Source organism: Phaseolus vulgaris, chromosome 7 (genome assembly GCF_051622355.1).
Source record: "Phaseolus vulgaris cultivar YP4 chromosome 7, ASM5162235v1, whole genome shotgun sequence".
NCBI classification, from domain to species: Eukaryota; Viridiplantae; Streptophyta; class Magnoliopsida; order Fabales; family Fabaceae; genus Phaseolus; species Phaseolus vulgaris.
In genome coordinates, this window is record NC_143504.1 from 59,425,264 (window position 1) to 59,544,003 (window position 118,740).

General features: G+C 31.9%; 16 protein-coding genes and 1 long non-coding RNA gene across 24 annotated transcripts; 9 read left to right on the top strand and 8 right to left on the bottom strand.

Moving 5' to 3' along the window:
* The first annotated feature begins 2,536 nt into the window (after nt 1-2,536).
* On the top strand, nt 2,537-7,178 carry LOC137827569 (VAN3-binding protein). 3 transcript variants are annotated; one of them, XM_068633763.2, is made up of 7 exons: nt 2,537-2,936; nt 3,477-3,587; nt 4,478-4,928; nt 5,395-5,637; nt 5,873-5,922; nt 6,180-6,237; nt 6,421-7,178. In XM_068633763.2, the coding sequence occupies exons 1-7, from the start codon at nt 2,616-2,618 to the stop codon at nt 6,642-6,644; spliced, it is 1,458 nt and encodes a 485-aa protein (XP_068489864.2). In that variant the 5' UTR covers nt 2,537-2,615; the 3' UTR covers nt 6,645-7,178. The 3 variants fall into 3 exon arrangements, with proteins under 3 accessions (XP_068489864.2, XP_068489863.2, XP_068489865.2); XM_068633762.2 differs by having other exon boundaries at nt 2,539-2,936; nt 3,468-3,587; XM_068633764.2 differs by having other exon boundaries at nt 2,541-2,936; nt 3,480-3,587.
* Nucleotides 7,179-8,081: 903 nt separating this feature from the next.
* On the top strand, nt 8,082-10,105 carry LOC137828433 (uncharacterized). Its single transcript, XM_068635012.2, has one exon. It carries the CDS (start codon nt 9,436-9,438, stop codon nt 9,964-9,966), a length of 531 nt encoding a protein of 176 aa, XP_068491113.2. The 5' UTR covers nt 8,082-9,435; the 3' UTR covers nt 9,967-10,105.
* Nucleotides 10,106-11,314: 1,209 nt separating this feature from the next.
* Nucleotides 11,315-13,380, top strand: CLH2 (chlorophyllase 2). The gene is made up of 3 exons (XM_068633774.2): nt 11,315-11,497; nt 11,596-11,750; nt 12,585-13,380. The coding sequence occupies exons 1-3, from the start codon at nt 11,389-11,391 to the stop codon at nt 13,260-13,262; spliced, it is 942 nt and encodes a 313-aa protein (XP_068489875.1). The 5' UTR covers nt 11,315-11,388; the 3' UTR covers nt 13,263-13,380.
* A 2,449-nt stretch (nt 13,381-15,829) lies between these two features.
* On the top strand, nt 15,830-17,875 carry LOC137827575 (heat stress transcription factor A-6b). Its single transcript, XM_068633771.2, has 2 exons — nt 15,830-16,342; nt 17,037-17,875. Exons 1-2 carry the CDS (start codon nt 16,028-16,030, stop codon nt 17,754-17,756), a joined length of 1,035 nt encoding a protein of 344 aa, XP_068489872.2. The 5' UTR covers nt 15,830-16,027; the 3' UTR covers nt 17,757-17,875.
* Nucleotides 17,876-21,622: 3,747 nt separating this feature from the next.
* On the top strand, nt 21,623-27,649 carry LOC137827574 (uncharacterized). Of its 2 annotated transcripts, XM_090305440.1 has the most exons (18): nt 21,758-22,054; nt 22,203-22,439; nt 22,809-22,872; nt 22,969-23,098; nt 23,194-23,338; nt 23,659-23,907; nt 23,990-24,074; nt 24,533-24,635; nt 24,877-25,002; nt 25,089-25,202; nt 25,388-25,506; nt 25,620-25,704; nt 25,794-25,886; nt 26,023-26,112; nt 26,285-26,404; nt 26,485-26,576; nt 26,776-26,806; nt 27,356-27,462. In XM_090305440.1, coding segments are annotated over exons 1-17 (2,019 nt in total). In that variant the 5' UTR covers nt 21,758-21,888; the 3' UTR covers nt 26,777-26,806; nt 27,356-27,462. The 2 variants fall into 2 exon arrangements, with proteins under 2 accessions (XP_068489871.2, XP_090161566.1); XM_068633770.2 differs by lacking the exon at nt 26,776-26,806 and having other exon boundaries at nt 21,623-22,054; nt 27,356-27,649.
* A 485-nt stretch (nt 27,650-28,134) lies between these two features.
* LOC137827576 (pentatricopeptide repeat-containing protein At3g02490, mitochondrial) lies at nt 28,135-30,347 on the bottom strand. The gene has a single exon (XM_068633773.2). The coding sequence runs from the start codon at nt 30,210-30,212 to the stop codon at nt 28,227-28,229; it is 1,986 nt and encodes a 661-aa protein (XP_068489874.2). The 5' UTR covers nt 30,213-30,347; the 3' UTR covers nt 28,135-28,226.
* A 965-nt stretch (nt 30,348-31,312) lies between these two features.
* Nucleotides 31,313-35,669, bottom strand: LOC137827578 (uncharacterized). Of its 2 annotated transcripts, none has more exons than XM_068633775.2 (5): nt 35,473-35,669; nt 33,040-35,106; nt 32,625-32,734; nt 31,711-31,998; nt 31,313-31,622 (listed from the first exon to the last, which is right to left on the bottom strand). In XM_068633775.2, exon 2 carries the CDS (start codon nt 34,942-34,944, stop codon nt 33,199-33,201), a length of 1,746 nt encoding a protein of 581 aa, XP_068489876.2. In that variant the 5' UTR covers nt 34,945-35,106; nt 35,473-35,669; the 3' UTR covers nt 31,313-31,622; nt 31,711-31,998; nt 32,625-32,734; nt 33,040-33,198. The 2 variants fall into 2 exon arrangements, with proteins under 2 accessions (XP_068489876.2, XP_090161609.1); XM_090305483.1 differs by having other exon boundaries at nt 32,625-32,812.
* Nucleotides 35,670-38,154: 2,485 nt separating this feature from the next.
* Nucleotides 38,155-46,763, bottom strand: LOC137827579 (protein argonaute 10). Of its 3 annotated transcripts, none has more exons than XM_068633777.2 (22): nt 46,339-46,763; nt 44,823-45,367; nt 44,330-44,538; nt 44,021-44,170; nt 43,811-43,944; nt 43,551-43,660; nt 43,355-43,461; nt 43,092-43,230; nt 42,895-43,011; nt 42,322-42,429; nt 42,161-42,232; nt 41,944-42,066; nt 41,703-41,862; nt 41,479-41,600; nt 41,035-41,172; nt 40,808-40,950; nt 40,620-40,682; nt 40,077-40,140; nt 39,842-39,977; nt 39,661-39,734; nt 38,994-39,120; nt 38,155-38,628 (listed from the first exon to the last, which is right to left on the bottom strand). In XM_068633777.2, exons 2-22 carry the CDS (start codon nt 45,246-45,248, stop codon nt 38,426-38,428), a joined length of 2,925 nt encoding a protein of 974 aa, XP_068489878.2. In that variant the 5' UTR covers nt 45,249-45,367; nt 46,339-46,763; the 3' UTR covers nt 38,155-38,425. The 3 variants fall into 3 exon arrangements, with proteins under 3 accessions (XP_068489878.2, XP_068489880.2, XP_068489879.2); XM_068633779.2 differs by having other exon boundaries at nt 44,823-45,262; nt 46,339-46,759; XM_068633778.2 differs by lacking the exon at nt 46,339-46,763 and adding an exon at nt 45,577-45,853.
* A 6,435-nt stretch (nt 46,764-53,198) lies between these two features.
* PRPL28 (Ribosomal L28 family) lies at nt 53,199-55,609 on the bottom strand. Its single transcript, XM_068633780.2, has 3 exons — nt 55,398-55,609; nt 55,183-55,299; nt 53,199-53,587 (listed from the first exon to the last, which is right to left on the bottom strand). The coding sequence occupies exons 1-3, from the start codon at nt 55,528-55,530 to the stop codon at nt 53,355-53,357; spliced, it is 483 nt and encodes a 160-aa protein (XP_068489881.2). The 5' UTR covers nt 55,531-55,609; the 3' UTR covers nt 53,199-53,354.
* A 1,961-nt stretch (nt 55,610-57,570) lies between these two features.
* On the top strand, nt 57,571-62,090 carry LOC137827584 (uncharacterized). Its single transcript, XM_068633783.2, has 7 exons — nt 57,571-57,722; nt 57,855-57,914; nt 58,009-58,965; nt 59,169-59,369; nt 59,502-59,693; nt 59,849-60,052; nt 60,166-62,090. The coding sequence occupies exons 2-7, from the start codon at nt 57,872-57,874 to the stop codon at nt 61,497-61,499; spliced, it is 2,931 nt and encodes a 976-aa protein (XP_068489884.2). The 5' UTR covers nt 57,571-57,722; nt 57,855-57,871; the 3' UTR covers nt 61,500-62,090.
* Nucleotides 62,091-62,592: 502 nt separating this feature from the next.
* LOC137827585 (calmodulin-1) lies at nt 62,593-64,989 on the bottom strand. The gene is made up of 4 exons (XM_068633785.2): nt 64,855-64,989; nt 64,281-64,438; nt 63,937-64,017; nt 62,593-62,939 (listed from the first exon to the last, which is right to left on the bottom strand). Exons 1-4 carry the CDS (start codon nt 64,928-64,930, stop codon nt 62,802-62,804), a joined length of 453 nt encoding a protein of 150 aa, XP_068489886.1. The 5' UTR covers nt 64,931-64,989; the 3' UTR covers nt 62,593-62,801.
* A 2,216-nt stretch (nt 64,990-67,205) lies between these two features.
* LOC137827583 (2-methyl-6-phytyl-1,4-hydroquinone methyltransferase, chloroplastic) lies at nt 67,206-69,593 on the bottom strand. The gene is made up of 3 exons (XM_068633782.2): nt 68,674-69,593; nt 67,863-68,169; nt 67,206-67,669 (listed from the first exon to the last, which is right to left on the bottom strand). The coding sequence occupies exons 1-3, from the start codon at nt 69,216-69,218 to the stop codon at nt 67,514-67,516; spliced, it is 1,008 nt and encodes a 335-aa protein (XP_068489883.2). The 5' UTR covers nt 69,219-69,593; the 3' UTR covers nt 67,206-67,513.
* A 141-nt stretch (nt 69,594-69,734) lies between these two features.
* On the bottom strand, nt 69,735-73,066 carry LOC137827582 (protein LIKE EARLY STARVATION, chloroplastic). The gene is made up of 4 exons (XM_068633781.2): nt 72,513-73,066; nt 71,243-71,928; nt 70,798-70,988; nt 69,735-70,306 (listed from the first exon to the last, which is right to left on the bottom strand). The coding sequence occupies exons 1-4, from the start codon at nt 72,982-72,984 to the stop codon at nt 69,856-69,858; spliced, it is 1,800 nt and encodes a 599-aa protein (XP_068489882.1). The 5' UTR covers nt 72,985-73,066; the 3' UTR covers nt 69,735-69,855.
* Nucleotides 73,067-79,917: 6,851 nt separating this feature from the next.
* Nucleotides 79,918-81,903, top strand: LOC137827589 (uncharacterized). The gene is made up of 3 exons (XM_068633790.2): nt 79,918-80,697; nt 80,788-80,983; nt 81,077-81,903. The coding sequence occupies exons 1-3, from the start codon at nt 80,344-80,346 to the stop codon at nt 81,631-81,633; spliced, it is 1,107 nt and encodes a 368-aa protein (XP_068489891.2). The 5' UTR covers nt 79,918-80,343; the 3' UTR covers nt 81,634-81,903.
* Nucleotides 81,904-82,090: 187 nt separating this feature from the next.
* Nucleotides 82,091-83,952, top strand: LOC137827590 (uncharacterized). Its single transcript, XR_011083761.2, has 3 exons — nt 82,091-82,223; nt 82,425-82,518; nt 83,819-83,952. It is a non-coding gene; the product is annotated as an uncharacterized LOC137827590 (long non-coding RNA).
* A 9,726-nt stretch (nt 83,953-93,678) lies between these two features.
* LFR (ARM repeat superfamily protein) lies at nt 93,679-97,850 on the top strand. 2 transcript variants are annotated; one of them, XM_068633791.2, is made up of 8 exons: nt 93,679-93,965; nt 94,365-94,534; nt 94,631-94,773; nt 94,906-95,162; nt 96,599-96,704; nt 96,789-96,927; nt 97,018-97,145; nt 97,256-97,850. In XM_068633791.2, the coding sequence occupies exons 1-8, from the start codon at nt 93,689-93,691 to the stop codon at nt 97,509-97,511; spliced, it is 1,476 nt and encodes a 491-aa protein (XP_068489892.2). In that variant the 5' UTR covers nt 93,679-93,688; the 3' UTR covers nt 97,512-97,850. The 2 variants fall into 2 exon arrangements, with proteins under 2 accessions (XP_068489892.2, XP_090160656.1); XM_090304530.1 differs by having other exon boundaries at nt 93,741-93,965; nt 94,887-95,162.
* Nucleotides 97,851-101,009: 3,159 nt separating this feature from the next.
* Nucleotides 101,010-104,107, bottom strand: LOC137827593 (3-ketoacyl-CoA synthase 11). Its single transcript, XM_068633792.2, has 2 exons — nt 103,060-104,107; nt 101,010-102,273 (listed from the first exon to the last, which is right to left on the bottom strand). The coding sequence occupies exons 1-2, from the start codon at nt 103,834-103,836 to the stop codon at nt 101,491-101,493; spliced, it is 1,560 nt and encodes a 519-aa protein (XP_068489893.2). The 5' UTR covers nt 103,837-104,107; the 3' UTR covers nt 101,010-101,490.
* Between the last annotated feature and the right edge of the window lie 14,633 nt (nt 104,108-118,740).

Sequence of the window (118,740 nt, forward strand, 5' to 3'; positions counted from 1 at the left end):
CACCACTGCTCAAGACTCTGTCAGATCATTAAACTTGCTTCTATTTTGTTGCTAAAACATCTCAAATTTTCAAAATATTCAAAAAATATCACTAAAAACAAAAATTATTTTTTATATTTATTAAATTATATATTATTTTAAAAATTAAAAAATTATTAATATTTAAATTAATTTCTATTAATAATAAATAATTATTTAATTAATTACCAATTTTTTTAATACAAATCTAAATAATTGAAAGTTAAAATTTTATAATTAATTAAATATTAATTAATTTAATTTTTAATATTCATTTAGTTAATATAATAATTAATTATTTTTATTTTTTTAAATTAATTTTTATTTAATAACTTTTTAGTAGTATAGATTATATTATTTTTTTAAATTTCATATTTTTGTAATTTTGTGAATAACAATCACAGTATTAACACAATTTTTGTAATTAGAATTTTTTTTATTTGATTTAATTAAATGTATATAAAATTCTCTTTATTGCTATAACGAGTTTAAATTTAGAGAAAAAAATAAAAAATATTTTTAATATTTTAGAAATTTTAGAAGAAGGTCAAACATGTTTTATCCTATTTTTATAGCTTTTGAAAATAGAATATATCACTTTTAAGATAAATTTTCTAAGTACAAATTATTAATTGAGGTTTTATAATTAAGCAATTTTAACATCTTATTTTGTGACAATGTATTTATTTATTTACTATTTTTAGGAGAAGTCTTATGGTTGAAGTCTTTTACCAACATTAAGATAAACTAGTTAACAACTAGAAAGTCAAGTTTATTATTGTTATTTTTCACAAAATTTTATGATTTTGTGTGATTTACTTTTAAAATTTAAATTACCTTTTTAATGAAGAATACACATATACGGCCCAATTCCTAAATATTAGTGAACATTTTTCATACAATTTATTACAACAAAATCATTACACAGAAATTAATTTTGAAAACAAAAATTAATTAATTATTATATTAACTAATTAAATATTAAAAAAATTATTAATATTTAAATTATTTTTTAATAAAATTTATAAATTAGTTTCTAATAGGAAAATTTTAGCTACCAACTATAGAATTTAAAGTAATTAATAACTAAAATCTTAGTAGCTAATTAAATACTAATTTAAAAATTAATTTATAAATTTTATGAATAATAAAAACTACTTTAGATATCAATAATTTTTTTTAGTTTATAAAATAATTTAATAGTTTTTTAAAATTTGTTAGTGATTGTATAAGTTTCTTAAAATCTTATATCAAATTTCATATATTATTTAGTTAATCTGTTAAACAGCACATTGTTATGAATTTCAGATGGATGAGTTTGTCTAAAGCAGTAAAAAAATTGTTCTTGAAATCGAGTGTTGTTTTTATGATACTTTTTCTTTGTAACTATATCGTTGTTATTTTTTATGATTAGTTCTTTTTATGAGAAAAAGTATAATAGTATATGTTTTAAGATAATTAGTATGAAAAGTAACAAATGATTTATAATTGAACGAAAAGAAAAAATAAAATAATTTTACAGTTGTTACAAAAGGTGTGTGAAATTGATTTGGGCAATTATGAAAAAATCACTGTTATTGTTTTGTCTCTATGTGAAGGAATAATATGGTACCATTTTCCCCCTCACCTGTAAAAGACAAATGTACCATTTTCACCCTCACTTGTAAAAGAAAAATATCTCATGCATTTTTTTTTTTATTTTCAAAAAAAAAAATTTAAAATTAATTTCAAGCAACTGCGGTGGCACGTCAAACACAAACACTCGCAAGGATAAGCTTGAAATGATTCTGATGTCATATTAAAAAGTGAACATTAAGCTTAACTCAACCTCATAAAACCGGCTTATAGGGTTGAGGTTTGCACCCACTTATATACAATGAAAGACTTTAATCTCTAGTCGATGTGGAATCTCCAACAACAACAAATATATATTTATTTATATATAAAATAAAATAAATTTATTAATTTTTTTATCCTATTCAAATAAATATTACTGACAAGTTAGTTCTTCTGCATAAAATGAATTTAGTCTTGATATAAAAAAGTTATGAACATGGAATTTGAGAAAATGAAATACAAATACTTTCTCACTTTAACTGAAAAGAAGGGTTTATATACCAAAGTCCCTTTAATCTTACCCTCAATTCTTTGATTTTATTCACTTGGGTATAAAGTGGAACTTATCTATGATGTTTTTTCCTTTTCACCACTTTGGAAAAAGATACATTTTTTTTATTTACCACAATTGTGAGTGAAACACCAAAGGATATTTTTTTTATTGGATATTTAATTATATAAATAGATTACTAAATCAATTAAAATTTCTAATTAATCTACCTATTTAACATGTTTTTTCCTTTGTAAATTTTTTTTCCCCTTCTTTATTATGAAGTGTGGTAGGGTATATTTTGCATGATGGCATCGAACAACGAGAGCCGTAGATGAAATCCTGACCAAGATCAACGGTTGTCAGATGTCTGGGTACTCTTTTAATAGAACTTCTTACTTCCACTTCCCTCTTCCTCTTAAAACCTCTCTGATTCTCTGAACAAAACAAAACCTCTTCGTCTTCGTTTCTCCGAAACCCGAACCCGAAAATGGAAAAGGAGCGACCCGCATGGAGACCCGACCCGTTTCACGGTACTGCGCCACGCGACCCCATGGAGTTCCTCTCCCGGTCGTGGAGCGCCTCCGCGCTGGAAGTCTCGAAGACCCTCTCTTCGTCTCAACAGCTTCCACCTTGTTCCAACAAAACCAACAACAACCTTAACCTTTGTTCTAGCAATTCTAATGCCTCTGTGATACTCGAAGACATAGCGGGTGAAGTTGAAGACTCCGCCACTGTTTCTGGCAACCCTTTCTCCTTCGCTTCCTCTGAAACCTCGCAGATGATCATGGATCGCATCATGTCTCACTCCGTATGCTCACTATCTCTTCCACTCTTTCTTCATCCTTAATTTCTCACTTTCTTCTCTCTGCAACTACTTCTATGTCGAAAGGAGAATAAGAAAATCATTTTTTCAATGTGGTACTTGCTCAGTAGGAGTATACTAGTAGTTGAATTCAGTGAAGGAAATCGTTTTTTTCTGTATCAGTTTTGGTACTGTAAAAATTTCAAGATTACTGTGTATTTTTTTTCTTAGTTTTTACATTTCAACTTTATCTATTTTAGACATTTTAAACTTTTCAGTTCATGTACATATAATTTTTAACCTGTTTAGCTTTTACTGTCAAAATTAATGAAAACTAAAAAGATAGCAAGCATGAAAATAAAATTTAGTAGTTTATAAATATAGGCAGATAAAATTTGTTTGGTTATAGGATATAGGAATAGGAATGATTAAAGCTAGAATGAATAAGGCATTAGAATGAATATGTTTGTATGAGTTGTGTTCGATTTTTGTGTGTTTATGGTGAGAAAAGACTGAAGCAGAATGGGTGGTTTTGAGTTTGGTCAGCAGGAGGTATCGCCAAGGACCTCAGGAAGGCTCTCTCACAGCAGTGGCCCTCTTAATGGCTCCCTAACAGACAGCCCCCCGGTTTCGCCTTCTGAGATTGACGATTTCAAGGTAACTATGTCTCTCTCTCTCTCTTTCTCTCTCTGAACCGACAAACATGTTTTATTTTTAATGGAGTTACACTTTTTGTTTTGGTGCAAAGCACGAACACTGATATCACTGCACACTTGGACCGAACCAACCAACCAGACCAACCATGTAGTTTCAGCTTTCTCACTTACCAACAAAACAAAACAAACTTGGAGAGACTCCTGTGCTTTTCTCTCTTCATTGCAAACAAACACAAACAAACTAGTTAGTACTTGTTTTGTTTTTGTTCTTCTTAAAATTACAAAACTAGTTAGTTAACATAAAATAGTGTTTTTAGCCCAGCCAAAAATGGACCATTTTTGCTTCGCATGTTTCTGAGTGTTTCAATTGTTTTGTTAGGTTTACAATACCAAAAGCTGCAGGTTTTTTGTTTCCATTGCAATTTCAGTGACAAGGTTAAGCACTGGTCCCCCTCTTTGTGAAATTGGTGAATTCCACCAACAATAACCATCCTTCTGAACATGCCTGAAAAAAAAATTCCATATAGGGCTGCATTAATAGCTGATGGACCACCCTATTGGATAATTGGAATTATGGAATGAACATGACCATAGGCACAGAACAAAATATAAATAAAGATCAGAACAGTTTTTGACTCTGCCGCACCAGGGTTATTATCTTGTTCTTTTGTTCAGAACAGAGATTAATGTTAACAAATTTTGTTAACTTGGTACTAAAATATTTACAAATTTTGATAAGGTTTAGTGATTCAGAAATAGACACAGAATATTTTTCTCTGACACGACAAGATCCATTGTGTAACACAAAGTTTATGTTGCAATACAAGTTGTTGGTTACTTGTCTATGTTGTTGCTAAGAAGGGCCCACCACATGGAATTTTTTCTCTGCAGTATAACCGTTCCAACAACAACCACAACGCCACCAGCATCATCACTGGTCTGAATGGTCAATACTGGGGTGCCGGCGCGGCCGCCGCGGCAGCCGCCGCAGGCGGTGGTAAGACAGTGGGGAGGTGGCTGAAGGACAGGAAGGAGAAGAAGAAGGAGGAGACCAGGGCGCACAATGCTCAGCTCCACGCGGCTGTTTCCGTTGCTGGCGTCGCCGCCGCTGTTGCCGCCATCGCCGCCGCTACTGCAGCCTCTTCCGGCTCCAGAAAGGACGAGCAGATGGCAAAGACTGACATGGCGGTGGCGTCGGCGGCCACGCTTGTGGCAGCCCAGTGTGTGGAGGCTGCCGAGGCCATGGGTGCAGAGCGCGACCACCTGGCCTCGGTGGTCAGCTCTGCCGTGAACGTGAGGTCCGCCGGCGACATCACGACGTTGACGGCAGCTGCGGCCACAGGTATGCGCATGACAGTAGAAACAAATGCATTCAGTTGAATTGCTTTAACATTAAAATTTTAACAATATAATTGGATAACTATTTTGAATTTATTTAACTATAATGTACATAACTTTAAAGGGCAGGGGATTATTGATTTTGTGATAATTATTTTTCATTTTTACTTCACACTGGCTCAAATTTAGAACCAAATTAAAAAACTTTATATTGTTAGTCTCTCGAAATTAAAGTGAATTAATTTTCCCTCAATTATTGTTTTTATTCCTTGTTTTATGCTAGCATTTTTTGTAATATACCCTGACATACGACAACTTTATATTATCTTATTCTGATGCTCATGCAATATTTTCAGGTAACAATAGTTATTGTTTGCAAAATGGATCTGTTTCTGTCCCTACATAGAATTTTTTTTGTGGGGTTTTGGTGCTTTTGTGTTAAGCATGGTGTTTGTGGCTTGATTTTGCAGCTTTACGTGGGGCTGCCACGTTGAAAGCGAGGGTCCTTAAGGAGGTTTGGAACATAGCAGCTGTGATTCCTGTGGAGAAGAATTTGGGTGGTGGTGGTGGCGGCGGTGGCGGTGGTAACGGTAGCAATGGTAGCTCTAATAGTAGCTTCAGTGGTGAAATGGTGGCAGAAGAAAATTTCTTGGGTATCTGTAGCAGAGAATTGCTAGCCAGAGGTTGTGAACTTCTGAAACGCACACGCACTGGTATATTTCCTGAAATTTACTTTTCTGTTCTATTATTTTACTTTGTTTGATTCAGAAGGGTTGTTACAGTAAGTTTTGTTGTCTGCTATAATTTGGCATGGTTTGTGTTTTGTGTCTGTGGAGTAAAAAGACATCAGTGAAGCAGATTTTGTTGTGTTATTTTTAAATGTCATGTGTTTGTTCCTTGTATGATGATTAGGAAATGATTTGATTTGAGAAATGGTTGGTCTTGCAGGTGAACTGCATTGGAAAATTGTATCCGTTTACATAAACAGGATGAACCAGGTGCGACTTTTTCTTTACTTTGTTCCAAATGATGTATTATGCAGAATGTTAATGTACTTTTGGTTCTAGGGTATATAGATAAGCAATTATTTGGTGATCAATTAAGAGTTGTGATAATGAGTATGAACCTGGTTGTGGAAAAAGTTATAAAGTGAGGGTGCTTAGTATGATGTGATGTGAAGGGATCAGATCAAGTTTTAGTTTTCCAAGAAATGTGCAAGTTGTGATAACCCTTTGGAGCCTCTTTTTGTGCTCAGGTTATGGTGAAGATGAAGAGCAGGCACGTTGCTGGGACCATCACAAAAAAGAAGAAGAGTGAGTCTTTGATTTTGGTTTACTTTTTTGTCCCACTCTTCAAATAATTTAACTGAATTGGAGGTGGGTCTTGCTCCGGTTTGGGGATTTGTGAAAGCTGTGGTCTTTAAAGTAGGAAAAAGAATCAAAAGGGTTGTTCTTTAAGTTTTAATTCCAAACCCCTTTTTTGAAAATATTGCACAGATGTGGTGCTTGGAGTGATCAAAGACATGGCTGCTTGGCCTGGCCGCCACTTGCTTGAAGGTGGAGAGAACCGTCGCTACTTTGGTTTGAAAACTGTGATGCGTGGTGTTGTTGAATTTGAGTGCAGAAATCAGAGAGAGTATGATGTGTGGACTCAGGGTGTGTCAAGGCTTCTATCTCTTGCTGCTGATAGGAACAACAGAAACAGAATATGTAACGTTTGATTGTGAAGAAATTTTGGGATTTGGGAAAAGGGTAAAGGGAAAAGGGATTCTTGCTAGTATGATTGATGATGATAATGATCTAATGAACATGGTAGTAGAGCTTTTGATACATGATGGGGTGGGGGATTTGATCCAAATGTAAAAAAATTGAAATGAAGTTCCAATTATGTCATATGGGGTTTTCTTTCTTACTTTCTTTAATCTTGGGGGGCACACTTGGATACTTTTATGTATTTTTTGAATGGGAAAGTAGAGTCATTTGAACCAAAGTGAGAGAAAATCATGTGAAACTTGGTGTTGTTCTTTTGCTGATTTGGAAAGAAGTTAAAGGAGTAAGTATCTTAGACCAAAGGTAGTCAAAAGAAAAGAACAAAAGAAAGGGGTGAGATTTGAGTGAAGTGTAGCATTGAAGATAAAGACAAAGGTTGATGATGATCTATGTCTTTTGTTTATACATGTTGATTTGTTCTTTCCCTCATTGGATCCCGAGAAATAGTTTAAGGTTTGTGAGATAGTCATCATTGTTTTGGATTATATTCTTCTTCTTCTTCACTTTGTGTATTGTTTGTTTAAAGTAAAAGTGCTGAACAGATATATAATATGCCTTGGCAAATATTGCTGAGAGTGACTTAACATGTAAATAATTCCTAACTTTACTGCAACATGTGGTAAGTTTAAATTTAAAGTGTCTTTTATGCACTTCTTTTTTATTTTCTGTTTTCTAAATGGTTTTCATAAAGTTTTATTCTCTTGCTTCATTGCCAATCATGATCTCAACCGAGACTACTTTTTCTTTGTTTCAATTTCAAAATATATTGATAGTTGGATAAAGAATCATGGAGCACAGTTTTGCCTGTTATTTTTTGCTAACTTTCAAAGTTTTCAGAATCAAATTAGCTTATTATTAGGTTTCATTTTAAGAAAATTAAATATTTTAAAATTTCAGTTAAGTGTGAGAAAGCAAAATGTATTTATATTAACACTTTAGAAGTGGTCACACTTTTTTTTATTACTGAATACAGATGTGCAACAATGTATGTGTTTTTATTAGTTAAGAATAATAGTTGTATAACTACTTATTTAAATTAAAAAGAATTCATAATATTCTATTTAATTAATAAGTAATATAGGAATGAAGAAACACAGTTGTTATCGAAGCATAAACTTTATAATAATGATCGATCAGATCTAGTTTATTTTAATAAACATAATGGTTAAATATTTATATTAATACTGTTTAATATAATTTTAATACTTTATATATTAAGTAGTAAAAATAAGTATTATACTAATTCTTATGCTCAAATTTTTTATTCTAACTTAAAAGAAGTTACTTTCAAAATTCACCTTGATATAAGCATAATTATTTTGATTCATTCCGGAATAAAGGTTATTTTTGAAATTTTTTAAATTGTGTTGGGTGCAGGTTGGAAAATGTCGGGTGTAGGAAGAATTTGCCCAAGACCATTGATGGGCTAGAACAATTAATTGGTTGTTGGGCTGGGCTTTTCTACAATTTGATTTGGCTGTTTCTCCCAGCATCCCAACAAATGACTTCTTACACCCATCATTCCTCAAAAAGACCATTTTAACCCTTTTAAAAATAACTTTTGGATTACTCCATTTTAAGATATTTTCCAAACATACTTTCTCTGGAACATATTTTATGAATTCTGGATTTACCATTTCGAAAATATATTTTGCTTATGGAACACTATTCTGAAAATACTTTTACTTACGGAATTTTTAATGTAACAAATGTTAGCATTGTTTGAATCATATTATATATATATATATATATATTAGATATTGTGAAAAATGGAAACCATATTTTCGTATACAAAAACAATGATGAAATGATGAGCCAAAAAATAGGTACTAATTAAACTCTAAAACAATGAATTTTATCATGTGTCTTGACCGAGTAAACCAAGTCACGTATATTAAGGTTAAACTGATGTAGAGTATAATAATTTTTTTTATAATAAGTGAAGACATATAAAATAAGTTTTGATCTCTTCCAAAAATATATTAAACGAGTTTAGATTTATAGGTTGAATTTATGATAAGTTTAGACATATAAAATATTCAATATAGCTACATTAAAATTTAAAAACATGAATAATATTTTTAATTTAACATGGGTCTTGAAAGATGTGAACTACATTAGATTATTTATTTATTTATTCTTCAAGTAAAATAATAATGTAATATTTAAATGAAATGTATAAACTAAAAAAATAAAATATAGTAACTATAACTTCATTAACAATATGTTGGTAAATATTTATAATATCACAACTCTTTGATCACTTCATAATCTAATTATAATATGTCATGCATTGACCAAAATGTTCAAATCTTTTGGAAAGATATAAATAATCAAAATAATTTTTTTTATAGACACAGTTGTCAGTTTTGATGAACACACCTATTTGTAGGTTCCATCAAATTCTAATCCAAACCCTAAAAGAACAACCTCAATTAACACCTTAATTATCTGCTCCTACATTTTAGCTTAATCATCATCTTCCAAAAATTGAATGCCCTAAAAAAACAATTTTTGTCCCTATTTAAGTGAGTTTGTGATCTGAGTCTTCTTCCCCTGTTCGCCATGGCCAAGCACAAGAAAAAAGAAAAAACCTTTCTCTAACAGATCTTTTTCTCCCTTCTTTCTTCACATTGTTTAACAAAATCCAAACCAAACCACCGTGCGGATTATCATTGGAAGCAGAAGAAAGAAGGATAAGAGAAAAAGAAAAACAAAACTAACTAACGTTAGAAAACAGTTATGACAGTTATGTCGAAAAAGGTTATTCTCCGACCGGCCGTGTCTCGCCGGCGGCAGCCGCTGTTGCAGCAGAGCCATAGTTACCCGCAGGCGGGGACGCGGCTGGGGGAGGCGGTGGGCGGCACCGCCGCCGTGTGCTGCTGCTTCTCTTTCGGGCTGGCGAACATGGTGTATCTGGCGGTGTACAAGGTGCCGGCGAGCCTTTACCAGAAGGCTCTGAGGCGGAAACGGCGGCGGCTGCAGAGCATGGGGGAGGGGTTGGAGATGGCGGCGCACGTGCGGCGGTGCACGTGCGGATGCTGCGACGACATCATGGGCTTGGGGCGGCTGTATCCGCTGTGCAGCGACGACGAGGGCGACGTGGCGGCGGTGATGCGGCGGCGGAGCGTGGCGGAGAAGGACGCGGACGTGGTGGAGCTGGAGAATGAGATGTGGGAGCGGTTTTACGGTTCTGGGTTTTGGAGAAGCCCGTCTCAGAGAAACGAAAAAGCTGTTCCTTCTCCAAATCTTAAGCTTATTGCTTTTAAGTGATTATTCCTTCCCTCAACAACAACCTCTGTATATGAATCAACATTAATGGGAACTTGTTGCTTTTTGGATTTTTCCATTAATGTCCTTCCTTTTTAGGTTCTTTCATTTCAATCTAATTATCATTTTTCTCTTTACTTTATTTTATTTTTTACTATAAAATTCGCACACTTTTTTTAGATAATGATCCGTTTTGGATATAAGTATCTGATATCGATATTCGTAAGACACCTATCATATCAATAAAGTGTTTAATTAAAAAAATATATTAAATTTTTAATAATTTTAACACCATTATACCACAATTTTAAAAATGATAAATACATTAATTTTTTAAAACTTAAATTTATTGTATAAATTTTTATTATAATTATATAAATAAAGAACAAATCTTTTTGAACCAACCATAAAAAACATCTTTATGTTTCAAAATTTTTTTTGACAAATATTATCAATTTATATAATTCATAAATTATATAATATATAGATATGTGTCCCGTATCTTACATTTCAGATATTATATATATATATATATATATATATATATATCCGTGTTTATATCATATTAGTATCCGTATCAGTATCTCTGCTATATAGTTGGTAAGAAAATAATTTTAAGAGGGGATTTTATTCATTTATAAAAAATAATTTATATAAATAAAATAGAAATATTTTATGAAAAAAATTAAAAGGAAACATACTAAATCCTTAATCAACAATTTATTGATTTAAATGGTATATTTTAATATTTTTTTTTGTCGAGTTTGCTTCCTTAATTAAAGTCTCAAAATTTCATAAAGATAAATGATGAAACGAGAAAACCCTAATAAAATAACGTACCTCTCATAACAAGATTCCTTACAGCATAAAATTTGTACAACAAATCTTATAATATGAGATAGGTATGGAAAAAAAGTTGTTCACAATGATAGAAAGGTGAAAAACAAGATGCAATAAATAAAGTTTTGTTAGAATAAATAATCAAATAAAAGAAAAAACTTCAATCCATGAATAAATGTTAAATTTTATGGGATAAGATTTTATGAAAATAGGAATAAACAATAAATACAGTCTCATCATGTTTAAATATTATAAAAATTATTATAAGTTTAACAACTCTTTTAAGAAACAAAAATATTTTTTCTGTTTTGTATTTCTCTGAAATGAAAACATGTTATATAGAAGAATTAAGGTGTGAACTTAACAAAACCGGGGTTGGAAATAACAAAGCTCCCAAGTTTTTGTGCATAAAGAATCTTTAGCAGCCTTAAACATGTTATTGGGCCTTTGGTCCACTAAAACTAAATATCATCTTCAACCAAACCAAAATATCCAAAAAAACTAAAGGTGACAAGGCTACATAAAAGCCACAAGTTTGTCATCTAATTCTGCAGCAAAAACTTAGCAGAAGCTCAATTATCAGTTATGTGTTCTTATATCTGTTCTTATTTATCATCTACAAGTGTATTTGACACTGGAAAGTACACAACTGAGATTTTAAGGGTGGAATCTGAATCATATACACAGAACAATGGTACACTATGGTTCCCTTAACTTTTACAATTATGTTTTTCCATTTTTTGGTTACTCAAAGTTCAGTTCACTGTGTAACTTTTTGTTTTCTATGCTCAGTTCCCCCACCAAAACCTCTCTTGATTGCCACTCCTCATGAAGCTGGAGAATTCTCAGTGCTGATCTTCCTACATGGCTATCTACTTTACAACTCATTCTATTCTCAGCTAATTCAACATGTTGCTTCTCATGGATTCATTGTCATTGCTCCTCAGGTCAGTTACCATTACCATGTAAAGCCTAAACCTTAAACCCTAAACTCTTATACACGAATATTAGTGTTCTATGAATAAGTTGAGGAAAATAGATTTGGGATTATTATTTCTTAGAAAAACATGATGATAATGAGTAGGTTAGTTTATCATGTTGCCATTACTTGATTATTAAAAGTACATAAACACAAGCATAACAGAAGTTATTCTCTTTTATCATCATCAATTCTGTGTTTACCACTGCATGAGTATAATGTCAGTTTTTTTCCCTTTAGACATAGGGATACATATCCTAAGCATCATAATTATGGGAAATCATTAGAAAGTAGGCCTGATTGTGATGTTGAGGAAGAAGCCATGATGAGACCTTGGCCTTTGCAAATAAATTGGTTTCTTTCTTTCCCTTGATCCTCTGCCACAACTTTCCTAATAGAGGTTATGTGACTAACCCATATGATTTGATTTGTATAGTCTTAATTATCTATTATTTTTTGTTTTTATTACTTATTATTTCTTTAAAACTCTAATCATATTTTATAAATATATCTCTGAAATATATTTTATCTATTTCTTTCAACTTCATAAATATAAGTTTAAAATTCTAATATGGAATTTAGAGTCTTTTTTGGATACAAAGCTATCTATATAAGAGTTTCTCTACTGAAAAAAATCTGCATTTTCAATTGAGAGCTCTCAAAAACACTTATAACTTTATTGTATCAATAAACATTGCTCTCTGTGATGGAATGCCATTCATTTGATTGTTGCTGCATAATTACTAGTGGTATGAATCCCTTCAACTGCAAGGTTAATTTAAATCTTGTTTGCACTTGACAGTTGTACACAGTGGCAGGACCTGATACAAGTGATGAGATTCATTCTGCAGCTGCAATCACAAATTGGTTATCTGAAGGACTGTGTAAGTTTCTTCCACCAAATGTAATACCAAACTTGAACAAAGTAGCACTTTCTGGCCATAGTCGTGGAGGCAAAACAGCATTTGCTCTTTCTCTGAGGAGACTAAACATCAGCACTGATATCAAGTTTTCAGCCTTGATAGGAGTGGACCCAGTTGATGGAATGGACAAAGGAAAGCAAATTCCTCCACCAGTTCTGACCTATGTTCCTCACTCATTTGATCTTGATATGCCAGTGATGGTGATAGGGTCAGGTCTAGGTGAAGTGAAAAGGAATCCCTTGTTTCCCCCTTGTGCACCTAAGGGTGTGAACCATGAAAATTTCTTCAAGGAGTGTAAGAAACCTGCATGGTATTTTGTGGCCAAGGATTATGGCCACTCTGACATGCTAGATGATGATACCAAGGGAATTAGGGGGAAAGCTACATATTGTCTATGCAAAAATGGAGACTCAAGGAAACCAATGAGGAGGTTTGTTGGAGGAGTCATTGTTGCATTCTTGAAAGCATACTTGCAGGATGATTATGGGGACTTATTGGCCATTAGAGACATGCATGTGAGTCTTCCATTGGAGTTCAAATTTGATTCCTATGTGTAAAAATCACAGAAGATGTGAAGCATATATTCTGCTATAATGACACATATTATGACATAGGACTGAACTTCTGAGTTACACATGTTAAATTCAATAATGATACTTTGAGAACTTACTTCAATATACCAATTAACTTGTTCCAATATACAACTTGTGATTGTGATTGATGATATGAACATAAACCGTGATTGTGATTGATGATATGAACATAAACCGTGATTGTGATTGATGATATGAACATAAACCGGTAGAAGTTTTAAGCAGCAAAATAGGATTATAGATTAGTGCAAGTTCTCAATATATTACTTCTATTAGATTTCTATAATCTTAATAAATTGGTCCATTTTATACTGCATCTACTCTTTTTCTGACTCAAAGAACTATATTTGACAGACATAAAATCCATTAACCATAGAAGATTGTAGTTGAAGTGATTGTTAGTTGAGTTTGGTTAGAATAAACATAAGTTTTTTAACTTTAAGTAAGAATTTTGTAATCATCAATTACTGTCTCTATTATGTGTTAAAAGAAGGGGAAGAAGAAAAAACAAAAGGAAAGAAAAAGAGGGAGTGATTTGATGAAATTGCAATATATTTAATTATGTTTTAAGTTTTGATAATACCCCATAATTGATCATATTAGAGATTATAATTTTTTTCAGATCTTATCTTTTATAAAAAAAACAAAACAATATTATTGTAAAATATTTTCTTCATTTTTTCAATAAAATAATTTTTATTTTCATTTTATTTTTTTATTTCTCTTTTTCTTTCTTTTTCATTCATTTTTCTTTCTTTCTATCAAACAACAAAAATCAAAACATTAAAGTTAATATGATATTTCCCAATTAAGAAAAATAATTTGTTTTTTATTCTTATAATCCTAAATTCCTAGTATCTCCGCAAATTATCTAGAGGGGGTGTTAAAAATCAAATTGATTAAAAGAACAAAAATAATAAATCAACAAAAATAGAATGATTTAGTTCAGATTTGAAATACAAAGTTAAGAATTAAACTTTAAATATAATGTTATGTTTTTAGAATTAACTAACAACTAACAAAAAATACTTAAATATGTCTTTTTAAGGTTATTTGTATTGTAATCTTAACTGTATAAAAATACCATGCGTTGCGTAAATTTTATATTAAACTAAAACTAAAATAAAGCAGACTACATTTAGTTTTTATATTTAATTTGAGTCATTATTCAATAAAAAATATAATTAAATTAATATGTGAAACATGAATATAAAGTTCTAATTTTATACACACAAAAAATAATACATTTTTTTTCTAAAATATCTTAAGTTGATTGGAATTGAGTCTTGGCTTATCAATCATTAAAGACTCTTCACCTAAATCTATCTTTACATTTTTTTATTCATTTCTTTTGATTAGGAGATATTAAATTTCTTTCAATAAAAGATAATGGAAAATTATTTGTGATTCTAAAATTGCCACGTCAACAAGTGTGACGTGTAAATTTCTTAGCCTTTTAGTTTAAAAATAAAATAAAATGTGGGCCAATTCATCTAGAAATATGACCAATCATATAAAATGTTCCTCCAAACCAAACCTAATTTTTCTCTATGTTCTCAGATTCTAATGTTTTTTAAAATTATATCTATATATATAATATTAAATTCATTTAATTTAAATTAAAAATAATATCTCTAATTTTATATGAGAAAATACCAATATTTGATACTATCTATATCTATTAAAAAATCAACAATATTGTTAACATATTTATAAATAAATTTACTATCTATTATTATTAATTATGTAATGGAATATATATTATAATTTTTTAAATACCTTTTTTATAAAAATAAAAGTTAAGTAATTTTTCTCGCATTTGTGAAACATTAGTATAAATTGGATAATAATATGTTTCACATTATATCTAAGAATAAGAATAGTACAAATCTCTTTGCTTGTGCTAAAAAATTATAATTATAAATAATTTTATTTTGAAGTGATTTTTTATATATACAATAATTGATATGTTCTACCCTATTTATAAAAAAAAGTAAAATTATTTATTTTTTTGAAAAATTTTATGTAAATAGGTTGAAATCACAATAAATAACTATTTCATAAAAAAAAACTTATTTTTTTAGTTTAAACATAACCAGCATTTTAGGAATATTTAAAATATAAACATTTTTATATACTAAATATTGTTTTGCTAGCTTTTACAATAATCATATTTTTTATATTACATCCTTTTCTATATATTCTAAATTTGTTGTATGTATTAAAGAACATTAGGCTTTCCATTCACAAAAGTTGGAGAAACTTCTGACAACTCATTTCCATCAGCATTGTGAACATTGAAAAGGACAAACCAAATCAGATGAACACAATAATTGAAGAAAAAACCAAAGAGAAAATATCCTAAAATTTTCTAGAAACCTCTCTCAGTGAGAAATCACACAGTGAAACATTGAGATGAGAAATATCTAGTTCCATTCCTTTCAACACTCATGTGATCTTTATAAAGAAAGGACTCCAAAAAAGGAAAAGAACAAAAGCAACAGATACTATTTATAATTTGATGCTTGTTTGAAAGTATTTCTTTAAAATAACTTTTTGAAAAGAAATATAAAAATTGAATTAGTTTACATATAATTTTCATTTGAGTTTCACTCAAAAGCAGCTCCAATTTTTAGATAACTAAATAGTTGACACTGATGATGAGCTTGTTGAGAGAGAGGTTCACATTCAAAAATCAAAGCCAAAGACATCGTTTTTGACCACCCCAGATGAAAGTTTGTGTTGATTCATTTGTTAATATGAGTTGTGTTGATGATGGTCCTGTGATTGTGAAGGAGGAGGTTCATGGAGAAGGCTTTGTTGCTCCACAACCACTTGAGGGGCTTCATGAAAGTGGTCATCCACCATTCCTCACAAAGACTTATGACATAGTTGATGATGTTTCCACTGATGAGATAGTTTCATGGAGCAGAGAAAACAACAGCTTCGTTGTGTGGGATCCTCAAGCTTTTTCCATCACTCTTCTCCCCAAATACTTCAAACACAACAACTTCTCCAGCTTTGTCAGACAGCTCAATACCTATGTATGTATATTACTCTCTCTATATATATATGCATGCTTATACTATATACACAGCATGATCCACTTGGACACATCAACTAGATATATAAGTGTGTCTCATAAATCTCATATGCTAATTTTATATAAGTTAATATGAGGTTTAGTTAAACTTAAACTCTATTTTATTAATTTTATTTTTAAAGAATGGGCAAGAATGATGTCTGTACAAACATAACAGTTTTGTGTTGATCAAATGGTGTTTTATTTTGATCCATATGAAAAATGAGACTATCATGTCATATGCATTCATGTTGAAATGATGAATCTGTGCCATTTTCAATTAAATGAAATTGTATGATATTATGAATAACTGCAATGTATATATTCTTTTGTGTATAAATATGAATGTGTTATTAATAATTTGTTTCTGTCTTCGTTTGCTGATTGTGTATTATAGTTGGTAAATTTGATTGGTGTTTGGTATAATTTTATTTGCTGACCTTCCTTTCCTGTTCTCTTTCTGTTTGTTTAATGTCTTGAAAGGGAGAAGTACAAAGATTGCGTAACACATTATAATTGTTGACATGTTCCATTTGAGCTGTAACTTTGATCTTCTTTGATTGAAGGGTTTCTTAAGATATGGCTGTCACAATTCATTGTTACCAACATAGTGAGATTTTATGGATTTGAATAGAAGGAACTTGGTGTTGTTGTAGGGGTTTAAAAAGGTGGATCCTGATAAATGGGAGTTTGCTAATGAAGGGTTTCTCAGAGGACAAAGACATCTATTGAAGATCATAAGGAGGAGGAAGACCACTCATCAACCTCAACCACCACAACAATCTCTGGACCATTGTGTTGAAGTATTGGATGGAGAAATGGATGGGTTGAGACGTGAGAAGCAAGTTCTGATGGTGGAGCTGGTGAAGCTTAGACAACAACAGCAGAACACAAAAGACCACCTTCAATCAATGGAAAATAGGCTAAAAAAGACTGAGCAGAAACAGCATCAGACGATGAAGTTCTTGGCAAGGATAATGCAGAACCCCAACTTCTTGCAACAATTGGTTCAACAAAGGGAGTGGAGGAAAGAGCTGGAGGAAGCTTTTTCCAACAAGAGAAGAAGAGCTATTGATGAAGGGCATAATGATGCTGAAGAATGCTCAGGTTTGGTTAAACTTGAACAGGAGGAGTACACTGAGATATCAGAGCTTGAGGTTTCTGACATAGAGCTTGCTATGAACATACAAAGTGAAAGCCAAAAGAAGACTTGTGGTGAAGAACTTGAAAGTAGAAATGAAGGCATTGAGGAAGTACTCTTGGAAGAACTTTTGAATGAGGGTGTTGAAGAAGATCTACTAGGATTGGAAAATGATGACAATGAAGATATAATTTTGTTGTCTCAGGAACTTGGTTATTTAGCCTCTAAATCCTAAATAAGATTGATGCAGTGCAAGTTTGTTTTGGTGAGCTTAAAACTTTTGGTAAAAATAACTTCAAACATCATCTCATCACAGATTTTACTGTTATTCTAATACATTTGGAATTTTTTTTACTGGTATTGTGTTCATGGAAAGGGTACCTGAATTGCTTGAGTTGAAATTATTATGGATCACTATAAGTTTAATATATGGAAAACGAAGGAACACATTTGAAGATCTCAACATCTCTTAGACACTTCATAGCAGCTAAAATAAATAAAAGTTCATTTATATATTGAGATTTGTAGTTAATTAGTTAATTGGTAATTCTCAATAACTTCATGGTTAATGAGACTAAGTAAGTGATTAGTGAATTAAGATAAAATATGAGATAAATAAAATGTGGCTTAATAATTTAAAATGAAAATAAATATATAAAAAGGTGATGATGAATTGATAAAGTGGATGTTGTGGTGTTGAGATGTGATTGCAAGATTAAAGTTTTGGTTACATTCCAAACACATCCAGAAGTACCAACACACACTTTAATACATTAAAAAAATATTATTCAAAACTATTTTATTGTTTTCTATCACATCCCAGCCCAAAATAATTCTAGTGCCATCTACTATCTTCAAAAACTGTGATCAGCATCACATCTACTTTAACAACAACCAATCAAATTTTGTTAGAATTTTCAAAGTGATACTTATTATTTTAATACTTTTTTTAGGTAAATGTTATATATATATATATATATATATATATATATATACTCTTTAGTTAGTGAAAACTATTCACAATTGATTGTTATGTTTAGGGTATAATACCAAATTCATTTATATGATTGATTTGTCATTTATTAATGTAATTGACTTAGACAGATACAATAGAATTCTAAGAATGTAGTTCACTCTTATTTTATTATTATATGTGTTTATTTCATTTGGATGTGAAACAAAATTATTGATGAATTTCTATTTTTGTTTGGGGATGGTAGAATGAATTTTTAAATAACTAATAAATCCATAAATATGATTGAGGTTATATAAAAAAATAAGTTCCTATGATTTTCAAAAGGTAAATCCTTGTTTTTTTTCAACAACATAGAATCTACCCAATATATAATTTTTTTTGAGGTTTGTAATTTAGGTTTCAGTTGGATTGGAATCTCAAATATGTTACATAATACCAGTGTAGGGAATTTTTATCAATTTATTGGTCTAGGTTTAACTAAAAGACAAAACTTATTTTGAAAATCTATGTGGATAACAATGATCTCGAAAATCTGGTCTCACAAAAATAGAGTTATGTTTAGGGAAAGTATTTTTGATGGGGAGTAAATTTTTAGCATAACACAATTGAAAGGATGAATATCCATCACTAATCTAAATAAAAAAATGATTTTCTTTATCTTTTGTGGTGATTGAGTCCTTTAACATGTTTACACTCATCTTCATTCTTCTAGTTTTGTGTTTTACAAATAGGATATGATGTATGAAATGTTTTGAGGTTTGTTCTCACCTTGAACAATAAGATATAATCTGCTAGTTATTTATCTTTTAGGTTAACAACTTCCTAGTTTAACACAATAAGAATCATGTAAGCTTTTGTGTTCTGTGCAATCATAAAGAGAAAATATTTCTTTGTTGAAAATTATATTATACCTATCTGTTGAGATTATTGTTAATTGTTGATTTCGTCCTCAACGACAAATACTCTATAATTTTTTAAATTGTAATTTTTGTTTATTCTTTTTTATATAGTACCGTGCATATGGATTAAGATATTTCCTATACTCTTTTATTTATATATTTTTTTATTAATTAAAAAAAAGAGAGGGAGAAAGTGTATAACATACCTAATTTCTTTATGATATAAAATGGAGGGAAAATAATTTTGTAGAATTTACTTTTATTGTTTGATTTATTCACTATTATCTTCTTAATGATGTTAGTTGAAAATCTTAAACAAAAGGGTTTTTTTAAGTAATAATTGTTATAACGCCATAAGCATAATAAGTTTTGATCCATTATATTAGAAATATCCATGGTAGGAAAAAATTATAATAATTAAAAAATTATTTGATTTGAATAATATCATTCAATTAAATTATAATGGCATAAATATAATTTATTTTTTGCATACAAGTGCCTGTAATATAGCATTAAAAAACAGAAAATTTAGGTGGTTTTTGACCATGACTGACATGTATTGGGCTTCTGGGCTGCTATTGGGCCTTATGGCAAGCGGCACTTGGCCCAGATTGTCTTATTTCTAAACTTTTTAATTTTATTTTATTAACGGAAAAAAATAGAGTAATGCATTTCGAGGTGGAGAATGAATAGCACACGTTGATTTCTGCAAACCTTTTAAAACAACATTTTAAGAAGAAAATAATCGAAGTGATTTTTTTTTTAAAATTATTCACATAGAATAAGATTATTATAAACAGTAATTTTGAAAAAAATATGATTCTGAATTTATAATTAAAATTCCAAATCATTATTTAAATTAAAATCAATTTATATTAAGTTCATTTTTCAATAAATATTTTGATCAAATAAAAAATAAAAAACAACTCCTTTAATAAATTAAAATTAACTTTATATATAAGTTAAGAATTAATTATAAGAATTTCTCTTACCATTTATGCATATATTACTTTGAGTTTATGAAAGAAGTTGATAAAAATCTACTGGTAAATTAATTAGAAATGATTCTTTTAAACCATTAAATACTTAAACTCAAATGTTTTCCTTTAAGTAACAGGTCATTAGTTAAAAAAATTGCATTATTTTCAAGAGAGAAATAAAATAAAATAAGACAATATATTCTTTAAATCTTTTTTCCTTTTTTTATATATAGCTATTAGTTTTATTTTGTAATTTTCTCTTATTAGGTAAAGGTTTTCTACATTTGATGAACAAGTAGTTCATCTGTACTCGAATATAAGTAAATAAAAAATGTTTGATGAATTTAAATATATATATAAAAAATTTAACTACTTAATTTAATTTATTATTTAAAAATATCCTTATTTGTAAACATCATTGTAATAAATATAATTGAAAAGCAAAGAACATTGGCATTGGTGGTTAAAGTTTCACTATTTTCTTTAATTAAACTTAATTATTTTCAAACAATTTAAAATGGACCTCACATATTATAAAATAGTGTTTCAAGTACTCTAAAATGACTTTCCACCTCACTAATTTCTAACTTCAGAACTAAAAATATTTTTTTAATAGAAGAAAATTTAAAATATAATTATATTTTAATTTTGAAAGTTTTTTAGAAAAAAATATTTTTTACTATAAAGATCTCACCCTTTTCCTCGATACAAAATTTTGTAAATAATAGATCTTATGTATTTTCTTATATAATTAATAAACTCAAATTAAAGTATACTTGTCAAAACAGGATGCATTATCCTAAAAATATATTTCAACACAAGAAGAACCTATTTACTTTATATTTTTAAAACAATCTTTCACCATATTCTTCATTATATGTCAAAGTTGGAACTTATAAAATTACAAGCAAAACTATTTAAATAAAAAAAATATTAAAATTTAGGCACTAATGAAAATTGCATTAAAAATATACAGTTTAATAGGTGTATATAATTAATACATGACCAACAAATAAAAAAATCATTGACACAGTATAGTTTTAAGATAAGTATTACAAAAATTTAATATATTCACTATATACCATGAATCATAATTAAATAATATTTAATATTTTTTGTGATGTAAAATATAAATATATTATTTATGAATTAGCTATTTCTTTAAGAAAAAATGTTACTAATGAAGGAGTTGGATCTTAGTCCTTTTTGTTTCATTATTTATTCTGATTTCTGAAAAAAATGTAACAATCTTTTGTCTTGTCTGAATGAGAGCTGATTCTCCTGAACATAACAAATGCAAAAAAGTGTGTTAGAAAAGCCATTGCTCCTTCTTCTTCTTCGCCTTGTTGTTGTTGTAGAGCACCAACTCATCTCATTTTCAAAACCCACCTTCATTTTCATCTTCCCATCTAACCCTTTTCATCTCTCACCGTCATTCCTCACAATGCCGTTTCCCTGAACACGCCACAAAAAAAGGAGAGAAAAAACTAGTTTTTTATTTGAAACAACTCAATGGGTGCGGCACCGTCGACACCGTACACGGTGGAGCGTCTCGTCGGAACCTTCGTCGGCGACGAGTCCTTACCTCTCTCCTCTGACTTCTGGCAAAAGCTTCTCGAGCTTCCTTACGATGCCGAATTGCCCTTTGAACGTGTTCACGAAGCTTGCCAGTTATTAGGTTTCTCATACACTCTTGCTTTCTCTCGTCATTCTTTTGTTTTGAGGAGGCTAAAGTCGGTTCCCTCTTTCAAAGTCTTGCTATTTTAATGTGTTTGTTGTTGATTAGGTGTTGTTTTGCTTTCTAATGTTTGGTTTTCGTTTTGCAGCAAAAAACAACTGTAAAACGAGGCATCTTGCCAAGATTTTGTTTCATTTAGCATGCTACTTGCAGAAATCCATGTCTACTTCTGGTGTGCCACTGTTGGTTCATGAAAAGGCTGTTAATGCAGTTAGCTTCACTTCAGTGTTCCTAAAACACTTGATTGAAAGTGCCCAAGATGGTGTTCTTGTGTTGTACCTGTATCTCCATGATAACGAGTCAATACCAAAAAGTATTTTGGGAGGTAAGTACTATGTAGTGTAACGTTCATAGGACTTTAGAAATTCATCTTTGCTCAGTACCCTTACCAAGGTTATTCTTTCTTTATTATTTATTTATGAATTTCATTTCTATGCACTATTACTGTAATTTTTATATTGTCAACCATTAGAAAGTATGGCTTTTAAATTAGTTGTTATAAAAGTCAAGAAGCATATTATTCATGGCAACCTGTGATTGAAGATAGTGCAAAACTATTTTACACTGTCAGTGCATTAAATTAACTTTTTCATTTATTTGGTTTTATGGTAAGTTAGTAAATTTTCAGATATCTGGCCCTGGAATCTCCTCTTCTAGTTATTGAAATTTATCCAGATGCTCTATTCTAATGCAGATCAGACCATTGAAATTCTTGTTATGAGGAATGTGCTTAACTTTATTGCATCTGTAGATGTGAGGTATATCATGGATAATAAATTGGTAAATTTTCGTTGCGTTATTGTATGAAACTGCAAACTTTTTTTGCCCTGATTATATATATATTTTTCTTATAGTCCCAACACATATTTCCTACATCTGGAGCTGCTTAATTTTATGATTATTGCAATGTCAACTCAGCTTCTGTGTGAGCCATCTCCTAGATCGAATGATGTGAACCCATTTCTTGATGCAGCGATGGCTCAGGTAAGAAGCTAAAGCTTAAATATCTAATTTGGCTATTTAGTTTCTATGTATGACCCACTAGCGAATTTGAAGTTACTGCACTTTATCTTTTGCAGGATGGTCATCTGGTTAGTTCAGTTGTGTGCAAACTGCTTTTAAATTACATTACCCGTCCTCATGTTCCTTTTAATAGAGCTTCTTATGCCATGTTTTACGATGGAACCGAGAATAGCGTCCTAGACAGAGTTGGTTCTGCAGCTGGTATGGGGACTGAATTTAGTTTTCTATATGTGGACTTTTGAGGTTGAACATACATGGTTATTTATGAAAGGAAAATGCTAACCAGTGCCCTAAAGACACTTGTTTAAGGAATTAAAAGTGATGTGCAAAAGTGCTCTTCCCTATGATTCTTAATGTGCTTGTCTATAATTTTTGTTTTTTAGTAAAAACTTTCTCTTTGTAATTCCTTAACCAGTGTCCTTCAGGAAGACCCTTTATATATATTGTGATAATTTTCTTATTGTTCAATGTTGGAGAGTTACTGACGGTCACTTCTTTGACATTTCCTTTTCTCCATTCAGCAAATATTGTTTTATTGCCATTCAGTTATTTGATCAGCTCAAGCAGTGAAGGTTCAAGAAATCCAATAGCGGATAGCAGTCTTGATGTGCTTCTTGTTCTCATTCATTATCGTAAATGTCTTGTGAGTGAGGGCTATTCTGTCACAGAGAATCAAGTATCTGCCTCTTCTGTTTCTTTACCTAAAGAGGATACATATTTTTCTGACAACCCTTACTGCATGGCCTTAGAGCATGCAACTGATTGTGAATGTAATATATCTTTTATATCTCCATGTTCTTTTAGTTGACCTGGAAAGACCAATAATTTTATTTTCCAATGCTATAAATGCAGTGGATCTTGTAGATTTTGGGGATAATGCACATAGTGACCAGCATGTAAAGTTGCCTTTTTCACCGTTGTTTGATACCCTTGGCATGTGAGTATCAGGCTATCTGAATGTGCAGTTGATAACTGACTTACTAGATATGTAGCAAACTTACATTTATTAATAGTTGAGTTATGCTATTCAAAATAGATTATACATGATCTGCATACTATTGTGAAAAGATGGTAACTTCTGTTTCTCAAAATGGAGATTATCAGAACATGTATCAATAATCAGTTGTAGGGGAATCTTATGATGACAGAGTATTTGTTTCTTATGTTTTTCTGTCACCCACACCGCATGTAGATCAAGCAACAATTCTTGGACTTCTTTTCTTGTTGGACTTTTTTATGCATATGAAGTTATGGGTATGCATGTGGTATCTTATTTTTTTGTTTTACATTTTTAATAGCAAGTGTGTCTGTGATATATACATATGTACATTTAGTGTATACTTCATTATATTGAATGACAGTATTTTAAACGTTGCAAAAATTTTCCTTCTCTAGGTGCTTAGCTGATGAAACAGCTGTCTTACTTCTTTACTCATTGTTGCAAGGGAATTCCACCTTTCTGGAGTATGTCTTGGTCCGGACTGATATGGATACATTGGTATGAAGAAATAAACTTAAACCCTCTTGAGAAAAAGTGGAATGAATTAATTATTATACTGTATAAATAAATTTTAGGGGATTCCTTGACTATGATTTGATATATGTAACTGATTGATTTGAAAATATCATAACTCATTCTTATGTCTTAATCATACCAGTCTTATCAGTGCATCTAGAATGGATGAGGATTTAGTCATGCTCTGATAATCTGATCTTTGTTTATCTTGTGAAATTAACAGTTAATGCCCATTCTAGAAGCATTATACGACACTCGAAGGAGGACAGCCAATCAAATTTACATGTTGTTGATTATACTTCTCATACTTAGTCAAGATTCTTCTTTCAATGCGGGAATTCATAAGCTGGTAAGACTTGGTTTTTGGCATTAGACAAAGTCTTATTCTGTAATGATTGTGCTAAATAGTATGTAATCTAGTATGTTTATGGACAGATACTGCCAACCATTCCATGGTACAAAGAACGACTCCTCCTCCAGTCTTCTCTTGGTTCCCTCATGATAATCATTCTTATCAGAACTGTACAGTATAATTTGTCTAAACTCCGGGTATGAATCTTAATGCAAGTGGAACTATTAATTTAATTATACAATGTGTTTAAGCTTCCATTTTCTTCTGATTGATTACTTAAGTTTCATATCATTAGTACATTGGCTAATTAAGATGACTATGAGGAGAGACATGAAGACTGTTCTTATGAGTGTATTAATGGAATAGTGTTGAATTGTGATAGGATGTATATCTTTATACAACGTGTTTGGCAACATTGGCAAACATGGCACCTCATGTCCACCATTTGAGTGCGTATGCATCTCAGAGGCTAGTCAACCTCTTTCATATCCTTTCAAGGAAGTATGTTGCCTCTCTTTCTGGCCTTTCATAATAAACTATATCCATTTCATATTTATATCTTGAATGACTGATTTATTGTATAAACGTTTGATTTTAATTTTGGTTATCATTAGGTATAACAAATTATCTGATCCCAGAGATAATAAGCTCAGTGTTGCAGAAAACAACTCAATTGAAATAAGTAGCCTTGTAGATATGGTATGTGATAAGGGTTTTTCACTTGTATGATTCATTGACTGCAAACTTTTGACTGTTCCGTTTTCTAAATGTATCTTCTTTTAATACAGTCGGCGGAGTTGCACATATATACTGATTTCATGAGGCTTGTACTAGAAATTATAAACGCAATTCTGACTTATGCATTGCCTCGAAATCCTGAGGTACAGCGTAATGTTGCACTTGATTAATTTCAGGGTAAACATATACAAAAGAAATTGTACATGTTTCCCAATAATAAAAAACTATATTCGCATTGTGACCTTTACATCAAATGTATTTCTTTTGTGACTGAGACAGGTGGTGTATGCAATAATGCAGAAGCAGGATATCTTTCGGCCTTTCAAAAACCACCCCCGCTTCAATGAGCTCATTGAAAACATATATACTGTACCTTTCATGTGTTTCCTTCTAAATCTATAACTTTAAACATTTTCCCTTTATAATCTTGGAACTTTAAAGGAGAATTTCATAGTCTTTAGTTACATTTGTGAACATTGTCTTTGTATAATATATCATGTTTCAAGAGTGTTCAAGTAATGTGCTGTATTTATATTTGCAGGTGTTAGATTTTTTTAACAGTCGCATGGATGCCCAAAGAATGGATGGTGGATGGTCAGTCAATGAAGTGCTCCAAATGGTAATTGTAAACTGTCGGTCTTGGCGCGTTGATGGGATGAAGGTGAAATGAAATTATTGTATGATTTGTGTTTACTGATGATCACTTGCCTTGCTTCTGTAATACTGTATCTTGTTTTGCAGATGTTTACTCAACTGCACTTCACATATGAACAAGAGAGTCACCCAGAGGAGTTTTTCATCCCATATGTCTGGCAGCTAGTACTCTCCAGATGGTATGGAGATTCTTACCCACATACCTCATGATAACTATTTGCAACTTTTTTCTTTTTATGTTCGACCTTTGTCGATCGTGGGGTTTATTAAATTCATCATCTTTTTTTTTTTACTGTAACTTTTGTTATTACCTTTTAATATGGTTTTCTTGCTGTGCATGCTTCTGATTTGAAAATTCGAATTCAATGCAACCGCTAGAAATTTGTTTCCAGCTGATATACCTGCCAAAGTACGTATCTGAATCTACATTATATGTGTATGCCATATGTCACTGTAATCAAACAACACAGCTGCCTTTTTCCTCAAGTATTTTTGTTCTTCAATCCTTCCTTGCATCTAAAAATGTTTGTTGTTACCGCTGCTTATATTACTGTTTCTATGATGGAATGAATACTACATTAGGATATTTCCTGATAAAAGAACTAGCTAAGGAGTTGATATAAGTTCAACTCATCATCCCTTTCTTTTCATTTTTGAAAGGAAAATGAGCTGTTGTTGTCTTGTGATAGTTTTTTTTGGTCGAAATATAAAAATAAAGGATAATGTTTCTCTTTGTTGGGTTCACTAAATCCTAAGCAACTTAATTGTTACTTGCCAGTGAAGCTAAATTGCAGCAGCCATTCTCTTTGACTGATAAAGAAAATTATTAAGTAAAGGATGGAAGAATTGGTTGTCTGTGGTGTATGATCTGTTGCTTTAGTTTCTTTTCCATTAGTGTGACATACTAATACATTAACTTGGATTATTGTCTTCAATGACAAAATTCACTGTGTTGCAGAAACTTGACAATGGGGTGGGAAATGCATTCCAAAACAGTGACTTTGACTAGTCTGAGTATCAGCTTGATTCCTTGCCAAGCACTCCAATTCTGTTTGTGAATATTTGTATAGATAAATTAGGTACAAAAATTTAATGTTCTCATTCTTTTCTGTTCATAAATTTTGACTAAAGATGAAAATAATTTGAGATATCCATGTAATGAATAAAGGATGATGCTAGCATGTCATAGTTTATACAAGTTTATATGGTTTTGTGGTATCTTTATAATAAAGGTAAATCTTCTTGGTGATGATATGCTGATGATAAACGTTGAATTGATGAGTTTTATTATACATTAGTTAGTGAGCTGAGAAGAATAATAACATTGTAATGAATTTATTTATGGCACTACCAAATAATAAAAATTCCTTATAGAGGTTGTACAAATAATCAATTTTATAACTTGTGATGTAATTATTTAAAATATTAGAACTAAACTATTTTATTTAATTTGGCACAAAACTTAAATTTTCAATTCGAATAATGTCTAGTTATTATACATTCTTCAGGTGTGTTTGAATTTCAATTGGAACACCTAAATTATACATTCTTTTGTCACATTATCTGTAAGAATATAGCTTGTTTTTTGTTTCTTATCCGTAGGTTCTGTAAGTCTTCCCAAAGGACTAAGGACTCAGATGCATTTGCAAAACATTTCCACTAGGAAAATACCTTCAAAGATTGAAGCACTAATTTTGTGGAATAGAATGAATATAAAAATAAATAAGTATTTATAAAAAAAGAAAATAAAATGATTAAATGATATAACAAAATTATTGTATAAACATTATTAGAAAATGAACAAACTATGAAGTAAAACACAAGAGTTTCTATTGCCTTGGTTCAAATAGTGTTATCTTCATAGCTTCTTTGGACTTCATGGAATAAAAGACAAAGACATCTGCGTCATATCGAATGTGGCGTGGACTATAAGAAACCAAATCATGTGCTTCTTCATGCCATCCTTGCTTCAATAAGGCTTTAAGCACACGAAGAAACGCCCGTGTAGACGGAATCTGCTCTGTACTGATTAACCTGGGTTTCCGTATCACATTATCATACCTTGGAGTCCTGAACAACCTGAGATTACATTCCAAATACCTGTTACTCTTCAACAGGTATTCAATAGGTGCCACACTATCATACCTTCCACTCTTCAACAGGTATTCAATAAATGGATCAGTTAAATATGGAAATCCATGGGTTCTCATTAGTCCCAAAATAGGCAAAGCATCTGCAAATCCTCCCTGAACCAAAACCTTGGTTACCAACAGCTTGTAAATACTTTGCCAGGGTCTTACTTTTTCATTCAATAGTCGGCTAATAATCTTACATGCATCTATTGTGCTCTTCGTTTGGCAAAGTGATTTCATTGCCACATAAGAAATTTTGACTTTGACTAATGAAGTTTTGGCATTGACTGCTCTAATTCCCCCCTTTTTCTCATGCATGTCTTTATAAGAATCAAAAGCTTTATCAATGTTTCCGGCGACAAAATGCCCCTCAATCAAAGATTCCCATGTCTGGCAATCTTCATAATCCCCAGTTCCTTCAACTCTATCCACGAACTCATGAGCTTGCTCTAAGTAACCGGCAGCACTAAGTGTAAAGGCAATTTCACTCCGTAATTTACTACCAGCAACAAACCCACAATCTTCCATTTCTTTCAAAACCTTGTTCCACTCTCCAGTCCTACCAACTCTGGTCATAGACTTAAGCACAGCACCAACCATAGAATCAGTCAACTCATTCCCACTTCCGATAAAAGCCTTCAGAACCCTCGAAAACAGATCCATATCCAGCTCCTTCCCAGCAGCAACCTTCCTCAACAGAAAGAGACAGCACGGAACCCAAGGCTTATTCGCGCCAGCCATAGCAAGCTCATAAAGCCCAACAGCATCCTTTACCGTTCTCTTCTTCCAGAACCTCCAAAAAACCTTAGCAAAGGTCTCAACCTCCATCTCAAACCCAGCACTCCTCATCTCACCAACAAGCTTCCAAAACCTATCAATGGAGTCCTCCCTCCCCAACACCCTCGCCATTGCATTGTAAGTTCCCTCATTATGCTTAAACATCCCACACTCCTCCAACCACCGGAAAAATATCACCGCCTTAGCCGGCTCTGATGCTAATCCCTCCAAAACAATCTTGATCATATCTCCGGAGAACCCAACACTCAGGTCCTTAATCTGCCTCTCAACATCACCACTCCACACATTGTTCCTCACAATCCTACACACTATAGCACACTTCTTCTCATTCGAGTTATCAAACAAACCCTTCGACTTCGCCACGTCACCATTCATTCCACCCTTCTCAAAACACTCCACCACTCTCTCCTTCACACCTTTGGAATCCCCATACCCTTTTTTCTTCATTAAATAGACCAACTTCCAAAACTCGTGAACCAAACCCTTGTTCCCCAAAACGCACAGCATCTTGTTGTAGCACTTGGAGCTCACCTGCTCGGGGTAGTTCTCCGAAACCCATTGGGAGAACCTCCACGTCGCGTCGACGTCGGAATCGAGCTTCAACAGAACCGCGAGGACAGCATCGTGAGTAATCGAAATGCGATTCGAATCGACGAGGTTTTTCACGTCGTCGGAATTCACAGGTTTGGAGAAAATGTCGGCGAGGAGGACGTGGTCATTATCGGAGTGATCGATAACAGGTTCGGAAGAAAAACGACGAAAACTAGGGTTTAACGGGAAGGAGGAATTTACCGTGAAACGACGGAAAATTGAGGAGGAGGAGTGATTGGGAATGCAGGGGCGAGAACGGAGAAGGTGGTGAAGAAGACGCCATTGGTATCTCATTTTCACTGTGTGGAAAAAGAGACAGTAACAGTAACTAGGGTTTTAGGTTTTTGTTTTGTTCAGTGTAATTTGGGAGATGATGTAACTAGGGTTTTAGGAGATGTAAAATAGTATTTTAAAATGAATATTTCTAAATTTTTTCATGATTTTTTGCTTTTTAGTATTAGAAGAATTTTTTACTTTAATTTATGAGTTGATTTTTTCTTTGCTTGAAAGAAAAATGATTCTCTAGTAGAAGATTATAAGATTAAACTCCTATAATAGAAATATTTTTAACTGATTTTTACTTCTTTTAGTATTCTCTATAAGCAACAAAAGTAAATATTTTTAATATTTGTTTGTTTGCTAATTTTATGCTATAACCTCCGATATCCAATTTTAATTTAAATTATGGTCATCATTTTAATGATAAGCGCACTGATAGAAAAATTATTTTCACTTTACAATTTAACATATTATTCTTTTCATTATATCTTTTTAAATCTTAAATAAATTATTAATCTATATATTATTATATTGATAGAATAAATTTAAAATGGAAGTATTTTGTCTTATATAAATTTTATAAATTTTCTGTAATGATTTGTTGTATTTTTGTTTAGAGACTTTTTTTTTTCTCTTTATTTTCCCATCCACACCCATTTTGTTTTTATTTTCCTCTCTAGTATAAAAAAAAAATTAATGTTGTCATCCTTTTCTGTTCATAAATTTTGAGTGTAATGGTTCTCTCTTGAAGATGAAAATGATTTGAGATATCAGGAAATGAATAAAGGATGATGCTAGCATGTCATCCATGTTATGTCATAGTTTATACAAGTTTATATGGTTTTGTGGTATCTTTATAAAAAAAGGTAAATCTTCTTGGTGATGATATGTGGATGATAATGGTTTAGTTATCTGTATATTTTAACCCCAAATTATATATCACTATTTTTAATAGCAAGCTAAAAACCAGATTTAGAGAAATATCTTCTACAAATTAGTTTCTGTAGAAAGTAACGTATGAAAAACTCTAATTTCAATTTTGATATCACATTTTTTTAATGGATTAAAATAATTTAAATTCATACTTTAGAGCAAAAGATATCTCAATCTATATGTGGTATCGATTTGGAATAAGTTCATCATTTCTAAACATTGTGATAAGCTTTACAAACTAATAAATAAATAAATTTTGGATCACCTATCTTTTTCTCATCTTGTGTTACACTTTGTTCTAGTGATCTTTTCTCTTTCTAATTTCTTTGGTGTATGGGTGGTCAAAGTGTCGTATAAATGCAAACTCTTTTCTTTTTCAAGTCAATGAAAACCATAGATATATCCCCCTTTCTTCACCCCATTCCATTTTTTATGAATGTGATTTGGGTGGAAGCTACAATCCTCACCAAGCTGCCCAAGAATTCTCTTCATCTGCAAAAACGATGCATAAATATCAAATTTCATCCAATAAATGACTTCAAACAATGTATCATTTAAGGGTTTAGCAGGAATTGCTCACCATGCATAACAACAATGGCCTCATACCATTAAGTATGGTCAGCTACATAGATTAGATGATGCCACCAGACTCAGTAAAAAACCAAATTCATATGAATATTATTTCATGTCCCTTTTAATAATTTTCTCCCGTGTCTGTTTTGGTCTCCCTTTACCCCTTATTCGCAGGGTTAAAAAACACGATTCACCAAGCACATTAAAAAAAATGTCGTGGTTTTTCTTCTACAGTTGCATGAAAAGCTTGCAGGAGCAACTTCTCTAGCTGTTGCCCCAATGAAACTATTATTACCTGCAATCAAATATAAATGAATGTTGAAATATAACCTATTTTTATATCACATTTGGAATATACATAAGATACGAACGTAAGACAAGTACAACAAACAGATTCTTGAACCTATTATAATATGGGTCTATCTATTTGAAGCAAACTTCTCCATAAATATATTTAGAAGATAAAAAATAAGAATAAAAAAAATCAAATTTTCCATAATGTAAACTTAGTTTGATGAATAAACTAATTTGTAGAAACTATTTCTCATTAACTTCTCTAAAATTTAATTTTTAACTTATCTATAAACTAATTTTAATTTGTATAAAGATGTTAGTTTCATTTTTCTTCTTATTTCTCTCTTCTATAAATGTTTATGCAGAAATTTCAACAAACATATACTACCTAACAAACAAAGGACTTTCCGTTCCAATTCTGAAAGGGTCAGTGAAGAATTTAATCTTCAAACCTTAACAAAACAATCTTCTGTCAAGAAAAATCTGTACACCTAACTAGAGCCAATTAATTAGTAATAATAAAAGGCAAATATGATGCCAGTCACTTCAGATTTGCCTTAGAAAACTTGCGAAATTGATAAATAACATTCGTATACACTTAAGCTCCAAATCAGCAATAAATATTACCTGGAGTTGAAATTGAAGATAGTGGGAAAAGGGGAGAAGCAGTTAAAAAGGAGATCCCGTGGACCAGGGTGCCCTAGTGACTGGCTGATGTCGATCCTGATTTTGCAAAACTGCAAGCAGGATTTCCCTTAAGTAAACTTTCATAAATCAGAATCAGTGAATGCAAGGAGATTGCAATCAAGGAAGACCTAGCAATTTTCAAAGAACCTTTTTCCTTAGCCATGTTTCCCAATAAGATGTTCTTTTAATGAATTTAGGAAAAGTGCACAGATATTACGTATTTGAAAAGGAAAAAGAGAATTGGGATTTGAGATAATAGAATACACCATATTATCTAGTCAAAAATATGATACCCAAAATTAACGACCATTTGATGACCATAAAAGTTAATTAAATTGAAACTAAAAATTCTAACCTTGTTTTCCACATATCTAATGACAATTTGTCAAAAAAACTTCTCAGCTTCATCATTCCCACATTTTTCTCCAAAGGAGATGAATAACTGACTCGGATATGATGTAAGGGAGCCGATGATTGCCTTCCATTTAATTTAGAAGAGAGGCCTGCCTTTATTCTAACAATATCCACCTTTACAAAGCTCATTGATTATATATGTTTGGACATCTGGATGATAGCCTCTAATGAAAAGATACTGGGAAATCTTCTGTGCAGTCTTTGGCCTACCACTTTTGTGCAACCCATTTATAAGTATATTGTAAGTGTGCAAATTTGGACTAATACCTTGATCAACAATTTGGTATATTAATAATGCAATTGCCTTGTCAAGTTGCTGCCCATTGCATAAAGCATCTAACAAGATATTGTAGGTTACAATATTTGGAACCAAATTCTTGAAACAAATTTGATTAAAAAGATTCATGGCTTCATCCATTCTTCTATTCTTGCAACAGCCACTGATCAAGATGTTGTAACTCCAAACATCAGGGGCAAAACTTCTTTCAAAAATGAGATGTTTAAAAATCGCAATTGCCTTGTCAACATGCCCAATTCTACATAAAGATTCTAACAAGATATTGTAAGTGGTTACATTTGGAGGTGGTTGACCACAATAATGCATTTCATCAACAAGCTTCCATGCATCCAAGATTTCCCCAGATTTGCATAAGCCATCAACTAGAGAATTGTAAGTTATAATATTTGGAACTAAATTCTTAAGAAACATATGTTTAAGTAAATTCACAGCCTCATCCACTCTTTCAATCTTGCAATAACCTTTAATCAAGATGTTATAGCTCCAAACATCAGGCACTAAACCCCTAACAATCATCCCTTGAAATAATTTTCTTGCCTCATCCACTTTATCAATCAAACAATATCCATGCATCAAAATAGTGTAAGTAATAATGTCAGGTTGTTCACCTCTTTCAATCATCCTATGAAATAATCTTTTTGCCTCACTGACTTTATTGTTTAAACAATATCCATTCATCAAAATATTGTAATTAATAACGTCATGTTGTTCACCTCTTTCAATCATCAAATTAAATAACTCTCTGGCCTCATCCACTTTATTGTTTAAACAATACCCATTCAGCAAAGATCTAACCTCTTTTCTTCGGCCTGCACGACACAAACCATAAATTAATGAGCTATATGTGAAAATGTTGGGGAAAATTCCCTGAACAATCATTTTGGAACACAAAACACGTGCCTCGTTTATATGTCCATCCTTGCACAAACCATGAACAACTGTATTGTACATTACAAGATTGGGCTTAACCAACTGTCCCTCCATGTTCTGAAGCAGTTGAATGGCAGCTCTTGTTTTTCCCATCTTACTCTTACATAGCCCATTGATTAAAGTTCCATAGAGGACATCATCAAACCAAATCCTTCGTGCAACCATTTCATTGTAAATGTATAGTGCATCCAGCATCTTATCATTAACACACAACCCCTTCATCAGCGTAGTAAAAGTCACAACATTTGGTTGACATCCCCACTTAAGAATCTTACCCATTACAGAGAAAGCAAAATCCATCCGACCCATGTGGCAGAAACAATTGATCAAAATGTTAAAAGTGACTGTGAACGGCACAACACCCCTGTATTCCATTAGGGTATATAGATTAATAGCTGTAGCATAGTATTTCATCTTCACAATCATCCCTAAGATTTTGGTGAATTCCACAATCGATGGCAGGGGATGCATATCAACCATGCGGTGAAACAAAGCCACAGCATCATCAATACCATCAAATGTATAAGTGCTTTCTGACGGCAACGGCAACGGCTGTGAATGTAGATGTATCCTCCTCACATGTGACATAAGAAGGCGAGGAAGTTTCAGGAATTGCATACCTTGCCGTATACCACATGTGCTCTACTCCAAACACAACACAATATGCTCACTCTAAATTTCTCATTCATGCCCCATGTCCTTCCACTAGCTTTAACAACAAAACAATAGAACTACATGGAAGAATGAAAACTGTACCCTTATCCATAAAGTCTTTATTTTCTGCATTAAAACATGTAAATTAACATACAATGAATATTTTTCAACAAAATAAAAAAATGTAAGTTACCACAAGATATGGGTATTTGCCAAAAAAAAAATCTCAAAAAGTATTACCTATAAGAAAAGGAAATAAAACAGACAGGTATCAAAGAGAGACATTTTGACAAACAGATAGAGTGCATACAGACACACGCATATTGAAAACCCATTTTCTTTTTAATAAAGAGAAAGTGATTTTCATATATATGTAATGTAAAATGAGTGAGTCATAGCTGCAAATTGAACCAAGTTGAAGGAACATAATATAACATGATAAGAATGCAGAGAGTGAAAAGGGAGATGGTGGAAACATGATTAAAGGGTTACCGGAGAAGCAAAGACGTGAAGTTGAGTATGGGAGAACGAGCGGCAAAAGTTGTTTGTGTTTCTTCCGTCTGCTGAGAGGGTGCGGCGGTGGTGGTGGTGGTGGTGCCGTCAACATGAAACAATACAGCATGAGTTTACGTTAGGTATTCTTCTGTTTAAATTTTCTTCACACCATATTTTCCAAACCAAAAATGAATAAAAAAAAGGTGGAAATGGAATGTTTTAAATATATAATAAACACAAAAAAAGTTAAAATAACATGAACAAAGTTATTATTTAACATCTTCTCTTGAAGGGTAATTAAATTTTTAATTTTTCAAAAAAAAATCAATATTCTTTTATCAGTAACTTTCAATAAATATGAAGTATTGGTTATTTTTATGCGTGCTTCTAGCATACGACACCTTCAAAAATTAACACATTATTTATTAAATACTAGCACAAAGTTCAAAAAATTTAAATATCTTAATATAATATTATATTTGAAGTTTATAATAATTATCATTTTATTAAATTAATATATAAGATCAATTTACCAATGTTATAACAATTTAAAAATAAAATAATAAAAAAAAAATAATATATATATATATATATATATATATATTTACATATACCTACTTTAAAAAAAAATCTAACACTAACACAAATATGGACACTGACATGACATGAACAAGAAGATATGTATAATCTCTAAAATTATAGGACACGAAGACACATATCTTTATATTATATAATTATGAATTATATAAATTGATAATAAATATTTATGTGCACAAGTATGTTTTAGATTTTTTTGGAGCAAAAATATATTTTTTATGACTGGTTCAAAAGAATTTGTTCTTTATTTTTATAATCATAATAAAAATTTATACAATTTGAGTTTTTATAAAATTATTGTATTTATTCTTTTTAAAATTGTGTTAGAACCGTGCTAGAATTTTCAGAAATCTAACAAATATTTTTTGAATTAAACACTTTACTGATAAGTGTTTACGAGTGTCGTAACCGATACGTGTGTCCGACACGGATACACCATTTAAAAGAAGTGTTCGAACCTCATAACTAATATATAATCTCGTGAATTTTTTTATTAGATTTATTTCTTAAATTATAACAACAATTAAATAAATATATATTAGAAAAGTACATTTGTTTGAAAAGTTTTCTTAATTATTTCTAAACCATGTTATTTGTTTTTTTTATTGAATTTTAAAAAACAATTAATATTATATGTTTATGACTCGTTAATAATATATTGTACAATAAAAGATTGAACAAATATTATAAACTTCACGCAGATAGTTTGTTTGACGATGATTTGATATTATAAGGGTGTTGAATTTATAGGAACTTTCAATAATACTAAAACTATGGCAACTTTATATTACTAAATTTAAAATAAATGATAAAAGATAAAATAATATTAAATAACATGAACTTAAAAAAAATTAAAATTAAACACTATAACATAACATTATTTATAAAATTATTTGAAAGAAGATTATTTATAAAATCAAATTATAGATTAAAAATTCGATTGTACTAGCATCCTACTATTCCGTCTAAAATGGTGGTTTCTAATTAAATTTAAAAATTTAACTAACTTAAAAGAAATTCATTTTAGTCCTAGAACAAACGCAATAATACTTTATCATTTTTATTATTATTATTATTATAAAAGCTAAAGATTATTGTTATAAAAGGGTAATATTGTTTTTATTGTTTTAGTCTACATATTTCGAGGTGTAACAAGAGAAAGGATTTTTTGAGTAATTAATAAGTGAGTGATAGGATTTTAAAATACATTATTTTTAATTTTAAATTAAAGATTCACCTTTCTTGTATAATGAATAAACTAATAATCATACTCTTTATTTTATTTGTATTTATATATATATATATATATATATATATTCAAATAATATACAATATAATAATAATTTAATAATTTAATCATATATTTTATAATTATTTATATACTTTTATATTAAAATAACACAGAATCAATACAAAATATTTCACCATTTCCTATATAAATTCTTAAAAGAAACAAATAAAAAAAAACACTTTCCCAACCAAAGCAAACATATATGAGACTCAAACACTCATCTTCTGAAATGATGTGTCTATATCAGACATACGTATCAAACACCGATACTCAAATGATGTCTCTGTGTCAGACATGCGTATCAAACACCGATACTCGTACCACACTCATAACACCGATACTCGTACCACACTCATAAGTACATATAAATAAAGTGTTTAATTCAAAAAATATTTATTAAATTTATGATAATTCTAGTACGATACTATCAAAGTTTTTAAAAAAATACATACATTTTCTAAAAACTTAAATTTATTATATAAATTTTTATTATGATTATAAAAATAAAAAACAAATCATTTTAAATCAAATGAAAAATATCTTTATGTTAAAAAAAACCAAAAACATACTTATTACACATAAATACTTATTACACATAAATTTGTATTGTTATACATCCTTATTTCCGTATCCTACATCGTGTCCGTATTATATAAGTGTATATGCTACATAACAAATTAAGAAATTGCAATTATTAAATTACTTATGATAACTTTGCCTACCGCCTGAAATCGATGATAAATATTTTGCATGTTATGTGCATAATCAGAATATCATCCATATTGCAGATGGGAATTGAAAATTTTCTACTATTTCAACATCTACAATGCCCCTTCAGGCAAAATTTTCTATAAAAAGATTGATTCATGAACTTTGTTTCAGATACCTAATTTAATCTTTGAACAATTTTGGTGATGGCTGGAACTCAGAATTAGCAACACTAAACCTATGATGTGCCTCTCATGTCCACCCAAATACTTGTACCAATCCTAAACTAAGCCTCTAGAACTATTATCATGGATCAACATTCATTTTATGCATCTTCTACAACTACTACACAATCTAACAGTAAAACATTACTCTCTTCACATTCTCTTTCAAGGCTGGCAATGGCTTCACCACACCACACTCTCCACCTGCTCTTGTTGCCTTGGAACCACCACCACCACCACCACCACCCCCCGAGGAGCCATTTTCCTGCATTTCCGGTTCCATGTAGAACCGTGCCCGAAAAGCTGCCAAGTGTGCATAATATGCAGGAGGAACTGCATATAAATCAAATCCATTAAGATTTATACTTTGCAAACAAAGTAGAAGTCAATCAAGATATGTGTAATGTAAAGAAACAAATTTCAACTAACTCAATCCAATCTTATGTTATTTTTTCAAAACATGTTCTTATGCTTTAAACCAGGACATCACCCCAACAATGTATGAAGTTTAACTTTTTTGTTTTATTAAACCATGAACATTAAAGGAATTTAACTAACATTCTTAATCAATGTAAAACTAAGTAATTTTATTTGTATTTGAGTCTAGAACTATTGCATTAATGTGGAGAATGACTAAACCCTAAACGCTAAACCCTAAAGTAGATGAATCCTAAACCCTAAAGTGGAGGAGGGCTTACCAACAGACACGGAGCGTGTACACCTGGCATATGTATAGCATAGATTGTTTGTCAAAGATTGGATTCCATCTGCTGTAAAGTTGTTTTCATCCCAAAGAACATGATAATGAGCAGGACGACTTGTACCCTGCATCATAATACAGACAACATTCATAATTGAAGCAAATTAGAGATTTAGATTTGCATGCTAACATAGCTAGACAATCTCCATTTTCCAAGATCTTAATCTAAGCATTAGACCCAAACTTGAGAGGAATGCCAATAAGGATAAACGTTTTTCTCTTCCAAGACAGATTAAAGTTTCAGTACTACTACCAACAAATCTCTTTTATCTACCATAATAAATCATGCATTGAGAAACCAAAACAGGAGCAGAAAAATTAAGATCCCACTATACTAATCCCTCCCTAGCAGTTATCAAATCTATGTTGTTCTAAACTATACCTATTTTTTAGAGCAATCCCTGGAAGATGGACCTAGAATAAGACAAGGCGAATGATGAAAGTTCCATTACTTTCAACCCACAATATGGAAAAACCAATGCATGACATTATCTCTAACAAACCCTTCTAAGAGGTATCAAAACTTTGCTAGAAAATATTTTGCTTCATAATCAATATTGTAATCATAAAGCTCAAAATAGAAGAGATATAAAACTATCTTCCACCTGAATACCAGCATGACTGCAGAGATAAAAATCAAATTCTGTAGGATGACAGATTTTAGAATCCACAACAGTCCCTGAAAAGAATGAAAGAATAATCTAATTGCACAATCACTTTTAACCAGAAAGAATGACTCATTTATTTGTTTACATGGGGAATTCAATTCAGGTACAGTCATCATACCAGGCAATATATTTCCACTCTTATCTGTGCTGTTTCTGTCCCTGTGGTTATTTGCAAACAACCGAGTATGATGTCTTTTTTGTACAACAATGAAAGTTACCGGAGGTTGATAGTTTGGTTCTAAAGAAGCACATGCCTGCAAGTATATACATATATGTATTCTTGTCAGAACATGTGTTATAAATTGACCTATTAGAAGGTATGATGGGAGTGTGTGATAAATTATGATTATGACCTTCCGAATTGCATCCAACTCGTATAGTAGAACTTGGTAAAATTGCCCTTCACTTACACCATCCCTGTTCAAATTTCTTGTTAGCACAACAGTTTCAACAAACTATAATGTTTAAAAAATTTAGCAGATATTGATTTGAGAATGAACCATGTTCCTCACATCTCTGGATAAATTTAGACTACGCATCTAGCAATATCATAGGCTACAATTTGATACCATTCCTCGGATAGACATGAAATATTGCTTTCACAACAATGCACCTGTGATGTATTCTTGCAAGCAGACTATTGACACTAAGGTTAACAAACAGCTTTCAAATATTGGAGTAAAGTGCATATTTCTATGACATTTATTCTAAGCAACAGTGTATATATTCCATGATAGAATCTATCAAAAATCTTAGAATGAACAAATTTTTTATAGACCTATATTTTTAATTAGGAATGCTGCCACTCTAGCCACTCAAACTAAATATTTTTGTTATGCAAGTCACAATATGCCTTGACCTTGCATCATAATTAAACATACATTAAAATTACATACCTATAAAATATAATCCTTAGAGGCTTCTGTCCTGTTGCCTTTCTAAAGGAAATCAACAAATCTCTGCATAAAAGGACACAAAACAAAATATTTAGAAAGTGAAAATTGTATAGTCAAAATCCCATCATTCCACAACAAAAAAACAACATTGAGAATTAGAAAAGAGGATGTCAAGTTTCTAGTATTACCGGATCATGCCACCACTAACTAAGCCACGAACAGGGTCATGCCACATTTTGTACAAGTCTTGTATAAGTTCCTGCCTATGAGCCTGAGCACACACTAAACCAGCATATTTTGTCACTTCAGGCCAGTCTTGAGATGCTACTACCTATAGATTGGGTAATAGATATCAGCAACCATAACCCAAAATTGCAATACTATAAAAACCAAGACAGCTAGATCAAAAGCATACAGCTGCAATTGAAGGGCTGGAGTCTTCTCCATTTTCAGGGTGGGTAACATCTGCTCCAAATATTATAGTTGGTATGTCACTAACCAGTGGTATTCTACAACTTACAGCATCAACCAAAACAGTGTTTCTACCTCCCATCTGCATTAAGTAGATGTCAAATGATCATTAAGTCGTTGTTGAAAGCATTTCAAAGAAAAATACAAACATTTTTTTATTACTAGACCTATCTGCATCAACTACTGAGATGTGGAACCCATACTAGCCAACAATTTATAACCATCAGTACACACGATTTTTATGCACAAAAATGTATCCATGCAATAACAGTGAAGAAAACCAAAAAAGCCAGAATTGTCAAACAATTGACAGAAGTTGATAGTAGACTTAAAATTCTTACTTTGCAAAGTGCTATTTCATGTAATTGAGATTTGGGAGAAAACAAACCTTGACATTGATTTTCAAAGACACATTAGCCAGGTACTGCTTAGTGATCTTGAAGACATGCTTCGTCAGACAACATTGAGAAATTAAACCAAGGTCAGTTTCACAAATACGCTTTAGATCACCTGAAAACAAAATAAAGTTATATGAAGTTATGAGCATTTAGAATTTAAACTTGGAACAATGCTTATAATCATGCACATTTATCACCATTGAAGGTGGCTTACCATAGAGAGAACCATTGTTGTCAGGCAATACTGCTAATAAAAGCTCCAATTCCTTTCCTTTGGTTTTGTTTGTTGACACATGGTAAACATGCTTCAAAGCTTTCTCCACATGCTCAGGTTTGGCATTGTAAATGGGGATAACAGGCTCCGGATTAAATTCCTAGAACCCAAAAAACAATATGAATTTCAATAAAGCTTGTCCACACTTCAAAACTAAACAACATAATAGAAGGAAAACTACCATGCCAGATACTTGGCACATTTGAGCTAGTTCGGTACAAAAAGTGAGAGCAACAGTGTCTTGTACACTTCGTGAAAAATTTATGCATGCCCACCGGCTGACAGTCATCCCATTTATCATTTTCTGTACCATTCAAAAGCAAAGTTAAAATAGTTGCATTCACAACTGCTTGAAAACAGACCATTGTGATATCAAATGTTCATCATGAAAACAATACCTTGTTCATCATATTCCATTGACCAACTTGGGGCAAACAATTCTTTTCTTTCCCACTTTCATGATATTTAAGCTGCAGACAAGAAATAGATATCAATGAATAATGGCAAAAGAAATCATCATATGCTTTATCTCACATCTTTTGGTGGAGAAGCACATTACCCACGGGGCAGGAAGAATTCGAGCCTCTACCGAAGCTAACTTCTCACTTATTTTGATTCCAAATTCCTTTGCATAAGGGTCTTGATCATAAGCATTGTGCTGAATGGTCTGCATGAAGAAAAACTAAATCGGTAATGTGACGGCCCAAATTTGAAGTTTAGCTTCTCGTATATATGATGGATAGATTTTATTTGTCTGTGGAGATATAAATGTCATAGTTGAATGCATTTTTCCTTATTCAACTTTACTTATTACAATATCTCCCTCACGTGCTTTGAACTTTGAAACATCATTTGCATGTTCCGATTTCAGCATTGTTTGAATCATATTACAGTCTGCAACTTTTATACTATTCTGACTTTCAAGGTGTAAGTGACACAGACAAAGGCTAGAACATAAATAATGAGAAGTTAACAACATAAATAATGGCTCTCTAACCAAATATAAATAGCGAATGCTAGCTTATTTTATATCCAGAGAAGCTTGTAGTCATACATTCAGAGTACTGGAGAGAAATTTTAACTGTAAAACTGCTTTGAACAAATGTTAATCAATTCAAAATCAGCAAAGTACCCGCAAAATATCATTTTCTCGATCACGAGGTCTTTGACAAGTAACTTTCAGGAGAGCAGTGATTTGTTTCTCATTCAGCCTTTTAGTATAGCGTTGTCCTTCAACAATTTTGCAGGCCTGAGGAACCAGAAGTAAGAATAATCAAATAATTACTAGAAAGAAGAGCAGCTATGTCAATTACCAGGAATTCCCCTTACCTCCATAGGTAAATAATTTGCTTTCTTTTGATTTCCTACTTGAAGGCAAGGAAGGTGAGTATATTTAATTGTGAAACCATACATCTCTTGGAAATATTCAACTACTGACTTCATAGTTGAGTTCTCATCAACAGGAAACCTGAAGAGATAAGGCCTTGCCATTAAGAGAACTTGTGGAAAATAATTGGAACTTCTTTGAACATGGTGCACAACAAGAGTTACTGCATATCCTAAAATATCACAAAATCAGAATTATTACTTACACAAGTTCTCTGGTCGGTTGAGAAGTCAAACCAGAAACTCGGTACTTTCTTCTAACACTCCCTCTGTGGGTTACTTCAACTTTAACTCCTCTAAGAGCTTTCTTAATCTGTTAGACATCTTAAAGTAGTTCTGTAAGTTTTACAGTACTGATACTGTACAAAAAACTAACTAAGCAAGCTTTATTCATATAAGTACTTTGATGCGATCCGCGTCAGACAATTGCCTTGATAGGATATCTTTTCCTAATAGCTGGCCAACATATTCCACAACTGGAAGAGGTTCAATGAACGCAGCAGAAGCCATATCTGAGATTCAATGAAATGCAAGAAGATTATAAACATAAATCTGAGTTAAAAAACAGTACTTCCCTCAGAAATTTATATCCACGGTGCATAGTGATGTCTAACATGAAAGTTTTTTTTAAAAAAAAATGATATCCATGGTAAGTAACATACCAATATTGAGGGAAAGACCCATCTGAGTAGGCCTTATGCTTTGGTAAAATCCACACCAAGACTCCAAACCTTCTCCAAGCCGTTGGGGTGTTCTAATATCTGGTGAAAAGAACGATCTCCCAATTGGACAGAACCTATAGAAAAAGCAGATTTTGTGAGAGAAAAGAACTTAAAAATTCACATTTTCTCTCAATTACTCAGCAAAACTACCTCTTAGATGAAAGCTCTCTTAATACAATGTCAAGAATTTGGAGTGCCTCTTGTGGAGCATCAGCACGTTTACCAGCCAGAAACTGGCCCAAGTGATGCAAATTCGCCCTAGCAACAAACTTGATCACCACTCTATATTCTCTTTCCCTTCTGAAAATGGGGCAAGTGTTTGAACTTCATTCAAATGCATACAGTTGATACACGCAAACATATAGTCCATCATGTTTTTGTTTTAAAGCCAAATAAAAGTATGAGATTATTATGCATATATTCTGTATGTTTAAACTGTATATACGCAATAAATCTTACTTGGGACCATTAACTCCAGCCTCATCATCCACAACCTTTATCTTAAACTCTCTCCAGGAAAAGGGAAGAGGCCCTGCAGTGTACAGACTTTTTCTGCCATCATATGCTGGAAGCCTCATCCCAAGGTCAGACTCTTTATACAGCCTCACGAGTTCTGCTATTATAGACCTGTTCACAGCTTTGGAAGAGACTTCAGGGGTGATACTGACCTACAAAACACGGCAAAGGCAACAAACCAAAAGAACAAAGCTTCAGACCAAATTTAAGGAGTCATAAATGTCACAACTAGGAAAAGGACAGCAAAAACAAAACCCCATTCAGATCCTTCTGCAATTGAACAGCACATAGAAGAGGAAATGGCAGGAAGAGCTTAAATACTTCCAAAAATGGGCACAGTAGAGTGATGTGTGAGTCACTCACAAACCCCAAACTTATTTTTTCTTGCAGATGGCTACAGTAGAGTGATAGAGGCCAAGCAAGCAAAGGAGCTTACATCATACTGGTTCAGGTCCTTGTCCGGTAACTCAGCAAAGAAATGGTTAGCCTTCACAATGCACTTTATACCAACTTGTCCATAGCCAGGCCTAGGAGCAAAGCTCAAAGACTTGCTTGATGTAGGGTATCCCATCTCTATTTCACCACACATGGTGCTTCCATTTCCAACACCACTTGTCACAATAGGTCTCATCAAAACATCTCCTTGATCACATTTTCTGCCACCTCTGCTCCTTCTTCTCCCCTTGTTCCTTGCATGAGGTGAAGTTTGGTTGTGGGGTTCTTGTGGCAGTGGTGGTGGTGGTGGACCTTTGCCATTTTGTACAGCTCTAGAAACCTTCTTGGCTCCATTCATGGGGTTCTGCAAATGGGGCTTGATAACAAGGTGTTGTTCTGAGCTCTCCCTCATCTGTCTCACTGGCATGTTCGCCTTTTGTGCTGAGTGGTGGCCAATGGATACACAAAAGAAGAAGCACACTTTGTCAAAGATGACCAGTTTTTGACGTTTAGTCTTTGCTTATATCAGTAAAGCAGTGCCAATTGCTTCAGCCAGGAACAAACAAACAAAGATAGAAAATCAATGTGTAGTAATTGCTGTAAAGTAAGAACCCAAAAAGTAAAACTTAATTATTTCGAGTTGTGTTTTCAGTGATGCATAAAGTAAAATATGGTCTTGGTATGCTGTGAAAACTGTAAAGTACATGCATTGTTTAAGGATACAAACATTATTATCATTCCTTTGCAAAACTTACAAATCCAACAGGTCATCCCTGTTTCAGCAAGCAAACCCAAAAATGGTGAGCTGGTAGAACCATAGGGCTAAGTATCACAAAAAAAGCAAATTTTGACAAAATTTTCTTCTGCCCTTTCGCTTCAAAGGAAATCCCACTGCAATTTTGGAGCTCGGCTATAAAGATTTTGTCACACTCACACGAAATATCACAAACAAACGTAGCAAGAAAAAAGATTTATCAGTGAGTGTAAGGAAAAGAAAAACTTATTATAATAAAATATGATTAGACATATATACATATATATATGAAAATCTCAGAAAATGAAAAATACCCAGAAGACAAAACCAACTCCTTAGCCTGTCTCCTCCCACCAAAAACTGAAAACCTCACCAAACACATCCACATACAAAAATACACTTGAATAAATAAACAAACAAAAACATTGGAATAAAAGAATTGACTGTACAGGTTTGAAACAAACCTGTGAGAACTGCCTTGGAGTAAAGAATAAAACAACCAGAAGAAAACAAAAATCAAGAACAAACCATCCTAGGTGAAGAGAATAAACATTGAAAAGGGTAGAAAAATCACTGTCTAGAAGATTTGCAGACAGAAAAAAATATAAACAAACATTAACAACAACAAAAATGCAATGCAAAGGCTATGCTAGATAAGAAAATGCTTTCTCTAACAAATGACTTGAAGTGAAAACAGAAAATGAAAAGCGACCAAGCCATGAGAAGGGAAAAGGGAGAGAGAAAAAACACAACTTGAACTCACCCTCTTTCTCTCGGGTAGCAAAGAAGGCCTTGTGACTAACTAAGCAGTAGTAGCCACGTGAAAACTATAGTGGGTGAGTTTGGAAAGATTGAGAATTTAGAAAGATGGAAGATAAAGGGAGAAGATGGTGGTGGTGATGAATCTTATACACGCATGCAAAAGAGCTTTTGGTGTTTTCTTTATCACGTGTAGAAAAAAAGGCTCTGCCTTCCCTTCTTGTATTCCTCTTACTTCCTCTTCTTCTCTCTCCTACATTACACCCCTTGTTGTTGTAGCAGCAGAGGCTACGAAGAGAGAGAGGTATTAAAAAAATGGTGAAAGTTGAAGAGAGAGAGAAAGAGGGTAATGAGTCCAAAAGAGGTACTGAGGATTATAAAAGCAATGATACAAGGAAGAAGAATAATTCGAAGTTGCAGTCCTCTCTCTTGCAGGTTTCTGCAATGTTATTATGTATGCTTTGTTTTTTTTTTTTTTCATTTTCAAAAAAACAATGAATTAATCCTTAACTTTTACAAGAAAAGAGTTCGGATAGAAAAGAGTTTAAGAAGTAATAATTTAGAGTGTGAGGAAAATGGTTTCCTCGTCCCAATGCAAATGTCGCAATAATGTGAAGTCTTCACTTACGCTTTGCTTGGGTAAGCCTCGTAACGGTCGATTCAATGCTTTTCTCCACTTTCCAACTGTTATGTTACTCTCTTTTTTCTAGTTGGAGTTTTGCGCTATGATTCGGTGCTTCTCGGTTCACGCCACTCTCATGTGGGCCAGCTTTTGCACGGTTGATGCTTTCATATGATTAGATGGTGGAATCTGGTTCGGTGGGGGTGCACTGTGCCTTTGGCTAATGCTAATCATTGGATCATGCGGTGTGGCTGTGAGAGAGACAAATCCTAAGCTCACTATTTTTTTAAATGAAAGGAGTGATTATTTTTTTACCATAAATGATTATTTTTACATTTCAATGTACGAATGAATCATAATTAATTGAAAGTGCATTTTAATTTAAAAATATTTTGGTTGTTATATTGTGCGGATATCAGGGCTAGAGTAATATTAATCCACGTCGATATACAATTGTTGTCTTTTTTGTAGTTACTTGATTCTTCGAGTCCTTCCTCCCTCGCGCGTGCGATCGGCGGGATATCTGCGATTGCAGTCCGACGCTCAAGTCAGTGTCAATGTTTAGTCAAGTCTCTCTGATATTATAAAAACGTACATTTTCCATTTTCAGAAGTTCCTTTTGTAGGTTGACTTGGACTTAGGCTTGTGTGGGTCAGGTAACCGGTTACTAAAGACATGCGTAGTGGTCTCTAGGTCGTGTGTAGTGGTTCCCTAATATTAAAAGAGTGCTTCTCAAAATATTTATAACTTATTCAATGCTGGTTGTAACCGTTTGCCACGTATTTATCGTAGTGAATTATTTTAATATAATGTCGTTCGGTGCCGACCGCTGCTCCAGTTGTAGAATTTAGTGATAGATTAAATTGGTTTAGGGAGTTGGTGTGTTGTGTATCATGATGATATGATGAAATTGTATCCGACGGTGGGAAATGGAATAGGTGTTTGACGAAAGTACTCAAGTGTAATTTGGAAGGTTGCATCTTGGAAACCTGGTAGTGGATCATTACTTCTTGACCTCAATAACACACATTATAACCTTTATTTTGTTTGCAGACACAACTATCATCATCCTATTCTTTTTTACTTCTTCAATTCACCCACTTCAAATTTTATCACTCAGTTTATATCTATAGGTTATAGAGATATTGAGGGGAGTGTAAATATTTTGCTTCAATATTAAAATGAACATTATTAAGATTCAAACCCTGAAATTCTTTGGACCACTTTCACAGGTTATGATTCACTCTACAACACCCTTGTGATCTCTTTTCCTTCACATTTTCTTCAGTTTCTTGTTTCTTCTTATGCTTGCCTCACTTTTTTTTAACTTTTTCAATAAGTGTTTCACAACTTCCAATGATTTTTCATACTTTCAAGCTTTAGTCTCTAAAATCTAACTACACACTACAAATGGGTGAACGTGAAACCAAAAACACAGGGAACACATAACAAAGTCTAAAAACGAAAAAAGGAAAAAGTATAAACAAATATAACCCAAATCAATAATAGAGCAACTAGAAACACTGTACAAAATATATAAGAAAATGTAATGCATCAAACTGAAGTATTCTATTCTGATAAAACATTTGAATGATGTTTGTAAACAATGAACCCAACATTCTGAAAATATTTAGGATTGATGATTATTAACATGTTTTTCATTTGAGGATTCGTTTGGTGGTGTGTAGAATCTAAAGTATGTTTATAAGTTAAGTATTGGATAGGTTGATCTTGATTATTTTGTGTATAAGAGTTAAAACATTCATGAAATGTTTGTATAAAGGGTGAGACACTCCTAAAATGTTTGAATGAGTGTTAACATTTTGAAATTTTTTATTTTATTTTATTTATTATTTGTTGATAAAAAAAATTGTAAAAAATATTTCATAATTGTTAGTTTATCGTTTATTTGTCTCTTATGCTTGTTTTTGTAACTGAAATAATAACGTCTTAAAGCTTTGATTTAAAAAAAATAGCAATCACAAATTTATTTATTGAATAAAACTATAGTGGATGTGATTATTTTTCAATTATGGAAATCTTAAAGCCAGCATGAATTTACTTATTTTGTAGCTTTTGGCACAACTTTTACCATCATAAAATGTTTGAAAAGCGGAAAGTGAGTGGAAGAAAAGGAAAAAAAATAGAAAGAAATTAAAGAAGATAATAGTTTGGTGGTGATGAGCAATCACAATTCATTCACAAGATATAACACATGAGTGAGGGACCACTCATTCCCATAACTCCAACATTCTCAAATCTTATTAAAAAATCTTTATCTATATAAAATAAGAAAACTTGAATGCTAAATATTTTAATTTTATAATTATTGAAGAATATAGATTATCACATTTTATAATATATGGAGGTGAATCTCAACTTATAAACCAGTTTTATGAGATTGAATTATATACTTTCATGCACAGGTTGTTAACCTCGACGTGAAGGGTGTGTATTGAAGATTTTACATCGACTAAAAATTATGACATTTCATAATATACAAGTGGGTACAAACATCACTTCCTTTCATAAGATTAAATTAAACTTAAAATAATTTTTGATAAAAAAATAAAAAATTTAGATATATAAAAAAAAAAAGGAAAGAGTGGTAAGGGATATGGGAATTGAGTAGAAGAAGATTTGTGAGGACCATAAGGCAACATAATGATGGGTTATTAGATGGTTTGGGTTGCATGCTCACATCATTCCACAATACATTTATTGCACCAAATCATTACCTTCACAGAAGTGAGAGAGAAAGAGAAATTGTTGAGATTGAAAATGTAGAGGACTATGTTTTTTGAAAGTACATATTAAGAAGATACCAAATTAATGAGAAGAAGATGTTTAAATTTAGTAATGTGATTAATGCAAAAATAAATAAATGGACCTAACCTATGACTTTGGTCTCATGCCAAACCCAACAACCTATTACCTTTTTCTTTCTTCACCTTATAAAGATACACATTATATTGTATTATTATACTCTGGGGTAAATGGAAATGTTTTGCTACAACTTTATACAATCATCACATATTTATATTCATATTCATTTCATCTATTTTTCATAACTTTCTCATACTCTCCCACCTACCAATCTATAACATCATATATGTCTCATCATTCTTATTTTTCTTCCACATAAATTTTCTTTTTATTCCTGTCATACAGTTATCCTATTTATAAAAAGTTATTAAATAAAAATTGTTTTTTTAAAAAATAACTAGTCACTCTATTAACTAAATTATATACTAATTTATATTCTAACAAATTATTTATATTTAAACTGATTTATATTATTAATAAAAATTTATAAAATAATTTTTAAATTATCTATCTAAGTTTTAGTGACTAGTATTTTAAATTTTAAATTAACTTCTAAAAAAATAATAAAAACTAATTTAAAATATAAAGTAATAAGTAGCTAAAACCTTGATACCTAATGGTTAGATACAATTTAAAAATCATTTTAATTTTTTTATTAATAATAAAAACTATTTTAGATACTAATAATTTTGTTAGTTTCTAAATGATATTTAATTTAATCAAATAATAATTACTTATTTTATCTATAAATTTACTTTCTATTGATTAAACTCTAAAACATTAATACTTTTTATTCATTATTTATGAAATTTAGAAAAATAGCACATAAATATATTTAAAAAATAAATGAAAAACATTATGAGTTACTAGGTGATATAAAGAAATATGTTGATGGAATTCTCCCCATGATGAAGCATGTGGCATCATGATGATACTCACATTCTACCTACTTACCACATATAAGCACACCATTTATGTTGTTCCATGAATAAAGATGTTCTTCATACTTAAATTATTATTATTATAAAGGAAGCTATAATTACTATTTTAATGTCTTAGGGTTTGTGTTTTGTTGTGTTTAGGGTTTGCGTTTTGTTGTGTTTGGAAATGCAGGCTTGGATGATCAATCTTTCATATTTCTTCAACTCTTTGCATAATTGCCCTAATAATTGTTTCATACTTTTTTTTCAAAAGTATAATATATTAAAATCACCAGCATTTTTTTTAATATAACAACCATTAGTAAATTTATTTGATTAAAAAATATAGAGACACTCTAACCAGTTTTAATTATGATTATAGCTAATTTTTTTATGATAGACTATTATCATTATGTTTACACGGATTAATTAGCAGATAACTATAATCATTATCAACTTAATTAGTATGAGGAGTTTGAGTTTTAAATGAACAACTTTATTAAATATTAAAAAGAGGAATTTTTGTAATAGTTTCATAAAATTGGAACATGATATAAAAAAGAAAAGTCACTGAAGATGATATAATTTTTTTTATATTATCTACTTTACTCATTAGTAAATGATTTATTATTTATATGGTTTTCATCCACTAATCCCATGGCCCATGGCCCAAGCCCCACTTTCACTTTTTTTCTAGAAAAAAAAGTGGGACAAGTTCAAAGAGAAAAAGATATAGATTTTTGTCTTTTATGTGTTTGATTTGGGCCCCACAACTGTCTTAAAAGTCCATGGGCCAATCCATCTTTTTGCATGGGCCATAGAATCCATTTTCCGTACAGTAATTTGGGCTACCTCAGTTTTCCTAACACCAACATGCAGTGTTTATTGTAGTTGGCAAACACAAACCAAAAAAATAAAATAAAAACAAATTAATATTTTTGACCATGGTTGAAAAAAGTTAGTAATGTTACTTTAAATTGATTACTTTGGTTCCAAAACAATAATGGAGAGGAGGTTCATGATTTAATGAAAAGTAAAATATATATTTTTTTAAAAAAATTGTAACATGATTTTCACTGAAAGTGTCCCAAACTTTTGCAATTGCTTTAGTGTCTACTTTATGCCTTTATTGAAGCTGACAAAAGGCTTGAGGTGGTCATGGGCCTATCAGTTGCAAAGCTAAGAGAAAGGAGACATTTTAGGCCCAAAAATAAATTTCCGAAAATTTTAAATCCAATTTGATTCTTTTTTGCTTTATTGTGCCTTCAACTGTGCATTGCAAATAAAGGCCCAACATTATCCTTTGAATCAAAGCTTTTCTCTATTTTTTTTCTTTTGTTGTAGAATTTTGTATATCCATGGTTCCTGTGGTATGATTATATTAAAAGTGTACCATACTGATTTGTTAACTTTTCTAGGAAGAACGGTTTTTTATGGACATAGGTTAAATAGTATCTCAAACTGATTGTACAGTTGCTGATGTGTTGGTTGTCTTCTTATTCATTTCTTCAAGTCTTATCCTTTTGTAATTAGTGCTTGGTCGGGGTCACCAGGTCCGAAACTGGCTCGTCCGGTATCAATCGATACGAGAACCAAAATGAAAATTAAGTGATTACTTTAGGGAGAAATTTATGTATTGACAATGATATGAACAATGAATTTGCCCTATTCCCCCTTAATCAGCCAGCATTTAAGGAGAAAAGTTGTTGTGAAGCAATTTAAAATAGAGGTACAAATATCAAGTATGGAAGGATATGTTCCTATAAGTTTGTAAATGAAAAAACATTTTACAGTTATTTATTAACGACTAAAAGTGTTTGTTTTATTCTTACTTATTTTATAAGATCCAAATCCCAGTGAATGATGTGACCAAAGACCAATAAAACAACTTTGTCTGAATGTGTTTTTTTCTTGTCTATGCACATATATGTTGCATTTTGTGCTTTTGACCTTTCCAGTGAATTTTGGAGAGAAGAGCCTCCTGACTTTGCCATTCTCTTTCAAAGTTCAAAATTATTTGGAACAATGTTGAGATTAGGGAACAAAGTGTTATGTAATGAAGAATAAGGTTCTGGGGTGGTCTGATTAACTAAAACTTTGCATTTTGCAAGTTTGCTTATCATGTATCTGTGTACTGCATTGATGAGTTCATTGATTGATTCATATTTACACCTACCAAGAAAATTAAGCTAAGTTATACACTTACTGTTTATGTCATTGATTCATTTTATTTGAATTTAAAGGTGTACAAAATATTAAATATTGAATATGTGTTTGGATTGGAGTTTCCTAATGCACAAAGCCAAGAAATAACAGGTGGGTGTGTGTTGGATGCAAAAGAGTTCCAAAATGATTGCCACAAAAAGTCAGTGCCTCTGGCAACAACTTTTGTGGTTGTGGTACAATTCAAGATACAGAAAAAAATCAATTTAGTTGGATAATTCACATTTATGAAGCTACTAATGATCCTATGAACATTATAAGCTGCATGAGGGGTTTGTCAAAGATTTCCATTAGTGAGATTCACAGCCCCATATCTTGTTTCTCTACAAACAACACAACTTGCTTCTGAAAATTAATATACTTAGAAGAAAAATCTAAGGAACATGAATGTATTCTTCCACTCTGTTACAAAACCATAATTAGGTACTCTTATTTCTTCCTGAGATCAACTCCAGCCTTCTTTGCAACTGCATCAAGTCCATTCTTCTCTATGGTTTTCAATGCTTTAGTTGACAAACGAAGCTTTACAAAGCGCTTCCCCGCTTCCCACCAAATTCTCTTGTACTGAAGGTTCACAAACTGCAGTTTCTTTGTCTTATGGTTTGAAAATGACACTTTGTTGGCCCTGTTTGATTTCTTTCCAGTGAAGGGACAAACTCTCTCTGAAAAAACAAGAAAATCACAGCATTAGAAGAAGAATCAATCTCCAACCTACTAGTTAATCTTTCCCTTTTTTTTTTGAATCAGCAAAACACATAGGATATGTTGAACGAATAGGGTATGGCCATACAAATATTTTTTTTAAAGTAACAAGATAAGATGTGTAAGATACATATTTAAAAATTTATAAAACATAATAAATATATAACTGCAATTGTAGATATCTAATTGATAAACACGTTTATTAGACATTACCAAAATAAAATAAAATTATAAATCATTGTCAAAATAAATTAATTTCAATTATTTATATATAGGAACAACACTATCAATATCATTACTTTTTTTTTAAAAATAATACAAAAAGAAAACAATTTCCATTTTGATTTATGAAGAGACAATGTTTCCATGTTTCTACATTAGACACACTTTACGTTTCTTAGATATAAATGTCTTCAAAGCATGGTCACTTCACCAATACATATAGGTGAAGTATTGATATTATCAGGTTCGTGAAACAAATAAAAAAGGAAGTTTGGAAACTTTGACGAGATGTACTAGTTCAACATCCTAGATATCAGTATCAGAAATGGATATGTGAAGCACATTGAAGCATCAGTGCTTCATAGATTGCAGTTAAGTCTCATACACTAATGATAGTGAAGATGATTCACATCAACAGGTAAATTGTTAGTTGTGCATATTTTCTTGAAGTTTGGTTTGAAAAATATTTTCTATTTTCTATTTTCAATTTAAAAAAAAAATATACAGAATAGTGGAACTATAGCTTGTAACAATTGTTTTCAGGGTTTGCTATATAAAGTTTGAAATCAGAGAAAAAAACGTAAAGAATCAGAGCAATTAATATATTACATTAACACTATTTATGATTTCTTCCAAATTCACACAATACCCAAGCCTAACAATCTCTTGAATTTTAGAAATATACTACACTATATAACAGCCGAAAAACATTACACCATATACTTCCCCAAGTGTGTGAAATATTATTGCAGTGATACTCAATTACTTAAACTTATAGTGTGGGTTTGGATCCATAATACTGGTTTGTAAAGTAAAGTTATTACCCTACTTAATATATATATTCTCTTTTAACCACATCACTAGTTGATGAAGTGGGACGAAGAAATTCTATTGGTGAGTGTAAAGCTACAGCACATAAGTAGTATTATTACCTTTAACGAGTAAATAAGGTAAGAAATGGATACTAAAAATTGGTATTACCTTTACAATCCCTATCTTAAAACAACTACAGCCACATTATATTAAAAACAGAATAAATATTTTTTATTGAAACAATTTTACTAGAATAACTTCCCTCACTCGAGCAATACATTTTTTATAGATTAAAAATACAAATATGGATACAATTTTGAATATTTTAAGACTATAGCTGCAATGATTTTGAGAATTTGGTTATATTGATACAGATAATTTAAAAAAGAAGAAGAAAACAATGTTTGAACAAAATTTGCAAGTTAGAGTGAACCTAATTACTAATCGGAAGCGACATGAATGTTAGGGTTAACGAATTGAGTGAAAGTAGAGAAATGAAGAAGAAGCGGGAATTGCTTACTGGCTACGATGGGGAGAGGTGCGGTGAATGAGGGAGACGCGGTGAGGGGCGGATTGGGGAATTTAGGGCAGCAGATTCTGAGGCCGCTCAACTGCGAGGTGACGAAGCCGAGATCCGCTGAAAATGAAAATGATTCAGTTGAGAAACAGAAACAGAAAGAGAAAGAGAGAATGAAAGAAGAAGAAGAAGAAGAAGATGAAGATGAAGAGTGTTACAGGGTTTGTTCCTAAACGACAGCGCACAGCTTCCAGAACTTGCTATTGCCATTGTCATTGCTTCTGCGTTTCTTATCTCTTCACACTCCCTGCTACTTTCTACCCACACACCATGCGCTGCACCTGATAACATCTCTAAATTATAACTATTTTTTGAAATATTATTTATTTTTTAAAATATTATTTATTTCTAATTTTTCAATATTTCCTTTGTCTCCATTTTAACATTTTCAAAACTACATTTATAATAAATAAAACAAAAAATTATAAAAAATTTGTTGAAAGTAAATAGAACATGAGAATATGTTTATATTTATATATAGCTAGCTATAAATTATTATTAAAATTTGATTTGGATAAGAAATGATAAGAATGTGTTTTAAAAGAAAATCAGTTTTCACTGTAGAATATGTTTTTTCTCGTTTCAACAAATTATTTAACAAAACAGTGTTATTAAACTCCCACACAAATTAAAATGAAAACTAGTTATCTTACCAAGACTAAATATATTCAAGTTATAAACTTACCACAACAACTTTTTTAATAATAGAGTAAATTTGATGAATTTTCAGGGGGATTTCTTCTTGACTTCTTTAGTTTTTTGTTTTGGGTCTTTACGATCTTTAGGTGCGATGGTCTCTAATTAGATTTTTTTTTTTTGTCGAATGACTGTGAGATCTTCAATTAGATCTTCCTTTTCGTCGAATGGTTGTGGGATGCCAAAGGCACTTCGATGATAAGTTAGTCCAAGTATAATATGTAGGTAAGTTGAGAGAAAAAAATTACTTCTAATACTTGATTACCTCTGGTATTTATATTTTTTGGATGAACTTCAATTGTCATAGACCTATTCTTGAGTCTAAAAAATGGTCTAATTATGCCTTAATCACACTTTACATATACACCAACTTAATTATGGTTAAATGAAGTTTAACAAGTTCTGTTTGGATTAGGTGAGTCATTTGTCCTTTTTCAACCATTCCTCTATGTCGACCATTTCAATTATTTGGTATTATTAATAATAGGAAGATTTTTTTTTTTGTAATTTAATTAATTGATATGAAGTTTATTTAAATAAGATGAGTATGAACAGAAGCCATATCATATAAAATATCAGTCATTTGGCAAAAGCGACACACTTTTCTTTATGCTCCTTTCCAAGAGGTAAACAATTGAGGAAGGTGTGAGTTGTTAAACTTCTTATCATATAGAAAAGTAGCAAGTACACAGAAATAATGCACACCACCATCCAAAAATTATGGTACTTGTTTCCCAACCCACCTTCCAAACAAAGAATGGACTTTATGCACCCAAAGAAAAATAAGAAACAACAAACCTAATTACTCAATCCTAAACCTAATCATCATCATCATCACACCATTCTCTTTACAAATGGAAAATAAATAGACAATCTCATTCTTTGCCAATTGTTACTGGACATGTCCCAAGATCCTACCTGTATCATATATGATTCATTGGGTCCTTTGTCCATTCAGACAGTGCAACAAAACCCTTAACTTCTTACTTTAGAAAAGCAAAAACACTTGGAAAGTTTTCTCAAACACATGGAAAGTCCTTTAGGTTGAATATGTTTTCCCAAAAGCTCAACAACAAACAGCATAGAAACAATGATGATTTGTAATAAGTTGTTAAATTGTAATTCCCCCACTCTTCAATCAGTGTTTGCAAATTTCTCTGCCATCATGCTTTCCTTCAATGACAGTACTTTTTAGAAAATTTTAAATAATACTCATATGGCCAGTGATAGGCTAAGGCCGCTTAATAATCATGGACTCACCGAAAGTGAACGTTTGGTCACATTATCTTAGATTATGAAGCAATCATGAGTTAAAGATCCCACATCGGCTAAAGATTAGAGCACTTTTATAGTATATAAATGGATACAAATCTCATCTTTTATGAGATTGCGTTAGGCTTAAAATCCACATCTTAATATGATATCAAAGTCATTTTAAGCAATATCCTAGCGAGAGTTTATTAAACTTATCAAACCACCCACTATCAGACCGTTATCGAACCACTCATAAATTGATTTATAAGGTTGAATTAAGTTTAAAGTTCACTTCTTAATATCATGGTCTAAGGTTGTAATGCCAGATAAAAAGGAGATGACGTTTTATATGTGATGAATTACTTTAAGGGTGTGATAATTAGGCAAACATAAATGACCCAGAATGAGGAATATGGAGCAAGCAAGACCATGTTACTGGCTATAAACACTCTGGCAATGTCACAGAAATCAAGCTGTCCTCAAATGTCTAAAGTTAAGAGCATGTGAACTTCATCATCAGTATCACTATCATGGTATGGCTTAGCCTTGTTGTTCTTGGAGATTTTGAACTTGGAGCCTTTTTAGTTCATATATCTTGTTCTCTTATAAGCAAATCAATTGTGCGGGGATTACAGCATAATCTCTTTACATTGGTTATCTTGCAGGATTTGGAAAGCTGAGCATGGGCAACGAAATGGGTAATAACAACACATCTGCTATCAAAGGTACATGTTGGTTTTTGGAATGCTCAAGAAAATTTTGTTAAGTAAAGTGCTAGTTTTCATACCTTTAACTCTTGATTTCATTTTCCTTCTGCAGAGGAAGATAACTTCAGTGAATCCCAGAAAAAAGGTTTCCAAGAGGATACTAATGAAACATCTATAGCCAATGTTGTGAAAAAAGCTTCCATTGATATAACAAATGAACCAGGGAAAGGTACATGGCAAGATGAAGGTTATGCAGAAGATGTAAAAGGGGAAGCTCAAACAATTACAACAGATGAAGCCAATGATGAAGACTCTCAAGAGAAAACTACAGGGTTTGCTTCTAACCATACAAAAAGAGTGCTTGAAAATGATTCAATGAAAGGAGATACTCATGCAAGTGATGTAAATATGGAAAATCAAACGCCTCCAACAGCTGAAGCTGAAGTTGTTCAGGAGAAAGCTGCAGCAGCACTGGTTTCAGAAGATACAACAACTGAACTAGAAAAAGTTACACTGCAAGAAGATAGTCATGAGGATTATATGAAAGAAAACATGCAAATGATTCCATCAGATGAAGCCAAAGATGTTCAGGAGGAAGAAGCCAAAGCTTTTCAGGAGGAAGTAACAGGGTTAGATTCTAACAATACAAAAAGTTGGCTTAAAAATGATGTGTTGGGAGAAGATACTTACAAAAATGACATGAATATGGAAAATATAACACATCCAACTTCTGAAGTTGAAGATGTTCAAGAGAAGGATTCAGGAATAACTTCCAACTATTCTAGAAGTTCGCTTGAAAATGATTTATTGGAAGGAGATGATCCTGAGGATGATACTAATGTAAATCATGAAAAGCACAAAACAGTTGAAGAAAAATTTGATCAACTACACATAGAAACAAGGCTGGATTTTGATGATGAAACAAGTGAATTTGATGATAAAACGCAGGAAGATAAACAAGATGCTATTGTAGTAAACCCTACTGCTAATGGCATAGATGTTCAGGAAAAAAACATCATCTCAGCTTCCGATGCTGCATTGAAGTTGACAAATTCTCTTGAAGGTTCAGGTTAGTAATTTCTTTCAAAACTGATGCATATAAATAACTAATAGTGATTGTTCAAATCTCACTTAGAGGGTTGTGTTGGATCCACATACACCATAGAAATGAACAATATAGTTATTATAAATCAGTTTTATAAAATTGAGTTAGATTCTAAGTTAAACTTCTAAGAGTAATTTAAAAAAATTACTCATAATTCTGTTTTATAGGAGATGAAATAACTGAACTCAGACAACTTGAAAATTCTCCAAACGATGGATCAGTTGAAGCTGGAGGTGGAAAGTCTGAGATTTTGTCAAGTTTTTCTTTGGAAAGCAGTGAAGAATATGAGAAGCAAGAGACATGCTTGAGAGGACACCTGATAGAAACATGTAATCATCACCTTAGTAATGAGCCTTCAATTCCACAAGGTTAGGAGTTAAGGCTATACTGTTAATATTTTGATAGCCCTTATCCACATTTACTTAAACCAAGTTGAGTTAGGATTTATGCCCAAAGTCTAAGTAATTTATAAAGAATTACTAAAGGATTCTGTTTTGTAGGGGATGAAATAACTGAAGTCAGAAACCCTGATAATAGATCAGTTGTAACTGAAGGTGGAAACTTGGAGAGCTTGTCAAGTTCTTCATTGGAAGACACTGAAGAATATGTGAAGCTAGAAGAGACATGCGTGAGAGAACACATGTTAGTGACAGATAATCATGGCCTCAATAATGATCCTTCAATCCAACAAGGTTAGGACAATTCTGTTAATATTTTGAGAGTCTTATCCATAGTTATTAAGAATTGGACTTTAACTCTAATTCAACCTTATAAACCTGCTTATAAGGTGAGTTCCACTTATATACCCTAAACCTTAAAACCTAAACTTAGGATTCTGTTTTTACAGGGGATGAAGAAGCCGAAGTGAGACAACATGACTCTTCAAAGGTTGGATCAGTTGAAGCTGAAGGTAGAAACTCTGAGAGCCTGTCAAGTTCTTCACTAGAAGGCACTGAAGAATACGAGAAGCAAGAAGAGTCATGTTTGAGAGAAGAAATATTACTAACATGTAATCATCATCACCTTGATAATGAGCCTCCAATCCTACAAGGTTAGTGCCATATTACATTTACTTTTTGAAATGTTTTAGATTTTAATTTATCAGAGATTGTAAGCTCACAATAGAAATTTAAGATCTGTTTGTTGTCTTGTTCTGAATTATAGCATATGAAGAGGAAATGACGGTTTTAACAATGAGTGCTGTGAACATGACAAATAATATAGAGATTCAAGAATCCAGTGTACATTATGAGCATCATGAGCCAGATAAATTTCTCTCCGAACAATCATTTCTAGGTACAGACTCACTTGTTGAAGATAATTTGCTAGATACTAATTCTCATTCTGAGTTGATTAAGGATGATGGTTTAGCAAAAGAAATGGAATCCCATGAAAAATTATGTACTGACAAGTCAGGTGGTAAAGATGGAAACGAGCTTGGGAGAAGTTTGATAGATCTTTCTGGAACTACATCTGATTCCCTAAGTATTGACCCCACCACCAATGGTAATTCAATGGTAATTTGTACTACTGAGGATTCCCTCATCTCACCTCTTGAATTTGACAATGAGGAAAATTGCAAGGCACCATATGGAAAAAGTATATTAAGCAGAAGTGGGTCAATGGAAAATTCACATTATTACAAGCCAGATCAATGCATGAAAGATTCATTGAAGGAAAACAACATGGTGTATACATGTGATGTGTCAATAGAGTCTAATGGGGAGTGCAATGGAGAGAGAAATATGTCACTTGATTCTAATGTCTCAAGGCTTGTCACCAATAATCAAGTTGAAGAACCTAAAGTAACTGATAATGGAGTACAATTTGATGCTTATATTAACAACCCTGATTCTTCTGAGTTGGAGGATGATGAAGCATTTGAGAAAGAAGGTAAAGAAGATCCACAACATGCAGAAGCAGCTTCATATGCAGGGGCAGAACTAAGCACTTCTACAGCTACCATGTCCATTATTGGACCATGTTCAAACAAGTTCATACTTGAAAATGGTGGCTATGAAACAAGGGAAAGCATCACAAGGCTCAGTACTGAATCAAACCCTGACAATCCAAACACCTCTTGTCAGATGCAAAAGTCACCAAGCTTCAATCTCAACCTCACAAAGGAAGCAAGGCCTGAAGAATCAGACAAGACTCCATTGCTTCATCAGAATAAGTCTGCAAATGAAAGCTTCTCAAAACACATCAACTCAATCCCTCATGGTGAATATGAGCAGTGCATGTTACACAGTAAAGAAATGCCAGTGGAAGAGAAAATTGTTACTATGGAAAGAAGTTACTCTAAGAAATCTAAAGCTCCATTCATAGGCCTTTTGAAAGAAGAGGAAGAAGCTCATCTTCTAGGCATGGCACAGATACAAGAAAACCATGTTGGCACAAAGAATACAGTGTCATCTACTTCACATAAAAGACAAGAGAAGCGAAAGCCTCGGTCTTCCTTCTTCAGCAGCTGCATGTGTTGTGCAACTGTACCTTGAGAATTATACTTACCATTCTATTTTACTTTTCTCCTTTGTGTTGCGAGTTTCTTTCCAATTTCTAAGGTTTTAAAAACAGTTCACAATTGTTGTGGTGGCTACAACCTCAAAGTTTTGGAGATTTCATGACAACAATGTGACTGCAATTGCAACCACATCTGTGGCATTTCTCTACAAACTTCCCTAATATCAAAGATTGCAAAGAAATGGCAACTGTGACTTCAATTTAAAAGCCTTGTTACTTTTTTTTGAAAGTGAAGTTTTGATCTGGAGATTATCCTGGTTGAGTTCAACCAACAGCAGGGGAAGTGCAGCAGCAGCTATGATCATTCGTTTCTGTGGTTATTTTCTGATGCATGTTCAAGATGAAGTGGTTCCTTGTGAAATTTTACTTTGTTTGAGAGATTTCACAAATGTAGAGAGAGCAACTTTTCTGCTTTTGATTGTATGTTGTAACTTTTTTTTTTTCCACTCTGATCTTGGACAATTATACTCATAAAACCTCATTCTTGTGTTTGATTTTTGTGGTTTAATATCTTATAGGTGTGAAATTTCAATCTTTAATCTCCATAAGGAAAAGTACTGTGACAATATTTGTATTATTCATTAGTTTTTAAATTTTTAAATTTTATATTTTAATTTATATTAAGTGTACCATCCATGTGGTTTGGTCAAATTTGTCAAGTTACCAATCTTAAGGACCAAGCTAAAAGATTAGAGTTCGGTGGCTGACCTGACAAGCCACGTCGAGCCGATCAGTTCGACTAAAGGTAAGACACAAATTGTTTAAGGTTTAGGGTTTAGAGTACCGATGGGAACACAAAAAACACTTCAAGAAAGAAACGTAAAACGTGGAAGAGGACGTGAAGTCCGAGTCAAAGGACGTGGGAGGAGAGAATAAAAAGAAAAGAGAACATAGAAGAAAAGAACGAAACAAGTGAGGAGGAGATAAAGAAAAAAGAATTGAATGTTCAACTAGGTTGATTAAGTAATCACTCGACCAGAACATTAAGTATTTAAAAAAAAATAACAAATAAAATAATATATAATAAAATAAAATAAATTATTCCAAACATTAACATATAAAATAAAAAAAAAGAAAGAAAGAGTATAATTTAAAGCAATTCTTAAATGAATTAACTCCAAATAATTTTTAAACGTGATTAAGGATTTCTAAAGAAACAAAAAACAAAATTATGGGTGGAGTTTTGAACAAATGAGATGTGCTACATTAGTACAAGAAACATTAATAAGAAGAAATATTAATTTGTTGGCCAAATAATGAATTCCAATAATAAAGTTTCATCCAATTGTCATCATCATCTTCACAAATTCTTCATAGTTAACTTGACCATCACCATCCAAATCTGCTTCTTTAATCATTTGTTCCACCTCTGCATCACTTAATTTCTCACCAAGATTGATCATAACGTGTCTCAACTGCATCACAAACAAAGGGTTTTAATTTTATTTTTCATAATCATTTTATTGGGACAAAAAATTTACCCTTTCTATTAACATCTGAAAATTTGACTAATGATTTCAGTACAAATTTCTTCCAATTATAATTTTCATTTATGAGCCTTCAAATAAAAAAATTCACTTAAAAGAACCCAGATAATTATCCTTTTGGATTTAATACATAGGTCAATGTGCTTGTCTTTAAGCATTTATGATCATTAGTTAATACTAATAAATTAAGAGAGTGAAAAATGAAAGGCAAGATTCTCATGTAAAATCCTAATCCTTTTTATTCTTCTTTTACTTTAATGCTATCTATCACAAAAACTAATATACTATACGACATATAAAAATAAAAATAATATATATATATATATATAATTATGTGTATAAGTATGTTTTAAATTATTTTTAGCAGAAAGAATTTTTTCGTTCAAAAGAATTTATTTCTTATTTTTATAATCATAATAAAAATTTATACAATAAATTTGAGTTTTTAAAAAATTAATGTATATTTCTGTTTTAAAATTATGTTAGAACTATATTAAAATTATCATAAATTTAATAAATATTTTTTAAATTAAACACTTTACTGATAGAAAGTTATTGATAAATTTGATTAGCTCTTTTCCATATATATGGATAGATGAATTGAATATGAAAAAGTGACACCGCATGAATATGAATATGAATAATAGAAGGAGGAAATTTGACTAAGATGGGTTGAAAGTTGAGGTGGAAATTTTATAAGAAAAAAAGGTGCATATGTGCAGCTTCTGCTACATAGCCAGAAAAGTAAACGCAGATTTATAGAAAAATATTGAAAAAAAGTACAAAAGAGAAGAGATTGATGAGTTGGAACATCTTGACCCTACTTTCTTTTTGTTCAAGTTTGAAGAAACCCTTAGAATGCTTTCATTTGTCATTGCCGTCAAAGAAAGAAAAGTTCATATCTAAGAAAATATAATTAATTTACCTCACTTGCTGAAATGTAACCATTTTGATCTTTGTCAAACACCTTGAAAGCCTCTTTCAGATCTTCCTCTGCATCAGTTTCCTAAATCAGAAAAATGAGATGAGTATTGTTATAATTTATCGAAGATTTTACATTAACTAGAGATTAAAGCATTTCATAGTATATAAAGTATTAACTAGAGATTAAAGCATTTCATAGTATATAAAGTGAATGAAAATCTACTATATTAAAAAGATGAACTTTAACTTTTAAGTCTAACTTAACCTAAAAACTTACTTATAAAATGAGATTTGCTATCAAATACTTACTTTCATTCTGAATAAGATAAATGAAGATATACTTACTTTCATTTTCTTGGCCATTAAGGTCAAAAACTCAACAAATTCTATGGTTCCATTGCCATCTGAATCAACCTCGTTTATCATATCTTGGAGCTCTTCTTCTGTGGGGTTCTGATCCAGTGATCTGATAACAGTGGCCAATTCTTCCACAGTGATGCACCCTGTTAATTCAACATACCATTACCATTGTTATATTTCTGAACTGCATATGTTTAATACAAATTCTTATAGAAATGAAAAATGAAGTGAATTTAACTGGTTTATCTATTTTTGTAATGTTTAAAGGGTTGGTGTAATATCTGTGAGAGCATTAAAGAGTTTGTAATATGAGAAAATAACTATGCAATATAAAGACACTTCGATAATAGTTGTATAACTGATGACTTGATAAGGCTCAATAAACATTCATTAAAATAGGTTTGAAGTAACTCTGATAATATATTAAAAAAAAAACTTTAAGTTTAACTCAATCTCAGATGAAATATCATAATCTCTAGTCGATATGGGATTTACAAGACACAGTTACATATCATAATGGATTTTGAATTAAGACTGAAAAAGAGAAAAAGAAACTCACCATCTCCATCTTTATCAAACAAGCCAAAGGCTTCTTTGATCTCACCAATCTGTTCTGCACTGAGAACATCTGCCATGCTGTGTGTTTCTGCTTCAAATCAGACCAAAACAATATTGATTGATGTGTGGTGAATATAGCTACCTCAACCTTAATGGGGTATTTATAGGGTTACCTTCAGTGTGGAAAGGCTTAATCACAATATTTCTTTTTCAATTACAATTTTTTTAAAAAAGGAAAAAAGTATTCTAGTCAAACCACGTTGATGACTGTGGGTGTTGTCTAATTGTGATTTTGTTATGAACAAAAAAATCATATTCTAACCCTTCTTCTTTCATCTTTATCAAAATCACTAAATGTCTAAATTCAATTTAAAACATGATTACTTCAATAGCTTTTTTAAAAAAGCCTTTTTATTGTATATAATAATATTCACAATAGTTTATATATAAGAAAATGAATAAAAAAATTATTGAGATCTGTACAAATTTGTGTACTTATTCCAATCGAATTTTTTTGTTTAATGATATATTATTATATTGGGGATGAAATTTGGACAGGTGGAAGGGTTTGATGTTTGGGGACACAGTGTTTTGACATGCATTGAAGGGGTATGTGTGGATTAGTATGTGGGGTAAATTAAATATTAATAAAAAAATAAAAATAAAATTATTATTAAATAATTATTCGTCTAAGTATAGGTAAAGGTTTGGTCGTGGATTTACGCAAAGTCTCATTGTACTTACTTCGGATACTCTAATTGGATTTTGAACCCAGTAAATTGTATGAGGATGGTAATTTAATGTTTTCCAGTGGCTAGTTTGGTTGTTCCTTAGGTAATCAAGTAGGTGTTCTGTGGTAGGAATATGGTAAGGTGTTTTGCTCTTTATGTATAAGGGTTGAACCACCTCCTGAAATGATTCCCATTTATTTATTTTTTATTGTCGATAAAAAATAAATAAAAATTATTAAATAAATATATAGATATTAAAATTGATATAAAATGATAATAGAAAACAAAATAAATAATTTTCTAAATATTGACTGTGATAGTTATGAATTTGACGTGAGAAAGAGGTTTCATAAATGTAAGGTGTGGCGTTGAATGAATTCATCGCTTTGAACGCGGTTTGAGAATTAGAAAAAGACGCGGTGTTGTTCTTATTATTTCCCAAAGGGAGAAAAATGGCATGTAATGTACTTTCATTGGAAGGAGTCAAAACTTGTGTTTCGATTATTATTATTATAATAGTGATAATAACTAACCAAAATCTACTTTTACTTACTATATTTTTTATAAAAAAAAACAATAATTGTTTTTTAATAGTAAGAATTGAACACATCAGAAGGTAGGAAGTGATTACTAATAATTGTTTCATGATATCAAGAAATACAAAACCAAATTAATTAACTATTATGGAATGGTTGTACTTTCCAATTCAAAACAAGGCTAACACTTTTTTAAAATATAGAAGATTATTCCAACAATTTGATATAACTGGATGCAAACCTCAATTTGAAATCTAAATTTATCGGAGAGATTAGAAATTAGTACATTTCATTGTGTATAACTGGATGCAAACCTCAATTTATAAACTGATTTTATAAAATTGAGTTAGACTTAAAATTTACTTCTTAATATGGTTCATTTTGAACTTATCTTAATAATTTTTTTGTTAAACTTATCAAGTCACATATGAGTTGGTAGTCTCAGCATAAAGAATGTGCGTTATCGACTAAGAATGATGACATTTTATAGTGTATAAGTGAATGCAAACCTCACTTTTATAAACTGATTTTATGAGATTGATTTAGACTTAAAGTTCATTTCTTAATAAAGTTGAGAGTTAATAAATATTGTAAATTTTGTCTTCCAAGAACCATTTATAAAATGATAGTACAAATAAAAGAAAGAGAATCATATTGCTTTTAACTTTTGTTGGTTATAGAATATATTGCCTATGTCAATTTGTTTCTAGCCTTTTATTTGCAATATTATTGGTCAGAAATTAGAAAATTATTGGGATATTTTAAAATCGGATTTCTAAAATGCTCATAATTAAATTCGAACACCTTCCAACCTATTTTAAAAAACCATATTATAGGTAGAATTCTAGAATGTAAGTTGTAATTTTCAAAGTCGTTACCAAATAAAAGTATACTACTTAAATTTTTTTATTAACAACTTCAAATTTTTTTTATGTAGGTAAACATGTACACTATTGAGTTTTTACCACATACATTTACTTATCTTCTTACATCCTATTTTCAGTTGAAATACTAAATGAGATAGCTTTTTCAAAAAAAAATTGTGCAATTTCATCTTTAAATTATCAGATTGACAAAAACAAAGCAAAGCAAAAAAAAGCACAACATTTTACTGGTGCTGACATGGTTCATTGAACAAGAGGCTACCACATCACACATTCTATATTTCTTTGCCAAATGACAAATACAAATTAAACTCAGCACATCTTCTGCATCTGTAAAATCCTCTCCAACAAAAACAGATGAAGCTAGTAATGGCACATAGCTAAGCTAATGGTTTTGAAGCATGTCAATGGAAGCAACTCTTTCCTCCTATGTTTGCAAGGTGGAAAGATTCAAGTAAGATGTTGAATTGTTATAGATGGAAAACTTGACCATCCTACTTTTTCCAATCTCAAATGGGGATGCCCCTTGGAACAATTTTGTCTTTGATCCACATGTAAATGGGCACTAGTACGAAGTAAGTGGATGCAATGACACCAAGGATGAACCGGTAAAGAAACACTAGTGGATTTACAGGCTTCTTTACATCCTCTACCTTGGGACCAAGCTGCATAAAGCCAAATGAAAACATACTTCAAAAGTTGTACTAAAATTACAAGAACAGAACACAGCGTCAACATGGAGTGAGTTATTGTTGGTGAATCTTAAGTTATGCATATGTGTTTGACAAAAGCAAAAGCTGAAGTGTTGTATGAATAAAAAAGGGAGAAGAAAGAAAAAGCAATACTATATATACATGCCTTGAGGGGAGAGTCTCCAGACAAAGGCTTCACTCCTGTGACTGAGCAACCCATGATGAGACCATGCCTACGCACCCCACGATACCATTTTGGACCAATCCTTTTGAGCTCAACATCTTTGAAACCAGCCTTTTTAAACCATTCAATGTACTCTTCCTCCTTTGGGAAGAGCATCCACACATCTGCAAAGAACCGAGATAACCAAAATGTTGGGTGAACAGGACCAATAACACAAGCTTTCCCCCCTATCCTTAGCACTCTGTAGGCTTCCTTAATGCCACGCTGCGGGTCTGGCCAGTATTCAATGCTGAACAACAGTCATGATTATTAGATTATATGACTGATTAGATTGTTATGAAGCTAGCTATATGTGGATGGAGGATATGATCTATAAATAGAAGAATTTGTAGTACATTTTGCTATCTATTTCAACCAATTCAATAAGTTACCTCAGATATCAATATCTTGTTTACCTCCTGTGAGTTTGATCTTTGTCCTTTGATCCATATATTTGTTTGTAACAATAACTCAGAAGTCATAAACACGAAACATATAACACTAGCTAACATTGTGCAAGATGCCGATTTATCATTTAGAAGACCAATTTTTGTTTTAGAGATATTACAATATAATTCTGTTGAGGGGCGAAGCTATGGAGTGACTTGGGGATGCCATGGTCAGTTCCAACATTTTCAATTCCTTTTATGCTTTATATGTAAAAATATTTTATGGCCCCCCACTGAAAAAAGAAACACGCTTCACTATAAATTATGCTTCCACCATTGGCTTTAAAGGTAAAAGTTGTAGTTACCTTCCAGCAGAAACATATCTATCAGCATGATCAGTTGGAAATGGAAGATCTTCTGCATCACCCTCAATTATCTTGCATTCTTTTAGGGGCTCCTTCTGCTTAGCCTTGGCAAGCTGGTGGGGTGACTGGTCAAGAATTGTGACATTTTTGGCATCTACATGCTTCACTATTCCAAGAGTTGTGAAGCCAGTTCCACCTCCAACATCCACCACCCTCAGGTTACGGCTATAGAGGTGGGCAGGCTCCAGCGCCTCATCTCTCATGTCTTCAGTCCAGTGCCCGGGATTTATTATATGATCATACACAATAGACAGAAACCTGTAGAACCAAAATGCCTCCTTCTTGTGCTGGATGAACCTAGGCTGTGAAGCAGGCCTTGAGGCTGAGAAGCTGCATCTGGGGGTCATGTTTTTTCTGACCCTGAACTTGTTATGAAAGAGCACACCCTTCTTGAAGAAGCACTTGTCGTTGAAGTTAACACCAGTTGAGGCTAAGCCAGTGATGAGCTTTGGATTTTGAGCTCCACTGAGCATTAAGGAGGCCATGACTGATATATATGAAGAAAGGGTAATAATATTACAGTTGCAATGAATGGCACATTGCGTGTGGAATTGTTACCAAAGTGGAAAGCAACTGTTGATGGTTTATGTCATGAAAACAGGACAGGAATAGGATGAGTGAAGCAGGGAGAGAAAATTGTTGGAAAAGGGTGGTAGAGGTAAAGTTGCGTAAGGAAGGATTATGCAATGAGAAAAAAGACACATAGGTGGATATGCACCACATATCCATTCTACATATCCATTCTGGCGCTAGCTGATGCTTGCCACTTGAATTACAAGCGTTTTGGATTTTATGTATTTACTAGTTTAAAACCATACATTATTTTTGGAATATTATACTTTTAATCAATCTTAGTTTAAATTTCATTTTTGGATTTTGTATTATCAATAAACACTATTTGAATCGTTTTTATCCAAAATTTTCTCTTCAATTAAACAACAAATATTGGATTGTTATCCTTTAACTGTTACCGTCCAATTATGAAATGTGTGTGAAATGAGTGAAAAAAGATTCTAAGAGTGACATGCTTATATATCTTTCTCTGTTATATTGGAAAAGAAGGAAAAAAACAGTAATCATCCTACAAGTAATTGGCGTGTTTTCAGAGATGGTTTTGGCTAATCAAGGTTCTTCAACTTGCTGTATTTCTGATTCAGATGGATTGGGAGCTTCCAGAAATTCAGATGGTTTGGGAACTTCCAGAATTTCAGATGGTTTGGGAACTTCCCGGAGCTGGACGGAGTTTTCATAGCAGTGAAAGAAGCCATAATGAGGGAATTTCTCATACCAGGTTTCTTCATTAACGTGTGTGTCCCAGTGTTCCCCAGAACTGCTCTTGCCGTACTTGTGAATCCAACCAGATCCATTGTGATGCTCACCCCAGGTTCGGTTCCAGCGTTCTCCATGCCTACTTTCCCACCAGCTCTCCCCTTGCTTCACGCCATTACTATTTGGATCAAAGTTTTCATCCCATTTGTCACCCCATTTCTCCCATCCACCGTCCACTGACCGTTCTGCCCATTTATCAGTGTACTTTATGCTCCCACCATACCCGTCATATTTCCCACCCCACCTGCCAAAACCATTTCTGTTCATCAAAATCTCAACATGGAATTCTCAAATCACACATAGCAAGCAGATCCCTCACAAACACTCCACTCACAGAATTCAATGCAAGCAAATAATATATTCCTTCACCTTTTAAATCAAGCTACAAGGAAAAAACAATTTGCATAAAGCTTAGAACATCTTGTTCTAAAAATATTTCTAACATACTACTGTGACTTTGAAAACCAATTTTCTTGAATTCATACAAATATATTGCAGACTAAAATTTTTTGGTATGATGATGGCATGAAACACATAGACTGAGCTCAGAATAATTCAGTCCGAGTCATCATGTTCCGAGTTCTTAATGCTCCCAAAATTGCGCAAAGTATCATTAGCAGTCGAAGGAGACTTGAACAAACATACACTCCAATGGATTATTAAACATTTTAAACAGTGAGGACCAAATACTTTAAAAAAAAGCATTCAAATTCTAATATAATTTTCTTGACTTACCTTTCATGCCAAACATGAGCGTGCCCTGGTTCAAGTGGTGTGTTTGGGTCAATACTGCACCACTTGTCTGCCCATTTTTCTGATTGACCAGCGGCATTGTAGCGTTCCCCCCATTTTTCCTGCCACTCGTTACCTTTACCATTACTTCCCCACTTGTCCGCAGTTTTCTCAAAATTCATAACCCCATCTTCCTGCAAGCGAAAACCATACTTGGTATGATTATACTGATTTTACTGAAATGGAAGAACGAATCAGTTGTCCAAGACCTATTAGTGCAGTGGCTACAGCTACAACTACAGTATAGACCAATTACACAGTTTGAACGGAGGCAGTAATGATGAGTACTAGAAATATGCTAAACATATTTCAGCAGACTATATGAGACACTATAATAATAAGAAAGCTACTTAGATGCAAATTAAAATGTGTCAAATTTTTTGCTAACCAGACTCGCGGATTCTCTCCAAAATTCACGCCAAACATTTCCATATGCGTCACGGCCAGATTTCTCAGAACCAAGTTCCTTGTAGCCAAAATCATCAGAAGCCTCCCAGTACTTCTCTTGCCACTCAATCTCTTTGTCAGCACTAACACCTCTGGTCATTGTCCATCTGCAGATCACGCCATCTGGTCTTCGCTCAATTCCAGTGTCTTTCCACCATCTTGTTCCATCCGGATTCACTCCAATAGGTGACCATTTATCGGCCTCACTAAGGGCATGTGCTGCTTCCTCTGCATAGCCAGAAGAAGATTCACCAAGAACCTGTTCCTCTTCCAGGGAAAGCGACAAGGAAGGTGACTCTGGTTCATATGCAGATTCCGCTTTCTTAACCTCTAAAAATGACTGAAACGGTGGAAGAGTATCAATATGTTCGCTTTTAGAAAGTAAACTCTCAAATGGAATAGAGAGAAATTGAGATTTCCGCTCCTTCTCCACAACTGCACTGGGCAAGGTTGGACGAACAGAAGGCTTGGCATTTAACTGCAACCCATTGCCTTCATCTGTGGGAACATCGCTCTCCACGGGAGGAGTCCAGGACCAAAAATCAGGGCCAGGCACACCACTTCCCTCAGGTGCTGACTCTTGCACAAGAATACCCCCACTCTGCACTCCTGTTTCCGAACCCAATTCTAGCACATAATTTTAAAAAAAAAAAAGAATAAACCAATACGTAAGCGATCAACACTTACAACAATATCTCCCAAGAATAATATCAATTTCTTAGGGAATAAAATAAACAAGTAAATCAGCAATAGCATCTTCATAGAATATTAGATTAAAAACTTCGAATGCGAAATTAACACACCCCGTAATCTCAATTTCAATGCTAACTTCAAATTTTGATAACTAAAATACAAGAAATCAATAATGACATCTACATTTAGAAATAGAACAAAATTGAACCACTCCATTTCTTAGTTAAGAAAATCCAGCAGTAGAATCTTCACAGCACGTTATATTACAAACATCAAAATTCATGCATTTCACAAACCATGCAACCTCAATGCTACAGAAGCATTTATTTCCTTATTTCCGTATTCCATTATTATTAAAACTGACAGAAAAAGAAAATGCAGCCAAAATTTAATTACAAAAAGTAAAATATTAGAAACCTTCATATTCTGATTTTTAATTATTGAGTGATTATTGAGTGATAACATAAAAGACTGAAAGAAAGAAAAGAAAGAGATCGAAACAGGTGATTCGGTTGTACCGCGCTGTCGTTCGTCGGAGTCGACGTCGACGTCGGCGTCGGCGTCGGCGTCAGTGCCGGAATCGGTGGTACCGCGTTGCTGAATGAGTGCCCTGGCGGCGGCGATGGCAGCAGCGGCGCGGTCGATGACCTGCATCCGCTGAACGCGGTCGCGCTCTTCGGAAGGGACTTCGAGAAGCTTGTGGAACTCGGTAGTCTTCTTCTCCAAATCATCTTCCACAGTGCCGTGGTGACGCGTCGAGGCCACGCGCTCGGCGATTGTCTTGAACTGCATGCTCTTCCGCTCACTCTCCACCGCCTTCTTCCACATGTCCAAGTAGGAAGTGTCCACATCTTCTCGTGCTCCTCCTCCTCCACCACGCGCCATCGGTCTGACTCGCGTCCATTCTCTGTTTCGGTGTTGCTGGTGCAGGTGTGGGTGTAGGTGCAGCCAACGGTGTGGTGCACCCAAGGCACAGGTTCCGAAGTGCATGGAGAAGGAAGCGTGTGAGTGCGTGAAGATCGTTGAACGGAAAAGTGAGTGGAGTGAGTGAAAGTGTGAAAGTGAAAACGTGGCGTTGGGACTATTTATACGGTGTAGGAACGAGAGAGAAGGGTAAAATGGTAAATCTGAATTAATTGTTATTCTAAAAGGTTAGCGACATTTTCTTTGTCTTCAAGGGAGGAACCAAACCCTATTATTAGTTTTATTCTATTAACTTTTACTTTTATATAACTTTTAAAATATAAATAAACACAAATCTATATATTATAATTATATAAATTAATAATAAATATTTATATATATATATATATTAATTTTTTTTATAGCTTGTCAAAATACTTTTTATGACTTTTTGTGTGCATTGCAGGTCACGCTCTCTACGTTAAAGCAAATTAAAGCAAACATAAGAAATCACGTGAAAGCAGTTAAAGCAAATATGCTTTGGACCTTAATTAATTTTAAATTAATTACATTAATCTCACTATGTAATAAGTAAAATAAATTTGAAGACCTAATAATGGGTTGTTGATTACATTTGCCAGGTGGTGAATTAAAAACATGCAAAAGAGCATCTCATGGTGCGTTGGACTCTTCTAAACACTTACATCTGTTTTCCCATGCAATGCAAAGTTAAGAACCAATTCACATTGTTTCGTATAAACAACAAAAACAACAACATAGGCCATTCAAGAACAACCAAAACCAAAAACAAAAAACACACACAATGTCTTCATCAATGTCCACATTCATCTCATCCTCTCTCTCACAAACCCTCAAGATAACAACCCTAATCATTCCTCTCTCTCCCCACACCCTTTTCACTTCCAAAACCCCATCGTCCTCAATTTTCCTCACCAACACCACCAAAATCACCATGTTCAACCCTCACCCGAATCAAGTACCCGAATACCCGCAATGGGCCCCACCCGAGCTCCCTTCCCTGCCGAAAATCCAACCTTCTCCCGTTCCCAGTGAGCAACCCGTGTTTCCTACCCGTGACCCGGAAACCGACCCGATTATACCGCCCGAAATAGTCACGGATCCTGCTCCTGGCCCGTACCCGAATCCGAAACCCGATGCCCCGAAACCGCCGCTGACCCCACCCGGGATTGACACGCCGCTGCCGAAGCCGCCGGAGAAGGTGCCACAGCCACCGCCGGAAGTGGATCCGCCGAGGCCTCCGGAGATTGTGCCGCCGCCGAGTACTCCGCCGGATATAACGCCACCCACTGGACCAAGTATCTTTGCTTAGAACAGAAGCATGAATAGTATACTTTAAGGTTATTGTGTGATCAAGAAATATAGTAAAAAAACATCTTCTTTCTCGTTATTCAATAGTTATTAAGTTTTTTATTTATTTATTTATATATGTACTAGCAATATAATGCATATTGGTGTTTTTCATTTTTACTCTGTGGCAAATGTTTAAGTGACAAATAAGACCATAACTCCAAAAAAAATTAAGAGCAAATTACATGCATCGTTATGAGAAATTACATAAATATTTTCTCTAATTTTAACTTGTACTCTAATTTTCTTAATATATAAAAGATGTTAGGTGCAAATTTTGTGTAGTTTTTCTTTCAGTTTTACCACAAGTTACAACGAATTAACGTTAGTGAGAGGGAAAAAAAATTAATAATAATGTTAAAAAGGACTTTGAAATTGATAATGAAAGCGAGGTTTGTGATTAAACGTTGTTTTCTCAACTTTATCCTCAGAACACTCAAATGGCAATTGATTTTAATTGATAAAAACAAATCTCACGTCCAATTCAACTGTATTAGTACATACTCCTGTGATCACATAGGCTAAAATCTCCAAATTTAGCGTATGGGGTGCAGAAAGAAACGACCCAGTAAAACATTCTTGGCCCATTATTAGGCCCATGATATTGGGATGACATTGATGGTCCATTTCTTATATTTCATTATGGCCTAGTACTTCCTTTTTTTTCGACGTTCAGACTTTGAGTTTCATCTGAATTATTGTTAACTGTTTCTCGTCGTATTCTCCAGGTTCAGGTTTGATTGATTACTTCCTTCTAATATGAAGTTTTATGAGGTTGATTTTGGATAAAACTCTTTTTTTTTTCTATTCCTTTAGAAGATAAAAGATACGAAGATAAGTTATCAATATATTCTAAATTAGTTTTGATACATTCATAAATATACTTTCAAATGCTTGTTGGAGATGAGTGCAAACCTCAACCCGGCTCAACCTCATGAGCCGGCTCAACCTCATGAGCCGGCTCAACCTCATGAGCCGGCTCAACCTCATGAGCCGGCTCAACCTCATGAGCCGGCTCAACCTCATGAGCCGGCTCAACCTCATGAGCCGGCTCAACCTCATGAGCCGGCTCAACCTCATGAGCCGGCTCAACCTCATGAGCCGGCTCAACCTCATGAGCCGGCTCAACCTCATGAGCCGGCTCAACCTCATGAGCCGGCTCAACCTCATGAGCCGGCTCAACCTCATGAGCCGGCTCAACCTCATGAGCCGGCTTTATGGAGTTGAATTAGGTTTAAAGTTCACTTCTTGATACCATAGTCATTTCGAGTCTATTCTAGCGAGTACTTATGTTGGATATGTTATCGGACCACCCATAATATATAGTCTCGGCGTAAGTAAGGGAAATATGTTGAAGATCGTCTTTCATTAAAGTGAGTGCAAACATCAACCTCATAAACCTGAGTTAGACTCATAAACCTGAGTTAGACTTAGAGTCCAATTCTTCTTAATAATGTTAATGATAAATTTTGTTTGAAAATGATATTGGCCCGAAACAAGGACATTGCTGACTTGAAAAACAGTAAAAAAGTTTCTTCAAAACTGCTTAGACATGGCTGAATAAAGTCCTACCAAAGCCACAGAACACAAATATATTATTGGAGATGAGTAGAAACTATGGTAAAGGATTTTGAGACACTTTTTTTATTCTAAGAATATGTCTCTAATTATTGGAATTTATTTGAGAGTGAGACCCATAAAAGAAGATTGAAACCACATATTTATTATGAATTCCATGAAATATGCACATGATACTAAAATATTTGACAAAATTTAATGTTTTTGGATAATGATTGAATTGAAACCTCTGGCTGAGAGCTTGCCACACATTTGAAAGAAATGAGCACAAGAGTAACCTCTGCTACACTCACAATTATTATCAACAGTTATATATATGCACTATTAGGTCCCACATCGCTCAAATTAACAACACTCTTTTCTATATCTCCATTTTCTTTTTCATGCATACATCATACTAATATACCTTCATTAGATGAAATCAAAATCAGCCCAATCCATAAACCCATTTAGTGGCCCACACATTCATCCTCAACAATCCATAAACCCTAAAAAAACCCTAGATGGTTTGGGTTAAGCCATTGACATGAGAAGACAAGAGAACAAAAAAAAGAGTAAGAAATGGTTTTGGTAAGGACTAGGTATGATGTCCTACATGGCCTTCATTTTCAAAAACCTTTATGTCCTCATGAGTCATTATCTGTTCTTTATTATATGCATCAACATAGGAAAATAAGCATTTTTATTTTACACACCAACTTTTGTAGTAATTGATACAAACAAACACAAACATTTTTTAATAATGAAAATGAACTCACAAATGTGCCATTCGTCATGGGTGTAGTCCACACATATGAATGTGGTGTAAAATCAATCCCATGAAAACTAATAATAATATTTGAGATTTTGTTAGATCAAGTAAAACAACCCATGAAATTGGGCCAAATGGCATGATGTGAGTGAGAAGTTGATGCACCAAGAGAATTTTTCATGGTGTTGGAAAGAAAGGGTTAGACATGTCGCTTAGAGATTAGAAAATAAATTGGAGGCAAATCTCACCTTATAGTTTGGTTTTATGAGGTTGCGTTAGTCTGATTTTATGAGGTTGTGTTAGGTTTAAAATTTAATTTTTAATATGGTATCAAAGTCATTTCAAGTCTATTTCAGTGAGAGTTTGTTGGTCTTATCAGATCACCCGTTATCGGATCGTTATCGAACCACTCATAATATATAATCTCACAAACGAGTTGGTACCCTCAGCTTATAAGCAGACCTCACCTTATAAGTCAGTTTTATGAAATTGAGTTAGACTTAAACTCCACTTTTTAATAGAAATGAAAGTTAAATCTTATAATTATGATTGTTTTACGAATATTGATTAGTTTATATAGTTGATTGTGAATTTTGAAGGAATGTAGGACCTCTCCTTAATGCAATTCTCAAGACTTCTCACCTAACCAATTAGTGAAACTTTGAAGATAATAACCACCCCATGTTCCCAAAAGATTTAGAGCAAAAGATGGGATTTTTCAAAAACAAAATTCAATAATTTCACTAGACATCATCAAAAGATGTTCACTAAAGAGGCATCAACACTCTTCCATCATGGAAAAATAAATCCAAACACCTTTTAGTCACAATAACTTAATCCATTCAACATCATTATGCATCACTAATTGCCAACAGTTTCCCTTTTTAACATCATAATACTTCAAGGATCATCAAATTACCTCTCACAAGCTTCGTGGCTTAAATTCCTTTTCTTAAGTTAAAAAATAACCATGTTTGAGATATTAATTAATTAACTATATATCCATGTGCCATGCACACGTGTCTTTGCAAACTATTAATTAATACTTTAATTACTTTAATTAGGCCTTAATGTGTCATACAATGCTTTAATTATTGTTGGCTGACCCAGCCTTTAATTTATCATTCCAAATTTTTAATACACAAAAATTGTGAAAGGGAATAAATTCATAAATGACTTGGTATTTATATATTAAAAAGTCGACTAAAAATAAAATATTTAAATTAAAGTTGTTCTATCCAAAAATACTTTGATATGAAGTTTAAGTTTTATATTTAGAATCTTCATAATTTCTGCTACATGCTTCTTTCCTTCTTCTTTTTTTCTCTTTTTCCAAAACAAAAAAGAGAAAGTGAGGGATTCAAATGGTGAAACTTATGAAGCTCAACTTCATCCTTTAGCTTATCCTCTTCATTTTTTTTATTCTTTTTGGGACACCAAATGTAAGGTAAATGAAATATCCCTTTCATCTTTTTCCTCCTTTTTCCCTTTTTTTTTTCTTTTTCTCCTAAAAGATTCCATTGAGTTCTTGTTCCCCAATTCACATTAAGTGAATTATGTTATTATAAGAATGATATTATTATTTTGCAGTGAAGATGTCTGTGAGGAAATATGATGAGAAATTGACCCAACATTGTAGAATGGTAGAGTCCTCTTGAATCCTCATTTGTAATAACTCTTGTGTTTCACCCTTTTAACTCTCATAAACGACAATTCCTTCCATCATTTCAACCTAAACTTTCCATGTTCATGAAAAATTGAAATCTCCACACTCATAAAATGACGCATAAGCTACCTAGACTATGATTGCAGTATGAATGAAGTCCATTAGGGCATCAATGATCTAGGGTTTATCATCATTCCTGCAACAATAAACCATCATGCTAAAGGAAACTCTTTATATGTCTTAGATGAAATATCTTTCAAAATTGTATCATTTAAATGTTAAAACTAGGAAACAATTATTCCAAATCAAAAAATAATAATTTAGAAAAAAAATAAGAGTAAAATGAGCTCATGTTCCAACAATAATAGACAAATAAGCAAATGGTATATGAGACTTTAAACTGAGTAAGATCACCATCCAAACTTGTGCAACACAATTCAGAATTTTAATTTGCCTTCTACACTTGATGATGAATGTAGGTTAATTTATTGATTTAATGTTAACAAAAATAACAGATTTTTTGGCTTTTGTTTTTGAATGAAATTGAAATCAAGAGAACGATTTGAGCAACTTCTCGATCGATCGGTCTGCACCTCACTCCTTTTTCTTAGACGAACTCTCGCTACTTTCGTTCTCTCACTTCTCCTCCTCGCTAGCTCCGGACTACTCCAATACTCAAGTCAGAGTCCAGCACTCGACACATAATATTTAGGATTAAATAATTACGTACGTACCTAATTATTTGGGATAATTTATATAATTATTATGGATCCATTATGATTAATGGACCTAATAAAAAAAGGTTAACAAACATTAAATCATTAATTAATCTCACTACGATCATCTTGGTGATCTTCTCTATCTAATGAATGGGTAATCTGTTTTGAAATCGTCCGCCCTGCACCCTACCCTCCCCGAGGAGTATATGCTTCAACAAGAATCACACAGGGGTAGATTGATACAATAAAAACCTCTGACGGATATCAAATTAAGGTATTCGTTAGGCTAACATGTACTATTTATCTGATAAATTATCCCAAGAAAAGAAAGGAATAAAATAATATTATTAACAAATTCTAACAATTTTTTTTTAATAATAAGTATTATGGATATTATATGGTTTATGGCAATGACATAAACTAAATTTGGATACCTTCCAATCATTCAAAATAATGGTATTTTATTTTATATAGATATAAAATATAATCTGAAACCATTTGTGATGTACACGTGTCCAAAACTTTAGGCGCAAACATCTATGACAGCATGGACTTCACATACACGCCATAAAGATCTTCTTCATCTCTCCACTCTCAAGCATCATTAGTTTTTGTTTTTTATTCAATTTTTAAATTTAAAAAAGAAAAAACAATATGATCAATCAATCAGTTAATGAATGAAATGAAGGTGGGTGTTTTTTATTACACCCAAGGGCTCAATCGTAACTTCACAGGTTCAGAGTTGAGGCAATCATTCTCACCACGCGTCGTTCGGTGGAGAAACCTTTCGGTGCACACTGGGTGTGGTTATCAAACTGCATCGTCCAAACGACTGCTGCCACATCAGAAACACGTGGCGTGCTAATGGCCATGTCAGCAACCTTGACTCGTTATAAAATCCAATCCCACCAAGTCACCTAATCCAGAACAATTTGAAACACACAAAAAGAAAAAACTAAAAGAAATTATTAAAACCTTTCTTCTTCTTCACCGCCGGAGAATGAACACTCCGGCGACGATAAACTCCCCTTCGATGACCAATGCTTGTATCTCCGACCACCGTCGCCACGTGTTCCATGAAAACCCTCACCTTCAAACCTTCACTCTCTTAGCCTAGAAGAAAAGAAAACCGTACATACGCAATTTCGAATTAACATTTTCTTATGTCTATTTTTTTTTTCTTTTAACCTATCCTCTCTCATGAAGAACACGCCCAATCCGTGACTTATTATTGACTGGTGTAGGAAGTTAGAAGGATGAATGTGTGTTGAATAGGGTTTGGGTTTTTTTTTTGAGAAAAAAAATTAGAAGCTCCGAAGAAAGAAGAGTATCAGAAGAAACGCATGGCTCCGATGAAGGTTCAACCAATTGCAATCGACATCGATTCCGAGCAGGTGAAGGATGCGGTTGTGATTCGGAACGAGTCGGTGTTGAAGTCGCGGCTGAAGCGGTTGTTCATCTTTGACCGTCAGTTACCGAAGATCAGCAAAGATGTAGCAACAGAGTTTGAACCAAGCTCGGTGTGCTTGGCAAAAATGGTGCAGAATTTCATGGAGGAACAACCTCCGGCACCGAAATGCGGTCGCAACCGCTGCAACTGCTTCAACGCGAATAGCTCCGACGAGGACGATTTCGATCTCTTCGGTTCTCCACCTCCACCGGAATCGTCCAACGCCGACGCGGCTGAATCGCTCAAGGTAGATAATCAATCTAAATTCTACTCCAATTTTATTTTAATTTTATTAATAGTTTCTTTGATTTATGATAATTTTGGTTGTGACAAGCAGACTTTGATCCCTTGCGCGAGCGTAGGCGAGAGGAACCTGTTAGCTGACGTGGCGAGAATCGTGGAGAAAAACGGCAAGTCGTTGAAGAGGAAAGACGATCTAAGAAAGGTAGTTGCGGAAGCACTTTCTTCCTCTCTTGGTTACGATTCTTCCATCTGCAAATCGAAATGGGAGAAAACTTCGTCGTGTCCCGCTGGTACTGTTAATTTACTGTGAATTTCAATTTGAGTTTGGATTTGGAGTTGAATTTGATTTTGGCTGACTGAGTGTGTTTGCGGCTTTGGTTTAGGTGAATATGAATTCATAGATGCGATTGTAGAAGGTGAGAGGTTGATCGTGGATGTGGATTTTCGATCCGAGTTTGAGGTGGCGAGATCCACGGGAACTTACAAGGCAATTCTTCAATCGCTGCCGTTCATCTTCGTTGGAAAATCGGAGAGACTGAAGCAGATCGTGGCGATTGTTTCCGAAGCGGCCAAGCAGAGTTTGAAGAAGAAAGGAATGCACGTTCCGCCGTGGAGGAAGCGCGATTACATGCTCGCAAAGTGGCTCTCTCCGTCTAGCGTTAGGGAGAAGCAACCCCCGTCCTCCTCCGTGCAAGTCGCCGTAGCTCCGCCGGAAACAATGTACTCCGGTGATGCAGCGTCGAGGGAGAGCGATTGCGGTGAGTTGGAGCTGATTTTCGGCGAGTCGCCGCCGAAGAGCGAGGCTGATTCCGGCAAGGAGAAGGCGGAGTTGCCATCACCTACCCCACCGTGGCAACCGCCGGCGGTGAAGCCGAAGAGTGTCGAGAGAGGGACCAAGGTGGTTACCGGATTGGCCTCTCTTCTCAAGGATAGGCCGTAGAACAAAATTTTGTTATTTTTTTTTATTTTTAATTCTGAATTAAAAAATTAAAGTATAAAAGAGAAAATATCGGATGAGTCTCTCTGTTTTTATTTTTATTTTTTTATGAAGTATTTTTGTTTTCCCTTCTTTGGTTAGCGGGGGAAAATTTGTAAGAAGTAACTTTTGTTATTTTTATTTTCATTTTTGGTTGGCACCATGTAAGTGTAAGAAGCTGCTGCCATGGCAATATGATCTGCAATAAAAATCAATTAGCTGAAAATTAAAAAATTTCTGGAGTTGATAAAATTGAAAAAGAAAAAGAAAAACACCTGAGGATGCATGCATGGCGCCGAGAGATTCTTTTGCTTCGATTTCCCAAATGTCAGTACTATGCTTCTGCTATGATCAGATTTTTCTCTCTTTTTAAATTATTTTGTATACCAACCACTTTTTCTTTTCTTTTTTTTTGGTGAGTGTTTGGTTTGGTTCATCATGATTGAGAAAGTGCAGAGAGAAGTTACAACTTACACCACCCAGCAACTTTCAAAAAAAAATTGGCATCGTGTTGCAACTCACAACGTTCTGGTCCCTTCAAAGGAGACAAGCAAGTATGAAACTTTCCTATCTGAAATTTTCTCATCTTTTCATGAATACTAGATTAAGGACTTCAACTACTTCCTCCTTTTTCTTTTTCCAATTTTCATTCTAATATCCATGAAGCATTGTAAACTACTGGTACCCAAATTAATAATTATATGTATTTGATTATATAAAAATATTACGGTGACTGTGGACTGATAAAAACGCAGGATGCAGGATGGAGCTGCTGAGGAAGGAAGAAGGGTTGTGACATCTCGAATTTCGTGAGGACTGGGAACTTGGGAAGAAATCACTTGAAGAGGGGTAAATTTTTATTGAATTTGGTATATTATAAATAATTTATTTTCTTTTTATTTTATCTTAAAATCTTTTGGAGTACAGCAAAAGCAAAAGAGGAAAAAGTGAAAAAGTTAAAATCTCTGCTACTTTCTCTCACCAAGCAAGCCCTTTAAATAAAACCTGACAGAATATGCCCAATTATTTGCAATACTGTTAGTCATGCTATAAGCCACTATTAAACAAAAAAAAACAAATAATATGTTTTAAAACATACAAAATTGTTTAATATTTTCTATTTAACAAATCAGAAAAAGATATTAAGATTTTTTTTTTTTAATTCTGATGATAAAGTGAACACAGTGGACTAGTGAAAAATTTGATTTGGGTCCATACGACTCGAGTTGGTTTTGCTTTATAATTTTTCCATTACCAAAAAAAGGAGAAATATATTTGTACACTAAGATTATCTATTTCTATATAAAAAATAAAATATACAATAAGTCAAAGAAAGAAAATATAAGATATAAGATAACTCAGATGAGATGGTGAAAAGAGATAAAGGCTAGTGGTAATTTTTCAAAAGTTATATCTTTCTATGTGGAGTTTTCTTTTCACCAAACCAAATGATGAAAAAGGAAAAATAAATTCAAAGAGTAATGTGTTGAGGATTTGACTAATGAGAGTTACTATAGTACAGTATAAGGATAAGTCTGTACTATTATTTAATTATATATTATTTCGTACGTCATAATTCATAATTCATATTTAAAATTTAAATGATTAATAATATTACATAAATATTGATTCCAATAATTGATGCAAAGTAAACAGGAAGAGTTTTTGCGTGTGAATATTATAAGAGAAAAATTGTGTTAAAATAAGGCATTCTGATAAGTTGAGATAAGTTGTTTCTTTATTTCACACACACACTCTTGTGAAGTAAACATAAATAATTCACAATCATTGCAGTGGGCCTCTAGTAATCCATTGCCATGGCCAACTGCAGTATATAATATTTCAAGAAAATAGGCATTTATTTATCTCATTACTAATATTGCAAAACTCATTTATAAAGTGAGTGGGGCCATCACAAACCTCTCCTGTCAGAACAAAAAAATAGGGGTCCTTTTCCCTCTGCCTTCAAAACTTTAAAAAATAATAAAAACAGTATTGAAAAATAAAAAAATGAAAGCATATTTTGAAAGCTTGCAATAATAAATAGACATAAAATGAAAAATAGGGTGATGAAAGCAACCACACACCTAACCTCTAACATAACAATGTGTTTTAATTTTTAGTTTAATGTTTGTTTGTTTGGTTGTAGCCCATTTGATGGAGAGAGGTTACTTAGGAAGTGCAAATTTCATTTTTTAACGGAGCTTTGCCCAACCCACACGAAAACCACATCCCCATCATTCTTTTCAACCTTTCATTCACTTCCTCGTCACTGTATTTCCCTAAACTATGTCTCGGCGCGTTAGAGTTGATCAACGTATTTGAGGTATGTGTAATTTTTCGGTGTTAGAGTCGATCAATGCATTTGAAATATTATCTATCTGAAAGTCGATATTTTATTACGGTTCTATTTTTAAAAGGTGTTTCGGTAAATTGAAAAAAAATAAATTATTATTGATATTTGTTAAGAAGTTGACTTTAAGTCTAACTCAACCTCATAAAATCGGTTCAATAATGTGAGGTTTGCACCCATTTATATACTATGAAAGACTTTAATATCTAATCGATGTACGATCTCCAACCATATTTCATTCTCTTGAACTACCAAACATAATTAAACAAAAAGAAAGGAGAAGAGAAGGGGTGGGAGTTTGAGGAAAAAGAAAACAAAGTGAAAAAGCCTTTATCCATTGCTCATTTAACATCTCTTCTTTCTTTATTGTCACTCATATCATATCATTATATCATATCATAGGATATATGGATCCACTCTCACATCCATCCCACTTTCTAAATTACATAATATCATATATCATAAGATAGTGCAAGGTTTTATTAAAATTGGAAAATTCCAAAATTAACTTTAATCTAAAACTAATAACTCGATTTTTTATTAACCCTTTTTCACTCTTCAGCCTAAGCATAAACAAAACTTGCAATCAAGGCTTTGTACAATTATAAACCACAAGACATGTTCCCAAAAATGACTTCTAAGAACACAATTCTTCTACATTTATTTATTGCGTCAAGCAAACACATTATCTTATAAAATTCACATTATACGTTGCTTACATCAAACACTGCATAGCTTAATTGACGGTTACGTACTTCTTTATATGTATATTTTTTCTTAATTATGATTCTTCTTCTTCTTATTATTACTATAATTTTTTATCATCTAGCTTCCAAACTTCATCATCACTCATCTTAATATAAAATAATTCTATCTTTATAATAAAAAATATCATATCCATATTCAAATCTTGTAACTGAGAAAACTTTGTTAAAACAACATACTCTATTAAACATGACTAATTAGATTTTTTTACGGGGATAATTGTTGAGAAATTTGATGATTTTTCTTAATGATAATATAGTTGTAAAAAATATAAAAGAATTATAATCCATTTGAGCTGTGTTGCTTAAAATAAATATGTAATTTTGAAGGAAAACAAAACATGACCACGACCCATTGATGCAATAAAATAAATCTTAGCTACGTGAACAAATTTTCATTTCAAATAGTAATTAATTCATAATCAGACAATAAACTAGAAAGAAATTGCGTTGTAATTAACTTTTTTTTTTCTTTTCAAATACAATTTGTATTTTTATATGAATAAAGTACATTTTATTAGAAAGAACTTCACGACTTACAATATATTTGGACTTTCCATTAAACCTACGTTGAACGTGAAAAATAACACGTTCTGAAATATAAAAGTAAAAATACCAAGTTTGTTATTTTTAAAAAATGTTTATTATGTTCAACAAAACTCAATTCCAAACATGTCGTTATTAATGATAAAAGTATAAGTTAATATAACTACCAAATATATATTACACTTAATTAAGCTACCAAATAGTATTTATTTTCATAAGATAGAGCTAAAAATGATTCTAAGATTATAATAATTGAAGAAATCGAAATTAAAATCTATTTTGTGTGGTACAAACTTTTCTACGTGGTTCAGTGTGTGCCAATCGATCCTTTAATAATTATAAAGTTAAATAAGATTTAAACGAAATTATATTTTCAATGTAATAATACATGACATATTGAATTTATTTAATAATATGTCATGTAGTTTAAAATAGTAAGTATTATTATGTAATAATGATAATGCATTAAAGATGTTATATTGATTTTACTAGATTTTTTTAGCCTGAGATATTTTCTCCATGACTTCATTAACATAATTAATTTATTGAATAAAGAATGCACCAAAAAAATCAAAGCATATCTAAATTATTGGAGGGAGGAAAGTGTTAGTTGACTAAGTTAATAACATTGTGAAGTTGTAATGAGTTTAAGGATTTTAGTTTTGCTTTAATCATATACGTTGAAGACTTTTAAGAAAATTATAGAATCATTTATATTAGTGTAAAATTACTTTTCCATGTCACAGTTGAATTTAAAGAAAAATGTGTAGTGACACTTTTTTAAATAATTGAAATTTAATTGCTTAAATTATGGTTTTCTTTTTTATTTTGATATAATTTTATTTTTTTATCGTTTTCTTTCTTCAACGATGTTGCCTGATTAATGATTTAGTTGTGGGTTTAAATAATTTTTTAGCTAATTGTTTTATATATTTGTTAATCTCAATTACGACAATACATGAATATTTCTAACAATTTTGTGTTTGTAATTTATTGTTGTTGTTTTACTTTATTTATTTATTTTGTTTTCTAATATGAATGTATATGTTTTTGGTGTATTTTTATTAAACTCATGTAATTAGATCTTTATGTTGTTTTTATAATCTCTTGAAAAAAAAAATTATTATCATGCTATGTAATATTATAAAACTATATATATAAAACAAATCGTATTGTATATATGTCTTCGGTACTTAAAAGTCTTCAAAATATACCTAAGAAAAAACTTTAATATGCTAAAATCACAACCATCAAATAGAAGTTTACTTGTTTTCACCATAAACTGATTTAAAATATGCTTTCGTGTCAAGTATGATTGTTGTAATTATGTGAAAACAACTTGTCGAGCTAGTAAGTGCTACCTTGTAACCCTAGTAGGACATTAAAGTGAAGAACATGTACTCTATTAGAGTGCTTGAACCTTTATTTATTAAAAATTGTGAAAACAACTTATTATCAATATATAATTGTCATCATATATATCTCAACATACATATATCAATATCATATGAATACTAATGAAATTATATTTAAGTGCATTTTCATATACTTTATTTTATATTATATTCTATACTTAATTTCATAAACATACAACACTTATTAATGGTATGTTCGACTTGTGTATATGATTAAATTCACTTGAAGTGATAGTAGCTTGTTCAAGTTACTGTATGTTGAGATAATGATGATGTTATTTCATAAACCTAAATTGTTTTTTATACACACTTTTATTTCAATTTTGAGGGATTTGATTTATGATATTTGACATTTAATAAATTCAACAATTTGTGATTGGAATTATGGGAGGGTTGTCTAGTAAATAGTAGCAAATAGGGAAACAAAATGAACACTCTCCAACACATCATATTTTCTTGTTTTGGGATGTCATGGTAATGTCTATGATGCATACATAATCTTAGGAACAAAAGTGTCCCAAAAACAACTCAAATGCACACATAGGAGCCAAGTTTTCATTATCCAAGAAAAAGTAGAAATACAACGCTCTCAATCAAGTTCAAAAATCAACATTTCATGACCCCACATGCACAAAATCTCCTAATCAATGTTCACTCTACTATAACATATTCACTTCATTTTATTTTCTTTTATCAAGAAAAGTTTAGTAGATTCGAGTACAAAGAGCTTACAAAGATCGAGAAAAGTTTCTCAAAATTTTATTAGACTAGTAGATGTACCATAGAATAAAATAAACTATAATATAAAAGGAATCAATTCAAAAACCACAATCTATTTACTTTATTTTATTTAGTATATACATGGTTTCTTCCAAATTTAGAATGAAATAAGAGTGATTTTACATTATATATAACCAACATGATTAACTTGACCAATATTGGATGATGTTATGATTTGTTTATGATTATAGATTATTATTATTTTTGTGAGTTGAATATTGAATAATTCATGATTGGTGATCTCTTGTGGTATTTAGACCACAAGTTGCAACCCATTTTACCAATAAATGTTAATGGGAGCCACCACAAAAATGATGCCATATGGAAGAAAGAGACACCTTCAAAACCAAGGACATCAAATTAAACTCTTTAAATAATTGATTAATAAAAAGTATTTATGAATTTTTTTTCTCAAGTTTTTTATTCACTTAAATAGCAGGTTCAATTTTACTGCTAAATTTTATGATTTATACTAGATTAGATCATACAAATTGGTTAAGATTAAGTTTTCCAATTTAAGGTTTTACCATGGTTTAAGATTGTTTGTTCTTCCATTGTTTTTGAAGCTAAAAATCAGAGGACGAAAACCACCACTGATATATTAACTCTAAACTAATGAACAACATCTGATGATTCAAATGTTGCTTTCAAAAGAGTGAAAAAGAAAAGTAAGGTGTTGCTTTCAATTTTATTATTGATTAGATGAAATGGGGTCCTCTAAATTTTAATTATTGTTACATACCATGTTTTCTCCTATGTAGAATAACCACTGAGAGAAGATAGGATATGGATTCGAAGATACGTATCGTCGTGTTCCGCATGTTGGATCATCTACTATTCTATGTTCTTTCTGAAAGTGTGCTAATCCCTATGTTGTGTGGAGCTGAGCATCTTCTATTTGCTGGGATAAAGCTTTTCCTCTTCATGGACCTTGTGCAGTAAATCTCCTACGGGCGGTCGTCCGTTGTAAAGTAGTCTCTGAACAAAAATAAATTTATGTGTATAAGTATGTTTCAGATTTTTTTTAATAGAAAAATGTTTTTCATAGTTAGTTCAAAATGATTTATTCCTTATTTTTATAATTATAATAAAAATTTATACAATAAATTTGAATTTTTAGATAAATTAATGTATTTATCTTTTTTAAAATTGTGTTAAAATCGAATTGTCAGAAATTTAATAACTATTTTTTGGATTGGACATTTCACCAATATGTGTACTATAAGTATTTTACGAATGTCGTGTCCGATGTACGTATCCAACATTTAAGAAGAGGGTTTGAGTTTAATAGGTTTTCTTTTTTCTCTTCTCTTCTCTTGTAACATTGGTTCATTGGATATTCCTGTATGTGTAGTTAGTGTGGTGAATCAGTACAATCAACATCATGAAGAAAATAGCATAAGATTCATTAACTTATTCACCAGAAGAGAACAACTTGCATCACTGCATAAGGAAAAGTATATATATATATATATATTACGTATCCAGGAATCAGAAGCATCCAGGGTACAAAATAAATAACAAAAATGAAAATTTGCTCTGGAATTAGAATCACTTGGATCTTGAGATTCTGCATAAAATGCTTTTCCATTTTATGGTCTGCTGCTCCAGTGGAGGAATCCTAGAAGCCTGTGGCATAATCCCAATACAGTAACTGACATTTTGAGACTAGCAGAGGGAAAAAACAAATAAAGGGTGTTAGAAAATGAAAACCCTTTCACTCCTTTTAATTTATTACTTTATACATATTTGCACAAGAACCAGTGTGGTGTGTTTGTGTGACATAGTGCTACTGCATCTCTTTTGCTTCTCTCTTTACATTGCCTTTACCCTTTACCATGTTTGCCATAATGGAATCACCATTATCTTTTCTTTTCTTCACAGATTGTAAAATTTCTCTTACATTAAATAATCTTATTTGAATCATTCTAAAGGATACAATTTTCTCTTCCAATATCTCAAATTAAAGACTAGTAAATATTCTCACACTAATTTACATATGCATTTTCAATACTAAATCTTATCATATAAAACTTAATTCAACTCCATAAATTTACCTTACAAACAAAAATAGTTATGTACCGGTCAAGATCATACGACTGATATGAGACTCAACATCCCTTCCAAACCAACTAAGGTAATAAGTAATGAAACTGATTAATGATCCAACATTAGTCAATACACTTTTATTAGACCCAATAACAATAAAGAACCCACAATAATTAATATAAATAAACACAATCATCTAGTACTAAATAGTGAGTGTCGAGTGTCGAAGTTTGACTTGAGTGTCAGAGTGTCTTTTGCAGGTATCATCCGAGTCCGAAATTCAAGATGAAAAATAATGGAAGGATGAGAGTTGCAAGAGTCCAAGAGGAAGGAGTTAAGTGCAAACCGATCGGCTGACCAATAAGAGTTTCAATAGTTTTCTTGGTTTCAACATGTTTGAAAACAAGTTATTTTTACTTATTTATATGTACTTAATTTGGCTTTTTTTTTTAAGGTATTATGGTTCATATATTTTTGAGGTATCCAACCTTTGGCAGAAGAAAATATGGTGAGAATCAACCAAAAAAGAAAATTTTCACTTTACAAATTACATCATGACTCATGTTCTAAGTGGGCATGATCATTATCTTGTTATCACTTTCATGGCTTAGGCCAATTCATTGCCCTTTTACTGCTTTCATTTGGTTGATGGAGAATCTAATTTCTGCTACTGCAAATATGCTAAAGCAGTAATTGTATGACATTGAGATGGACTAGAATTACTCTGCAGCTCCTATTATGTTACGTTTTATGGTTACCTTTTTGGACACTGACATTGTTCAGTGTTAAAAGAGATTTTTTTTTATAAGATTACAAAGGCTGAGTGCCCCACCTTAGACATTATTAACCGTAACTAATCCACAATTGACAACCTATGTTCTTATTTGTCACTATAGTTGGACATCATCTTATGGTGGGGTTCTTTATTTTTGTTCTTATGCCACCCTTGAAATTATAAAGAATTAAAAACATTTTGTTGCATGAAATGTTTAATGGGAACTTATGCTATGATGAAATGGTATTGGTTCACTTTTCTCTATCAGATAATGCTATGTTGTGTGGGTTGGTTGAGCCAATTATTCAACATTAAACTCACATTGAAGAAAAGTTCTAGATGGGTTGAATTTCCTTGGAAAGACCAGTAGTTGAGAGCGAGACATAGATTAAATTTCAAACTTTAAAACCAACATTTATTATTGTTTGTGACCGAAAGCGATGTAACAAACGTGGAATCAACCTTAGACACCATGTTCTCGACGTTGTTGAGCTTTAATGCTTCAAGGTTTCCAGAGTGTGAAGTATGTTTGTAGGTTAGTGTTAATCAGATTGGCTCTGACTACTTTCTATATAAAGGTTGAAACACTTTTGTGAAATATCTGTATAAGAATTGAGATATCTTTAAAGTGTCTTATTTTATTTATATTTTACATATGAAGGGTCAAGAAAAGTGCTTTTAGAAATGTAGTAATCAACATTAGATGCTATGAAAAGCATAAGGTATACATGTATATATATCAACTGACCCATCCAGTAGCTGATAGAGATAACTATGTTCTGCATAATTTGGCAGTTTCATGATGAACAACAACACAGCCATGCATCATCAATTACATTGTATTTAGCTATTTTGTGATCAGCAGCACACAGAAGTGGTCCTAGTAATTGCAAAAAAAGCTCATCAATCATCTTTAATTTTCCTCATCTACTCTTGGAGTTACCACCAAGTCATGGTAACTGGAACAAACATTAACAAGGTGTATGATTTGGAGGAATAACTTTAAGGAGTCTATAACTATATAGCCATAGGTAGGAGCCCTGCAGATGGAGGCAGAGTACTGATGTTAAGACACTGTGTTTGTTTTGTAGGATTCATAGAACCATAGCTTACACCTGACCTTGTAGCCTAGCTGACACTAAGACTGTTTAACAAATACATGGTGTGCACAATCAGTTGTCAATGTTTCTTTGGCCTCAATCATATCAAAGAATATTGTAGATGCATGATCCTAACCAAAACCAACTGATATCATCAAATTACCACCAACTCTTGGGGAGAACAACATCAAACAAAGTTCACCACAATATAGAATACCAAACAATTTTATTCTCTTGTATAATAAACTCAAGCATCATGTTCATACCAAACTAGCTTAGATTATTGGTTTGTTTTGCTCGATGTTTTGTAATTCTCAACTCCTAATAACCAACACAGCAATTGGTTGAAACTTTAAGTACCTAAAATGAACCACAAAAACAAACCAAAAGTAGGTCTGTATGAAACACATTAGAAAAAACATAAAATATCTTGATTAGGAGTCTTTGATTGGTTGAACCACTTTCATGGTCCTTGAAACCATATCTAACTCAAACCAAACCCAATATTTAATTCTATTGTTTGCTTATTAATGTTCACAATCTTCATCAAATTATGTCCAAGCTTTCAATGAACACTAAAATAATGTATATTTTTTATACGTAGTTCTAAATTGGTTGAGATAGCTATCATATCTCACAGTTTTGTCATCAAAAACACTTAAAAAAATGTGTATATTTTTACATTCTAATAAGTTTATTTATTTGTTAAGTTTTATGATAATTATTATCTTATAAATCACATTAATAATATTTTTTAGAACAACTTTTCCTTTTCAGATTTTATAATTTAATAAAACATCTAGTTTTTGTTTTTGTTGTGGCAATAATTTTATCTTTTTGTTCTCGGTGTTAAGTATTGATTGACTAACATTGTAACATTAGTAATTCAATCGAAATTATTTTTAAATACAGTTATTTTAAAAGTGAAGTAGTAAACCGTACCTAATAATTATTAACAATGAAAAAGACAAAAATGTAAAAATCATGATTAAATATTTTGTCCTCTTTTTATTGTAGACTCTCCGAAACTTCATTAAAGAATATTTTATTGATACTATTATTATTTTATGTGAAATAGCAAAATTATTGAACTATCCATTATTAGTTTTGCAGGATTAATGTCCTACAGGTGGGCCCTATTCACTCCTGCAAATTTTGACTTTATGGGAAATTTTAATTTTTGGGACTTTATTTATTTTAAGGTTTATAATTTTTATAGTACTGTTTCTTATCCATATTTTTCTTTTTCCATCTCCATACACAACATGAAAATATATTTTTATCCTTTTTGTGTTACCTTCATATATTAGTTTTCGAATTATGTAATCTGAAAACTCATTTGAAAAAAGACTTTCGAATTACATAATCCAGAATCTAAATAAGACTTTCAAATTATGTAATCTGAAAAGTAATCATGCATATGAAAAAAGACTTTCGGATTATGTAATTCGGAAGTTAATTATAAATTTGGAAAATAACTTCCAGATTACGTAATCTGGAATATTGTAGAGAGACATTTTTGGAAATTTGAAAATTTATGGAGGTGATAGAAGAAGGTATAGAGGTGCAGGAAGAAACAGTCCTTTTATGGTCCTTCATGAAAAGAAGGTAAAGAAAGCCCAAAAGGCTTGTACGATGGAGACAAATGTGTTTTTTTGCACCAATGGAGGCATAAATATAAAATGTAGAGGTGCCGATAGAAATGGGCTTCAACTATTGCAATAACGAACACATGGGTCATTGTAGCCCAAGATTAGAAGCCCAAAGATTCTTTTTGGTTTGTATTTGCGAATCTCGAGGTTGAGGTTGCACTTTTCATCAAAGAATCTACTTGTTTATTATTCATGTAAAATCTAACCTAATCCATCAAGTTTTTAAAAAATGCATTTGGATTAAATTGGACGAATTATATAAATAAGTAGATAAATAATAAATTCATCCTATTTTATTTTCAAAATTTATGATTGTCTAATTAAAATTTTATGGATTAAAAATCAGTCTAACAAATATTTCTTCATATTTAATTTTTTAATTTATGAAAAATATAGAATATTTTCAAATATAATAATTTTAAAACCTCGTAGAACCAATTCCTCACAAAAAAAAAACTCCACTAAAGGAAATGCAATTTGAGCCTTTCTGTTAAAAGGGGTATTTTAGGAATAAAAATATAGACGGAGCTTTATTTATAAATATAGGAAGTGCACATTATAATTATATTGGGCCTTTCTAGCGTCATGGATCCAAGAAGAAGCCCAACTAAGATGCCAACCAAACCCAAAACAGTTCGAAATCGCAACGCAAACTCGAAAACTCCGAGAGTGAGAGAGATGCAGAAGAGGGAACAGGGCAAGTCCGGTGGATCCGGTGGAGGCGGGGCGGCTCCACCGGCCAAGAGGGGCCGTCCATTCGGAAGCGGTAGCAGTAGTGCCTCCGCCGCGGCTTCCGCTGCCGATTTGGCGGCTCCGTCAACGCTTCTTGGTCCTTCCCTTCACGTTCACAACTCCTTTGCCGGTTAGTTCACAGCATCTTCCCATTCCATGACTTTTGAAATTCTTTATACTCAATATTGGGTCTATATTTTCTCTTTAAAAATGGTAATTTGTTTGAATGTGCCTGAATCTACACAACACACGCATTCTTGCACTAATAATCATATTGTGAATTTTACTAAAATTTGTTTATCTTTAATTACACGAATAACCACTTAATTTGATGTTTCAAGAAATTCGAGGAACTATTATTCATGCATAATAGGTGTAGAACAATGCAAGTCCACTTTGTGGCTAGGGTATGCTGTGTAAGGATAACTTTGCTTTCTTAAGTATCTGGGAGTATTGTTTTTGGAAAATTGCAATGTTTTATCTTGGCTTTTTTGAACACCTTTTTGTTGTTGTTTTATTACTCTTGCAGATCAGAATAATAAAAGAATTGTTTTGGCTCTTCAAAGTGGTCTGAAGAGTGAGCTGACCTGGGCTCTGAATACTCTTACTCTGCTCTCATTTAAAGAAAAGGATGACATGCGAAAGGATGCAACTCCCCTTGCGAAAATTCCTGGGTTGCTTGATGCGCTCCTTCAAGCTGTATGTGTCACCTATCATGTTTTAAATTTTGTATTTTGTTGTTGAGATTATTACCCTTTTTAATATTTTACACGGTCCTGTTGTAACTTAAAACAGATAGATGATTGGCGGGATATAGCACTCCCAAAGGAATTAGCCAAGTCAACAAGAGTCAGAACATTAGGTGCTAATTCTGTTGTGACTGGATTTGGGAATGAATATCAGGCGTTGGGCTCGACTAGTGCTCTCCACCGCCCTGGGTAAATTTGTTCTACTTGAATATCGTCTTTGATTTTGAGTTTTCAATTGATTGTAATTTGTATGTTTTCTTTTTGGAGATGGAGGTGGTTAGAGAGAATGAATTTCATTGTAGGATTATGCTCTTTGTGCAGTGTAGGATCTGGCTCTGCTGGTATTGAATCAACACAGCACAGTGGTGTGACAAAATCTCGTTTTACAGAGTTATGGCTTGATGAAGATGGTCTGTTTAATTTAGATGATGAAGGGCGAGCAGAAAAACAGCAATGTGCTGTTACTGCTTCAAATATCATCAGGAACTTCTCTTTCATGCCAGATAATGAAGTTATAATGGCCCAACATCGTCATTGTCTGGAAACAGCCTTCCAATGCATAGAAGATCATCTTGTAGGTGAGATACCTGCTTGTTATAACCTATAATCTTTTTTGGTTTATAGTATATTTTAGTGCTCTGGTTTCCACATTTTTTGGTTTCTGTTCTTTTCTGGTTTCTTTTCCTAATAATTCTCTTATCTGGTTTTAGTAAGTTTCTATATTTTTTTACTTATTTGTTTTTTGGTCCCTATCATTATGTACCAGTTCTTACATTTTCTCAGTAATTTTGGTTTTGATTTCTGTAATTTTTATTCGTTACACGAAAATGGTCCTTATATTTCATGTTGGACAGGCCCCTACATAGTTTATTATCAAGATATTAGTTCTTTAGGTACTAAACCCTTAATAGTGACTACAAAGGCCACGGAAAAAATTTAAGAGCTAAAATTTATCTTGAACCACCCTTTTTTTCATTGATTAGCAACATTATTTAGAAAAATCTTATTCTCTGATGATGTGGACTTGGGTGAATATGGATGTGATCATGATTGTGATGGTTAAGTGAACAAATTTATTAAGTTGTTGGTTGATATATGTCATGGTACATTGTCTATGTGTGGAATTGAAAATGTTGTGTCTGATGTAAATAGGATCTTCTCTAGTTGCTTAGTTTTTCTTTTGAGACATCTGACAAGTTGACATAATGTATGCGAATATATTCTGGGAGACAATATGCTTCTATTCTCTGCTATACTTACGGACTGATGGACCTATTTAGTATGAGTGCAGCCATTTTTTATTTCCTGTTTGGTTATTAAATGCTAGAAGTTCAAATCCTTGGATATTATAATCTGTATAGAATATATAATCAATAATTGGAGGTGGGATATGATGAAATAGTAATTTATGATATATCCATAGTGATTAGAGTGCTATCTTATGCTTTAAAATTTGGGAAATAGTGATTATGTATAGTTTGTGCATATATTGATCAATAGAAGCATTAGCACTACCATCTCCCGTCATAGCTTTTGGAAGTTTTGGAAATATGGACTAATCCATTTGCCTAGTGAGCAAAAAATTGACTGGTTTCGTGTAGTGTTTAAGGTATCACTATGTAACAAATGCTATCATTCCCTGTCCTCATAAAAATACCAACCTTTGAATTAGACTTTTTTTATGGATCAGTTTTATGTCAAAGTCTGTTTAGATTAAATTTACTACCCCTTTAAAGTTTAAGTGTATTCCAAATATCTTATGTCTTATGTTGATTTTTGGTCCCTGTAGAGAGAGGCGTCCACATTTAGAGTCCAACAGGGTTTCTACATGATTTCATTCAAATGAGACCTATGCAGAACAAGACAATATCTGATTTTTGTTGGTTTCAAGAAACTCCATAAATCTGTGATGAAAGTTATTTTCTTTAATTACCATTATGTGTTGCCCTATCACTACAAGAATTGGTTCACTCTTTTGTCATAAGTTGTCTCTTAATGTTCATAATGTTGACAGAGGATGAGGAACTTGTCACAAATGCTCTGGAGACAATCGTTAACTTAGCTCCACTACTGGATCTTCGAATATTTAGCTCATCCAAGCCATCATTTATTAAAATAACGTAAGTGATTGTTCTATCTTGAATGCAACCTTTTCACACTATTGTAATTCTCTGTTGCTAATTGATGAATTGTATTACTTGCAGAGAAAAACGGGCAGTTCAGGCCATCATGGGGATGTTGGAATCTGCAGTCAAAGCCTGGCATTGTGCTGCCACTGAATTACTTGGGCGTTTGATCATTAATCCTGACAATGAACCTTTCTTGCTTCCATTTTTTCCACAGGTTAAACTTTATTTTATGCATGTAATGTTTTGCTTGTTAGTTTGGTGCGTGTTCTAAAAAAATATAATCAACATTGGTTTATTTATGCAGATACACAAGCGCTTAATTGATCTCATCAGCATGCCTGCATTAGATGCACAGGCAGCTGCTATAGGTGCACTCTATAACCTTGCTGAAGTTAATATGGACTGCAGGTTGAAGATTGCTAACGAGAGATGGTAGACCCCTTATTCCATTTTTTTAGAGCACTATATTTTGATACTGTGAAATGGTAAATTATGACAGTAATTTTCTTTAAATAGCACTCATAAAATTTCATCAAACACAGGGCTATTGATCGATTGCTTAAAGTGATAAAGACACCACATCCGGTCCCTGAAGTTTGCCGGAAAGCTGCCATGATATTGGAAAGCTTAGTTTCTGAGCCACAAAACAGAAGTTTGCTGCTAGCCTATGAGAATGCATTTGCTGAGATACTTTTTACTGATGGAAGATATTCTGATACATTTGCAAGGATATTGTATGAACTAACATCTAGACCAAATAACAAAGTGGCAACGGCTCGTGGCATATGGGGTATGTGAACGCCAAACCTTGATACGATACTGATTTGTGATCCGTGCTACGTATAGTTTTGCTACTTTGACAGCTTTTTGGATGACTGGTTCGTTTGAAAATTCATAATATATGTATATGTCTTTGGCTAGGATTGCACAATACCTCGTGTGTATTCATGTTGTAATGTACACGAGTTGTATCATGACAAATACTTTTAGTTTCTATTTGTTAGTTTATTGGCTGGAAAATGCTCAATTGGTAGAAGGAGAAATGATCTCTCTCGTAGAATGATTTCGTAACTATGTTCATATCTAACCAGTTTATTCAAAAACCCATCCTAATATACTGTTAAATTATTGTTGATATCATATATAGAGTACAAGAAAAAAAGAGAAAAATATCATGCGTCATATTTTGTTCTCATATTAGTTCATGAAATTAAGAAAAATTCAAATAAATTTTTGAATTCAAGATTTCATTGAAGTTTCTAAAGTGAATTTTGTTTTTTCATTTTAGTTTGTAAATATATTACTATCACTCAAGTGTCCACAGACTAGAGACCAAAATGAAAAAAATCTTTTAATCGCTTTATCTTATTACCTCCACATTTTGTATCACTTATTCTGCAGATTTTATATTTTGTTGAAGTATTCTCCTCTTACTCACAACTTTTGTTATCAGTGCTAGAATTTAAATATATGATTTCTTGATTCATACTACATATTTAAATCCAAAAATTCCTATTCCTAGGGACAAGGCACTGCTACAGTTACATATTTCACTTCCTCTAAATGAATATAATAATAGCATTGCGAATGAATACAAACCGAACATTACAAATCACTACAAATAAAGTTAATAATCGATTATCTTAATATTATCAATTATATTTAAAGAATAGTAATTGAAGAACATATTTTATGTTTTTTTTTCCTCTTAAAACCATATCCAATTATTAAATTTCGTAACTCAGGAACTTATTTGTGAGTTTTGGAGGCAGCACATGAATGGGAAAGATTTAATGTGAAAAATGAGAAGTCTTGAAATTGGTGGAAGTTATGAAAGCAAACAATGAAAGGAAAGAAAAGTTGAAAAAGATGAGTAAAGAAAACAGACCCTTAATTATTCTTCCCAAATACTTCATTTTAATTATTCTTATTCCACTTTCAAATCCACTATCAAAAGCAGACTTTGTATTTTGATTAGAATTAGATAACAAAATGGATCTCAGAATTAGAATCTCTGGATTCTCAAAGGGTGCACATGAAGAAAACTACAATGAAAAACCCTGTGAAGAAACAAGAACGTTTCGTGAAGGAGCAATGTGTATTGGACTGCAATTTGTATAATTCAAACAATTATTATAAAAAAATTTAAATTACTATTTCACATCTATTATGTTATTAATATTTTATTATAATTTTTGTCCACTGTCCCACTATTTATTTCATTACACATTTTTTCATTACAGCTATCTCTTTCTATACATATTTGGGTCCCATCATAAGAAAAATAACCAAGCCAATGACCACCTCCTTATACCGATCCATTGCCTCCAATCAAAACACTTCTAACTATAATAAATTAGTTTTTAACTTTTAGTTGAACACAATTTTATACTCAATTTTTTACTTGCATTAATAGTGTAAAATCTTTATCTTGTTAAAGATTATAATTATCAAAAGTTGAATCATTATTTTATTTATTTATTGTGTGAGTAATATTATATTTTATTTTATACGATGATTATTTATTAAAATGACCATTTATTTTTGTAATAACCATTTATTTTAATTGATAATATTTATTTTAAAATAGATTAGTTATTACTTGGGTCTGATGAGTATGAGATGGATTAAAAAGAGTTGGAGTAGAGTAGTTATGCCGGCGAAGGGCTTCAATGGAAGAGAGAAATGTCCAAAGGAAAGGCCAGTGAGGATGCAGAGGTCATCTTCACATGTTGGTGTCACTGCCCAAAACTACCAATATCATTGGTCAATAATGCTTGACAAGTCCATAATCACTCAGTGTGGCTCTACAAGTACAACTACACTGCACTCTAATTACTACTGCACAGTGATTGATATGAGTACTGCTACCAACAAATTTTATGTGACATGTTCTTACCACAAAATTCAATTGATAGTGCAACACAAAAACAACTCAAAGGAACCATGTCCTCATCGTTGGAAAGAGTGTGCTTCCAACCAGGTTGACACTCACATTCAAAGAAGAAAGTGGTGTTCTCAGAAGCTTTGCATGTTCCTTTTCCACATTCCACTGCTTTGCAGACCTCATCTGAAACCATCTCACATAACAACAAAACAAAACAAAACATCATGTCAAAAGCAATCCACAACTCCAAAGCTGTCATCCAAAAAAGAAAAGAAAACTGCTTGAAAAGACCCTTTTATGAAAGATTTGAATCAACAACATATGATCTTAAAAATAGACAACTTTCTGCATGCAAGAATCATATCTTCTATCTTGCTATATAAATATCCATCAAAATGTTTTATATGAACACTCAAGAAACCTCAAGACTGTAAATGAAAATCAACAAGCATATAGCTAGCACCACAATAAGGAAATCCAACCAAAGAGATAAGAAAAGAAATGGTTACAAACCAAAGATGGTTCATTCTTCAACATAATATTATTATATTTTTTAAACAATAATTGTGTTCAAACACTATTTCTATACTACTTTAGAGCAAAATAAACATGCACACGCCCATGTTATCAGTAAAGAGAGGGGATTGAAGCATCTTAGATTAGCCAATTTTATAAATAAAAAAATTTAAAATCGTTGAGTTTCATTCCCATCACTAATTGACAGAAGTTGTTGCTGAAAAATTCCCCCCATTCTTTATCTGAATTTGATTTCAATCCATGTTAATTAGCTCGTGATTCTTTAGTTGATAGTGTATAATTGTGTTAAGTGAAAAATTATTATTATGTTGTGCTTATAATTAATTATTACTCCTTTATATTAATAAAAACAAGGTTAAATTTGATTCAAACACTAAAACCATTAAATATAAACTAATTTTAAAGATAAAAATAATTAATTAAAAAAATTATCACTAAAAATTAAACATTGACTAAGTAATATTATTAATAAAAATTTATAAATAAAAAATATATTAATAATATTATTTTATAAATTAAAAAAATATTAGTATTTAAATTAACTTCTATTATTAATAAAAATTTATAAACTAGTTTCTAAATAAAGAATAAATATTAATTATATATTATTTTAAAAATTAAAAAACTATTAATATTTAAAACAATTTTTATAATTAATAAAAAATTATAAACTAGTTTTTAAATTGATATCTAATATTAATCACTAATATTTTTTACTACTAAGTAACTAGATTAGATTCTAAATTAATATTTATAAACTTATATAAAAATGAATTTAACATCGAACACAATATTAATCATGATGTTCTTTTAAAATAATTTAAGTTGGATTCAGGTAGTGAAATCCTTATCAGAAAATAATGAAATAAATGTTGAACAAGAGAATAGCTGCATGCTCAATCATTAAATTGATCACACTGTTATATGAGCAAATACATTGGCAAACTACAGGGAGTGGTAATAATCTTCTCTTCTTTCTTTTCACATCTCCTAAGATCACCTATGTAAGATTCACAATGAACAAGTTTCTTTAATTTAGGGTTTAGGGTTTAATTTAATGTTGATTAGAAAAAGTTTCTTTAATTTAGACCCTCTGCTTCCTCAAGAATAATAAATTAAAGGGTTTAGGGTTTAATTTAGTGTTATTAAGAAAAGTTTCTTGAACTTGAACCCTAGCTTTCCCAAGAATAATAAAAATGAAAAAAAAAATATATTGACAACTTCATCTAATATACAACCTCATTATTTTTAGTCTCATGAAATGTGTTTTTTTCATATCATCAAAGGTTGTATATTGGACCAAATTGTGAATATATTATTTTTGAAAAGAAAAAGAAAAGGGTGTGATTTGATTTAGGAAGCAATTGGTGCCACTTTAGGCACATGAACAGGAAAGTGATGAATCTCATCCATCCAAGGATTCTTCTCCTTTGCTGGATTGATGGTTCTGAGAGCCCTCCAAACAGCACTGTTGCACTTGAATCCTGATCCAAATGCAATCTGCCAAGTCCTGTCACCCTTTTTGATCCTTCCCTTCCCTTCAGTGTAGGCCAACTCATACCACAAGGAACTGCTGGAAGTGTTTCCAAACCTGTGTAGGGTCATTCTAGAAGGTTCCATGTGCCACTCACTTAGCTCAAGGTTCTTCTCCAGCTCATCCAACACTGCCCTCCCTCCAGCATGGATGCAAAAGTGCTCAAATGCCAACTTGAAATCAGGTATGTAGGGCTTTATCTTCATCTTCAACACTTTCCTAGCCACCAAGGTCCCAAAGAAAAGGAGCTGTTCTGACATGGGAAGGACTAGGGGTCCTAGTGTTGTGATGTTCGTCTTTAGGGCCTCTCCTGCCACTGCCATCAAGTCCTTTGAGAGGGCCACACCAACTCTCTTTGTCTCATCCTCTTCTTGGAACACACACCCGTACGACTTGTCCTCTGCTCCCTTGTGTGTGCGCACTGTGTGGACTAGCTGGTATTTCGCCCGCCGCCGGTCGCCGGAGCGGTTCGAGAGGAGGATCGCCGCTCCTCCCATTCTGAACAGACAGTTTGACACCAGCATTGATCGGTTGTTGCCAAAATACCAGTTCAGAGTGATGTTCTCCATGCTCACTACCAAGGCGTAAGAGTTCGGATGAACCTAACATTTATCACAAGAAGTTAGGATTTAGGGTTTAAATAACATCTTAAATGTTAAATGGAAATGATGTTTTAACTTAATATATCATTACCCAACATAAAATCTTCATAAATAATGACATTTATGATTGGATAATAGTATGATGAATAGTTACGATGGAATAGTCAAATGAGATGCACAAAACTATTAATGGAAAACCTAAATTTGGTCACCATTGTTAGAGATTATGGATGAGGCTAGATAATTATGCATGTCAATGGAATATTTGTGATGCAATATATATATTAAGGTGATGTGATGATGAGTGATTAGTTTAAAGAAGATGAAGAAGGAGAAATAAAAGCAAAGGTTCTATATCTTTGGAGGGTATTCATTGGGTTGGCTAACCTAACAAAACATAGTTAAAGACATGCTATAAAAGTTGGGGTCCATTCAATGCCATGCACCATATTCTTAATTCATATTTTCAATTCTCAATATTAAAACTTATGTGTATTGTGTGTCAGAATTCCTAAAGGGATCCACACATTTAACCGTGATCATGTCATGTGAAATTTAAACACAGAAACTATCCATTACTTCATGTGATTTTGTGAGATTAAAACTATGTATGCTAAACATTAAATGCTTTGTGTATAGGCACAACCGATTCATGATGAGAAATGTTTGCATTCATGTTTTTTTTTCTTCTAATACACTAATAAACATCATTAAACAGTTTAAACCACAAAAGTTTTTGGTACTTGAAATTGGAAAGATATATGTATATATATAAGAGATGGAAACCTGGAGGAGCTGTTTGGCAAGGTCAATGGAGATAAGGCCAGCACTGCAACCCATGCCACCAAGATTATAACTGAGGACATTCCCTCTGAGCTTGTAGTGATTCACAATCATGGCAGAGAGAGATGGTGTGGGATTGAACAAGCTGCAATTGACCACCAGAATCCCAATATCCTTGGCCTTCACACCAGTCTTTGCCAGCAGCTGGTCAATGGCTCCAAACATCACTTCCTCAGCCTCCTTCCTAGCCTCAGCCATGCAAGGGTTTGGTGGCAAACTCAACACTGCTGGAGGCAGATAAGTCTTCTGTCCCAAACCAGACCTCTCCAGAATCTTCTTCTGAAAGGACAAGTTCTCCTCCGAGAACGACCCTGTCAGACCAGACTTCTCCACAAAAGTCTCCCTTGTGCACGTGCAGTCCACGTGAGGCTTGTAGCATGCAAAATCCACCAAATACACGCCCCTGGGACGGGTCATGAAGTAAAGGGTAGCAAGGAACACCATGAGGCTGGAACACACTGTGACTGAGACAAGGTTGAACTTGAGATTCTCCCACAGTTGGAGAAAGTCCTTGATGGAAAGGGTTGTTAGATGAGCAGAGGCTATGCCAAGAAGGGGTATGAGCATAAGGTACATGGCATTGGAGATCACATAATGGTACCCTAGCTTCACATACTTCAGCCTCACAGATAGCAGAAAGTTTGGAAGTTTGTTCCTTCCTTTTGCTGATTCAACATTAACACTTCCCCGATTTGGGTTCTCATTCTTCTGATCTGCCATCAAGGAAACCAACACACTACAACAAAAATTGACAAACTTCTGTGACTGTTAATAAAGCAATTTTTTGCAGTAAGATTGGATTGAGTTCAGCTGAAACTGGTAAAACAAACACAAATGAACAGCTTGGGAAGAAAAGGGAGAGAAATATGAATTTGGTGCAAAAAAATGTGGAAGAAGGGAAGGTTTTAAAGAGTGCAAGTGGGAAAGGAGAGATGGGTAGTGGATACAACTACCCCAACGAACTTTTAATTCAGAACATGCACATACATTCAATTTGCCAACTGGGAAAATACTGCATATATATATATGTATATATATATTTGACATTAGCAGTTATGAAGTAAATGTGTGTATGTTGATAAAGTTGTGGGCATTTTGTGAAGGGGGTGTTTGGTAGAAGTTTTTTGGAAATAATGATTAAATAAGAAGAAAAAGAAGTGTTGGAAAAAGGATGGTTATTAATGTTTGCTGATGAATAAAGGTAGGGAAGGGAAATGCATGGATGTGAGAGTGGTGAGAGCATGGTTGGTTGGGTCAAAACTGTAGAATGGTAATTGGTGAGCTATAAACATAATGTATATATGAAGCTATTGCTTTCTTTCTTTCCTTATATATAATCTTGCTGTGCTCATCCCTTACGCTTTTCTATAAAACTTCAACTCTCTCTTTTCTTCCTACAATTTTCTATCTATCCTTCACTTTTGCTATATTAATTTATTCCTGTGTAAAAGTTTTACATCTTTATTCAGTAAATAGTTAAACTCATCAACTATCAACTGTGTTTCTTTTATATATTTCAATAAAATTATTAATTTTAGGGACAAAAATAATTAGTCATTTTATATTAACTAAATTAGATACTATTTTATAGACTAAAAAAATTATTGGTATCTAAAATAATTTCTATTATTCATAAAATTTATAAATTAGTTTCTAAATTAGTATCTAATTAACTAATAAGATTTTAGTTACTAATTACTTTAGATTCCAAAGTTAGTAGCTAAATCTCAGTATCTAATTAAATACCAATTTAAAACTATAGTTTATAAATTTTATTAACAATAGAAACTAATTTAGATGTCAATAATTTTTTTAGTCTCTAAAATAATATCTAATTTAATTAATATAGTAATTAATTATTTTTTATTTAGTGATTTTTTTTTAGTGTATGTATAACTATAAAATGTTTCACTCTTTTTATTTTATTGTTAAAAGTTGTTCTATATTTTAATCATCTTGCTCTAAGCCTACTAATCAGTGCTTGATTAATAAATTAAGGCACACTATAACTTTATTGAAATGCACATGTTTTATTTCATAAATATTTCTACTAACTGCTTATTTTTCCCATCCCTGCACAATTTTTTTTGGGAAATTGTAGTCATAACTTTGTCTAACATCTTTTATTATTGATTGAAATTTATTATAAATTCTAAATTATTTTAGTCACATTTTCCATTTAACCAATCTCACTCATAATTTATATTTTTTACTAAACTTTAATTAATAATAGGGAGTGTGTAGTTCGATAACTTTATTAATGGGACATTGTAAAAAATAAGTAATGATCAAACAAATTTTCCAAACCACATTATATATACCATATAATATTACAACAAAAACTGAACTTTAATACGAAAATGTGTGTTAAAGGTCTCAGCACTGACTTTAAAAAAAAAAAAGAGTAAAATGACGTCAGCACTGAGTTTTAAATAAAATATGGCGTTGTTTCAATTTTTTATTTCAACTTCTTTTGCTAAAATAACAGTACAAAATGTTAAATGTTTGATAGATTAATAAAATGCGTAAAAATTATAAAATATAATGTGATAAGATACATAAAAAAATAGGTTGATATATAAAATTTAGAAATAACGATAATTTATTGATAAAAGGCACAGTTGAGTAAATACAAAATTCTGTCAATTTGATTTTACTTACAAATGATTTTGTAACTATGTAATTTATATTTAGTTACTTTTTATTTTAAAAAAAAGACAATGATGAAATTCAGTATAATATTATTATCAAACATAAAAGTAACTTATATGTTTAAAACCATAAATTTAAATGGAAATTGAATTAAGTAGCACCGATAATTCAGATTTGTCAACATGACTAGGTTATGAGAATAACCTTTTTCCCTATCTCACCTAGCTATGGAAAAGGATATTATTAAGTAATTAAGCAGTTTCATTCATAAATTTTATAAGTTATTATCATCAACCCTTAAAAAATTATTAAATAAAAATTAATATTAAAGATAAAAAGTATTTAGTTGCTATATTAATAAATTAGATATTATTTAAAAACTAAAAAAATTATTAATATCTAAATTAATTTATATTATTAATAAATAATTTTTAAATTGATATCTAATTAGCTATTAAAATTTTAACTATCAATTATTTAAAGTTGGTAGCTAAAAAGTCACGATAGTTAATTAGATACCGAAAACTATTTATCTATGATAGAAGTTAATTTAGATACCAATAATACTTTTAATCTTTAAAATAATATATAATTTAATCAGCAATTAATTATTTTTTTTTCTAAAATTAATTTATATTTAATATATTTTTTTTCATGAAAATAATGTGAAATTAGTTGTAATTTAATGACAACTTTTGCCAACCTTAAAATCATGAAATAACATTGTTCACATACATTAATTCTGTAACTCAAAATTAAATTGTGCAATTTGCATATGTGTGTGACATGTGTGAGGTAAACATTGGTTTAGTATTGTATCTAGAATGAGTGTTCTTATCATATTCAATTAATTCATCATCCATCCAACAACAAACCCTTAACCATTTTGCTCTCTTAAATGCCAAACCTTCCCACCAAACACCTACCTATTCTATTGCTTGCAACCTCATTTCCATTTTCTATGCTCCTTCAAAAAATTAGTCAAGAAAATAACGTTTTTGTGCATAAGATTCCATTATTCTCATCCTTCACACGAAACACAACCTTCCATAGAAACCCATTGAAAAGAACCTTTCTTATTTTTGCATTGCTACAACAAGTTCACACATCATTACCAATAGCTAAAAATCTTCATTGCTTATTATGTTCATCAAGTCACAATTTGTGGTTCTTATTAAGAAAATTGACACTAAGGTGTTTCTATTGTGACTTAGATTGATGTTAAGTTGCATCAAATTAGAAAAGTCACCAAAAGAATAATCAACAATCATTTATTACTCACGACTTAGTCTTTGCTTACAAAATATTATCTTCAAAATTGTCAAACTAATTAACACGTGATATCATCTAACTTATTCAATTATAACTCACACATTTACTCTTTTATAAAAACTTTATCATCTAAGTTTTTAGAAAATCGAGATGTAATATATTGGTTTCAATTTTTTTAAGAAGTTAGAATTATTTTAGTCAATTCAATACCTATCAATAGAGTATTAAATAATTTAAAATGAATATATAAGTTATATATAGTAGTATAGAGGCACACTCAAGTATTATGAGTAATAAAATAATTGCTTTCATGAAAAGTTGGGTTTTATAAGGTAGAATAAGACAGAAGCCAAATGGTGATAGATAAGTAAAACTATCTCAGAAAAAAAACAATGGTGATTAAGCCTCTACACTCTGTAAACTAAAGTGATGTATCGTTAATATGATAATACATGGAAGTTAATTATATGAATAATATATATTAAAATTCATCTTTTGTCTTGAGAATTAATATTTCTACGTTTTATTAATAATTTAATAAAAAAATTCAAAAACACATTATTTTAAATATATAATATAACAAAATTATTAAATAAAAACTAATTTTAGAGATATATAATAAATAAAATTGTTGTTTACCTCTTTCTGTTCTCCATCTCTCTTTTTGTCAAAGGATTATAAATAAATCACATATAAATATTAGGCCTACATAATAATAACATGTAGATGGAGAATTTAGAAGGATTTTCAGTGAAAAACTCTTAATGGTTGTTCATCAATGATGATTTGACATACAAAATATCACAAATATATCTGCATCACGTCATACACTACTATATTGTTCTCAGGAAGTCAACATTTTTTATTTCTTCAAATATATTATACTATAATGTTTCCACTGTTATTTCATACTCAGGTCTAAAATTTGACGTCATATTTTATAATTTATTTATTTATTTCATGAACTTTATAATATATATTTTTTATATCAATTAGAGTGAGAGGTTAAGTTAAGATCTCACGTCTTAATAATTAAAACATAATTTACATAATTAAAAATGGAAAATTATAGATTAAAAAATATATGAAATAAAGATGAGAAAACAAATATAGGAATAAAAAATGAAATCTTGATCAAACTTATCCTATGTTAAAATTGGCACATTTTAATTATGATAATTTAATATTAACGCTGGTTTTTATTTTCTTGAATTGACGTTGTTATAATGTAACAGTATTACATGGCAACACACAAATGCAAATATCTTGTTAAAAGGTAACGAAAATAACTATTAGAACCAAAATTATATATTTATTATATTATAGAAAAAACATTATAAAAGTATTAGAGATAATAATTTGAATATAGGTTGAGGTAGCAAAAACTAAAAATGAAAGTACATAAAACGCATTTAATGTTTAATCTTGGTTAATTTAAAAGATACAAAGTAATTGAGAAAGTGTTATAAAGATATATTAGAAGAGACATGTGTTTGTAGCTGTAATCCAGTTTCATGGAGGATATTTCATTCTTCAAATCTAAATATCAGATACAATTTCAATTTTATTTAAACAAATAAAAAATGAGGTTTCTAAGTACTACTCCTTCATATGCACATCTTCATCACTATTCTTCTTGTTGGTTTCAGAATGTCACACAATGTGCCACTGAAAATACCTTTTTATTGTTTTTGTGCCACTTCTATAAATTTAAAAAAAAATTATATATATATATATTTGGATTATATCAAATTTAAAAACAACTTACAGATAAAAATATATTTTAAATTATATAAAAAATAATTTTCGGATTAGGTAATCTGGACACGTATATAAAAAAAACTTTCAAATTATATAATTCAGAAGATAATTTCATATTAAATTCTTTTTTGGATTATATAATTCAGAAAATAATCATGCATTTGAAAAAAGGTTTCTGAATTACATGATCTGAAAGCTAATTACGAATTTAGAAAAAAAACTTTTTAATTATATAATCCGAAATATTTCGAAAGGATATTTTGGGAATAAAAAATTTATGAAGGTGAAAAAGAATATACGGAGGTGCGGAAGAAGCAACCCACGCCTCATTAAAATTTCAGTTAGCTTCGGGAGACCTAAAGGCCCATTATTTGTTTTGTTGACGGGAGACCTAAAGGCCCATAATGGTAGAATCTCTTATTTTCCTTCTTTTTAAGGTTATAGGGTAGTGGAGGTACATGTTTTCTCTCCCTTATGCCCCCATACCATTTTTATACTATGTTTTTCCATTATAAGTTCTTAAATTTATTGCTTTTATTACTCTTTGTTTTTTTATTTTTGTTAATAAAAAGGAAGTTGAATTTTAATTTTTCTATGGGACTTTCTTTTAAAATAAACCCTTAAGTTACTTAGAGTAAACAGTTTTGTGAGATCTCTTTATTAGAGTATGCTAAGATGCCATAGAATTTAAGACACTAAGTCTTATATAAAATATTTTTCTTGAATACATATACTTTTGTCAACAACCACCAAATAAAACATTAATTCAAGTTTGAGTTTTATAAAACTCTTGTGTGGAAAAAAATTACAAAAAATCTTAAAACTAATTTAATACAATATAATCCTCAAAAAATAAATTACATAATTATGTAATGATTGCAAAACAACATATGAAATTACTGTGAATTTTTTCAAAATTTTTCAATGCACTACGAACCTAGAATAAAATTGCAGAAAGTATGGCGAAATTTCACAAAATTTGGTAGAGGCTAACCTTGGATTTTCACAAAATTTCAGAAAAAATGTTTCGAAATAATTTTTTCCTAAAATTTCACATAAGAATCTGGACTGAATTTTGGACAAAACACGACAAAATTCACATTAAACGGATGAGTATTCACTTAGGAAAAAAAACAGTTTCATAAGCAAACGAACCTTCCTTTCAACCCTGGTAGTGAAGAATAAAAAAATTATTGAAAATCTTGTGGGACAAATCTGGGGTCAAAATCTCATCCAAAACTCAATACACACAACGACGAACATCTGGTAAAATTTTCAGACCAAAAGACCCAAGGAATAGGGCGTAAAAAGACCCACCCCCGAGAGTGAACAAAACCGATTTTCCGAAAAAAAAATGTCCTGGATTTTCTTCCCCATATCTCATTTTTGTGATTTGTTTATGGGCGTGCCTCCTTAGAAGGGTGCAAACAACATAGGAATGTACTTGTGTTATTTTTTATGGATTTTTTCAACCTTATATGGACCCAGAATAAAATTGCAAAAAGTAGAACGAAATTTCACAAATTTCGGTAGAGGATAGCCTTTGTTTTTCAGAAAATTTTAGAAAAATATTCCCAAAATAATTTTTTCCTGAAATTTCACGAAAGAATCTGGACTGAATTTGGGACAAAACGTGACAAATTTCACGTCAAACGGATGAGTATTCACCTAGTAAAAAAATCAAACAGTTTCACACACAAACGAATTTTCCTTTCAACCTTGACAGTGATGAATACAAAATTTATTGAAAAGTTTGTGGGACGAATCTGGGGCTCAAATCTCAGCAAAAACTCAACACACACAATGACGAACGTCTGATAAAATTTTTAGACCAAAAACCCCAAGGAATAGGGCGTAGTAAGACCCAGACCGAGAGTGAAAAAAATAGGTTTTCAAAATGTCATGGCTTTTCTACCTTATATGTTCTTTTTGAGATTTATTTACTGATGTGCCAACTTAGCAGGGTGCAAACAACGTATCAAAGTAATTGTGTGAATTTTTTTGTATTTTTTCAACGCAATATGGACCAAAAATAAAATATCATAAAGTAGGGTGAAATTTGACAAAATTTGGTAGAACAAAATTTCAGAAAAATTGTACCGAAATAATTTTTTCCTGAAATTTCATATAAGAATCTGGACTGAATTTGGGACAAAACGCAACAAATTTCACGTCAAACGGATTAGTATTACCCTAGGAAAAAATCAAACAGTTTGACACACAAACAAACCTTCATTTCAACCGAGGCACTGATGAATAAAAATTTATTTAAAATCTTGTAGGACAAATCTGAGGCTCAAATCTTTTCAAAAACTCAATACACACAATGACGAACGTCTGGTAAAATTTTCAGACCAAAAGACCCAAGAATAGAGCGTTGTAAGACCTAGACCGATAGTGAACAAAACCGGTTTTCCGAAAACAAAATGTCCTGGATTTTCTTTCCTGTATCTCCTTTTTGTGGTTTTTTTATGGGTGTGCCTCCTTACAAGGGTGCAAACAACATATGAATGTACTTGTGTTATTTTTTTAGGATTTTTTCAACCCAATATGGACCCTGAATAAAATTGCAAAAAGTATAGCGAAATTTCACAAATTTTGGTAGACGATAGCCTTTGTTTTTCACAAAATTTTAGAAATTTTTTCCCAAAATAATTTTTTCCTGAAATTCCACGAAAGAATCTAGACTGAATTTGGGACAAAACGTGACAAATTTCACGTAAAACGGATGAGTATTCACCTTGTAAAAAAATCAAACAGTTTCACACACAAACGAACTTTCCTTTCAACATTGACAGTGATGAATACAAAATTTATTGAAAAGTTTGTGGGACGAATCAGGGGCTCAAATCTCAGCCAAAACTCAATACACACAATGACGAATGTCTGATAAAATTTTTAGACCAAAAGACCCAAGGAATAAGGCGTAGTAAGACCCAGACCGAGAATGAACAAAATAGGTTTTCTAAATGTCATTGCTTTTCTACCCTATATGTTCTTTTTGAGTTTTATTTTCGGATGTGCCAACTTAGCAGGGTGCAAACAACGTATGAAAGTACTTGTGTGAATTTTTTCGGATTTTTTCAACGCAATATGGACCCAAAATAAAATATCAGAAAGTAGGGCGAAATTTGACAAATTTTGATAGAGATTAACCTTGGGTTTTCACAAAATTTCAGAAAAATTGTACCGAAATAATTTTTTCCTGAAATTTCACGTAAGAATCTGGACTGAATTTGGGACAAAACGCAACAAATTTCACGTCAAACGGATGAGTATTACCATAGGAAAAAATCAAACAGTTTCACATATAAACAAACCTTCGTTTCAACCCAGGCAGTGATGAATAAAAATTTATTGAAAATCTTGTAGGAAGAATTTGGGGCTTAAATCTTTGCAAAAACCCAATACACACAATGACAAACGTCGGGTAAAATTTTCAGACCAAAAGACCCAAGAATAGAGCGTAGTAAGACCCAGACCGAGAGTGAACAAAATCGGTTTTCCAAAAACAAAATGTCCTAGATTTTCTTCCCTATATCTCCTTTTTATGGTTTGTTTATGGGCGTGACTCCTTAGTAGGGTGCAAGCAACATATGAATGTACTTGTGTTTTTTTTTTTTGGATTTTTTTAACACAATATGGACCCAGAATAAAATTGAAAAAAGTAAGCGAAATTTCATTCATTTTGGTAGAGGATAGCCTTTGTTTTTCATAAAATTTTAGAAAAATTTTCCCGAAATAATTTTTTCCTGAAATTTCACGTAAGAATTTTGATTGAATTTGGGACAAAACGTGACAAATTTCACGTAAAACGGATGAGTATTCACCTAGTAAAAAAATCAAACAGTTTCACACACAAATGAACTTTCCTTTCAACCCTGACAGTGATGAATACAAAATTTATTGAAAAGTTTGTGGGACGAATCTGGGGCTCAAATCTCAGCCAAAACTCAATACACACAATGACGAACGTCTGATAAAATTTTTAGACCAAAAGACCCAAGGAATAGGGCGTAGTAAGACCCAGACCGAGAGTGAAGAAAATAGGTTTTCTAAATGTCATGACTTTTCTACCCTATATGTTCTTTTTGAGATTTATTTACGGATGTGCCAACTTAGCAGGGTGCAAACAACGTATGAAAGTACTTGTGTGAATTTTTTCGGATTTTTTCAACGCAATATGGACCCAAAATAAAATATCAGAAAGCAGGACGAAATTTGACAAAATTTGGTAGAGGATAACCTTGGTTTTTCACAAAATTTTAGAAAAATTGTACCGAAATAATTTTTTCCTGAAATTTCACGTAAGAATCTGGACTGAATTTGGGACAAAATGCAACAAATTTCACGTCAAACAGATGAGTATTACCTTAGGAAAAAATCAAATAGTTTCACACACAAACAAACCTTCATTTCAACCCAGGAACTCATGAATAAAAATTTATTGAACTTGTAGGACGAATCTGGGGCTCAAATCTTTGTAAAAACTCAATACACACAATGACGAACGTCTGATAAAATTTTCAGACCAAAAGACCCAAGAATAGAGCGTAGTAAGACCCAGACCGAGAGTGAACAAAATCGGTTTCCGAAAACAAAATGTTTTGAATTTTCTTCCCTATATCTCCTTTTTGTGATTTGTTTATGGGCGTGCCTCCTTAGAAGGGTGCAAACAACATATGAATGTACTTGTGTTATTTTTTTCGGATTTTTTCAACCCAATATGAACCCAGAATAAAATTGCAAAAAGTAGAGCGAAATTTCACAAATTTTGGTAGAGGATAGCCTTGGTTTTTCTCAAAATTTCAGAAAAATTGTCCCGAATTAATTTTTTCCTGAAATTCCACATAAAAATATGGACTGAATTTTGGAGAAAACGCGACAAATTTCAGGTCAAACGTATAAGTATTCACCTAGGAAAAAAATCAAACAGTTTCACCCACAAACGAACATTCCTTTCAACCTTGACAGTGATGAATAAAAAATTTATTGAAAAGCTTGTGGGACGAATATGAGGCTCAAATATCAGTCAAAACTCAATACACACAATGACGAACGTCTGATAAAATTTTCAGACCAAAAGACCCAAGGAATAGGGCGTAGTAAGACCCAGACCTAGAGTGAACAAAACAGGTTTTCCAAAAATAAAATGTCATGACTTTTCTGCCCTATATCTTCTTTTTGAGATTTTTTTTACAGATGTGCCCACTTAGCAGGGTGAAAATAACATATGAAAGTACTTGTGTAAATTTTTTCAGATTTTTTCAATGTAATATGGACCCAAAATAAAATTGCAGAAAGTAAGGTGGAATTTCACAAATTTTGGTAGAGTATCGGCTTGGTTTTTCACAAAATTTTAGAAAAAAATTCCCAAAATAATTTTTTCCTAAAATTCCACGTAAGAATCTGGACTGAATTTGGGACAAAACGTGACAAATTTCACGTCAAACGGATGAGTATTCACCTAGTAAAAAAATCAAACAGTTTCACATATAAACGAACTTCCCTTTCAACCCTGACAACGATGAATACAAAATTTATTGAAAAGTTTGTAGGACGAATCTGGGGCTCAAATCTCAGCCAAAACTCAATACACACAATGAAGAACGTCTGATAAAATTTTTAGTCCAAAAGACCCAAGGAATAGGGCGTAGTAAGACCCAGACCGAGAGTGAACAAAACAAGTTTTCTTAATGTCATGGCTTTTCTACCCTATATCTTCTTTTTGAGATTTATTTACAGATGTGCCAAATTAGCATGGTGCAAACAACGTATGAAAGTACTTGTGTGAATTTTTTCGGATTCTTTCATCGCAATATGGACCCAAAATAAAATATCAGAAAGTAGGGCGAAATTTCACAAATTTTGGTAGAGGATAGCCTTGGTTTTTCACAAAATTTCAGAAAAATTGTCTTGAAATAATTTTTTCCTAAAATTCCACTTAAGAATTTGGACTGAATTTTGGACAAAACGCGACAAATTTCACGTCAAACAGATGAGTATTCACCTAGGAAAAAAATCAAACAGTTTCACACACAAACGAACCTTCCTTTCAACCCTGACTGTGATGAATAAAAAATTTATTGAAAATCTTGTAGGACGAATCTAGGGCTCAAATCTCTGTCAAAACTCAATACACACAATGAAGAACGTCTGGTAAAATTTTCAGACCAAAACACCCAAAGAATAGGGCGTAGTAAGACCCATACCGAAAGTGAAGAAAATCGGTTTTCCAAAAACAAAATGTACTAAAAAATAAATTACATAATTATATAATGATTGAAAAAAAAGATAATTTAAGATATAAACACTCAACCTTTATTTATAAAGAAAATGAGAATTTATTCTAATTCAGATGTATTTGTTTTATTCATAGTGTAGGTGTCAATTAAAACAAAATGATTGTAGCTAAGACAACATGTTTAACCAAAATTAGAAGAAAAACAGAAGGCACAAAACATGATTAATTAGCTAATTGTTGTGTGACTCTAGCTCAACCAAAAGGGCACCTAACCCTAGTGTCTTATTTTGTAAGTGTGTGTTGTTGTTGTTGATGAAGAAGTTTAGAGAATAAAGTAATGAGATGATATGACATAATATCTAATACTTTCTTCTAAGTGCTTCAATTCAAGCATATAATAATATCCTCTTATTCACATCGCACTAACAAACTTCACCTTATTTTTTTTAAAATATATATATACCTTTCAATAACTATTGCTACATTTTTATTTATTTTTTTTATTTTATTTTTTATTGCAGATATTTTTACTTTGATGTTGAGATGTAGGTGAACACAATTACAACTTCCATTAACAAACGACATTGCACCTTGTTTCAATAATATTACTTCATTTTTCCTAACTTTTACCAACATAACTAATGTTTTAAGTTTTCTTGATTATAATAACTGTTGATGGGATTATTCTATGACTAGGAAATGGATTGTTTGGACTGATCTAAGAAAACTTCTTCACGGGGTTCTAAATCTGCATATTTTACTCACTAAAAGAGTTCTTCATTTTCATCTTTGAAGATGTTAAAAATTTGTTTTAAAAGTTTAGTTTTCTGACTCAGTGTGTGCCACTTTGCATAGTAGATGATAATTCGGCAAACTTCATTTAATATAATGGACCAAATTGATGGAATAGAAACGACTTCAGAGTGATATGAGACTATATTGAACGAAACAGTTCTTAATAACATCATAAATTAAAATATTGATAGATCAAACTTAAAACTATCCTATACATGTTCAACATCGTCAATATTAAGTAATGAGTATATATTTTTTGCGAACGATAATCGATGAATGTTTTTGAAAAAAATTAATTAATGACTTTAAATTTAAACAATTAATATGAAATGGAATATGTGACAATTAATATTTGAAGATGAAGTAACAAATATTGGTTATTTAAAAAATTTAATGGGGATTCTAATATGTATTTTATATTCATATTGTAAGATTATTAAAGAGGATGTTGTGAATGGTTACAAATCAAATCTTACTTTAATTATTTTGAAAGTCCACTATTGAAAAATTGGTGGAGTTTTCCCCAAAATCAATGGATCTTCATCATGCTATTATGTCATGCAGCACAATACAACTGGATTAATAATAAATCAAAGCAAGGACCCAAATAAATAATTGCATCAAATAATGATTAAGAATCTAACAAAAATAATGCTAATAAATAATTCACTTAATTTTCTAGCTAAAGTTGTATGTCTCTTTCCTTAAATTAATTTGTTTGAAATTAATTATTTTAACGGACAATGTCCTTGCCAAATGCAAAAAGCAAGTTTCATTTTTCTCTTTTTAATTTGAGAAACAATGGTGCACCTACTTTCACGATAGTATATAATAACAACTTTAGCTTAGTTTCTAAATATTAATCAACTAAATCAAATTTTCAAACTTTTTTCATATTTATCTTTTCTTTTAAATAGATTTTGTATGTTATAATTTAAATCCAATATATATATATAGTTTAAATTATATTTTAACACAATTTAATAATAATATTGAAACAACTTCGAAAGAAGAGATATATGTAAAAATAAGTGTTTTTAGACGTTTCATGCTTATAAGAAAATTATTAAATAAAAAATAATTTTATAGATTGAAAATAAATAATCTGATATTCACTAAATTAAATATTATTATAATAATTAGTCAATAACATATTAACTTAAACTTAATTAAAAAAATTATGAAAATTAAAATTTTAAAATAGAAAACAAATATTTTTTTAATAAATTGAATAATTATCAGAAAATTGTATTCACTCCTCCTAGGTTTTCTCAAATGATATTCATATATCAGTATAACTTTGAGATATTCCTATGAATTTTAGGTTTCTATTTAACTATGATGTTAATTATCACTTCTCCCCAATAATTGATTTATATAAAGTGACTGATTTTGATTTTGGAAACTTGTGACACATCAGAAACTATATCAATTATTGGAATTTGTGGCTCTCTGCATTTACTCATTTCAAATTCCAACCATGCTAATAGATGGTTTAGCATGTTCTTCCTCTTTATGCTAAAAATATTACAAACCTCAATGAATGATGCATATGTATATCAAAATTTTGAAAATGATTGGCAGAATGAAATAACAAGACAAAAAAAACTTAACATTAATGAATTATAGATGATAGTGAGAAGAAGACGAAAACAAAGAGAAGAGACACTAATACACAACTGAACACATATATATTAGTATTAATGTGAGGGTAATAAGATTTAAGAGGATTAAAATATAAGAATTTTTTGAATGATGTAAAATGATTTGATGATGATGAAAATACAATGATGGCATGAAATGAATTTAATAATTCAATTTTATAAAATTAATCTTTAATTTTATTGATGGTATTATTAAATTGAAGAGACATAAATAAAAGTAGGTTACCTAGATTTTTGTAACGTGGCATTTATGGGAGTATAAGAAAAAACAAAAAATGAATGGTTTTTTCGGAAATTATAACAACCACTCTCTGAATGAAGGTTGGTGGAAGACAATTAACCTACACACAGTGGTGAGGTGGGGTGATGCACATGATGATGTACATGATGATGACCTACAAATTCATGACACCTCATCACATACCATACCATGCATGCTGCTCATTCATTTTCCTCCTTCTCTGAAAATACAATTTTGTTTTTTTATTTATTGGAAATATAATATTCTTGAGTTTGACTGTTGAAAGTAGGAAGAGAAAGAGAAAGTAAACACTTGGATCTGTGAATGTTGGTGGAAATTATATGAAAACCAAATTAAGTGGCAAGTTCATATCATTGACTAGGTTTTTTTTATGACTCCACTTCAATTTTCTAACAACTTCACAAGAGTCATTTATAAATTTGTTTAAAAGTATGGTTTATAGAAATAAAATTAATTTCCTAGTCATAAAAATTAAAATAAATTTATGAATAAAGTAATTGATGAATGAAGTTGTGGATCCCAATGAATTGGAGAAACCAATAGTCATAGGCAACACAAAAGGAAATGAAAATGGAAAATGGAAAATGTGAGAGAAAGAATTGTGTGAGATATTTTTGTTAGTTGCCTAAAGAATGATGATAATGGGTATTGACTTTAGAAGGGGATGGTACATTCCTCCACATGTTATATGTGATGTAATGAAACTTGTATTCAAAATACTTACTCCAACTCAAATTATATACACTATTCTATATCCTCCTATTCCTACTCTTTCTACTCATTACATAACTAAACAAAATCAAAATACAATTATACTACTTTATCAATAAACACTAAACACACATTAACTTTATTAACATAATATTTTCTTTCATTCAATATTATTTTTATATATATTTTATTTACCAACCTTCTAAAATAGGATAATTTGTCCTATATTTCTTTACTGTGATTTAATATTGATTTTTTTTTAT

Coding starts and splice junctions, on each gene's coding strand:
- LOC137827584 (XM_068633783.2), top strand. CDS start 57,872: ATGGGCAACGAAATGGGTAATAACAACACATCTGCTATCAAAG. Junction 59,694..59,848: donor TGATCCTTCAATCCAACAAG/GTTAGGACAATT, acceptor CTGTTTTTACAG/GGGATGAAGAAGCCGAAGTG. Junction 60,053..60,165: donor TGAGCCTCCAATCCTACAAG/GTTAGTGCCATA, acceptor TCTGAATTATAG/CATATGAAGAGGAAATGACG.
- LOC137827575 (XM_068633771.2), top strand. CDS start 16,028: ATGAAAGTTTGTGTTGATTCATTTGTTAATATGAGTTGTGTTGATGAT. Junction 16,343..17,036: donor TCAGACAGCTCAATACCTAT/GTATGTATATTA, acceptor GTGTTGTTGTAG/GGGTTTAAAAAGGTGGATCC.
- LOC137828433 (XM_068635012.2), top strand. CDS start 9,436: ATGACAGTTATGTCGAAAAAGGTTATTCTCCGACCGGCCGTGTCTCGC.
- CLH2 (XM_068633774.2), top strand. CDS start 11,389: ATGTGTTCTTATATCTGTTCTTATTTATCATCTACAAGTGTATTTGAC. Junction 11,498..11,595: donor ATCATATACACAGAACAATG/GTACACTATGGT, acceptor TTCTATGCTCAG/TTCCCCCACCAAAACCTCTC. Junction 11,751..12,584: donor TCATTGTCATTGCTCCTCAG/GTCAGTTACCAT, acceptor TGCACTTGACAG/TTGTACACAGTGGCAGGACC.
- LOC137827589 (XM_068633790.2), top strand. CDS start 80,344: ATGGCTCCGATGAAGGTTCAACCAATTGCAATCGACATCGATTCCGAG. Junction 80,698..80,787: donor ACGCGGCTGAATCGCTCAAG/GTAGATAATCAA, acceptor TGTGACAAGCAG/ACTTTGATCCCTTGCGCGAG. Junction 80,984..81,076: donor AACTTCGTCGTGTCCCGCTG/GTACTGTTAATT, acceptor GCTTTGGTTTAG/GTGAATATGAATTCATAGAT.
- LOC137827582 (XM_068633781.2), bottom strand. CDS start 72,984: ATGCACTTCGGAACCTGTGCCTTGGGTGCACCACACCGTTGGCTGCAC. Junction 71,929..72,512: donor CTCCGACGAACGACAGCGCG/GTACAACCGAAT, acceptor ATTATGTGCTAG/AATTGGGTTCGGAAACAGGA. Junction 70,989..71,242: donor GGAGAGAATCCGCGAGTCTG/GTTAGCAAAAAA, acceptor TTTCGCTTGCAG/GAAGATGGGGTTATGAATTT.
- LOC137827574 (XM_068633770.2), top strand. CDS start 21,889: ATGGGTGCGGCACCGTCGACACCGTACACGGTGGAGCGTCTCGTCGGA. Junction 22,055..22,202: donor CGAAGCTTGCCAGTTATTAG/GTTTCTCATACA, acceptor TTCGTTTTGCAG/CAAAAAACAACTGTAAAACG. Junction 25,003..25,088: donor ATGCGGGAATTCATAAGCTG/GTAAGACTTGGT, acceptor GTTTATGGACAG/ATACTGCCAACCATTCCATG.
- LOC137827579 (XM_068633777.2), bottom strand. CDS start 45,248: ATGCCAGTGAGACAGATGAGGGAGAGCTCAGAACAACACCTTGTTATC. Junction 43,012..43,091: donor CAAATTATTTACCTATGGAG/GTAAGGGGAATT, acceptor CTGGTTCCTCAG/GCCTGCAAAATTGTTGAAGG. Junction 40,951..41,034: donor CCAGCCCTTCAATTGCAGCT/GTATGCTTTTGA, acceptor CCCAATCTATAG/GTAGTAGCATCTCAAGACTG.
- LOC137827583 (XM_068633782.2), bottom strand. CDS start 69,218: ATGGCCTCCTTAATGCTCAGTGGAGCTCAAAATCCAAAGCTCATCACT. Junction 68,170..68,673: donor AGATATGTTTCTGCTGGAAG/GTAACTACAACT, acceptor ACTGTTGTTCAG/CATTGAATACTGGCCAGACC. Junction 67,670..67,862: donor CTGGAGACTCTCCCCTCAAG/GCATGTATATAT, acceptor GGCTTTATGCAG/CTTGGTCCCAAGGTAGAGGA.
- LFR (XM_068633791.2), top strand. CDS start 93,689: ATGGATCCAAGAAGAAGCCCAACTAAGATGCCAACCAAACCCAAAACA. Junction 94,774..94,905: donor AGTGCTCTCCACCGCCCTGG/GTAAATTTGTTC, acceptor CTCTTTGTGCAG/TGTAGGATCTGGCTCTGCTG. Junction 97,146..97,255: donor AAGATTGCTAACGAGAGATG/GTAGACCCCTTA, acceptor CATCAAACACAG/GGCTATTGATCGATTGCTTA.
- LOC137827585 (XM_068633785.2), bottom strand. CDS start 64,930: ATGGCAGATGTTCTCAGTGCAGAACAGATTGGTGAGATCAAAGAAGCC. Junction 64,439..64,854: donor GTTTGATAAAGATGGAGATG/GTGAGTTTCTTT, acceptor TTGAATTAACAG/GGTGCATCACTGTGGAAGAA. Junction 62,940..63,936: donor GTTACATTTCAGCAAGTGAG/GTAAATTAATTA, acceptor TTTGTGATGCAG/TTGAGACACGTTATGATCAA.
- LOC137827593 (XM_068633792.2), bottom strand. CDS start 103,836: ATGGCAGATCAGAAGAATGAGAACCCAAATCGGGGAAGTGTTAATGTT. Junction 102,274..103,059: donor TTGCCAAACAGCTCCTCCAG/GTTTCCATCTCT, acceptor GATAAATGTTAG/GTTCATCCGAACTCTTACGC.
- LOC137827576 (XM_068633773.2), bottom strand. CDS start 30,212: ATGAGATACCAATGGCGTCTTCTTCACCACCTTCTCCGTTCTCGCCCC.
- PRPL28 (XM_068633780.2), bottom strand. CDS start 55,530: ATGTTATCAGGTGCAGCGCATGGTGTGTGGGTAGAAAGTAGCAGGGAG. Junction 55,300..55,397: donor GTCGTTTAGGAACAAACCCT/GTAACACTCTTC, acceptor TTTCATTTTCAG/CGGATCTCGGCTTCGTCACC. Junction 53,588..55,182: donor ACCTCTCCCCATCGTAGCCA/GTAAGCAATTCC, acceptor TTGTTTTTTCAG/AGAGAGTTTGTCCCTTCACT.
- LOC137827578 (XM_068633775.2), bottom strand. CDS start 34,944: ATGCAATTCCTGAAACTTCCTCGCCTTCTTATGTCACATGTGAGGAGG.
- LOC137827569 (XM_068633762.2), top strand. CDS start 2,616: ATGGAAAAGGAGCGACCCGCATGGAGACCCGACCCGTTTCACGGTACT. Junction 3,588..4,477: donor CTGAGATTGACGATTTCAAG/GTAACTATGTCT, acceptor TTTTCTCTGCAG/TATAACCGTTCCAACAACAA. Junction 5,638..5,872: donor TCTGAAACGCACACGCACTG/GTATATTTCCTG, acceptor TTGGTCTTGCAG/GTGAACTGCATTGGAAAATT.